This window comes from Panthera pardus, unplaced genomic scaffold (genome assembly GCF_024362965.1).
Source record: "Panthera pardus isolate Hobbes unplaced genomic scaffold, ASM2436296v1 HiC_scaffold_7, whole genome shotgun sequence".
Taxonomy (NCBI): Eukaryota; Metazoa; Chordata; class Mammalia; order Carnivora; family Felidae; genus Panthera; species Panthera pardus.
Genome location: NW_026527002.1, coordinates 47,832,241 through 47,968,265, shown reverse-complemented (window position 1 = coordinate 47,968,265; position 136,025 = coordinate 47,832,241). Strand labels below are relative to the sequence as shown.

The following is a 136,025-nucleotide window of genomic DNA, read 5'->3' as shown; positions in this document are numbered from 1 at the left end:
TGGGTTCTGGTTAAGGGTTTTATTACAGGCATGAGCCTCCCTCTGAAGGAGACGCTGGAGAGGTGAAGGCACAGGAGGCCCTGAAGGTCAGAGAAGGAGACACCAGGCTGTTAGTCAAGCAAACTAAATAGATCCACCACTGTGGAGGGACCATATGGAGAAGCCTGTGGGAGGTCTTTGGGGGGAGGGGCCCGTGTGGGTTCCTTCTCTGTGGATCTGCCACGAAGCATCTGAGGAAGAGCCTGGGACTGCTGTCACGTCTAGAATCAGCAGTCAGGAAGAGGAGCAGGATGTGGAGGGGAAGAGAGTGAGGACAAGTGAGACCCTGGCACCTTGGTATCTGCCTATCACCACATCTAACCCCGATGACCTTCCAAGTGTAATGGCCACTGCTTCAGTTTCACCTTCCAGATCCTGAACAAATTCCTCCATGGGCCAGATCTAACTCGGAACCATGTGGGAGAGGGGGTCTGGGAAAGGGAGTTCCATTTCAGCCAAGTCGCCAGAGTGCAGCCCGCCATGCTTGAAGAAAACATAGTGGGTGAGGGCAGCTCCAACCTTCTTTAATAAAGAAACAATTCAACAAAGTTAATAAACCTCCTGGTTTTAATAAAGAAACCAACTCTGCAGAAGTCCCCAGTTCAAAGCACCGGTGGTCCTGAGACTCATGGGTATAGCTGAATTGCTTGGGGGAGCTGATAAAAAGACCAATTCCCAAGGCTCGTCTCTCCAGATTCCAAGGTGCAGCTGGGTGCCTATTTCAGCAAGCTCTATAGGTGATCCTGATGGGCACGAAAGCTTGAGACCCACTATCCTCAACCTTACAAGCAAATAAATAGGTTATTAATCAATGCAACTCAAATGACCGCCTATTGGAAGCCCTTATCAATTACCTGCCATTTAGGGACACTGAGATGGTGACCCAGATGTTCGACGCAACCCCAAATTCCCTCCTGAGCTGGACTTGATGGGTCCCCCATCTCCCTGCCGGAACCCTCTCAAATTCAGACTCAAGATTCACTCCTGAACTCTTCTCTGAGGAAGCTGGGTGTGGCTGGACAGCCGGAGAAATCTCACGCAGACACTGCCAAGGGGCTGATGGATTGGGAAAGCCAGAGGTATGCTCCACCCTGCAAACTGGGTTTACTGGTAATCACACAATTGATTTATCTCATTCAGGTGATCACTATTAAACAGCATGCCTGTGACACCTTGAAGTGCGTGGGCATCCATGCAGAGTGCTATGTGTCGCAAGTGAAAATGATAGGCACCTGTCTTGGAGGTCAGGGATGACCAGACCTGCAGACCCTCCCATGTTCTTGTTGGCCCTGGGGCTCTCAGATCCTCACCCGGGGAACACACCTGCCCACCTGTCTCCTCCCCAGCACCACGGAAACTTTTGACCCAGCTTCCAAGGCTACTGAGAGTGCCAGCCTCTCTCTCCTTGGGGAGGTAAGGCAGGCAGCTTGAGAATCTCAAAGAAGGATGGGGCAGGGTCTGGAGTGGCCCAGCTAAGGTGCAAAACAGAGCTGAGAGAAGATCTTCCTGCTGAGTTCCACAGGGTCAGAGTCAAGGCCAGCATGCAGCCCTCAAGTTGTTCCCTTCCCATGCCTGCCTTTCCTGCCTTTGCAAACAAAGTCACAGAGGAATTGAGGCACATTAAAATGCCCTCCTCACCCTGTCTTCTCCTACTACTGGTCAGTTTTAGCATTTCTGACTGAACAAATTGAGCCGGGGGGGTGGGGGGGGGGGAAGGGGGCGCAGATCCTCAACCAGTAAAGTGCCTTGACCACCCAGGGAGCTTGTCAGTGACACAGATTCCTGAGTTCCACCCTCAAAGAACCTGACTCCATAGGCAAGACTGGGAAACTGCGTTTTAAATAGTCACCAGGGATTCCACTCAAGTGGCCAGGGACAAGATTCTGGAGAACACCACCCCAGGCAGAATGCCTGTGGAGGTGGGATGAGCAGAGGAGGATGGGGGAGAGTACGACTCCAGCTAGGTGGGAAGGCAGATGGTACACAAATGAAAAAGACTTCAGGGTGGGCAACACGCATAGCTTCACAAAGACCCTGGGAAGGGAGATCGCCTGGATCCATTTATCCCAGTCTGCTTGGTTCATGGCTGTATCTCTGGCATCTCATAGGGTGAGGACAAGGGAGGGGCAAACGAGGCGCCCGGAGCATTAAAGGAGGCTCTCACTCCCAATTTCCAGCCCTGGACTTGTGCGACCCTAGGGAGGGCACCTGCTAAATGTCGCCCCTCAGCATAGCCCTGGCACCTGCAACCGTGCCTGGCACAGAGTAGGCACTCTGTAAATATCTGTTGACTGACTGAATGAATCTATTTAACAGACATCGCATAAAGCCCAAGCCTTTACACTCGGTGTGTGCAACTGGATGTGGGGGGTGGGTCCGGGAGGCAATGACACCCTCAAAACGAATTGGACCCAGATCTACCTCCGAAAGAAGTTTCTGATCTGGTTAAGTTTGGCAAGCCCGAAAATAAAAAATGCAAGGGAACAAAGGCTGGTGGATAATGGAAATCTGGGGGCAGGAGAGAGGGAGTCAGCCAACATGTTCCGTGAGAGCAGGGCCCCGGCCTCTCGTGCCATTCTCTGTTCCTGGCACAGCATGGGTAGGTACGTGGTGGGCACAATATACATTTGTCAAGTGACCGAGTGGTAAGCGCAAGCCTCCAGCTTCTAGAGATATACCCTGGTGTGCTGTGTAGCTTTATAACTGAAGCTAAGGCCGGTAAAGCAGGTGCCTGGAATTAGGTGAGGCTCACGACAAAGGCCCCCGCTAACAATCGAGCCGCGTGGTTGCCAAATTTGGCTGGATGATCCAAAACATCTGATGAGTGTTTGGAAAATAATGACTCCCAGGCCCCACCCAGAGGTGCCAAAGCAGGATCTTTAAACTCAGGGATCCGGATTTGAACTCCCTGGGCGCAGTTCGTGAGCACCCAGGCCTGGGAACTACTGCTCTCATCAGGACTCAAATCTCCAGCTTTTAGAGAGCACTGGATCCCAGCCTTCAGGAGTGGCCACATCCTCCCACAGCCCCGGGCCAGGTGGGGAGGCAGAGGCAGGTGAGGCTCAGAGAGCAGCGTGCCTGGGCTCACGCCTACTAACCAGCTGGGTGACCCCTTTTGGTTTTAAAAAGTGTTTATTTAATAGAAGTTAGATCATAGTATTAGTAATTAGGTTATTAATAATCATTTAGCATGGATATATTAATTATTAATATATAGCAATTATATCGATATAATAATATTGGTAGATTGGCAGATTATTGTAGATCATAGTATTGGTGGTTAGATTATTATGCTTATTGGTTATTAGTGTGTTAGTTGTTATTGATGTGTATATATTAGATAATTTAATTTGAATATTAATCATTATTAGATTATTAATATACGCTGAAATGCATTTAATGGTATGCTTTTTTCCTTTTTTCTCCCCAATCTTTTATTGTGAGAAAATACACACAAAATTTACCATCTGAACCTTTTTTTTTTTTTACGTGTATTTATTTTTGAGACAGAGAACGACAGAGCATGAACGGGGAGTGGTCAGAGAGAGAGAGACACAGAATCCGAAACAGGCTCCAGGCTCTGAGCTGTCAGCACAGAGCCCGACACGGGGCTCGAACTCACGGACCGCGAGATCATGACCTGAGCCGAAGTCGGCCGCTTAACCGACTGAGCCACCTAGGCGCCCCTGAACCATTTTTAAAAAGCGTTTATTTATTTTGTGAGAGAGAGAGAGAGAGCACACATGAGTGGGGCAGAGGGGGAGGCGCAGAGAGAAAGAGACAATCCCAAGGGAGAGACCATCCCTGTGCTCTCAGCGCAGAGCCTGATGGAGCTTGATCTCACCAATCGTGAGATTTTGCAAACACTTTTACCAGTCATTTATTGGCCTGTGTTTAACCTTTACTTAATAGGTCCTAAGTCACTTTATTAATTGATGCCCAGTGCCAGAAAAAGCTCTGGTTCTAAGTTTACAGCCTACTGAAAAAAATGATTAAGATGTGTACACACAGGAGGAAGATTCTCACCACAGTTCAGGTGATAAGATGCTTCAAATATATGAGAGGCATCCACACAGCAAAGGAATTCTATTTGTCTGGGGGAGGAAGCCCACCGTGGCAGAACTGGGATTAGTGGGGATGGGAGCTTCGGGAAGGAAGACATCCATTTGGCGCAAGGAAAAACTTTTGAACAATTATTTTCAAAGAAAAATAAAAACAAAGTGCTGTTGAAGCTGCTGTGAGCACCCGAACACTGAAGTATTGAATCAGGGGATGGAAGTGTCACCAGTCAAGATGCTGAGATGGGTCCGAGCTGAGGTCAGAGGAGGTCCCACCCAGGTCTAGGACCCTGTGATGGTGTGGGCTAGAAAGCTCTCTACCTTATCTGGACGGACTTATCTTCTGTAGAGGGCCCGGGGAAATGTTTTTCAGACTGGATTAAGGAGAAAGGATTTCTACCTCTGAAGACCTGTTCCGGAATATTCCCAGTTGTTTCAACAGCTAGTTACCAAAATAGAGCGTGCACGTGAACTTATTTACAAAATGGAGGGGGCATTATGCACCTCGGTCACAGGACTGCTGTAAATACCAAGTGAGCAAATATGGGAAGGTGCTCGAAAGGGAGCCTCGGCTCAATAAGTGTTAGAGATTATTATTAGCATTATAATGCATAAAAACTAGACGGGCAGTTTCTTTCTCAAGACACAGTTATTAAACAGCTAGAGAAATTACTAGAAAGAGGGGCGCCTGGCAGGCACAGTTGGTAGAGCATGTGACTCTTGACCTTGGGGTCGTGAGTTCAAGTTCCACATTGGGTGTAAAGTCTACTTAAAAAAAAATTTAAAAAGGCCTCCTTCCAGAAATTACTAAACGTCTATGAAAATTGCCAGCGGTAGAGTAGGGGGAGGTAAGTTGTTGAGTTTAGAAACCAAAAGTTGGTTAACATCCCCGCTTCTCTAAGTACAGAAATAGTGACATTGCCTAATTCCATATCGGCACAAATTACAATAACTTATGTTATTGTAATTATGTAACTTATGTATTGTTTAAATAGGATATACTTTATACAGTTTCCTCTTTTGTGTATATATGGGGATATATGGGGTAAGTATTTATATGTATATTTATAATTATTCAAGTCTCCATTATCCAATTCCTTGAAGTTAGGGAACTGAGTAGTGAAAATATTTTTTAATAAACAAATCACTTATAACATTGGTCCCTACTAAAACATTTCTCAGCTAACACTCCTGTCTTACCAAGTAGGTCTGTGTGAGTCAATCTCTTGCTATTTAAAAAAGTTAGGAAATATAATATAGTAAAAGTGCCAAACTCGCGAAAGATGCAGGATTTCATGAAGTTGCCAAAATAATTTTGGAGAATTGCTTGCATCTCAAGCAAAGACATCGGTAAATAAAGATGTGGCATGTGTAAACCAGTTTACAATTGAGAAGCCACTCTGAGAAAGGTGTGCCATACAAGCCCTTCAGAAGCAAATGATTTAATATCAAAGGATAAAGAGAAGCCTTAGGAAAAATTGATAAACTCTTAAATATATTGCAAAAGCAACAAACAAAACCCCAAACCTGGCCTCTTCTGTGATAGTGCTTTAAAAGCCAAGTAAAGTGAAAGATGTTACAGTATATAATTTTGTCAGGAAATGTATGCTGAGAAAAGTAACGTATAATTCATTCTTTGAGAATTAGTGCACATTTTCAGTTATAACCTAGATTTGTTAAACCTAAGAAAGCATGTTTTAGTACCACTCAGTTTCATTTTTCAGTATGAATTTCCAGTCAAGCTCCCCCCACCCCATTACCAAACCATGATTCTCTTATTAAGTGGATTCACATTAAATGTCCTTGCCTGGCAGCAATTATCCCCAGATATGGCAAGAGAAAGAGAGGGAGTGTGAGTGAGCACTAGAGACCTTTCTCAGTAGTCGCCTAATTCTTCAGCTAAGTAGCAATGTGAGACAAACAGACCCACTGTCCTTTCTTTAAAGTCTTGTGCCATGGAGGGAGAAAGATATTTCCTCTTACGAGGGAAAGCCCTAGAAAGTTACCTGGGTTCTTTTCCCAGACTTTCACTGGAAGAGTTTGTAGGGTGAGCATGAAGTAGACTGCAACATTCAAATCAGATACTTCAAAGCACCTCAGAGTTTGAACCTCAACTTGACTCTGAATCGCTGCTTGACTGTGTTCGTAGAACTTCAAACCTAGAAAACCATTTTACAAAATGGTCCCTGAGGGTCAAAATTGTGTTGCTTTTGGTCAAATACGTTTGGAATCGATCCCCCCATTTCATAGGTAAGAAAACTAAAGAGATTGCGGACATGTGACTTTCCCCAGACTACACTTGCTATTAATGGCTCAATTAGAATCAAGACCCAAGTCCCCTGAATGTACAGCTGTGGTTCTCAACCTCGATTGCACACTGGAATCACCTGACAGCTTTTAAAACTACTGATGTCTGGGTGTCATCCCCAGAAACTCTGGCTTAATTCGTCTTGAGTACGGCTGAACTGGGGATTTTAAAGAGCTCCCAGGTGATTCTAACATGCAGCCAAGGTTGAGATCCTGATCTTTCCTAATTTTTGCTCGTGCAAAAGGACCTATGTCACTTAGCACCACAGTCTTTCACAACCTTCCACTTTTCTCTCCCAATTAATCCTAGTTCTTCTTTGGTGTTGTCATATCCCAATAATTATCAAACCCTAATGCTCGAAAGGTGGGCTGTGTGACCACAGAGCAGTGGGCACCTAGTCGCCTCCCTTGCTTACACTGGACAGATGTTGAATTTCAAAGCCGAATGTAGCACAGAACCAATGCCACCCTAGCAGCAGCCGTATACCCAAATTTAAGTTTAAATATTCTGCATATGCTCAGGCTTTGGATTCTCTCCTGGAGCAACAGACAGCAGAAACTAACTACCCAAGTCCTAGCAAACAGCAATGACTTTTGGAGCTGAAAACTGTGGACTGCTGTGATAATGGGAGCATGACCAGGCGCTGGACCAACCCGCTTCACTACCTAATTGCTCTGCCCTCAGCTGTGAGACGGCCTTTACATCCCCCCCTTAGTTGCGTGCGTAAAAATGAGTGTTGGATCCCACCACAAGAGGAGCCGTGGTGAAAGAGCAGACCTAAAAAATTAATCTCTTTTTGAGAAAAGTGATCAGTACAAGGAGACAAGCCTATTCCAGAGGCCCAAGCCCTTGCGGTGCTGGGCTTCAGGCCCACGTGGCTCACGAGGGTATGCAAGCTCCATCTCCAAAGGCCATCACGGCCAGTCTCTCAGATCTGTCGAGAAGCTCTGACCCCGCCTCCTGGAGAATGAATCAATCAGGACAGGCCCACTGCGGTCAGCAGTCGACTGGGGGATTCCCATGATGCTCTGTAACAATAACCTGTTGCTTAGGAGGTGGGTTCCGGCAGCTACTTCCGGTTCCCGCCACTCCAAAAGCGGAAGTGCAGGCTTCCCAGCGAACCGCCGACCAGACAAATTCCGACCCACTGGCCCTGCGCACCCCGGAGCTGACTGCACGTGCAGAAAGTAGCTTCCACTTCTCTGAAAGATGTACGGGCCCACTGAGGAACACCCACTCCTTGCCTGCATGGGCTTTCACCTGCAGTTTCAAGCGATTTGGATTTCCATCCCAAACCAGAGGACTCCGGCAGTTCGTCTTAACGGTATTCAAACTCTGTTTTAGTTTTATCCAGTGCATTTCTGGAGCATTCATTCCACAGTTTCTTGAAGGATAGCAAAGTAGAAATGGTACTTTAATACCTCAGGACACAAGAACTTGAGCAACACTCTCCTTATCATGTATTAAATCTGTGGCTTATTCTAGAACAATACGAAGCGTAATACGAACTATTACCAATTACAGTTTTGAATTAGGTGCGGAAGCTAATTAGAGGCCAGATTGCTCCATCTTTTGGCTTAGGGGCCCAGGGAAGCCATTTCTCAGAGCTTATTGGGGACGTGCCCCTTATGTGATCACTTCTGGGCAGTGGACACAGGCAAATAAAGTTCCGACCCTCCCTGAGTTTATAGTCTAATGGAAAACGGAGATGTTTGAATTATAGATAACTGTGCTGTGTGATATAGTATGCAGGAGAAAGACGCACGATTAAATGACTTCCTTACTTAAAAAATAAAAATAAAATCGGGGCACCTGGCTGGCTCAGTCAGGGGAGCATCTGGCGCTTTATCTCAGGGTTGTGAGTTCCAGCCCCAAGTAGGCACGGAACCTACTTAAAAGTAAGTAAATAAAATAAAAAATAAAATAAATGACTTCCTAAGGTTCTCTGTCAAATCAATGGTGTCACCAAACCTCAGGAAAGCAAACCCCCTGGCTTAACATACCCTAACACATCTTTGGCTAAAGTTGGCCTCATCACTTTGGGGCCCAGACCCTGCCTGCTAGGGACCACTTGAAGGTGAATGTAGCAAGAAGCTTTGATGAAAAGAATTTGACTGCAGCCAAGATGACGGCAAAGAGGGTATGTTGTGATCTGTTGTGAGGTAACAGTGAAGAACACGGCACCTGAAATGGGGAGCTAATTTTGGGTTAGGTCGTGTGGGGCTGGATTGTAAAGCCTTTATACATGTGGTAGAGGAGAGTTTTAGGGGGTTTTGTGTGCTTTTATCTTTTTTTTTTTTTAATTTTTTTAAATGTTTATTTATTTATTTTTGAGACAGAGAGAGACAGAGCATGAATGGGGGAGGGTCAGAGAGAGAGGGAGACATAGAATCGGAAACAGGCTCCAGGCTCCGAGCTGTCAGCACAGAGCCCGACGTGGGGCTCGAACTCACGGACCGTGAGATCGTGACCTGAGCCGAAGTCGGACGCTTAACCGACTGAGCCACCCAGGCACCCCGTGTGCTTTTATCTTTTTGGTCTTTACCCCAGGTGAAGAAATTTTCGAAAACTCAATTTTTAAGCAATTCGCCATTAACCTACGCAAGATTCTTCCCTATTTTTTCTTTTTAGTTCCAAACCCTGATTCTATTTTTCTTTGCTCCCGTAGCACCCACTCTAATATGTTTAATATATCTTTATATGGGCATGCATGCCTTCTTACAAAAGGTGTATTATTTTTATGCCAATGTGTCTTTACAGAAAGGATAATGTGCTCTGGTGATAACGTGTTCTGTTTCCTATATTTTTCCCCTTAATGCTAGGTTTTAAGATCCATCAACGTTGTTAATGTGCATCTGGTTGACACTTCTGGATTTAGTTTTCAACAGCGCACATCTGCCATATTTTACTCACCCCCTTCTCTATGATGAGCATCTAAACTGCTTCCAACATTCAGCTACCCTGTACACATCCTTGAGTCTGCGGGAGAATTTCCTACGAATATATGTATTCTAGCATTTTCCCACAGATCATAAGGCATGCGCATGCTGGAGCTCAACAACTGCCAGATGACCTTCCTGAGTGGTGGTGGTACCAGTCGAGACTCCCTCCAGCAGTGCCCCAGACTTCCATGTTCTGTATTCTCACCTGCACCATTTTGTCCCTTCTGACATTGACCATTCTTAGACATGCAAAGGCAGAGCTCAGGTAGATGCAGTAGGTCATGGAGAGCTGGCGAAAGCTCTTCACCTGTGGGTACCGTGAGAAAGGGGCTGCTTTAGAAGAATTGTGCAGGAACGGATCTGACTTGCAAAACCAAAAGATGCAATATATATATATATGTATTCTCTGAGAGGTTTGGGAGATGTTTAGCGTGACAAATAAAAACTATTTTGTACATATACTTCCTTTTTTGTTCAAATGTCCTCTTCGGTATTTGCTCCTTCTTCCCATGTTTGGTTAGTTGGTGCTGATTTGGTCTGAAATGTGGTTTGACTTGGCCGTGGCCGGTCTCTGCCATGGCTGGTCGCAGGAGGCGGGGAAGAGGCAGAGCTGTGAGATCAGAGTGTCCCGCTGAGCAGAAGCCTGGCCTCACTTGGTGAGCTCTGTCTCCCTCCCTGTCTTCAGCTGTCATTCCCCTTGAGGGTTGGGTGGAATATTACAGTGACAATAAATAGTAACAATGAACATTTGTAGAGTACTGGCTACTCAGAATGTGATCTTCAGACTGGCAGCTTAGGCGTCACCCGGGACACGGTTAGAGATTTGGAATCTTGGGGGCCACCCCAGGCCCACTGAATCAGAATCTGCCGTTGGCAAGATCGCCAGTGGGTTCTGTGCACATAAGCACGGCTTCAGTCTTTGCCAAACATTTTCACATAGATTGTCTCATTTAACCTCTTCCCAACACCCCTGATTTCCTTGGGCATAGTTGTTACATACCTCCCCTGTTACGGTTGAAGAACGGGCTTGGCAGGTGAGAGGGACTAGCCCAAGAGTATCAGAAGAGCCCAGGGCAAACAGATTTTCAGACTCTGCAACTGCATCTCAAGGTCATACTTTATTTATAGCCCCCTTCTCCCCGTGCCCATTTTCCCTCAGTCCAAAAGGAAACCACCCAGGAAGAGCTCATTTCAGAGCCAAAAGAAAGTGGAGTGGAGGTGAAGCCTCCGGGTCTCCTCAGGGATGTAAACGGCCACTGAGACCAAGAAGCACTCCCTGCTGTGCAGCCTTGATCCCCCTCCTGCTGCACTGCAGCTTTGAGCTAAGAGGGGCAGCCCGATCTCACGGAGTGTGAAGTAGGTGGAGATATTAGTGGGTCCCTCCCTTGAGCAAAGTCTACCAGGTTCCATTTTCCTTCTTAAAAGCAAGCCAAGCAGGGGTTGCTTAATCTGGGGTTCCCCAGATCCCCAAAGCATTTGTGCGTAGAATTCAGGAGTCTGGGAACTTAGCATTATCTCCACCCTAACTAAAGGAAACAAACCCACAGTAGCATCAGCAGGACCTGTGACTTTGTAACTAATAGAAATCACAGATATTCCCATGCTGAGTTGCAACTGTTGCACACCTCGAAATCTTGTTCATGCTCTTCTTGACTCCAGTACTTTAGGTATTAGACCCACACTAGATCCTGTTGTTGAATATGTTCAGAAAAGGGCACTATATTGCTAAATTACAACTTTATTTTTTGATATTTTGATAACTATCAAGAGAATAGTTTCCTTTGTAATTTTACAAATTTCATCTATGAACTTGAAAATATCATTCTGAGAAGGAACTCATAGGCTTTACTAAACTGTAAAAGGACTATGTCAAACTTTGGAAACCATCACATCCCCAGGCTGTTTTTGGTTGGTTTGGGTCACCCCCTATATTTGTTTTAGGTCTTTTTGTTTGTTTGTTTGTTTTTGTCAGCAACATAGCACGTAAAACCAAAGTGGCCTATATGTTTGTCTTCAGGTGTGAAACAAAGGATTTCCTGAGAAGATTGTGCTCCATTGCATAGCCAGGCTCGATGGGAGTGAGGGCTGAAGAACTCCAAGGGAGACTATTTATGACCCTTCTGTTATTCTAGAAGATCTTCTCAACATTCAGAAGATTTCAGTTAAAAATGCATGCCACTTGTTGGACAGAGGGACCATTAACTATAGCTTTCTTTGGTCACTTACCTTTCTGCAGGTTTGTGTCATGATCTCAGTTATAACTCACAAAGAAGCTGGAAGATGTTTGGCCTTTGAAAAGGAACACCCCTCTCTTCATACCCATGACATTAACCAAGATTACCAAGATTCTGAAGTCTGAAAAGGTAAGTTAGTGACTGCACTATCCAGAGAAAATGGAGGCTCAGACTTTTATGTAAGCTGTAAGAATTCTACCTTGATAATTATCAATGCACAGAGAGATGTCCATGATAGATTAAGTTAAAAAAAAAATCAGGTTACAAAACAGCACATTTTATTCTGTAGAGAGAGGGGAAAGTGAGAGGGCAGGGCAGAGAAAAAGAGTCTGAAAAAAATATATACGTTAATAATATTAATTCTGGGGAGTGGAATTACAGGAGATTTTCATCTTTTATTCCTTTTTGTATTTCTTTTTCCTTTGTGTGATCAGCATGTACTACTTTTGTTTTTTAAAAAAGGCAGTAAGCCTATTTTCACTTTGTAAAAATCAAAATGTTTAACAAGTATAGTTTACTGCTAGTTGGAACCTTGCAGAGTCACTTAACCGCGTAACTAGCTTCATACCTCTTGGGGAGATGAAAAAGAGCAGAGTGGAAAGTGGGAAAAAATTTAATTGTGTACAAAAAATTCTAACATAACGTGCTATGCTATACCATGGACTTTATATAGTGGGTCAAATCAAGTCCCCCATATTCTCAATGAACCAGGCAGCAACTGGTACATAGCAGGCCCTCCATCAAAGTGAACTCCCTTCCTTCCTGTTACATGTTCATTTCCAGTGCACAGTGCTCAGTACAGTGCTTGGAAGGTCGGAGGCATATTTTTCTTCCAGATCTACATACTTCCCATTTTCCCAAGTTATTTCTTACTCTAATTGTTCTTCCTTTCCTACTTCATCGGTTCTTCTAGTCTTCCTTCCTGGGGTTTTCTCCCAGCTGCTTGAGATTTTTTTTTTTTTTATAAGATGAATATTTTGAAAACTGGCTGTCACTCCAGAGCTGATACAATCACACACCCACTGTTTCAGTTATTTCTTGTGGCATAGCAAACCCACCCAAACCCAGGGACAGTCCTGTATGCAGAATTGGGGGGCGGGGTAGTGCCTACCTGGTGGAGGGGAGGCAGGAAACGCTACGTGGGTTGCCCTTTCATTTATCATTCCTAATTCTGTGGGTCAGGAATTCGAGGAGAACTCCTCTCTGCTCCAGGCTGGGTCACCTGGGCCTGTGTGACTGGTGCTGGAGGGCCCTGGGTGGGTCTGCTCATGCATCTGGAGTCTTGGGCCTGGCTGTCAGTTGGGGTGCCTTGGTTTCCACCTCCTCCATTCAAATGTTCTCTCGTTTTTCAGTAGTTCAGCCCAAATGCCTCTGCCAAATGGCTGGTTTCTAAGAGGGTGAAAATGGAAACTCCCAAGTCTTCTTAAGACCTAGGCACAAGTGGTACCTGGGTGGCTCAGTCAGTTAAGCGTTCGACTCTTGATTTCAGCTCAGGTCGTCATCTCATGGTTCTTGAGATCAAGCCCCAGGTTGGGCTTTGCACTGTGGAGCCTGCTTGGGATTCTCTCTCCCCCTTTCTCTGCCCCTCCCGTGCACTCACTTGCTCGCTCTCTCTCTCTCTCTCTCTCTCTCAAAATAAGTAAATATATGTTTTAAAAAATTATTACAAAAAATAAAAAGACCTAGGCACCAAGTCCTACCATACCACCCCCGATTTTGTTGGTCATAGTGAGTCACAGAGCCAGCCCCCATTCAAGGGGGCTATTAATGCAGGAATGGCAGTCACACTGGAAAAGGTTACATGGAGTGAAATGGGTTGTTGTGTCCATCTTAGAAACAATCCACTCAACACAAAGAATTCAAGATTTTATTATTATTTATTATTTATTTTTAATTTTTAAAGAAATCTCCATACCCAACGTGGGGCTTGAACTCAACCACCCCAAGATCAAGGGTTGCATGCTTTTCCTACTGGCCAGCCAGGTGCCCCTGAATTCAAGATTAAAAACAAATTTTTTTTAATGAGCTTAAAACCCATGGTAATTGGTATGATGAAAATAACAAATACTATTCACTAGTCAGTAGGGATGTTTTTCCTAATCTGTGTGACACTTTCACTTCCTGAATCATCCCTTACTTGCCTCTCATCTCCACTTTATGTCATATTAGGCTGGGTATGTAAGAGAAGTCCTCGCCATGTCCCCCTTTGTCACGATTTCACCACATGGCCGTTCCCTCTCAGTCTCCTTCCTGAGCCCATAGTTCCCAAGAGACCCAACCTCAGTTCTCTTATCTCTTGTTTACTCTTCCTAGGGGATTGCATCTACTCCTCTGGCTTCAACTATCACCTATACCCTGATTACTCCCAGATTTTAATCTCTGGCCCAGATCTTTATCTCCTGGGCTCCAGACCTGAAATTTCAACTGCCTCCTGGGCATCTCTATTTGGAAGTCCCACAGGTAATCTTATCTTTATAGGTCCTAATTCAAATTTGGCATTTTATTTCTCTACACCAAAACCTGCTGCCTCCCCATGGCCCCTACCTTGAGCAATTGGGTCTTGTTTCATCCAGTGAATCAAGTCAGAACCTGGCAGCCCTCCTCCACATCTCTCTTTCTCATGCCTCCATCCAATGAATTGCCAAATTCTGTTGTTTCTTGGTATTTCTTTCTTTCTTTCTTTCTTTCTTTCTTTCTTTCTTTCTTTCTTTGTGAGACAGAGAGAGACAGCATGAGCAGGGGAGGGGCAGAGAGAGAGGGAGACACAGAGTCTGAAGCAGGCTCCAGGCTCTGAGCAGTCAGCACATAGCCCGATGCAGGGCTTGAACCACAAACTGTGAGATCATGACCTGAGCCGAAGTCGGACGCTTAACCGACTGAGCCACCCAGGATCCCCTCTTGGTATTTCTATTCCATTCTTTCCATGCCTGCCACCATTTCCTTAGTTTAGGCCAGCATCATCTTTGTTGCCTACATTACTGCAAAAGCCTTCTCACTGGTGTTAGACCCCACTTCTCTGGCCCATTCTCCATAATGAGCCCAAATGGGCTTTCTATACCATCATTCCTTGCTAAAATCTCTCAGTAGATCCCTATTGTCTTCAGGATAAAAGTTCTACATCCACATTCCTTAGCCCTGTTGTGCAAAGGCCCTTTATGTTTGGGCTACTTCCCTTAACACCCTAAGCTCCCCACCCTACCTCTCAAATCTGTGATCCAGACAGTTTAGAGCATCCTGGATCCCCAGCGGTCTGTCTACTCTCTACCTCCACCCCTGCTGTCCTCTAGCTTAGGGATCAGCTGAGGGAAGCCTTCCCTGACCTCTTCCTTGGTCCTCCTGGGACACTGTGCACACCCCTCTCCTGGCATTAGCCATACTCTATAATAATGGCTCCCTCTCCTGTTTACTCCTCCCACTGTCCTGGAAGCCCCTTTGACTTGGTTTTAGTGTTATTCCCCAGTGTTCAGCTAGTGCCTGGCATATGGTAGGGCAACAGATGAATGGTGAGGATACCCACTGACTTTAAGGAGCAATGAGAAGATGGCTGTTGGTTACAATATGCTCTAATTCCATAACTAAACTGAGGGATCTTTACATGTCAGTCCCCCTGCCACTTTCTTCATTATTCTGATGGAAGGAGAAACCAGCACCATCAGTAAGAAGGGTCAGCATCTATCTGAGGTACCGCTTACTACTGCCCAGGACTTTTTTTCAGTCATACCCAAGATGACAGTTTTCCATGCGTGGTCCTACACCGATGGAAGCCAAGGGTGAGGTAAAGAAGGATCTATACTTCTGTCCTCGGTGTTTGTCCACATTCTGTCTGTAACTCCATTGGGTCTTCAGAGACAACCTACAATTCTATTTCCTCCGTTAAAAAAGTCTTGAGTGCCTAGGGGTGCCCGGGTGTCTCGGCTGGTTAAGCGGCTGACTTCGGCTCAGGTCACGATCTCACGGTTGGTGGGTTTGAGCCCCGTATCAGGCTCTGTGCTGACAGCTCGGAGACTGGAGCCTGATTCAGATTCTGTGTCTCCCTCTCTCTGCCCCTCCCTCGTTCACACTCTGTCTCTCTCTCTCTCAAAAATAAATAAACATTAAAAAAGTTGTTTGTTTGTTTTTTTTTTAATTTTGAGTGCCTAATACAGAACAGACACTGGACCAGAAAGATTATGACATGGCTGCCATCTTGAAGGAGGTGTTGTAAGATACCTTCTTGCAATAAGATGTGATATGTGCTCCACTCCTAGCATGGAGTGTGGACAAAATGCTATGGGAACAGAGAACAATGGATTCATCTTGAAATTACCAAAGAAGGCTTCAACAAGGTGGCTGTACAGCAAAGAAGCCAAAGGAGCCCTTCAAAGGTAAAAATGTACATTTCTTCCAAGACACCATGGCTCCTGTTACACTTTGAGGAAAATCTGTACTTCGCACTGTGGCCTGTAAATTCCTCCTAGTCTGACTGCTCCTGCTCACTCTCCAACCCTGTCCCCCCACACCCCACTTTCCCCAGCACCCTCTACACCTCCAGCCACACTGTATCACCAAGTGAGCTCCTTCCTTGTAGGACACTGTCATAGCTGTGTCTTCTACTCAGGCACATTCTCCATGAATCTGCCTATCCTATCGTTAGTTTTCAGCTTAAGAGTCTCTTCCTCAAAGCAAGATTCTTCTTTAATTTTTCTTAATGTTTATTTATTTTTGAAGGAGGGGGAGACAGAATGTGAGCAGGGAAAGAGGGAGACACAGAATCTGAAGCAGGCTCCAGGCTCTGAGCTGTCAGCACAGAACCCAATGCAGGGCTCGAACCCACAAACCATGAGATCATGATCTTAGCCAAAGTCAGTGGCTTAACAAACTGAGCTACCCAGGTGCCCCGAAAGCAAGATTCTCTTATCTCCTAAACCAAATCACAATCATAGGCACAATCATATTATCATATCACCCCGTCGTAATTCTATGCATTAGTTAGCTTCACCATCATAAGTGATTGTATTATATATATATATATATATAGAGAGAGAGAGAGAGAGAGAGAGAGAGAGAGAGAGATGGAGACAGAGAGACTTGTCTTTGCCTTCCCATCCAAGCTTTCTGAGAGCAGAGACCTGGACTGGTTCCTTGCTATTGTTCTGGTACCTAGGACACATAGTAGGTGCTCAGCAAATACTTGTTGAACAGATTGGGTAAATGAGCAACACAATGTTTGCTAAATGAGGACTGTGGCTTAGAGATGTGGAATTGTACACATTGAAGAACAACAAGTCATTTGCCCTGGCTTTGGGCAAGGGTATGTCTAGATAGGAGAGGAGTTAGAAGGATGGGGAGGGGAGTTGGGGGCAGACTATACTACTCTGAATGGAATAGCTTCTTATCTCCTAGACAACAGGAGCCAAGGACCATTTTTAAGTAGGGAGTGTCATGATTGGATCGTGACTTTCAAAACACCACTGTTGAGGCAGTATGGAGAGTTTGGGCACTAGAAATCAACTGGGATGGGGTTGGAGGTTGGATGGGGAGACTGCAGATTATTCAATCCAAAGGAGAGTTGATGGCAACAATTAAAGGAGAGAAATGAAAAATGAGGAAAGAGAGACGTTTCTGAGGCAAAACTTTTGCAATCTGGGGCCCAACTGGATCTAGGACTTTGGGGGAGAAGGTGAAGGCTGGATGGGAGATGATGAACCTATACAGGAAGGAGCAGAAATGATTTTAGTTTTGGTAATGTTGAGTCTGAGGTGCCTGGGGAACATCTTTCTCTGAATCTCTAGGAATTGTGCCACCACCACACTGTTCCTCCTACCCCTTTTCTCTTTTCTTTCCTGTTTTGAATCACTCCCACAAGCCATGAATGCTCCCTGCTTCTCAGCGTGCTAGGGCATCACGCCAGCAGGCCCCACATTCCTGAAGAAAGGACTGGATTCAGACCTGGAGGGCTGGCTGTGGCCACCTGAGGGGGCGGATCCCTGACAGGAAGGAAGGCTGGCCTGTGGAGGGGGCGGATCCCTGACAGGAAGGAAGGCTGGCCTGCTGGTTGGGCGCCGAGGGGAGCTTCCCCTAATGCAGCAGGTGCCCTGGGCCAGCTGCTCCAACCCCTCCAGCTCAGATCAACAGGATGGGACAGCCCTGGCGGAAGGAAGCCTACAGGAAGGGACACCCCTGCAGACAAGAGTGGAGGCAGGGAGTGGAAGGGAGATAGGAAGAGCTGCCTGGGCTGCTGAGCTGGCCCCCCTCCAGCTGATTAAGGAGGGGCAGTGACAAGAGGCCATTCAACCCCTGGCCCTGGTCAACTGTATTATTACTACTGTTGTTGGCTACCCTGGATCTTAGATATACCAGAAGGAACCACTAGAAGATGTTCACGGATTTAACAGTTTCTAAAATAATTAATTCCCTTCTGTGCTCATTCTGTGGTTATTGGGAAAGGAAGGACACTTAAATTAGCCTTTCAGTTACACGGAGAGGTGAGACAGCTTGAGGGAGGGGCCGTGATTTTTGCCACGTGTTCAGCCGGTCCAAAGGAGGTAAAATCTTTGGTTTGCCTTAAGCCGGGTTATCACTGCCCAACTCTCCAACAACAGCTGCTGTGAACGGGACCAAACGGCCAAAAGAGGGCAAACTGGGAACGAAAGCAAAGTCACGGGCTCCCCATCTGGAGGCCTCAGCCCGCCTCGGAGCCCTGGGGGTCGGAGGTGGGGTAGTCGGAGAGAGGAGGGCCGGTGGCGCTTTGGAGGGGCGGGTGTGTCTTTGACTAGGCGGGCTTCCCCGCAGCAACCCCGCCCCGAGGCGTGCTCCGACCTGCGCTGGGTGACCCTAGGAGACCCCTCCCCACAAGCCGTTTCCCGGCAGGGCGTTTCCGGAGGCCTTGGCCCGGGGTGGTGGGGTCTACCTTTGAAACAGCTTGTAGACTGCAATTTAAACTTTACAACGAGCTCAAAACTCGATTCTCCAACCGAGCGTCGGCTCCGGAGAAGGATAAAAACTCGGGTCTACAGCCCCTCATCACCCCATTGGTCCAGTCCTCAGGGCTTCCTGCAGTCCCCACACCATTCTCCCAGCTGCCTGGAGGAAGGATGGGCGGGGCGGACGGGGCGGGTACTGCTGCCAGCGACGCAGATGGGGAGGGCGAGCCCGCGCCGGCGGCGGGGGGCGTGGGCGGGGGGCGCAGGAGCAGGTGTCGGCTCTGCGGCCGGGTTCCCCTCCCTCCTCACCCCTCCCCGCTTCGGTGCTCCCCACGGCTCAGCGAGGCAAAACCCAGTAAATGCTCGAGAAATGCAGCTCAGTCGGTCAGCGGGCTCTGCTTTCTTGCCAGACGCCTAAGGACGGCGCTTCCAAATGCAAATCTCTTGGCTCGGGCCCCTTGGCTAGCAGCCGCTGCCTCCCCCGCCCGGCTGCCCGGCGTCCCGCCCACCCCGTGGCGGGCCGAGATGGGGCCCCGAGCAGAGGGGACGGGGCGGAGCGGGCATCCCTCCCCACCTCCCACGTGGGGCCGGCCCTCCGCATTGCCTGGGCGCGCCGCGGCCGCGCCTCCGGGTTAGGCCCCCGCCCGCGGCACCGCCCCCTAGGCCGGGGCCGAGGACCGCTGTTGGGGGGGTGGGCGAGGGATGAGAGGGTGTCACTGAGTCAGGTGGCGGCGGGAGTTCCCTCGGGCCGGGCCGAGGGAACACGCTGCCGGGGATTGTGTACACGCTCCACTGACACAAGCTTCACGCTGCCGGGCAGCCGCTGATCACGCGTGGCCCCGGGAGCCCATTGGCCGGCGCCTCACACACCTTTGCCGCTGATTGGCCGTCCTCAGGCTCCGCCCCCGCCCCCGCCCGCGGCGCGGGGCAGGCGGAGAGGCTACCTGAATGGGGAGGGGGCAGACGGCGCGGAGCGCGGCGGCGGCGGGAGCGACGTCGAGTGTCTCCGGGCGCCCGTCTGTGGCCAAGCAGCGTAGCAGCGTAGCAGCCAGTCAGCTCGCCGCCGGCAGCCAGGCAGCCAACCATGCTCAACTTCGGCGCTTCTCTCCAGCAGGCTTCGGTAAGTCACCTGGGGATGCCCCTGTCCTTCCTCTCCTTGCTGCGTCTCAGGGGCCAGCCGGGGCGCCAACCCCGAGCCCTTGACATCAGCGGCGCCCGAAGACCGGGGTGCAGCGGGGTCGTGGAGGAAAAAGGGGCTTTCTTCCTGCAAACTGGGCATTGGTGAGAGCGTGTGTGTCGCGGAGTGGGTCAGGAGAGGCGAACGGGGCTCTAGAGACGAAGGGAGAGGTGTATAATGAGGAAGGGAAGGGGCAGCTCCGCAGGGAGACTTGAGGTGGGCGAGGGGGAGGATGGCTGGAGGAGCGCGAAGAGTGAGGAGGGGGCTGCTGCCCTGGCAGCGAGGACTGGGGAAGGTGTAGAGGGGAGGGGGGGACAAGGGGTCTACCCTGCACCTGGCACCCGAGAGAGATGCCGCCGTCTGGATCAGGAATGCGACCCAGGGCGGGAGGGGGCTTCTGGCGAGCATTTGAGGGGCGGGGTGTCCACTGGCGAGGCGAGGGGGCTGCCCCTCTCAGGGGTCTGAGCCGAGCCTTGCAGGACGGGGGCTGCTCAGCAGACAGCCGGGTGCTGGGGGAGGGGGCGCCCGGCGTGGGCGCGGGGGAATGGCACGTGGGCCCCGGGCCGCCGAGGGGAGACGAGGCGCCGGCAGGGGACTCCCCATCCCTGGCGGGAGCAAGTGGCCACCTATTGAGGGCCCCCTGGAAGGGGGGTAGGGAGCCGCCTTGGGGATGCGAGGGTGGAAAGCGGGAGCCTGCCGTGGGGCGGGGGACGTGGGCGGGGGGAGTCGGGGCCGCGAGACGCGGGGGCCGCGTGTCGAGGCGGGAGCCGCGGGCCGTGCGTCTGGAGCCGGAGCCCGTGGGGGCTGCACGTCTGGGAACCTGTGGAGACTCGGCGGGCGGAGGCCGGAGCTGCCGGAAACCGCGGGGAGGGGGCGCCGCGTCTGCGGGAAAGACGGGGTGGTCTGAGGTCCCGTGGGCGGCGTGGGCGGGAAGCGCCGAGGGCTCGGCCGGATCCCCGGGGGCTGCGGCCGGGAGGAGGGAGGGGGCTGGGTTTCCGCGGGGACACGGCTCCTCCTCCGGCAGCTGAGGCGGAGGCCGGGGGTGGGCCGGGAGCGGGTGCGCCCAGGGAGCTTCTCGTCCCCGAGTGACCCAGCCCCGGCCTCCGCCAGGGGCGGCAGAGAGGCCCAGCCCTGCTGTCGGTTCCTAAGGGAACGGCGGCTCTCCGGGAGCGGGGAGGGGCGGGCACTCCCGGAGCCGGCGCCCGCGGCCCCGCCCCTCCCCGCGGGCTGGGGCGCGCACTGCCGGGCGGTTGGCGGCGGCGCCCGCGGCCCCTCCCCCGGGCCGGCGCGAGGGCGGGGGCCCGCGGGCTCAGGAAGTAGGTGAAAGGTGACGGCGCGGCAATTCCCAGTTCACGTTTCCTGCGCCGCCCGGAGCAGCCGCCGATCACGCTTTGTTCACATGCCTCGCCCCCACCTCCCCCGCGCCCCCCGCCCTTCGCGGCCCAGCCAATCCGGGCCTGGGCCGCCGGGCAGGCTGGCCAATGGCGGGGGCAGGGGCGCGGGGACGTGCGAGCGGCGAGGAATGTTCCCAGTGACTCACCCGCGAGCCTCATTGAGGTTAGGGCGGCCCCATCCGTCTGTCCCCGCCAGCGAGGATCTCCCCCGCCGTCCTCCCCCGCCCTTCGTCTGCCTCCCCCGCCCGCGCCTCCACCCGCTCTTCCCTTTCCTGCCTTGCGCCCCACTCCCTTTCCTCCCCTCCCCGCTTCTCTTCCTGCCCTTCCCAGCTCACGCTCCCCTTCCTTGCTTGCCTGCCTTTTCTCCTTTTTCTTTTCTTTGCATTGGCGTCTTGAGGCTTTTAGACATACGTGCGCTGTCCGTTGCAGCTTACATAAAGGGGCGCGCGATTATGCAATAGCGTTGTTGGTGAAATCTCCAGAGCAGTGGCTCCTTTTCTAAGGTTATCAACACGAAGGGTTTATGTATTTTTTGAAACTAGCGTCGAGAGTAGTACTTTGTAAAGAATGCTTTTCGGTATTTTTACACAATTTCTACTTCAACCAAAAGAATGGCATCACATTAATGGAAAATGGAAGGTGGTGGGTAGTGCCATTTTTTTTTTTAAGTGCAGTTTAAGGAACTTTAATATGAAACATTAAACACTTGATAGAGGGAGCTGTACGAATGGCAAGCATGCACTATCATTCTTGTCATCTGGCAGTTATTTTTAAAAATTTAAAAAATGTTTGGACTATCGCAGACTCACCAGGCAGTTTTTGCAAATTCTGGGTGGAAGATTACATTTTGATTGTCCATTTTTTAGTATCGCATTAGCTGGTCATAGCTATGCATGGCAAGCCATTGTTTAAATCTAGTGAAAGGGAACACAAATATGAAGAACTTGAAGCCTAAATATGGCTTTGGGATTTTTCCACATATTTCACTTTATCCCTCTCTACCATAGATAATCAAGCTATGAAAGGTATTTTACCTTTAAAATAACCTAATGTAGTAATTTTAAAAAGACACTGAAGATTTCTATTCTGTTGATATTATCCTAACGTGCCAAGTGACTTTGAAAAGATCAGACCCATATCGACAGACCCGAGTTCTGTCCACTACACTTTGCCTTTTCCCCACTACCAGTTGTGGGGAATTGGTACCTCAAAAGTCCTCATACCTCACCTGCAGTATTGAAAAAACTTTTGCATAACCTGCCCTTAGTTATTTCATTTGATCTCAGTTGCAGATGGCTGTTTTGGGAAGAATATAATATTTCTAAATCAAGTTCTCTTTTTTGGATCATACATGCATTGTTATCTTTGGCCTTGGTCTCTTTAATGGTAATATGCTTCTCTTCTACCTTGCAGGGGTATCAGTGTTCAACCCTAAGTATTAGAGAAAGAATGAGGAAAATTTTATCTTTAGTAGGGGCGAGAGAAAAAATTATTTCACAAACTTGGGAATTTGTGCAACTGTAAAGGAAAAATTGTACGTTCCTTTGCGTGTTATTTGGATGACAAAAATACGGTTATAAGCATTTGATCTTTTGTTCTTAAAGGAGGAAAGGATGGAAATGATTTCTGAAAGATCGAAAGAGAGTGTGTATTCCTGGAACAAAACCGCAGAAAAGAGTGATTTTGAAGCTGTAGAAGCACTTATGTCAATGAGCTGCAGTTGGAAGTCTGATTTTAAGAAATACACTGAAAACAGACCTGTTACTCCAGTATCCGATATGTCGGAGGAAGAGAATCTACTCCCGAGTACACCTGACTTTCATACGATCCCAGCATTTGTAAGTTTCATTGTTTTTAACATGGGACTGTAGATGGTCTAATTTTTTATAATTTACATAACAAACTTAATTTCTCATGCCGATTTCTGTGTATTTCTTTTCTAGTGTTTGACTCCACCTTACAGCCCTTCTGACTTTGAACCCTCTCAAGTGTCAAATTTGATGGCATCAGCGCCATCTACCGGACACTTCAAATCATTCTCAGATCCTGCCAAGCCTCACATTGCTGCACCTTTCAAAGAGGAAGAGAAGAGCCCGGCACCTGCCCCCAAACTCCCCAAGGCTCAGGCAACAAGTGTGATCCGTCATACAGCTGATGCCCAGCTGTGTAACCACAGATCTTGCCCAGTGAAAGCAGCCAGCATCCTCAACTATCAGGACAATTCTTTTCGAAGAAGAACCCACCTGAACGTTGAGGCTGCAAGAAAAAACATACCCTGTGCAGCTGTGTCACCAAACAGATCCAAACGTGAGAGAAACACAGCGGCAGATGTTAATGAGAAAGCAAGTCCTGCACTTTATGACTTTTCTGTGCCTTCCTCAGAGACAGTCATCTGTAGACCTCAGCCCGCCCCTGTGTCCCCACAGCAGAAGTCGGTGCTGGTCTCCCCACCTGCAGTGTCAACAGGGGGAGTGCCACCTATGCCGGTCATCTGTCAGATGGTTCCCCTCCCTGCAAACAACCCTGTTGTGACAACAGTTGTTCCTAGCACTCCACCCAGTCAGCCACCAGCTGTGTGCCCACCTGTCGTGTTCATGGGCACTCAGGTGCCCAAAGGCGCTGTCATGTTTGTCGTTCCCCAGCCTGTTGTTCAGAACCCAAAGCCTCCGGTGGTGAGCCCAAATGGCACCAGACTCTCTCCCATCGCCCCCGCTCCAGGGTTTTCCCCTTCCACAGCAAAAGTCACTCCTCAGATTGACTCATCCAGGATACGAAGTCACATCTGTAGCCACCCAGGATGTGGCAAGACGTACTTTAAGAGCTCTCATCTGAAGGCCCACATGAGAACACACACAGGTACCGACCATTTCTTATTCGTGTCCTTGAGATTTAGTTGAATGTTTTTTGGCCATGATCACAGGTACAAGCCAGGCATGTTAAAGAAGAACTTGCCTTATTAGCCAGTTCAGTGGGGGATATTTACAGGTTTCTCAAAGATTTCATCAAGGTGTTTATTTTAATTTCTCAAACGATGATTCTTTATGTGTCTGAGTAGTTACTTTAATAAAGTATCTCTAAAGCCGTTGTACCATAGTTGAAGTCAGAAAACCTTTTTGTGTTTGGCATTTATAAAGGGAAGATTCCTATAAATGTGATTGAGTGAAAGTTGGAAATATATGTAGCATTCAGTTAACAGTTGATTCATTTAGTAGCTTTTATTTTAAAGAGCATCTCTTAAGATATTTTAAAATGTATGTCTTTGGATATAATTAGATCTGCAATTTATAGTGACTTGATGAATGCATAGTGACGATGATCTGAATTTCTTTGTCTCAGGAGAAAAGCCTTTTAGCTGTAGCTGGAAAGGTTGTGAAAGGAGGTTTGCCCGTTCTGATGAACTGTCCAGACACCGGCGAACCCACACAGGTGAGAAGAAATTTGCTTGTCCCATGTGTGACCGACGGTTCATGAGGAGCGACCATTTGACCAAGCATGCCCGGCGCCATCTGTCCGCCAAGAAGCTACCAAACTGGCAGATGGAAGTGAGCAAGTTAAATGACATGGCCTTACCTCCAACCCCTGCCCCCACGCAGTGACCGCTCAGAAGGTGAGAATCCGAAGTAACTTTGGTCACAGCCAGGAGCCAGCGGTGATGTAAAAATGCTTCCACTGCAAGTCTGTGGCCCTCCGGTGCGGCGGAACGCAGAAGCCCCACAGCCTGAGGAGAAGCCTCAGCCCTGGGCTGGAGGACAAGAAGTGCTGCAGCCACAAGCAGGTCACAGAGTGGCAGGATTCATTTCTTATCACATAAGAGAGATGAGAAAGCCTTTATTCCTTTAAATATTTTTTGAAGGTTTCAGATGAGGTCAACACAGGTAGCACAGATTTTGAATTTGTGTGCACAATTTATTACTTCGTTTTCACCGTTTGTACTTGAGACCAACTTTTCAATGTGATTCTTCTAAAGCACTGGTTTCAAGAATAGAGACTGGAAATAAACATTATGGTACGGAGATGGAGATGGAAAATTGATTTGTATTACAAACTTTGGCATCTTTTCCTAGTTACCTTGTTTACTTAAATTCCTAGTCTTTCCAGTCAATTTCGTGGATGTAGTTGTTAAATATGATCTAGAACTAGCATTTTTATACTTGCTACCATTTGGAATTAAGCAGCTTGTATATTGCTAAAGAGGGCCCAAAGATTTGGAATCCTCAGTAATTTAATTGCTTTGAAGTATAGCTATAATTTTTTTGCATTTTTGTTTGAAAGTTTAACAGATGACTATATCTAGGCATTTTATTATGCTTTGAGCTTTAGTTTGCCTGCAGTTTCTTGTGTAGATTTGAAAATTGTATACCAATGTGTTTTCTGTAGACTCTAAGATACATTGCACTTTGTTTAGAAAAAAAAGTGGAAGATAAAAATATATATTGTAAAGAAGGGATACCAAGAATTTTAGATAACTCCTTGAAAAAGATGACTTATGTCATCAGTAAAGTACCCTTATATTATGAGGATATAATGTGTGCTTTATTGAATTAGAAAGTTAGTGACCATTATTCACATGGGCAAGTGTTGTCCTGTTAATTTATAGGAGTTTTTTGGGGGGGGAGGGAAGTGGAATTAGGTGAATAGAAGTTGTTAAAACATTCACTTTTGTTAACAGTATTTCTGTTATATTCTGTTATATAGTGGATGATATATACAGTGGTAAAACAAAAGTAAACTGTTTAAAATCTACAGTGAAAAATGGCACTATATCTTTCCATTTAACATTTTTCTCTATTGGGTATTGATTTCTGACATCAAAACTTGGACCCTTGGAAAACAGGAATTTTCTTTTAATAATAAAAAAAACTTTGTGATTTACAATTTGCACAATATTTCTTTTGTTGTACTTTATATCTTGTTTACAATAAAAATTTCCTTTGGTATATTTACTTGGTTGATGGCATTTGTTGAAAACCATTCTCACTCTAAACATGACATTGATCACTTACGAGTGTATCCAAAGACTTAGTGTCTGCATTTTTCTAAGAGCTTCATTCAAATTTAGAACTGCAGGGGTGTATCTCTACTGTGAATCAAATTAGTATACGAAGTGAGGACTGGTATCCATATATTCACTGAGATAACTTAACAAGCCTGCCCAGTTCAAGAAACCAACACGTTTTAATCTTGAAACATTCTTGTACATTTTGATGATTTGGGATTGAGATATAGCTCTGGCTCTCAGCAAAACCTTAAGTAGCATTAAATTAAGGGGCATACCACGATGAATGATTACAAGCAATAGGACTGCTGTGGCAAATGAAAAGAATCCTGACCTGTTAAATGGAGAGTGAATTACCTCTGGAAGTTAGATTAGCTTAGGCCATTAAGTGAAACCTTAAATGCAATAAACATGCTGATACTTACGCTGCATGAAAGGTAATACACCTGGCAGGAGAAACACTTGCTAGTCACTTGTCAGTGGAATTAGGAGCTGTAAATGCTAGTTGGGTGTATTGAGTGTAATTTTGGAGGTTGCTATTTTAGTTGGCTCTGAAATCCCCTTGTCATGAGAGAACATTGTCCACAGTATCCAACTTAGCCATTGACCTAAAGTCTGGCTCGCTGTTGAACACGCATGGTAAGGGGCAATGTGCTCACTTGGCACCAGTTATAAGACAAGCATCTCGGGTCATCTGTGCACCTGTTACGACTTATTTCTTGGAAACTTAACACCGTGTAAGTACAGCACAGCCGTTGGGGAGGGTATTGTTCTGCAGTCTCAATGCTGGGACCTGGACCATCCTAATGGTTTCCTCATGGTGGTAGGTCTCCAGAAGTGGGAGTAGAGGAAGGTAGCTGCCCTAGTGCCCACACCCTTGTGATGACGTGGCCAGTGGAAATGTGCCACCCGTGGCTGTGTTCTTCCCAGTCCTAGCTGGCATCAGACTTTAACTTCAAAATTTTGGAAATCAAATCATTTGAACAGAGTAATGAATTTGAGTTGAATGTTCGCGCAAACTGATGTTGGTGCAAAAGTTGCCCCCAGACAAGAACATTTGCAGCATGTAATGATAATTACGGTATTAGTGTAGCTTTAGCAGTAGTTTTGGCTGCTTCTTGTCTGACTTCCGTATAAGTTGGACTGTATGAAATTACTGATATTCAGGCTATTTTAATAGTTCATTCTTTTTAGATAATTTTAGACTTAGAGTTGCAAAAATAGAGTTCCCATTTACCTTTCATCCAGCTTCTGCTGGTAACATAGCCATAGAACATTTATCAAAACCAAGAAATTAAAATTTGCTTAATGTATGTTTATTTTGAGAGAGAGCTTGAGCGAACAAGCGGGGGAGGGGCCGAGAGAGCGGGAACAATCCCAAGCAGACTCCGTGCCTGTCAGCGCAGAGCCCCACGTGGGGCTTTGAACTCACAAACCGTGAGATCATGACCCGAGCCAAAATCAAGAGTCGGATGCTCAACTGAGCCACCCAGGAGCCCAAAAGTAAGACATTAACCTTGCTACAATACTTACTAAAGTTTAGAACCTGTTTGGGTTTCACTAGTGTTTCTACCAGTGTCTTTTTTTTTTTTTTTTTTCTACCAATGTCTTTTTTTTTTTTTTTTTCCTATCAGAGAACCTAATCCAGGATCTCAAACATTTACTTGTCATATCCAATTTTTTCCAATCTATGCTCACTCATTTTGTCTTCTCTCATCTCTTTGAATAGTCCTTCTTGGTTATTTTGTAGAATGACCCTCACTTTGGGTTTGTCTGATGTTTTTTCATGACTAGATGAGGTTATGTGTTAATTGGGAAGATACCACAGAGTGATACGTCTTCACTGCATCATAGGAAATACATGATGTCTGTATTACTGGTGATGCTAAGCTTGGTCACTTAGCTAGTGATGTCTGCTAGAATTTTCCGATGTAAATTATTTTTCTCCTTATAATTATTAACTATTTGGGGAGATATACTTTAAGATGGATAACCTGTTTCTGCTTAAACTTTTGCCCACTCAGTATGCTTACATAGATCTTGCATACGGCAGTTATTACTGTGATATGCTAATAGCGATTTCATATGTTCTTCATTATTAATTGGAATTCTGGGGAAAAGAGTTGTTGCTTCCCCCCCATTTATGTATTCATTTATTTATGTCACTGTGGAATTAGGGATATTTATGTCATTCTTTATGTTCCAACTTTGACCCTTGTTAGGTCTCTCACTATTCAACCATTTTTGATGGACAAAGATGGAAATTTTATCTGGGTTCAACCTATCATGTTCATGTTTCACCGGAATGAGAGCTGTTTGGTGTTAGTCATCTCACTTTTTGGAAGTCTTCTCTGTCCTCATGGCTACCACCCTCTCTCACTTGAACAACCACAGCTATCCCTAATGGGTCTCATCTTGTCTTCCACCATCCAGCCCCCTCAACCAGTCTTTTGAAAATGCAAACCCGACCATGTCACCTCCTCATTTAAGACATTTCACAACCTTCCCAGTGCTCTTAGGATCAAGTCCAGGTTTCTTAACATGGTCCAGAACAGTGCTGACCAATAGCGATATAATGTGAGCCACGTACGTAATTTGAGATTTTCTAGTAGCCACATCAGAAAAAATTTTAATTAATTTTCATATTTTTATTTGACCCGATACGTCCACAAAGTTGATCGTTTCGACATATAATCAATATAAAATTGTTAATGAGATACTATCTTTTTCTGCACCACACTTCAAAATCCAGTATGAATTAAATGTCTACAGCATATCTCAGTTGGAACTAAGCACATTTCAAGTGCTCCGTAACTATATGTGGCTGATGGCTGCTGAAGGCACAGAGCAGAGCTGGAAGGCCCCACACGGTTACGCTTCTAACAACCTCTCACACCACTTTCCACCTTATTCTCTACACCATGTCCAAGTTCTGAGCCTTCATACACATGATTTCTCCTGCTGGAAATATTTTCCTGCCCTTTCGCTTTGACATTTCTGCTTTAATAATTACACTTTGCCAAAATTGCTTAATATCTTTTTCCCTTTCACTATAAAACTCCATGAAGACAAGGACTCCATGAATCTCGCTCACTGCTCTGTCACCAGTGTCTGACGCACTGCAGGGGCTCACTAAATTTTGTCAGACTGAAAACTGAGAGGTCTGTGCAGCTTAGGGAGAGAACAATTAGGGAGCTGTTGCAAGACATGCAGGGTACAGACGAAGGCAATGAAGAGCTGAAGACTGCCTTTTTCTTATTCCCATCAACCTCTGCTAGTGCTAGAAGCACTCTCACTACGCCTTCAAAGCTCTCAAAGCGCCACTGGAATTTAGGTTCTTTTCATTGCATTTTTAACTGGGCAGGGAAGACATCTGATCAAGACGGACATATACAAGGCTCACCAAGTCCCTCTCAGTGAGTCTAATTCCTCAGCCTGTAATGGCTCAGCTCTTAACCTGTTCTTTCTCTTTGGAGGAAATGAAATCCAGGGACACCTTAAGGGAAGCCTTGTCTCTAGAGATGTCCCACTGATTGTGTGTGTGTGTGTGTGTGTGTGTGTGTGTCTGTCTGTCTTAATCCAGTTCTGGCATTTTTCTGACCAACTTAACAACAGTTTGAGAAATGGCTTAGAGTTGGTTCTCAAATAGAAATACCTCTAATTTTCTACATAGGTAGCTGTGCTCTAGAGAAGGTATAGGGAAAGAGCACTGATCAAATTGAAAGACCTGGTGTATTAGGGTTCTCCAGAGAAAGAGAATCAGTAGGATTCGTATCAAGAGATTAATTATGAGGAATTGCTTCATGTGATTATGGAGGCTGGCAAGTCCCAAGATCTGCGGTGGTCAAGCTGGGGACCCAGGAGAGCCAATAATATGGTTCCAGTCCAAATGGAGGCAGGCCCAAGACTCAAAAAGAGCTGAAATTTCAGTCACAGTCAGAAGACAGGAAAAAACTGAAGTCCCAACTTGAAGACAGTCAGATTGCAGGTATTTCCCCTAACTCAGCCTTTTTGTAGTAGTCTGGCCTTCAGCTGATTGGAGGAGACCCACCCACATTGGGGAAGGCAATCTGCTTTACTCAGTCTATCTATTCAAATGTTCATCTCATACGGAAACACCCTCCCAGAGACAACCAGAATGTTTGAGCAAATATCTGGACACTCTGTGGCTGCATGAAGTTGACACACAAAATTAACCATCACACCTGAATTCTGGTTGTGGTTGAACTGATAACTAGTTTATTCCTTGGGAAAATTGCTTTAATCGTTCTGCATCTCAGCATCCGCTTTTAAGAACAGGGCTGAACACACTCCTAGAGCTACTGGCAAGCTCAAACAAGGCTCTGTATACAAAAGCTCTTGGAAAATATAATACATTTTACATTTCCTGGCACTGTATAGCACCCATGTGTGGGAACATAAATATGGCAGTAAATGGATTAAAATTCCCATGTAAGGTGGCCACCTATTCTGGGAAAGGAAAGCCACTCAAAGCTAGGGAGATTAGAGAATTTTGATATCCAGGGTTTCCATACTTCTCTCAATGTGTCTAATTATTTGGGTGACCCATTTGCAGTAACTGTCATTACAATTAGACCAGTCCTAATGGGAAGGAAAGCACAAAGTGGAAAGCCATGGCTATTTGCTGAGCATAGCTAAAGCATGGACAATTGTCATTTGATTATAAAGTACAAACTTGGACAGAGTTACCATAGAAGCACCCAGTATCTGAACTTAACTACCTTTATGGAGTCAGCCAGTTAATGGAGCTTCCTTTATTCCCCTTGTAATGACCCCTGCTTGTGTGAATTCTCCGTATCTGGGCTTAGTTATGATAGATGCCCAACATCAGATGTTCTATCCAGCAATGGCTAAAAATGCTATACAGACCTCTAGGAGTTGGAGCCCCAGGGTCAGCAGGAGTGACAAAAACATCTTTCCTCCCAGAAACTGATCAGGTCACACCTCTGCCAGGTCTGCCCAGGTAACGTGACCTCCTTCTATTGACAGGCACCTTCCGAAATCTCTCATCTTCGGCTTGTTGTTCCAGCGGAAGGAATAAAACCAAATGGGGCCACATAAATGAGGTCTGTTGTTTTAAGCTTCCCCCACCGGCTGGCATCCTAATCTTGACAGAGACTTAGAAATTTGTGGCTTTCTTCCCCGTGGATGCCAATAATCCCAGTTTGATCTTGATTGACCAGTGTGGAAGTGGGATGTGAAAAGGGTGGAAATACCCCCAAATATAAGATGATACCTGATCATCCTTTGATTTTCTTAGGATAATTTGATTTTCATTCTAAGCGTAGCTACTGGTCAGTGGAGGCACAGCCTAGGTTTGGAAAAAGCCGTGTGAGGTTCTGGGGAGAAAGAGAGAAGTTAGGAATAAACCGAAGTGATGAAGGGATGATCACTGGTAGGTGTCGGTAGATGAGATTGGATCCTCTGATTAAATTCAATTATCCAAACCTTGACCATAGTTTAAAAAGGCAGCCTTTTAGTTTGCACAGTCTCACTGAAAAGATAAATACAAGCATCAAGTGTTTATTACCACTGTTCAAAGTAAAGCAGTGTGGTCCTGTAACAGGAAACATCTCCTGGGGTCACGGAGCCTGTGTAGGGCTATGAGCTCTGAACTGACTGTAATTATGAGCTCAGCAATGCATTTCATGGCTCTGTTAGCTCTGTTAGCCCTAAAATGGGGATTCTGATGCTTATCTGACCTGCTGCCCAAGAGAGAATTAGGCGGAAAGCTGTGAACAAAACAAGCAAACAAATGCTAAGGGAGCTGCCCCAGTACAAGCAGCGGGTACTGCAATTGTCACAACTCAGACCAATTGTGAAAACAGAACAGGCTCCAAAGTTTCTAACGTTAGTTAGAAATTGTGAAGGCGTGGTCCCTGTTCCGAGGGAAGGTCAAGTTCCAAATGTTCAGAAAAATGTTCACAGTTCGAGGCTAGAAGTCTGAGATCAAGTCTCAGCAAGGTTGGTTTCTTCTGAGGCCTCTCTCCTCGGCTTATCGACGGCTGTCTTGTCTGTGTCTCCCCGTGGTGTTCCTTCTGTATCTGCCTGTGTCCTAATCGCCTCTTTTTTTAAGGACACCAGTCATATTGGATTAGGGCCCACTCCAATGACCTCATTTTACCTTGTTAACTCTTTAAAGACCCTATTTCCAACCACAGTCACATTCTGAGGTCCTGGAATTTTGAGACAACGCAATGTGACTCATTGGGCAACCTATGTCAGTCTATACTGCCCCATCTTAATACACAGAGAGCAGTGAACTGGTCTTAAGTTCCTATTTTTAGTATCTGGTAAATTTCCCATGAGAACTAAGTACCCTCGACTCCCTACCGCGTGTCACACAGTGACATCATGCCCAGTGCAGTGTGTAATTCCTAGCCATAAGGGAGACATATTATTCTATTATGCACCCAGGTATTTCTTAGTCATGAAATAATCTTTATCCTCGACAAAGCTTTCCTTCATTACGTACTTACAAACTTTATTTGCAATGTAATTTGACAATCCCCTTTTTTCTCTTAATTATCTCTAAAAATAAGCTTGTTCTGCCTCAGACATAAAGCAGATACAGCATCTTCTGCCTGATCCCAACAATATCGTGAACAGAATAGGTATAATGGTGGTCTTTTGATACCCATGTTTGGATTTGTTCAATTTTATTTTGTCCACGAGATTAAATATTCTCTTCCCAAATTTCCATTTAGTTCAACTAGGGAAATTCAGCCAAGGCTGTAGTCAGCCTTGCAGGCTGGAGACATAACCCAGCCGTGTTACCTTCCAATTCCATTTATCACATTCATTCTGTTCTGTGTCAGTGTGGTTCTAAGAACAGTGATCTTCAAACAGAAAGGGAGCCTGGGTCCCCATCCCTGTAGGGGTCATAATAGTGAGTTCATCAAATAGTTCAGGCTCTCTCTGCGCTTCAGACACATGTTAGCGTTACACTTCTCCCTGGTGGCTGGGAGAGGTCATGCATTCTGGTCTGGTCACAGAAATGATATGTGTCACTTCTGGACCAGAGTATGTAACTGCTGGTGTTAGGCCCTCCAGAGCTGTCTTTCCCTCTATTATGGTGACCAGCAAAATTCCAGCTAGTCAACCTTAGCTCTGGAATGAGTATGGTAAGGAGCGAGAACGAAACTTTTGTAGTTTTAAGATGTGATTTGGGGGATCGTTGGTTGCCACCTCATAGCCTTTACTTGGAAAGGTGTACTGACTGATACAAGCCCTTTTGTCCCATGAGGTTGCTTTGCTCCAAATGAATTTATTCCCCTCCCTCCAGGGATCATTTCAACATATCATGTGGTATTGAGGGGTATGACTTTAAATTCTTTTTTAATTTTTTTAATGTTTACTTATTTTTGAGGGAGAGAGAGAGAGCATGTGCACGTGAGTGGGGGAGGGGCAGAGAGAGAGGGAGACACAGAAGCAGGCTCCAGGATCTGAGCTGTCAGCACAGACAGCGACGCGTGGCTCAAACTCATGAACTGTGAGATCATGACCTGAGCTGAAATTGGACACTCAACTGACTGAGCCACCAAGCGTCCCTGACATGTATGACTTTAAAGGAAAAAAAAAAGGCCTGTTACACTTCCCCCATGACATTGGGTGTCTTATATTTGCATAACTAAATGGGGCCATATCCTATTTTTGATCCTGAACAAGGAAGCGCTTCTACAAGGTGTTTGGTCACATCTACCTAGAGAGAAAAGCACCAGCAGTCACACCATCCCCCTTCACACTACCAGTGCCCTGCTTGAGTTGGTGGAGACAAAGCAAAGGTTAGAAACCATTGTTTAGATAGTGCAATGGCGCCATCTTGGATCACACACAAGGCATCCTGGAATTAATGCCTTGGTTTTGAGACTCACAAGTATTTAACGGGGACAATCTACTCCCTTCACCTGAAGTATCTTGTGTGTAGGGAGGAAAGCTGGGGAGTGGAATCCTCCGAGGAGCTCCGAAGGTGACAGAGAAGGGTGAGCAGGTCTCTCCCAGCATTTTGCACTTTGCAGCGCTAAAGAGTAGGGGAGAAAGAGTATTGGGCTGACCATTGCTGCCTCGTGCCTGGTTTTGATGGTGAGGATATCACAAACGCTAAGTGGGTAAAATGCTGATCTTCTTCCCTAAATATTTTAAGAAGGCAGAGTATCATGGTGGCCCAGAGCATGAGGTCTGGACTGTTGACTTGTAAATCCCAGCTCTACCTTTTAGTGACTATGTGACTTAGGGCAAGCTAGGATTAAGTATGACGATGAAATGAATCTGCATCTATAAAGCCCTAGGAATGCCTGGCACCTAGTGAGCACAACCTTGAAGTGTTGATGAGTTGATGATTTTCTACCTTTCAAATGCCCCAGCCACCGGCATCCTGTCAGGTACAAGGTTGATCCATTTGCGATCTCTGCCCTCAGGGGAAATAAAAAGGGGGAGGGTTTCTAACTGAGGACTTTATAAGCATTTGGACTAAGGGAGGACTTTCTAGGCTCTTCAATCCTGAAGATTCAGGTTAGGCAAGACAGCCGGCTCCCTGATTGTCCCCTACTTTGAGCTAAAGCTGGCACTACAGGCCGGCTTCTTCTCCCCGGGCCTGGTGCTTGGGTGAAGAGGTGTTTAACCTTTTTTTTTTTTTCTGAATCTGAATGTTTTAGGGATTGTTCGGTTTTGTTTTCAGGCTTTCGTTGGCAGCTGCGAAGTAAATCCTTTTCAGCAGGAGTGAGCGTGGCTGTACTCAAACCACCCTGCATCTCTTGGCCAGTGTGCAGGCACCCTGGGTGGCCTCAGTAGTAGCCACTACTCACTGTGGGAGAGACTTGGAACAAGAACTTGGCCCCAGTGCTGGTTCCTCTGTTCTGGCTCGGCTGGCTCAACGCTGAGTCTGCCCAGTGGCCGCGTCTGGGTTGGGGATAACAGGGAGGAGCTACTTCATGTCAAGCTTGTCCTAGTTCAGCCCGGCCCCAGGCTCAGTGCCCAAGTGATCCCAGGCCAAGTGGAAGATCAGAGGGAGCCTTGAGGCACCAGTTCCGTCCTCCTCTGTTTGAAAAGTTGAAAACATCGTGATCTTGGCTTCAAACTGTGGTTTTCTCACTTACCTAATCTTGGGCATACTGTTTACACTCTCTGAACCACGTTTTTCTCATGTGTAAAATGGACGGATATCAATACTTACCTCAAACGAATTTGTTTTAAGGACAGGCCTCCGTAACGTGTTTGACACAGGAGGCGCCCGAGAAATGTCGGCTAGCAATTACCTGCACTCCCGCCTTTGCAAAAGCATCCCGCCAATGCTCATTTCTGCTCACATTACTTCGCTTGTCTCTCGTCTCGAAGTGTCTCTTTTTTCTCCACTGCACATACACAAGTCTTGTTCGTTATTGATGTCCATTTCCGAGCAGGAAGGGGGAAGGGCCCGTCCTGGAACCACTTGGATCAAATCTGTGTTAGTTTACCAGGGCTGCCGTAACAAACTACCACAAACTGGGTGGCTTAAGCGAGAGGAACTGATTGTCTCACAGTTCTGGAGGCCAGATGTCTGAGATCAAGGCCTTGGCATGGTGGTTCCTTCCGGCGGCTGCGAGGGAGAATCTGTTCCATGCCTCTCTCCCAGCTTCTGGTGGTTCGCTGGCAATCTTTGGCCTTCCTTGGATCGTGGAAGCAGCTCCCGTCTCTGCCTTCATTTTCACATGGCGTTTCACATGGTGTTCTCCCAGGAGGCATGTTTCTGTGTCCAAATTTCCCCCTTATATAAGGACATCAGTCATGTTGCATCAGGGCCTGGCCTAATGACTTCATCTTAACGACATCCCTATTTCCAAATAAGGTCACCTTCACAGGTATTAGAGATTCAGACATATGAACTGGGCAGGGGGTGGGGACACAACTGGACCCCTACAGGGTCTAGTTCTAAACCCTGGGATTCCTCCTCAGGATTCCCAGTCTCTGTGAACCAGGGACCCCATCTGCTCTCATTTCCTGGGCCTGCCCTATCCCTCTATCCCTGCTGACTTCCTTCCTTCTTTGCTGTCCTCTAAGACAGACTCACAGGACAGGCTTCCCATGTAATTGACTACTGAGAAACAGATGGCTGTTAACAAATCAGGAAAGATCTGAGCTCCTGGGGCAGCTGGGGATCCTCATAGAAGCATACTAGACCCCTGGATTCTTGATGTTCAGGCTCCCTTCCCTTGAGAGGAAGTAATATATAGGGGGAGTAGAATAACGTCTATGGCGGGTGGTATAGGTAGGAACTGGCCACCTTGAAACTTTCCTCCAACCCTGAGATTCTTTTAGAAGGGAGAGTCCAGGGTCTCAAACCCAAATATCTATAGGAAGGGTTGGGTGAATTCTGTAGAGGAACCAAGTCTGACATGTAGAAAATGAGCAGAGATGGCTGAGGTACCAATGTTGCTATGTGGAAAAGCAATTTTCAGAAGAATCTGATTTTTTGAAGAAGCTGGAAATCTGGATTTTTTTTTATTGTGATAAAATATATGTAATATAAAGTGTTACCATTTCAGCCATTTTAAGTATCCAACTCAGTGGCATTAGGTACATTCACAATGTTACACACTCATCATCACTGTCCATGGAAATCTAGATTTTTATATCAAATGTTTTGATTTTTAACTTTGGCATGTAAGTCATATAAAAATAAACATTTTGTGTTGGCAGGTTGCCAATTTGGAACTCCTAGGCCCAGGAAGTGATTATTTGCTATTTTGGCCCTGGGATGGTGAAGGTGTCATGAATGGTGGGCAAGACAGGCCCCAAACCCTGGAGCCCCGAGGCAAAGCCTGGCAGGGGTGACCGTTCAGAGGAGCGGCCCCCCACAGGAGCAGCTGCCAAGTTCACGGGCCAGTACTTAGCACAGGTGTTATATAGAAGACATTTTTGTCTGAACTAAGGAAGCACTGAGGTTTCTTGTGTAGAGTGGAGGAAGGGAGTCTCTGAAGGGACCGACTTCGGGTTTTTCCCCACGCTGGCAAGTTGAAGCTGGAATGGATTGAATCCGATTGATCAAATGTGACCTTTCTTGCCTTCCTAGAGGCCTGGAGTGGTTTGTAGCCGTATTGGGTGTGATGTCTATGGGCATTCACACTCGGTTCCTTGTCTACAGCTCCTGACTCCCCGAGCCCCCTTCCTGCTCCCAAGGTGGTCCCAGGCGGCCCTTTGAACCTCTGTCCTCCGTGTTTATTTCCGAGAATGGGGCTTATCAAAAATCCCCTTCTCTTTGTGTCCCGCCTAGAGAAAAGACTCTGAAGCCTCATCCCCTGATGCAATCAAGAGGCGTGGGAAGCTGAGGTGTGGGGCATTGCCCACAGACGCTCAGTCCAAAGGCCCAGTCTGGGCAGTGGCCAAGTGTCCCTCCCAGAGGGTCTCAGGGGATAAAGGGGGAACCCAGCATTACAACTGAGGCAGACCAGGTTTAGGACCAGGACTGTAGCAGCAAGCAGCAGGTCAGAGTAAAGGAGCATGGAGGCTCCAGGAGGAGGATGGGCATCTGGAGCCCAAGCCTCGTGAGCTGAGAAGGATGGAATTGGAACAGTTCTGGGTTTCTCTCCAGTGGGTCTGTGTCCCCTTGGCATCTCGGATACCTTACCTTCTTAACATGCTGGTGCTGAGCCCCGTCTTTTCCATAAAGTGTTCCTAGGAGCCTCTGCGCTCCCCGCCACCTTCTCTCCTTCCTGAGTGTCCACTCTCCCAAGCTCCTCAGCCCCTGGCTAAACCCTGTCCTGTCCTGACCTGTCCATGACCCATCACCTTCTCTGGGCAGCTTCGGTGTCTGATGCAATGTTTATCTCTCTCCCTGGGCAGAGCTTTGAGCTGGACGTATTTGTTATCGAGTCAACCCCACCGAGTTACCCAGGACTCTCCTTCAACTCACCTACTTGAAGTGAGGGGTTTATCGTCGTCACAAATGACCCACCATGACTTCTCTGGACCACAGGCTTCCAAGAACATTCTCAGGCCAGACAAGAAAAGGAAGAGAGGAAAGGAAAAGAGACAGGGGAAAACAAACAGGAAACAAAACCCTGGGTTCCAGGGAAATCTCACTAGCCTAAAATCTCCACGGTAGCTGGGAGGCTGACTCCGCCACTGGCTGGGATCTTGTCCAAGGGTGTCTTACATTCATGGAGCACAAATTGAGGGTGATGTGATGTTATCTGTATGGCTGAAGTAGCCTTTTTTCTGGCTTTGGATCTGGAACTTCCAATCCTTACCCTCAGTGACCTCTGTCTTCGTGGGCTCATTCTTGGGCAGGAGAACTTTGCACGCAGCCTGCTCTCAGGGGAGTCCACTGGAAACTAGCCACCCACATAACGTCTTGCTTTTAGGATCTGGTGGGACATGTGTGTGTGTATAAGAGAGAGACACTGAAATACGTTACATGGGGAGGAAAACACTGAAATTTTTAAATGTTTATTTATTTATTTGGGAGAGAGAGAGAGAGAACGTACACACACGAGCAGGGGAGGGGCAGAGAGAGGGAGAGAGAATCCCAAGCAGGCTTTGTGCTGTCAGCGCAGAGCCCCACGTGGCATTCAGTCTTATGAACCATGAGATCATGACCTGTGCCGATAACAGATAAATCCAGAAGCCCAAGTGACTTCTGCCCCACAGGCATTCCTGCTCCCTCAGAACAGTGATGCAGGAACCCAGGCTCATTCCATCTGGTGGCCCCTGCGGCCTCAACAAGATCACCAGGGGCTTGTCCCCATGCCAGCCGGCCAGAGGGGGAGAGCAGGGAAGACTGATTGGGAGGGGTTTAAGGCCTGTCTCATTGCCTAGGGCTGCCATAACAAACCACCCCAACCTAGGGGCTTAAAATATCAAGAACGTATTCTCCCACAGTTCTGGGGAGCACACGTCCGAAATCAAGGTGTCAGCAGAGTTGATTCCTTCTGGAGGCTCGGAGGGAGAACCTGTTCCATGCCTCCCTCCCAGTTTCGGGTGGCTGCTGGCAATCCTGGGCATTCCTCGGCTTATACCTGTATCACTCCATTCTCTGCCTCCGTTCCCATGAACTGCTCCCCTATGTGTCTCTCTGTGACTTCTCCTTTGTTGTCTTATATGGACACTTGTTGTTGGATTTAAGGTCCACGGTAATCCAGGATAATCTTATGGACCATTCTGCCAAATAAGGTCACAGGGACATAAAAAGAAATATATATTTGGCCTCTGCCCCTTAGTACCTAACACAGAGCTCCTAAAACCCTTCTAATCTGAGTCATAAAGATGCTAGGACATGGGAATGCAAGCTGGTGCAACCACTCTGGAAAACAGTATGGAGGTTCCTCAAAAAACTAAAAATAGAACTACCCTAGGACCCAGGCATTGCACTACTAGGCCCTTATCCACAGGATACAGGTGTGCTGTTTCGAAGGGACACATGCACCCCCATGTTTATAGCAGCACTATCGGCAATAGCCAAAGGATGGAAAGAGCCCAAATGTCCATCGACGGATGAATGGGTAAAGAAGATGTGGTATACACACACACACACACACACTGGAGTATTACTCGGCAATCAAAAAGAATGAAATCTTGCCATTTGCAGCTATGTGGCTGGGACTGGAGGGTATTACGCTAAGTGAAATTAGTCAGAGAAAGACAAAATCATACGACTTCACTCATATGAGGACTTTAAGAGACAAAGCAGATGAACATAAGGGAAGGGAAACAAAAATAATATAAAAACAGGAAGAGGGACAAAACAGAAGAGACTCATAATTATGGAGAACAAACTGAGGGTTACTGGAGGGGTGGTGGGAGGGGGGATGGGCTAACTGGGTAAGGGGCCCTAAGGAATCTACTCCTGAAATCATTGGTGCACTATATGCTAACTAATTTGGATGTAAATTTTAAAAAATAAAAAATTAAGTTAAATAAATAAATAAATTAATTAATTAAATAAAAATGTTTCCTTTAAAAAAAAATGGTGCTAGGACATCTTTTGTTCTAATATTCAGTCTTTGACCCTAGTTCCTGACAGAGCTCCTAAGTCCCTAGGGGTTTCCTGGGTGACAGGAGCATCTTTTGTTTTAATGAGGTGACTCTTGGTGAGCTCCTGGATAGCTTCAGGATGAGGGCTGGTCACCCGAAAGACCAAGCCATGGTTAGAAGCTTGGAACTTTTAGACCCACCCCCATCCTCCAGGGAGCCGAGAGGGGCTGGAGATGAGTTAATCATACATCATGCCTACGTGATGAGCCTCCATAACAATCCCTCAACTATGGGCTTTGGAGAGTTTCCAGGTGGGTGGACTTTCCATGGGCTGGGAAGGTACTGTGCTCCCCCTCCAAGGGGGCAGAAGGTCCTGTAGTCGGGACCCTCCTGGACTTCGCCCCCTGTACCTCTTCATCTAGCTGTTCATCTGTATCCTTTATTATATCCTTTGTAATAAACCAGTAAATATAAGTGAGTATTTCCCTGAGTTCTGTGAGCTGTTCTAACAAATTCTCAACCTGAGGAGAGGATTGTGAGATTCCCCCAATGTATAGGTACATCTGATTGGTCAGAAGTACAGGTGACAACATAGGACTTGAGCTTAGTGTCTGAAGTAGGGACAGTCATGTAGGATTGAGCCCTTAACCTGTGGGGTCTGTGCTAACTCCAGGTAGTTAGCGTCCCAATTGATTTAACTTGGGGGATAGCCAATTGGTGTCCACTGAGAAGTGGAGAATTGTTTGGTATGAGGGAACTCCCCTCCCCAATGTTTGGGGTCCGAAGTATTCTGTAGGTACAGAAAAAGTCTTTCTTTTGGTCACATCGGAGGTTCTGGGTAGACATGAATTTCGGGGGAGACACTGCATCCCACGCTACAGGGCACACCTGGATATGTTTCACCTCTTGTGCTCACTTTCCACTGGCCAGAAATTAGTCACGTGGATGTACCTAATTATGAGAGACACTGGAAACTGTAATTGATCTGTGCCCAGAACAACTAGCAAACTGGTTTAGGGAACAGAGGGGAGGGTCCTTGTCCAGGACCAGAAAGCCTAGGCTCCCAGGGGAAGGAATGACTCTCCCTTAGGCAGAACCAGTTAGATACTGACATCTCTCTTATCTAGTCCCCTTGCCTGTGGCAAACACTGGCTGATCTGCCATCAGACATTTTCTCCTTGATTATCAAGTTTCAAGGTCTGTTCCAGGTGCTTGTATGAGCTAACAGAGCTAGTTTCACAGCTTGTCCTTCAGGTGAAATCCTTCAAGGCCCTCGCGTCCTAGATTACCTGGGCCCATTGCAAATTCTTCCCCACCCTCCTAGGCAGTCTCTCCCTCCTCTTGTTATACCTCTTGTCAGGGGAAAATACTTATTCCTCATTGCAGTCGCTTCCTTCCATGGGAGAGCGTTCCCTCGGCCTAGGCACTCCTGGTAACCTTCTATCACTTACTGGCTGGAGGGAGACAAGACAAACCAGGTTGGTAATTTTGGAAGGTAGAACCCAGACTTTTCCTGTTTCCTTTTTCTTGGGTGCTAGTTTCTAATAAGGACTGCAAGTTATGTTCCGGTCCTCTAGCCTGCCTGGTTTGGGGCTTCAGAATTAGGAAGCTGATTTGCCTGCAGACATAACCCAGATTTTTCAATATCAGCTTAACAAAGGTGATATTTTTGACCCTAAACACCTTATTCTTTTTGTTGTATTTCTCATTTGGTTTAGCATCAGGCTGGGAAGAGGGGTCTGTTGATTGAGACTTGATATCTCTATTACAGTCTTTTTAACTGCATACTACTTAGTTGAATACACATTTATTTTTAAAGGCCTTGGATAGTGCCTGACACATTCGGTGTTTGTGTTTGTTGAGTGAATGAATGAAAACTGGGAAAATGATAAACACTACAAAGAAATATCACCGCTAAAAAAAAACACCCCAGAGAACTGCAAAAATGGGACATTAAAAATTCCTAGTTTTCTGGAGCATAATTTGGCAACATTTATCAAGAGCCCGGGAAATGTTTATACTTTAAATTCAGGAATTCCAATTCTAGAATTTAACCAATGGAAATGGATAGATATGTAGAAAGCTGTGTCTAGGGATGTCAGCCCCAACATTTTTTAAAATGGCAAATGTTGAGCAGCACCTGGGTGGCTCAGTCTGTTAAGTGACCTACTCTTGATTTTGGCTCAGGGCATGATCTCACAGTTCGTGAGTTCCAGCCCTGCATCAGGCTCTCCACTGATTCTCTGTCTCTGTCCCTCCCACACTCCCTCTTTCCCTCTCAAAAATAAATAGATAAACTTAAAAAAAATTAAAATAAAATGGCAAATGTTGAAACTATATATTAATACATATATAATATATATATATGAATTCCTTTTTTTTTTTTTTTCTTAAAAGAGCCATACTTAGTTTTTGTTGCTTGTAACAAAGACGTGTATGGGGTGTTTTTTTTGTTTGTTTTTTGGGGGTTTTTTTTTGGTTAAATTAGGCAGGGATCTTTGTTACAAACAACAAAAACCAAATCTGGCTCTTTTAAGCAAAAAAACAAAAAAAGCAAAAAAACCCAGGAATTTATTAAAGGGCAGTGGATAGCTCACAGAATCTCTAGGAAAAGCAGGAAATCAGACATGGAGGGTGTCAGAAAAAACAGTCGGAATAAGCCACAGTATGTCTAATGAAGACGCTCTGCTGACATTCCTGGGCACAAACACTGCAGCTAATGCTGTCAGCACCACAGCTGCTAAATGACAGGGTTCTGGAAGCTTCTGGAACCTGTTGGAGCTGTCACCCTGCCTCACCTTTACCTGACTGCAGGCCTGTGATCCCTCTGCTTCTTCATACTCCAGTTTCTGGGGCAAATTCATCTCATTGGCATGGCCTAGGATACGTGACCACATTCTTGCTGCAAGGTAGCCTGGAAAAGTATTATTTCCAACTTCCCTTGTGGGAGGCAGGTTCTGTCTCACTGGGAGGGGAGTCTCTAAACATAGGAAAGGGTTCAGATACAAAGTCTACTAAGTACTAAGTACCACAAGAATGATGAACATCCATTACAGTGTTCCCTAAGGATTAGTAAGTACACTGTGGCACAAACAATTCCATTCCATGGGAGTCTTTACAAAAAAATCATGCTTTGGAAGAAAATATAATGACCCAAGGAAGTATCATGATCTTTAAGTAAAAAAAGCAAAAAAAAACTTGAGTTATAAAATAGTGTGATCCAGGGGCACCTGGGTGGCTCAGTCGGTTAAATGTCCAACTTTGGCTCAGGTATGATCTCACGGTTCGTGAGTTCAAGCCCCACGTCAGGCTCTGTGCTGACAGCTCAGAGCCTGGAGCCTGCTTCGAATTCTGTGTCTCTCTCTCTCTGTGTCCCTCCTCCACTCCATCTCTCCCTCTCTCTCTCTCTCTCTCAAAAATAAACATTAAAAAAAATTTTTTTAGTTAAAAAAATAAAATAGTGTGATCCCAAATACGTTATTCAAAATTCAACAGACATAAAAATGGAACTATATACAGCAGAATGTTTAATAGAGGGAGTCTGGGTGGAGGGAGCTTTGTGAGTTTTTTCTATTTTATACCTTTCCGGGATTTCCAAATTTTCTGAATGAGCACGCATTTTTATAATTAGCAAACAAGTAATGCAAAGATTTTCAAGAGACTAGAACTGAGCAAAACAGAAACAGTAGGTGAAACATCTTAGTAACAAGCCCTTGAGGAGCACACTAGCCCTTCACTTGGAAAAAAATGACAGCAGACTTTCATCAAAACCTCAGACACACCAGCATCTGTAAGTCTGCAAGACCTTAGGAGACACAGTCTTTTCTTTTCTTTTTAAAAAAATGTTTTTTTTTAACATTTATTTATTATTAAGAGACAGAGAGAGACAAAGCATGAGAAGGGGAGGGGCAGAGAGAGGGGGAGACACAGAACCCGAAGCAGGCTCCGGGCTCTGAGCCGTCAGCACAGAGACTGCAGGGCTCAAACTCACAGACCGTGAGATCATGGCCTAAGCTGAAGTCGGACGCTTAACCACCTGAACCACCCAGGCGCCACTTATTTTTCTTTTAATGTTTATTTTTAAGAGGCGGGGAGGGGCAGAGAGAGAGGGAGACACAGAATCCCAAGCAGGCTCCAGGCTCTGAGCTGTCGGCACAGAGCCTGACATGGGGCTTGAACTCATGACCTGTGAGATCATGTCCTGAGCCGAAGTCCCACAGGGACTGAGCCACCCAGACGCCCCCACGGTCTTCATTGTCTGTAACACTCAACTAGTCAATTTCCCCCAGAGGAGGACGTAGGCGGAGGCCTGCTGGCCTGGAGGCACCCTTCTGCGCCTACCCCAGGAAACACAGTAAATATACATAAATACCACAGGTGGCTTCTTTGGGGGGTGCGGCGCCGGCTCTGGACCCGAGGTCTGACTGTGGGAAGGGTGTTGATACCCAAGTGGGGCGCAGGTGGAAATAAATTGATGGCTCCACTGTGAGCCCCAACACATTTTTCAACTAGGGAGCCTTTGTGAGAAAGAGAAGGTCAGGCTTTCAGGAGTTTGAGAGACAGGAGAAAAAAAAAAAGTGACAATTAATGGTGGTGAAAAAGACAAAAAAACCCAAACAGCTACAAGCAAAAGTGGGACAAAATTCAAAATTAGCCTAAGAATATACAGCCAAAAGTTACTGGTATTGAAGAGAAGGAAGAAAGGAACCAACACTTTTTGGGCGTTGCCAAAGTACCCGAGAGTGGGCTAAGGGCTTTAGGGTGTATTTATCTTCCTTTGGTGGGTTAATCACTCTGACAGGGCCTCCAATGTAGCTTGAGCCAAGGGCTTGAGGGTTGCAGGCACAATTTTCCTTTCGAAGGGCTTTCAAATTCTCACCAGTAAAATCACTCATTTTTGTCAAACCACATAAACCAGTGAGATCTCCATGAAGTGTGTTAAAAGGCCTCTTGCTATGTTCGCTTCAGTTGGAGTTGCGGATTCAAATGCAGATTTCTAGGGGAACTGAACCTGCTTAATGCTCAGAGGAGGGTCTGGAGAGCTGCATAGACACTCCCCAGGGAGTTCATCATAGCCATGTTAGAGAAGCAGGTGGCCAGCTGCCTCCCCAGGTCTGCTGGCTGAGCTCTGAGCAAACACTCAGACCTTAGTCCCCACGCTGGCTCTGCCACTCAGCAGGTCTGTGACCCTGAGCTCTTGGCTCCACCTCTTTGTACTGTCAGATACCCACCCCCCCCCACCTCCCCCACCCCCGTACTTCCTGGAGGACAAACTGAGATAATAGAAATAACAGAAACGAAAGCGTGCTGAAAGCTGACAGTGCTCTGCAAAATGAGGCAGCGTGACCACATCAGATAATTTCATCAACTTAGAAAGTTCAGAACTCAGTGTTCTGGGGGAGAGCAAATGGGGCGGGGTGGGGGGGGGGGTGCTGTACTGCTTTAACAAACTAGACCTGGTCCAGGAAGGACAAACTTCACTCTAGGGAAGGCTGGAGGGCGGCTCTGTGTGGTTTCATGGGGTTAAACCGCCGAGAGTTCCTGCGGCCTCTCTTCAGGCTGACCCCAGCACCACCCTCTAGGCTCAGGGTGGTGTGGCTGTCTCCAAGTCTGAGGTCGGTTCCTGTTCTGTCAAATTCCAATCCTGAGAGCCCGACTTGGTTGGTCTGGCAGTTTGTTGGAGACAGAAGCGTCTGACTGCAGGGTGGCCTTGCTGGGCCCTGGGCCAGGGCTGGGGCTGCTCAGACGTGGCTGAGCCACAGGGCAGGGCAAAGGAAGGCAAGAGGGGCAGAGATGCCAGTCCCCAAGCAAGGGTCCAGGAGGCCTTGCCCTGGCCTAGGCAGGCCTGAGCCCACCAGGAGACCCTTCCGTGAGCTGACCCCCACCCCAAATGGTGGTGACATAGCTCCCGGCGTTCATTCAACCGTCTGCTAAATACTTGCCGATCACTCACCAGTCACAGACCCTGTGCCAGGTTCCAAGAAAACCACAGTGGACAATACACCACTCCTGTTTTCAAACTGCTTACAGTTTAGTGGTTCTTACCCTTGAGTTTGGATCTAAATCCCTAGAGACCTTGTTCAAAGGGCTGATTCCTGAGCCGCAGCCCCAAGATTCTGACTTAGCAAGGCTGGAAGGGGCACCAAGCATCTCACGTGATTATCCTGGGGAGGGCGGGGTGTGTGTGTCTTCTCATCAGGTTTGGAGACACGCTGCTATAGCCCAAAACTTTGGGCAAGACGAGGTGAAATGCAGCCTGGAGAATGTTGCCTGTTCCATGGGGACTACCCATAGGTAGCTTTAGACAGGGAAGGAGAGGGTGCACACTGGTGAACAAGGCTGATGTTGGGAGTTGGGGAAGCACTTTCTCTGCATTGGGTTACCCACCTTCCATCAGTCAAGCCCCCTTGCCAGCCAGCCTCCTTCTTCCTTGGATTTTCAGCAACCTATGAGGTAAGATGTTTTGCCTGGCTGGAAGCTCATTTGGGCTGGATTCTCCTGTGCTCTGTAATTGTCTGTAGCTGGCCTGGCTGGTGCCTTTTGGGGTTTTTTTCTGGATACCTCGCCCCTTGATTATTTTCCATCCTGGTTTCCTGGCAAACTGTGAGCCTGGGTAACTTTGTACTTCTCATGCATTCTAGAATCTTAAACGCTATCTCTCTGTTCAGACTCAGAAAGCTACTGTAATTAACCCTACTCACCCTCAAATCCATTTTAATACAGAATCTGGATTAGGAGGCCTAGTAAATGCACAGTGGAATCAGGACTCTATTCTCTGACCACCACCTGCCCACCCCCTGCTGCAAGTTTTAAAAAAGTTATTATCAAAACTAGAACACTTCTTTAAAAGGAAAATAACCAGATTTAAGAAAAATGTTAGTCTGGAGGAAAGCCGATTGGGGTCTTGAATCTTGTGTCCAAAATACATTTGTGTAAGAATTTTGTTGTGTCTGGGGCAAGCGTCTCCAGTTGAGGGTCTCTCAATTCTACTTATTTTTAAGAGTTTTTCTAGTGCTTAATAAAGGGAGGGGGGCAGTCTCTGGAAAGGTTCTAGAAAGTAAAATGAAAGAAAAGAATGAAAACGCAAAAAGCGAAGCTTCCATATTCTAGAAAGGTTTAGACGGTTTGTTGCACCATGGGGAAAATAGCACCAATGCTGACTGCAGTGATTTGGAAAGGATGGAAAACAAACCAGAGTGGTTCTCTGCCTGGGCTCCCCTCAGGCTCCACTACTTGCAACATGGCAAGCTTCCCAATTTCCGAAAAACTCCGTTTCCTGACTGGCAAGATGAGGATACGAGGACCAACTTGTAGGTTAAGTAAGATAATTTGTGTAGAGTTTAGCAGTACAGTGCCTGACACCGGGATGTAATAAAATAAATGCCTACCGTCCCCATCCCCATCCTCCTCACCATTGCCTTCCTCCTCACCATCGCCTTTCTCATCATCATCTACCTCACCATCAGCCTCCTTATCACCATCATCCTCACCATCACCTTCCTTATCACCATTAGCATCATCTCTCGGTGTTAGAGTCCACTAGGTTGCTTTCTGTAGTAAAATGTGGCCACTTTAAGGAATACAGTTTTCTCTCATCCTTAAGGTAGTAGCCCCTTTAGTTCCGTCATTTAGCTAAGCTTTTTGGGGACTTTTTCCCAAAGTGACACTTATTGAATAGTGTAATGCCAGGTTCTGAACTTTACATGCCACTTCTCTTTCAATTCTCTCAACACCCCTGCGTGGTGAAGTTCCTCTATTGTTAACATGAGTGTGGATGAGGAAATTCAATCAGAGAGGATAAGGAACTTGTCAAGGTTGCACAGCTGTTACGGGGCAAACTAGCTCTTTCATTTGAGTCTACGTGTACCATTATCATTGAGGAAACACTTTACCACTATGAACTCTGGTCTTTGTCTATATAGAAAAATAGAGGATCGCTGATAAGAGCAATTTATGAATGATCAATAAGTTATTCAGAAATTGAAATTATCCACCTCATCTTGAAAATGCAGGATAGTTATGAGATTTAAATGAGAAAGCACATTTTTATAAAGCATCTAGCATATTATAGTCATTTAAGAAATGTCAAAGTCCTCCTGTTTATACCTTAGCATACTGTCCCATCATCAATCACCCCAAAGGACCTACCAAGGGGCATGCAGAGTAAGTGCTCAATGCTTTCTTCTTACTTGAATGAACTTGAGCTTCTTGAGGGGTCTTGTAACTGAGAAAGTGTCCTCCAATTTCTCGGTTGCCTGGCTTGTCCCACAGAATAACCTTGAGCTGGCAGGGCCCTAGGCACAGATGGTCCCCTCTATTCCGCGAGGTCTCTTATCAGAAGACTGCAGGAGAAAAATGAGGAGTGACAAGGAATATTTGGAGAGTTGAGCAGGGGTTGGAAGAGGGAAGAGATTAGAGGGACAGAGGGAAAAACTCAAGGAAAAATCGAGGGGAGATGAGGGCATTGACCTGAAAAGCAGGGTGCCCTCCCCTCTTTCTGCTAATGCATGCTTCAAGGCACTCTGGGACTCCTTCACTTCATGCTGTCAGTTGGGACCCTGTCCATGGCAGACTTCCTTCCATCTACCTTCTGTCTGTCCCACTGGCCTCACTCTTCAGGTCCTAGTTATAGGCTAGAACTCGAGTAGCCTGCCTGCTGTGATATTTAGGACAAAGGCTAGGTGGCTGCAACAGGGGACTGAAGTTTACTTTCCTCACGGAACAGTTCTGGCCGACACTCCGGGGTTGGCGTGGGGGGCTTGATCATGTCAGAGACCCAGGCTCCCCCCCATCCTGCCCTGCAGGCTCCTCCAGAATGCTGCCTTCCCTGCACAAACATGGCTCAGCCCCAATCCACAGCCCACGAGGAGAGACGAAAGGGAAGCACGAGGTCCTCGCTTCGTAAGCACATGATCTGAAAGTTGCACATGCTATGCCCTCGGCAGCCTGTTAACCACAGGGATTTGGTGTTAGTTTGCTGGGGCTGTCATAGGCTGGGGGGCTTAGACCGTGGAAGTTTCTTTTCTCTCACTTCTGGGGGCTGGAAGTCCAAGATCAAGGTGTCGGCATGTTTGGGTTCTCCTGAGGCCTCTGTCCTTGGCTTGCAGATGGCCATCCTCCTGCTGTGTCTTCACGTGGTCTTTCCTCTGTGCGTCTTTCTCCAAATTTCTTCTTAAAACAACATTAGTCCTACGGGACTAGTTTTCATCTAATCACCTCTGTAAAGGCTCTCAGTCACATGCTGAGAGACTGGGAGTTAGGACTTCAACATGGGAATCCGGGGAGCACATAATTCAGCTCACATCAGGGGCCATATGTCCAGCTGAACCAGAGAGGAGAGCATCTCTCAGGCCTCTCCCTGCCAATGCGTATCTCTTAGGGACTATCTAAATCACGGCCCCTCCTTCCAGACTATGCCTTGGGCTTTCTGTCTCTACCTTGGCTTAGGTGGTATCTTTCCTGAGGATGTCTTCCTCCCACACCCAAACCTTGCAATGCTCCCCACCTCTTCCCACAGTGCCCTGTCCTTGATAAAAGTTGTCCTTTTACGGCCCCACAAAATGTCATTTCACTCCCTCAGTCATACATTCAGTCGACAGACACCCGCTGATGCCCCACTGTGTGCGGGGCTGGATGAGCCACTGGAAACGAGCAGTCCCTGTTCTTCAGTGCTCATAGCCTGGCCACGGAGTTTCACCCCTCTGCTCTTCCTGCTATACTTGATCGATCCCGCTCAGACTCTGAAGGAAAACCACTTTTGTGCGTCTCCTCTATACTCAATGCTCTACTGCAACCTGCTTCACTTCTGACGCTTCAACCCTCTTTTTTTTTTTTTTAATGTTTATTTTTTTATTTTTTGAGAGAGAGAGAGCACGAGCCGCAGAGGGACAGAGAGAGGGAGACACAGACTCCGAAGCAGGCTCCAGGCTCTGAGCTGTCAGCACAGAGCCCGTCATGGGGCTCGAACCCGTGAAACATGAGATCATGCCCTGAGCCGAAGTCAGACACTCAGCCAAATAAGCCACTCAGGCTCCCCCATCCAATCCTCTAATCAAGACTGTTGCCCCTGGCAACCAGCCCCCATCCTTAGGTTACTAGCAGCTTTCCAAAGTCACCTCCTTAACATAGGGTGTGGTTGAAAGGGGCTTGTCATGAATAACAAAATAACAATCCATTTCGCCTTTATGGCTCTGCAGCTACATCAGGAACCAGGAAAAAGAGATGCCTCCTTTAGCTCATATCACTTAGGAAATTAAAAAGGTTTTAGGAGCTAGTTCCAGGATGGAAGACCAAATATATGTTTCTTATTCTAAATTACAATATCACAGATGCTTATGCCACACTTTGCTGTGTGAGGCTGCTATTTATATACTAGCTTTATTTCTTCTTCTAGAGAGGAAGTGCAAAGTCCAGGGATGAGCATACACTACAAGCTGTCTGAGTCAATAACACTTAATTTTAAAAAGTAAACCTGATCCACTTCTGGGTATATACCCAAAAGAATTTAAAGCAGGACTTGAACAGATATTTGTACACCCACATTCATAGCAGCATTATAACAATAGCCAAAAGGTGGAAACAACCCAAATGTCCATGAATGGATGAACAGATAAATAAAAACCGGTATATCCGTACGATGGAATAGTAGCCTTAAAAAAAGAGAGGAAATTCTGACATATGCTACAAAATGGATAAACCTTGAATCCATTGTGCTAAATGAAATAGGCTAGTTACAAAGAATAGATACCGCATGATCCCACTAATATGAGGCACCTAGAGTAGTTAAATTCGTAGATACAGAAAGTAAAACAGGGGCTCCTGGGTGGCTCAGTCTCTTAAGTGTCAGACTCTTGATTTCAGCTTAAGTCATGATCTCACGGTTCCTAGGATCGAGCCCCACATCGGGATCTGCGCTGACAGCATGGAGCCTGCTTGGGATTCTCTCTTTCTCCTTACTCTTTGCCCCTCAGAAAAAATAAATAAACATGAAAAAAAAGACAAAGTAGACTAGAGGTTCGGGGGAGGGGGAAGGGGGCAGGGAGATTGGAGCTATTGTTTAATGGGAACAGTTCAGGAAATGAGAAACTTCTGGAGATGGATGGTGGTGATGGAGGCACAACAATGTGAATGTGTGTAATATCACTGAATTGTACCCTCAAAAGTGCTTAAAATGATACATTCTGTTGTGTGTATTTTACCTCCCTTCTCTCAAGAAAAAGTAAATCTGGTAACGTGGACAGCTTGGGACACACCGTTCTCCTATCACCAGCCCAAGCCAGCTCCTTGTCGGAGCACTGTGTGAGGTTTATATGCACACACTTCAGCTGGATGTCAGGCCTGGGAGCATCAGGGATTATTTTGGAGGAGAGGGGTGAGAACAGGTACTTCCTGTTAGCCTGGAGACTTGGACCACCGGCTACAACTTCCGTTCACAGAAAGCTTCAATTGTTGCAGGAAATTTTGCATATTTTTTTTTTTCCCTAGCAGTGTTTTTTCTTCAGCTACCAGAACTGTTAATTATCAAAGAGACAGCGTTTTTACCGACAGGAAAAACAGAGTCTCATTCCTGTCTCAGAGGGTCCGGGGGTCCTGGTATTAGACAGGATGCAGTGCCTTCTTGGACTCCTGGGGCCTGTCAATCACCTTGTGGTTCAGCCCGCCCACTGCTTCCGGAAAGATCAGTGAACTGGAACAATCCTCCCAGTTCTTCCACCCACGTCCGTGTTACAGGAAGGACCAAACTTTGAACCCAACTAGGTAGGTGGTGGGCAGGGAGGGCACCTACTTGAGTAAGTTTTAAAGAAACACAGGCGCCATTTCTTGACTCTTTGCTGACCCCTCCGAGAGCGCTTTGGCCACCCCAGAGCTGTTGCGTGAGCTTTGATAAACCTTTGAAGCAGCAAAGCTGGCCTGGCCCAGCTATTATTAGTAGGAGAACTTTTGACCCTGGTCTAGATAGGAAAGGGTGTCTGACAGCCCCCAACTGGCTAAGCCTGGAGATAATTAATGCTCCTGTCACCTTTTCATCCCCTGTTGCTCTGTCTGGAATGCTCCTTAGTGCCAGAAACCTAGGATGAGCTTGTGTCAGAGTTGCTCCTGGTTATTACGGGCACACTCCGACTGGGCTGGGCTGATGAGTTCTGTTTGCCTCCGTCCTGCACTGTTCTCAATCTTCCAAGATCCGGAAACCTGAAGTATGTGGAAATTAGGGATTTCCTGTGATTATTGGAAATAGCCAGTATGGAGTCGCCCTGATCTTACTGTAAAGGAATATATTACTTAAAAAAAATGTTTTTTAATGTTTATTTGTTTTTGAGAGAGAAAGCACGAGTGAGGGAGGCACAGAGAGAGAGGGAGACACAGAATCTGAAGCAGGTCCCAGGCCCTGAGCTGTCAACACAGAGCCTGACGCAGGGCTTGAACTCACGAACCGTGAGCCAGAGTTGGATGCTTAACCGACTGAGCCACCCATGCACCCCTGTGAAGGAATATATTCTTTATCAAAACTAATATGCCAAGTACGACCTTATACATGGTGAGGGTTAGAAAGGAAAGTAATGAAAAGTCAATCTTCCTGGGTTCAAATCCCAGTGTTGTCACTTACTGTGTGACCTTGGGCAAGTTATTTGACCTCTTTAGCCTCATTCTCTGTATCTATCAAATGGGAATACTAGGTAGGTACCTCACTGAGATATTGTGAGGGGTACGTGAGATGCTCCATATAAAGTGCTTAGCGGTGTCTGCAACAGAATATGCTAGTTCTTGTAATTGTTACTTTGACATTCAAGCAGAAGAATGTATTTATGCATGACTTTCATTTGTAATATTTTCTAAGACATTTTCACGCCCAGTCTATATATCTTTTTAGTGATCGGTATGTAGTAAAAAGCGGAGAAAAACATGACCGTCTGAGAATGCAGAACTCTGCGAAGTGCTTTGCAGTATCAACAGCTCTCCAAACACCTGGGTGCCCAGCCCACGCACGTGCTGTTTTGACACCTGGAAGACTGAGCATTTCCAGGCAGATTACGCGTCCCTAAGTTTTAGGGAATCATAGAAGGAGAAAGAATGTCAGAAATGCACTTGGTTTTTCACCGTCCAGACGGGCGGTAACTAAACGCACGTACTTGGCACTGAATTGCATGTCTGAGGAGGCAACCAGAGGCGGAGAACTTGAAGTTCTGCAACTTGCCCTCGAAAGAACACAGATCTGACACGGTGCTCCCACCACCACGGCACTTCTGGGACACCAGGCTGGAGTGTTCTATATTCCTTAACCTGTCTTACATGGGTCATCTTTGAGGGCAAGACAGAATTTTGCTGGGGATCCAACCCCAGAATGAGACCAAGTCACGTCATTGTGAACAACAGCCTTCTGTGCCAGTGCCTAGAGCTGGCTTAACAGAACGCAGGGAGGTTTTCGTATTCCGGTTGTACTCAAGGGCCAACGTTTGGGATCTTGGCGTGAGATGGTCACATAATACAGAACTATACAGAGAAGACCATTTCCACTGATGGGACCGAATCATTTCAGCAATTGGCTTGTACTCTGAAATCATGAGTAGCAATGCTAGTTAACGCTGTTGCTTGGTGACCTGCCCATGGGTCCATGTGGCTACTAGTGACTTTACAGGACTTCTTTTTCTTTCTTTTCTCTTTTCTTTTTCTTTCTTTCTTTCTTTCTTTCTTTCTTTCTTTCTTTCTTTCTTTCTTTCTTTCGGACTTCTTTTTCTCCTTCTTCTTCCTCCTCTTCATCTGGTAAGGTCAATGCGTATTTAGCCATAGGTTAACCTCCTTATCTAAGTGGAAACCAAAGCGTCACCTTGAAAATCTTCCCAAACACTCATACCTCACATCATTTTCCACAAATGAGCTGTGTAGTTTGTATGACCAAACATAGTAGTTAAATAGAAGGGGATCTTGGACCTCATTTTGATATTTTTGATGTTTGGAATGCTCTCTAAACATCAAACCAGATGGTCTGATCAATGTCCAATTATTACACCTGATAGAGTAAGTATTACAAATCCTAATTTCACGTAATTTTGCCAGTATAGTTTCCTATAGCATCCTCAGCTTTCCCTTTGTGGAACTCAATTATTACTATCCGTCTAGATGACGCTACTGACCCCCTCCCCCTTTAGAAGGCCCTTCCTGTACTCTAAATTGCCCTCCTCCCATCAAGAGTAATGATGAATTTGCACTGGACCATACACATCTATCTTATGCTCATGTACGATGACATTCATTTCACAGACTTGGAGTGCAGTGGGCATTGGTCACATTTGCTTGCTCTAAATTCATTAATTTTTTTTTTTTAATCTGATTTTCCCTGGGAAACCAATTCCCCACTCTGAGTGCATATGTTTGGAGTGGCTAAATCCACGAGCCCCCTCGCAATGTCCCCTCCCCTTTGCAACATGGGCCACCTGCAATCCAACCTCAACTGGCTGTGTAATCTACCCTCAGGCACAGAGATGGCACAGGAGTGAGCACTTGGTCCAGATGGCCCAATGACACTTAGTGTCGGGAGGTTTAATGGAACACTTGTAAAAAGGATCTCTCTTTCCTGGAGCAGGTGGGGCGGGGTGGGGGGGATGTTTTTGATTGGAATGTGAACCTGGAATAACTATTAGCCATTTCACCTCTGAATGGGAGGAGCTTATTTAAATGAAATCAGCACAGGGGCGCCTGGGTGGCTCAGTGGGTTAAGCGTCCGACTTCGGCTCAGGTCATGATCTCACCGTCCACAAGTTCGAGCCCCGCGTCGGGCTCTGTGCTGACAGCTCAGAGCCTGGAGCCCGTTTCAGATTCTGTGTCTCCCTCTCTCTCTGCCCCTCCCCTGTTCATGCTCTGTGTCTCTCTGTCTCAAAAATAAATAAACATTAAAAAAAATTAAAAAAAAAATAAATGAAATCAGCACAGAGAAAGCAGTCAAAGGACACACGTAGAGAGAGACCAGGTCCTGATGACAGCACTGGAGCCCCTGCAGCTTCCCCCAAATTTCTTCTGGACTTTGGTTTTATGTACTAATAATACTTTTTTTTTTTTTTTTTTTTTGGCTTAAGTCTATTTGAGTTGTGCTCATTGAATCAGTGAATGAGTGGGTGAATGAATGAATGAATCTGGCCACACACCAACAAAACCAAGTCAGTTTCTGTGCCATAGCTTTATATCACAGTGAGTCATTCCCATGTGTGACAGGCATTGTTAGTTGCCTGCCGGTCTGCCACTTCTCCTGTCCCGTCCCTCCCCCCCCCCCCCCCCCCGCCCCCCACCTGGTTTCTTGTTAACAGGGCAACCAGGATCCAGCCTGCAAGGATAACTCATAATTGATCCCTAGTATGTCTCATAGAGGACACATTACAAGACTTTTAGGATAGTTGGTCCCCACTCATTAAATGACAGTAACTATTTTTGACCACTAAAAAGGCCTTCCTCACTGTCCACTGTCATCCCCCACATTTTCAAACTCTTGTTGCTTCTTTCTGACAAATACTCATTTTCCAAAATTTTCTTATTTTTTAATAAGAAATAAGGGGAGTAGAATTCTGCTAATGAAAAATAAAATTCCTTCCTGTCCCTGCTCTCTTTCTTTCCACTGTGAATAAAAGGGTGTGAGGATGTGATGCTTGTGAGGCAGCAGCCATATTTAGACCAGAAGTGTATTAGTTTTCTAGAAGTGCTGTAACAAATGACCACAAACTCAGTGACTTAAAACAACAGAAATTTATTTTCTCGTCATTTTGGAGGCCAGAAGTCTGAAGTCAAGACACCGGCAAGGTTGGTCTCTTCCAGAACCTCTGAGTGAGAATTTGTCATTCTGTGCCTCTGTCTTCACAGCTCCTTCTTGGTATTTTTCCTCCCTTTCTCTTCTAAAGACACTTGTCATAGGATTTAGGGTCCATCCTAATTCAGGATAATCTTGTCTTGAGATTAATGATATCTACAAAGACTCTTGGTCCAAATGAGGTCACAGTCACAGGTTCTAGGTGGACATATCTTTTGTGAGGCCACCTTTTTTTCTTTTTCTTTTCTTTTTCTTTTTTTTTTTTTTTTTTTGAGAGACAGCATGACAGGGGAGGGGAGGGGCAGAGAGAAAGGGAGAGGGAGAATCCCAAGCAGGCTCCACACTGTCAGCACAGAGCCCGATGTGGGGCTCAATCTCACAAACCACGATATCATGACTTGAGCTGAAATCAAAAGTTGGACACTTAACCGACTGAGCCACCCAGGCACCCCATGAGGCCACCATTCACTCATGATAACGAGGTAACAAATCTAGGATGGAAAGTCAACACGTGAGAATGCAAGAGAAGAATGTTGGAAATCCAGGGTTCTCAATGATATTATCCACTCATGGATGGTTTTTGAGCCACTCGTTCGAGTCTATGATCTGTCACCTTGTGTCAGCTAATCAAGAAGCCTCAGAACAACCCTTCCTCATACACACACACACGTCAGTCAGGTCTCTGGCTCAGGATTTCACTGTAGTTCATTTGCTGCTTTCACCTGATGGTCAGTTTAGTGGAACCTGGCAAATTCAGCAAGAAGACGAGGAAATTCAATTTAATTTAAATTAACCACATTTGGTGGATTAGGAACGATGTGAGAAACAGGAAAAATCAGGGCAACGTGTCATTCAGTGTTGATTTATTTTGACCAGGAATGTTTAATTTCAATTATTCATTGTAGAATTTTGTAGGAAAGCAGCTAATGGGTTCCAGGAAGCTGTGTTCAGGGAACACGTGAAGCAAACGGCAGCTTGTGAGCTCACAGTCCTCTGCACAAAACCCTTCCCTGAGGTAAGATCTGGAAGAAGGGAGGGACGAATTCAGTCCTTCGTGCAGTCAGGCAGCTGGCATTTTTTGTTTTGATTTTTTTTTAATCACCCAAGTAGCGTGGATATTCTCTTTGTCTTTTTAATTTTTAAATTTAATTTCTTTTTATATGCCTTGGCCTATGCAAAAGTTTCTCCAGATGCATAAATGCAATTGTATGTGGTTCCACTCTGGTTTGCTTTTCCATTTATTATTGGCCCCCCCTTCCCTCTCTGGTCTTCCCTTCACCACATGGTCCCTACCCACTACCTACGCACTCCCGTAGTGCATGATTACAACCAACTACGTGTCCGTCCTTATCATTCCCCATCTACACACACTGTAAGAAGCTATAGCCAGGCCTGTCCACGGAAAGCTCCCATGTGGACCTGAATGGTAAAGCCCTGGATCATGTAAATGCAGACACGGATGCTGGGAAGCCATAGGACCTGAGACTCGGGCACCGCAAAGGGGAGTCGCTCGGTATGGATGAGTCGTGGATGGCGGGCTTGGCCGGCCGGGTTCGCAGAGCACCTGAATTGCTGGGTGACATGTGACATAATCAGATGCTGGCCAGGCCTTTGTGGGGGTGGATGGTAAAGCCCAGGAGGCCTCTGTTTAGGGCAGCCTCCTCTGGCTGGGGCCTTCTGTAGGAGGAACAGAAGGCAATCCCCGGAACCTCCCTCTCTCTGATGCACTCTTTGTGCTGTTCTCGTAACTTTTTACCCTCGGTGGAGCTTGTGAGTAGGACTGAGCAATACTAAAGACCTTCATCTCTGCCATCGTTGAATCCAGTTCAGGTCTTCTCAGATTCAGGTATAAGGCCTAAATATGGAGGAGTGTTTATACAGTGAATTTGTATAGGGGCCCCTGGGCGGCTCCAACTTTGACTCAGGTCATGATCTCGCGGTTCATGTCGCGGTTCTCTCGCGAGCCCCACGTCAGGCTTTGCACTGACAGCTCAGGGCCTGGAGCCGGCTCCAGATTCTGTCTCCCTCTCTCTCTCTCTCTGCCTTTCCCCTGCTCATGCTCTGGCCCTCAATCTCTCTCTCTTTCAAAAACAAACGGACATTTAAAAATGTAAATAAATGAAATAAGTTTGTAAGTTGGGGCACCTGGTTAGCTTAGTCGGTTAAGCGTCTGACTCTTGATTTCGGCTCAGGTCATGCTCTCACGATTTGTGAGGTTGAGCCCTACGTCAGGCTCTGTGCGGACAGCACAGAGTCTGCTTGTGTTTCTCTCTCTCCCTCTCTCTCTGCCTCTCTCCCACTAGCGCGCGCTCTCTCTCTCCCTCTCAAAATAAACAAACTTATCCCAAAAAGTATTTTAAAATGAGTTTGTAGATCAAAAATTGGATTTGAATATTTTGTGCATCCTTCTCTATCGTCCTTTTTCTTGCTCAGGGAATCCCCTTCAGTTCAAGTGGCCTGGTGCTCGTGCATTCTTTTCTAGTGGTGTGACATTCCGGGCCCCGTTCCGATTAATGACCATCCGTGACACTGCCAGTTTTCCTTTTTTCTTTCTCTCCTTTTACTGTCGCGAACATTTCTGCCATAAACATCCTCGTACATATGTCCTGAGGCACAGGTGCTTTTATTGCTATGGAATGGATTTGCAGGAATGAGACTCCTGCAACAAGGATGAACCTTGAACACATGACACTGTGTGAGAGGAGCCAGTTATAAATACGATTCCACTTATATGAAGTGTTCAGAATAGGCAAATTCAAAGAGACAGATATAGATTGTTGGTGGGTGCCTAGGGGTGGGTGGGAAAAGAGGAGTGACTGGTTGCTAACGGATGCCAGGCAGGGTCGGGGTTCTTTTGGGGGGTGATGAAAAGAATCTGAAATTGGTTGTGGTGGTGGTTTCACAACTCTGAATGGACTAAAAACCGTAGGATCGTATACTTTAAGTGGGTGACTTGTATGGCATATACACCATAGCTCAGGAGAGCTGTTATTAAGAAAATAATGAGATTACTGGGTCAACATGTATATGTATTTTTATTTGAATAGATGCCGGCACTCTAGGTCCCAAAGAAGCAATAGCTCTTCCCATTTCCCCCAGCGCTGAATGAGAACACCCTCTTCCCACATCCCACCAGCAGTAGGTCTTATCCTTTTTTTTCCTGATTTCGCCAGTCTGGTGCATTGAAAGTGATTTCTCCTGTTTACTTTAATTTGTATTTCCTGGGAAGATTCTCATCATAAAAGTTAACAATAATGCTTGAGTACACAAGTTAAGAAGCACAAGATCCCTTTCACCTCTTAGGTCACCCCCGACGTAACCATTCTCAACAGTTAGTTGGGTTTCCAGGCCCCTTTGAATGCATTTATAAACTAATACACATACACATATCATTTTATAAATTTTTTTAATGTTTATTTATTCTTGAGAGAGGGAGACAGAGCACGAGCAGGGGACCGGCAGAGAGAGAGAAGGAGACACAGAATCTGAAGCAGCTCCGAGCTGTCAGCACAGAGCCTGGCATGGGGCTCGAACTCACAAACTGTGAGATCATGACCTGATCCAAAGTCGGAGACTTAACTGATTGAGCCACTCAGGCGCCCCATTACATATCATTTTATAATTAATAAATAGAGTCACACTGGGGCTCCTGGGTGTCTTAGTCGGTTAAGTGTCTGACCCTTGGATTTGGCTCAGGTCACGATCTCACGGTTTGTGAGTTCGAGCCCTGGGGTCAGGCTTAGCACTGGTAGTGCAGAGCCTGCTGGGGATTCTGTCTCTCTTCTCTCTCTCTGCCCCTCCCCTGCTCATGTGCTCTGTTTCTCTCTCTTTCTCAAATAGACTTAAAAAAAAAATGGAATCACACTAGAATATTCTATGACTTTTTTTTTTTTTATGTAACTGTATGTCTTAGGGATCTTTCCAAATTAGTATATACAGCTCTAGCTCATTCTTTTAAATGGCTAAATGATATGCCATGGTGTGGGTGGACCCTAATTTATTTAACATTGATGGATATTAGATTGTATCCAGTGTTTTGCTTTTTCAAACCGTGTCTCCATGAACAGCCTCGTGGATATGTTTACTTTACTGAGGTGAGATTCACACGGCATAAAATTAACCATTTTAAAGTGACTATCCGGTGGCATTTAGGGCACCCCCAGCATTGTGCAACCACCCCCTCTAGCTAGGTCCAAAACTTTTCATCACCCCAAAAGGAAATCTCTTACCCATTAAGCAGTCACTCCCCACTCTCCCCTCTCCCGAGCCCCGGGCAACCACCAATCTGCATTCTGTCTCTATGGATTTACTTACTCCAAATATTTCACGTAAATAGAAATCATACACTGCGTGACCTTCTGTGCCTGACTTTTTTTCACTTAGCATTATAATTTTGACATTTATCGTGATCGTAGTATGTATTAGCACTTCATCCCCTTTTATGGCTCAACAGACCACAATTTGCTTACCCATTCACTCACCGATGTGCTGCTGATACATCTTTGAGCTCATAAATAACTAATGCTCACTGAACACCTACTATGTGCCTGGGACTGTTCTATTGCTTTAAATGTGTAAACTCATTTAATCCCACAGCAGTCCTGTAAGATAGGTCCCTTATTCTACCTCATATCCCCAGTCCCAGACATCACTGACCCACTGAGTCCACCAACTCTCAATTTGCCTACCTCCTGACTTCTTATGCTACATAATATAGCACTCACTGCTTACGCCACTTTGGTTTTTTGGTTTTTTGTTTTTAACTTTTTTTTCTTAGTGTTTTTATTTATTTTTGAGACAGAGAGAGGCAGAGCATGAGCAGGGAAGGGGCAGAGAGAGAGGGAGACACAGAATCGGTAGCAGACTCCAGGCTCTGAGCCATCAGCACAGAGCCCGATGCGGGGCTCAAACTCACAGACTGTGAGATCATGACCTGAGCCGAAGTCGGACGCCCAACTGACTGAGCCACCCAGGCGCCCCTGCTTATGCCACTTTGAATGAATTAGTCTGTTTCTTGGAGCCAAGAGCACTCTAACTTGTCTATACTTCCTACCCACCTCCCATCCACCTAGACCCTAAGTTCTATGAGGGCAAAGGCTGTGTCGTTTGAGTTCAGCAGCTCTGGGAACAGTGCCTGGCACATAGGAGTGCTCGACAAATATTTGTTGAATGATGAATTAATCAAGTGTTTTGAAATTGAAGCTAAGGACACAACTGTTTTTGGTATGAGTATTGTTGAGAAAGTCGTCGCCATCATCGTCGTGAGAGATGGAACCCAAAAGACAGGTGGGTGCCCATTTGGTGAGAAATGGCACTCATGCAGAAGAAAAAGTCTAAGCAAACCCTGGAGCTGTGAGCACGTGGCCCATGGTTCTGGCACCAAGGAGTGGTCTTATGTAAACTGAAGAAATGGAAACGGCAGGAGATGAGGTTGGAAAGGTTGGCTCAGATGCCAGAGTCTAAAGAAGGCCATGCTGAAGAATTTGGGCATTCTCCTCAATGGCTGGGGGTCACTGAAGAGTTCTAGGCAGGAAGGTGGTGTCTAGATCAGCAGCTTAGAAAGATCCATCTGGATTGGATGCTGGCAAGCCTGGAGACAGGAAGACCAATTAGGAGATATATTTACCAGGTCCTTTTTTGTTGCAGTTAGCAAAAATCCAATTCAAATGGCTAAAAGTGGAATGTCTGAGCTCCGTGACCCCAGGAAGGGCAGATGTATCGTTGGGCTTTAGGAACACCTAGAACCTGGGTCCGGATCGCTGCCAGGCCTCCCCTTGGCTGTTCTGGTCTCAGTCCCAGCTGCAGGTTCCATTGGCTGCCTGGGGACAAGTTCCAAATGGCAGAGGCTTGAAGCTTCCCTTTAGCTGAAGATGAGACTGTTGCCCTGGGCAGGAAGAGAAGCCCATTTTCCACATTGCTGCTACCCACCAAAGGCCACCTCCTGAAGAAATACCATTTGGAACTTTCCATCTGGCCTTGATTCTGGGTGGAAAGAAGGCCAAGGGAACAGAGATGATAGTGTCACTCTTGGTTGATGGGAGGGCAAAGTGGTTGTCCTCAGCTCACCCTCTGGTGGCTGCTGGCTGCAGGCCTCTGGCAGGCTGGCCGGGGCTGGGGGGGGTGAGAAGGGGCGCTCAGCCAAGAGAACTCACGGGGACTGGTGTCTGCCCAGTGTCTGTTAGCAGAAGCACATCTGGCTGTGACCTCAGCAATTCTACCCAAGGCCCAGGAAGCCCAGGGGCGGGTGGGACCCACTGCACTCAGCCAGCCCCACAGGGAGGGAGAAAGCCAGAGGCCTTCACCAAACCTGGGCCAAGAGAGGCAAGGCCCCCGGCAGTGTAGGTGAAAGTGAGGTGAAGTGGGGGGGGCGGGGGGGTGTGTGGTCATTTTAAAGCATGTACCTAAGCTGCCAGGAAAAGCTTACCCCACCTGGAAGATCCAAGGAGGCTCTTAGTGGGTCAGACCTTTGAGTTATTTTTAACTCTGGATCAGGTTACAGAAAGCATTTAGCCCACAGGCTGAACAGCTCTGGAAGGCAGACCACTGTGCTGGCAGGAGCTGGCAGGAGAGGGCCCAGCAGCTGATTCTTAGGTCACGCTGACAGGGACAGCTGCCAGCACGGGGGGCCAGCTCAAGTGCAAAACCACGGAGCCCTGAGCTTCAGCAGCGACCTAGCTCCCTCCGCGGGTCCCCTTTCCCCTCAGGAAGTTTTGCACTTTAGCAAGAAAGTGGTCATAGAGTTAGATTCGCAGCAAGAGGAAGGAACAGATGCCTGCGACCCTGCATGTAGGGGAGACAGTGTGCCAAGGGACAAGGCTCAGGGCTGTCCCTCGAGGAGAAGGCATCTGGACGCATCTAGGCAGGCTGGGTCTAGGACCAAACAAGAGTTTATAAGCAAAGGGCCACAAAAGCAGAGAAGCCTGGGTGTTTGGGGTGGGGGTGGGTGGGGTGGGAGCTAGAACTCGAGGCAGGGACATGGGAGGAGGTTGACTGCCGGACCTTGGAGGCTGGGTAGGATTTGCTGGGCACACAGGGTATGGGGTAGGCGGGAAGAGCCACAGAAGAAATAGCCTGAGCCAGAAATAGGAGGGCTCTGGGCCCGCTGGTGAGAGGTTTTGTACCTATGGTTTATAACTCTGGGAGTCCGGGGAGAATCTCCAGAGGGTATACTGTTAACTGCCTCCCCAGGACCTCTGACTTTCAGCCATAGGCAGGTGGAGTCAAAGAAGGGTTTGAACAGGGAGTATCGTGGTCTGAGTTACACTTTATAAACGCTTCTTGGATGGCTGTGAGTAAGGCCAGGCTGGAAGGGGAGAGCCTGAATGCGGAGAGGCTGGGCAGGAGGCTTGTACGGCAGCTCGGGTGGTGGGAAGAAGGAAATGGACAGGAACGGACAGGAGCCCTTATCTGGGGATCACTCAGTCATGTGGGAGCACGAGGCGCCAGGGCTTGGGGACGGGAGTTGATGATACCAGATTTGGGGCCTGAGTGACCAGGAGTGTGGTGGCTCCTCTAGAGGACAGGGAAGGCAGAGGGAGGTCGTGGGGAGAGCGTGCAGGTGGATCTGGGTGTGGGGCAGCCCAGGATGCAGTTGGGCTGGAGCCTTGCGGGTCACCGTGTGGAGGACAGGGCCACTGCAAGGAGACAGGGTGAGGTGCCCAGGGAGAGAAGACAGAGAAAGAAGCCAGGGATGCTGGCAGAGACTGCTCATTGTTGCCGGGATCCACTGTCCCTAGTTGGAGCCGGGCACATGGCCACCCAGCTTGAGATGGTGTTTCTTTCCCAGGTTGACCGCCCCCCTCACCCCACCTTGCTGTGGCCACGTGACCAAGTGGATGTGAGTGGAAGTGGCCATGTGGGCAACGCCTAGGTCATGCCTTTTAAAAAGGAAACTGTTTCCTTTCTGTCATTCTCTTTTCCCACTGTCAGCAGGCTGGAACACTGGGGCTGAGGGGGAGGCAGCTCTGATCACCAAAACAATGATACCCCTCGTAGGAATGGTGGGAGAGCTAGACAGAAATAACCCGGCTCCCGGATGGTCTGTGGAACACAGACGGCTAGCAAGTGAAAGGGAAACACACTTGTCTCTCGTGGGAGCTGGTGTCGTGGGTTACTCTGTGGGGAAGCCGGAGGGCGAGAGTGTCTTTTTTGCCACAGCAGCTAAGCCTGTATCCTAAGATCCACTAAGTTTCATTCTGTGGAGAAGAAAATGTTGAGAGATGCCAACACTTGTGATGTACAAGTGGGGGAAAGTGGAGATAAAAAAGAGAAGAGAGGGGCCCCTGGGTGGCTCAGCCGGTTAAGCATCTGACTTGGGCTCAGGTCATGTGGTTCGTGAGTTCGAGCCCCACATCTGGCTCCGTGCTGACGGCTCGGAGCCTGGAGCCTGCTTTGGATTCCGTGTCTCCTTCTCTCTCTCTGCCCTTCCCCTGTTCGCACTCTGTCTCTCTCTCTCAAAAATGAATAAACATTTTTAAGAAATTGCTTTAAAAAAAAAAAAAAGAGAGAAGACAAAGTAAACTGTTAACGGGTATCCAAAGGAAGAGAATAAAAAAGCAGAGGGCAAATAGGGTTAGATGCAGCAGAAAAGTCTACAAAAACAAAGGTCATCAAGAGACGCTCTGCAGCGCAGCAGATTGACAGGGGCTGAAGTGAGGCTAGGGGCTTACACCAGAATGGAGGGAAGAGTCACAATGAGGCCATCCCTGTGCAGACGGCAGACTTTTTGTAAAGGTGTCACTGATTTGGACATTTTTAGTTCTGCATTGGCCTTTTAAACATTGCGTTGGCCTTAAAAACAATCGAGGCGATACACGTGTGCATACTGGTGCTTATCTGCATGAATCATGATTTTGGTGGTATAATATGATGCCAACACAAAACTTTTAAGCATTTAAGTGTTTCTATTCATCAAAGCATGCTTATTTTTCTCGTCAGTTGACTTTGTAATAGTGAGAAGTTATATAGGCAGAATTATGCAGTTGATGCACTAAGCTGTACTAGCTAGGAATTTTTTTAATTTAATGTTTTCTTTATATTGAGAGAGAAAGAGAGAGAGAGAGCCTGCTTTGGGGGCTCAAACTCACAAACCATGAGATCATGACCTGAATCAAAGTCAGATGCTCGACCGAAGGAGCCACCCAGGTGCCCCATAGCTAGGAATTTTTTTTTTTTTTTTTTTTTTTTTTTTTTACAGCAAGTCAAAGATAAGTCAAACCAGTCTTTTTTAAACAGGAAAGTAATTCACTAGCTCACCAAACTGAAAAAGTCAGAAGTAGGCCTGCCTTCAGGCACAGTTTGATCAGGGGCTCCCAGTTTGTTGCTGAGACTTAGTTTCTTTCTTTCTTTCCCTCAGTCCTATAATGGCTTCCTTCATAAAGAATGTGGTCACCAGAGGGCTGGCTGCACTGCTCTTCACATCTACCCTACTTCAAGCACAAGTGAGAACAAAAGTCTCTTATGGAGAAGCCCCAGCAATTGCATCATATAGGCTCTTATTTGCTCCCAGGTACAATGCTGAACCAATCATACTAGTGAGAGGAAAATACAGCTTATTAGCTGTGTGCCTTGGGCAAGTGATTTAAGTTCACTTAGTGTTCTCCTTTCCAAAATGAGAATGGTACTCATCCGATAGGGTTGTCATGTAGCCTAAATAAGTTAACATTTAGAAAGTAGTTAGGAGGGTGATGCCTGGGTGGCCCAGTCTGTTAAGCAACCAACTCTTGATTTTGGCTGAGGTCATGAGATCGAGCCCCACATCGGGCTCTGCCTTGACAGTGTGGAGCCTGCTCGGGATTCTCTCTTTTCCACTCTCTCTGCCCCTCCCCCCCTCAAAACAAAAAAATAGACTTAAAAAATATATTTTAAAAAAGTACTTAGGGGCACCTGGGTGGCTCAGTCGGTTGAGCGTCCAACTTCGGCTCAGGTCATGATCTCGCGGTCCGTGAGTTCGAGCCCTGTGTCGGGCTCTGTGCTGACAGCTCAGAGCCTGGAGCCTGTTTCCGATTCTGTGTCTCCCTCTCTCTGCCCCTCCCCTGTTCATGCTCTGTCTCTCTCTGTCTCAAAAATAAATAAACATTAAAAAAAATTAAAAAAAAAAAAAAGTACTTAGAAGAGTGCCTCGGTCAGTATAAGCAGCAAGTATCTATTGACCAGGCCCGAGTCATAGGTCCCCGTAACTTCCCCCCTTAGACCATAGTGACTGTGTGGGAACGGTGGCAGGTATAGGACAGAGGGGAGATCGATCCCAGGGACACGAGTGACCCATGTTCCTAAAGGGCTGGAACAGCAGGAATGGAAGACCTCACTGTCGGGTGAGGTGGAAGGCTAGATTTAGGAGGGTAGGAGAGTGTAATCAGGGAGGGGAATTCGGGGGGTGGAGGCTTAAACAGTGCTACAGTTCATGAAAAGGATCCACGAGTGGTTCTGCCTTGGGTTACTGAAGTAAATAAAGCTGGAAGCCTAAGATAATTATAAGTTCAAATTATCCAAAGATTTATCTGTGACAATCCTTGGAAACCTTTTTTTTTTTTTTTTGGTAGGAGACCTGCCCTCATTCCTTTTTCTAGTCTTTTGTTTTTTTTTTTCCCCCTTTGGATAAATTTCATAGGATTTTAGGTCCAAAGCGATCTAAGAGGTCCCCACCAGCCCAACTCCTTCTGGTCTTGAGGGTCAAGGGAGGGTAAAGAGGTTTAACCTGAAATCCAAGGGTGGTGGGAGCCCCCACCCCATCTCTGACTGCCCTGCCCCATCCTGTTCCCCTCCTGGGCTTTGTCAAATAGACAGCAGGAGCCACAGCGGCAAAGTGAAACGTGAGCTTCACCACGAGTGGAATTAGATCGAATGACTCAGGACACTTGGGTGGAAACGGGGCTTCTTCTCTCCCCTCAGGGTGGAGCTGCCTGGACTTTGGCCCGCACGAGTGGCCCCAGCACAGCCTGCGGGTGGGTGTGCTGCCCTAGGCCTCCCGCAGACAAGCTGTATTATGAGGCCAGGCTGCAACCTGGAACTTGTAGGACTGGGGAGCAGTCAGGGCAGCCCTTCCTCTCCACGGGGAGGCTGAGCGAAGGGAGAAGGGAGTTTGCCAGCTCAAATATTCCACTCACTATTGCCTTAACGGTCCTCATCTCCTTAAGCCCCATGTCCATGGAGAGTCCTCTGAGAACCTAGATATTCTTCTGTCAAAGCACTGAGTCTTTCTTGCATTTTAGTTTAGAAATCCAATCTGGGGGGACTCTACCCTCCTTCCTACATTGATTCCTACTGGGTTTTTTTTTTTTGTCTCAGTGTTAAAACATGCCTAATATGGCAGTGTGAGAGGTGGGAAGTTAAAAGGGCATCACACAGACCCCAACTGAATCCCAGCCACCCCCTTGCCATGTGACTTTTGGGAGAGAGTAGACCTCTCTGGACATCAGCTTTCCTTTCTGTAAAATGGGGATCATGATGACAGTTATCTCACGGGGCTGTGCATGGGGCGGGGGTGGAGGTTAGGAGGAATGATGTTTGCAAAGTGCCCTGCACAGTTCCTGGGATATAGTGATTAGTATGTCAGGAAAGTGGGTGATTGTCTTGCTTCCTGGAAATCAGTGAGAGATTTGCGTGGAAGGTTTGTTACAGCCTCATAGCCCGTCTTCACTGGGGGGCTCTCCCCTGAAACACAAGTCTTTGTTTTGAAGAGTCTCAGTGGTTTAGTCCCCTGGGGGCTCAAAAATTGCTTTGTAGCCTTGAAATCACTTCCACAGCAATCTTGTTTGCCCATCCTTAATCCTGTTTTTAAGCAGTTTCCTCAAGCGATTAAAAAAGAACAAATGATACAGGCAAGTTGGAAAATATGTGCCACACTGAAAGCTGTCTTGAGGTGTATAGGTTGCCTTTTTATAATTATTTTTACTGTTCATTTTATAATAAGCAAAAATTTGAGAGTTGGACCATATTAATATACTAAAATACATTTTAAAAAACATTTTTTTTTAACATTTATTTATTTTTGAGACAGAGAGAGATAGAGCATGAACAGGGAAGGGCAGAGAGAGAGGGAGACACAGAATCTGAAACAGGCTCCAGGCTCTGAGCTGTCAGCACAAAGCCCGACGCGGGGCTTGAACTCACAGACCGTGAGATCATGACCTGAGCCGAAGTCGGACGCCCAACTGATCAAGCCACCCAGGCGCCCCCTAAAATACATTTTTATGTTTGTGAAATGAAAGTATAATCCCCATAAGCTAGTATCGATATAATGTCCTCAACACAAATACATGTAGAACCAAAAAATAGAAACATTTAGGGGTCTATTTTTCTTGCTTGCTTTTATTTTTAATCTCTCAAGTCTGAATTTTATTTTAGCTTTTACCTTGTTTAAAATATTTTTTAATGAATCTGCAGATATTTAAACTTTATGTGATGAAGCTTAAGATGTATGTTTTTTCCGTAAACAGATTATTAGGGAAACAGCTTTCTTGTACTTCAGTTTTCCTATGGCTACAAACTTAAATCCAGGAGCTGGCTTCCCTGTTCTAAGAACCAGATAGTCTTTCTAGTTACTTTATCTTTGAACTTAAACTATTTCACTTTTTTTTTTTTTTTTTTTTTTTTTTTTTTTTTTTAGTAATCTCTACACCCCACATGGTACTCGAACTCACCACCCTGAGATTAAAAGTCACATGCTCTTCTGAGCCAGCCAGGTGCTCCTCAGACTATTTAACTTTTATACAGATGGCATAAATAGTTCAAAAAGCAGTATCTCTTCTTTAGCATTACATAACTGCAATTAACATGTAATTTATAGCTCTAGGTAAAAAAAGAAATCAATCCCTCCCTCAAATATTCAGAGTCAAGTGTCTAATGTTACAAGCTAAACTTAACACCATTTGACCCTATTATATATATTTTTTGCTGTTTATTGAATTATCTTTCCTTTTTCTACCGAAATGGAATCGGTGCTTTTTTTTTTTTTTTTTTCATGTGTCTCCAGAAGACTGAACCACATCTGGATCTGTCTCTTCCTCTTCAGCCTCATTTATAATTTTTTTTAACATTTATTTACTATTGAGAAACAGAGACAGAGCATGAGCAGGGGAGGGGCAGAGAGAGGGGGAGACACACAAACCGGAGCAGGCTCCAGGCTCTGAGAGGTCAGCACAGAGCCTGACGTGGGGCTCGAACTCACAAACCGTGAGATCATGACCTGAGCCAAAGTAGGATGCCCAACGGACTGAGCCACCCAGGTGCCCCTGGGATCAGTGCTTTTAAGGCAACTTGAAAAACAGCATGATCTTTTGAGCCGATCCTAAGTTTTAAAATAATTCACCTTTTTAAAACCTTTCCTTCAAAGTTGAGGACATAACATAGGACTCATAAAGCAATACTTAGAAATACAGATCGAGATTTCATACAGAGATGTTTCATCACAGTGAGATGAAGAAATAAACACAGTTTTCATGTATTGCAGGGAAAAATTGTGAGCCACCCAGATGTTAGGAAAAGGTGATCTATTCCGATAGGCTAAAGTGTAGCTATTACAAATAATAGATTATGTATCATTTTTCCTTTTTATTTCATCATTGGCTCCTTTTTATTTATAAATTAACTCAGTACAAAGTGTACTGGTTGAGAAGCTTCCAGCACAAACACTACAAAGGAAACCTGATTTAAAAAAATTTTTTTTTAAGTTTATTTATTTTGAGAGAGAGAAAATGAAGTAGGGGCAGAGAGAGAGAGGAGAGAGAGAATCCAAAGCAGACTCCACACTGTCAGCACAGAGCCTGACGCAGGGCTCGAACTCATGAACTGTGAGATCATGTCCTGAGCCAAAATCAAGAGTCCGACACTCAACCGACTGAGCCATCCAGGTGCCCTGGAAAACCTAATTTTTAAGGACTTTACTCACAACCCAACAGTAAGAAAAAGCATAAAATTCAACATATAACCTGATCTCAGTCACATAGATTTATCGGTGGCAATATCCCATACTAATGTCGGCTGTCTCTGGCTTATGGAATTCTAGGGTATTTTTAATTTTCTCTCTTTCTTTCTTTTACTTTTTAGCATATTCCAGAATCTCTACAATAAACATGTAAACTTTTATAATCAAAATTAATAAAAGGTAAAATTTATTAAAAGAAAAATATCTAGTAGAAATGAAAAGGACAGAAAATACAGAGGCCAAAGAATTTTTTAGACTTTGGGGTGAAAGACCATACCGACTAATGAATGTGTTTCGGGGTATTTCATACCAGCAGACCTCAGCCTGGGGATAGTTTCTGATGTCACTAACAAGCTTTGTTCCACCAGGAAAGGTGCTCATGTGTCAGCCGGGCTGCTGACACGTGGCTCTGCTCTGGGCAAGCCATTTCATCTTCAGGGCCTTCCTTTCCTCTTCTGAAGGTTTAGGTCTGTGCAGTGTCCAAGTCCTAAGATTCCCTTTCCAAAACCATCTATTGAAAAATATTCCATTTTGGCTAAGAAGGTTGATTTCTACTGAACACACTTGCCCTTTTGCCAGGCACTGGGATGAATTGGCCATAGTCGGGCAAGGAACAATCCCAATCCCTACCTGAAAGGCGTTTGCCATCTGATGAGAGGGCAAGATATGAACAGACAGTGGGGATGTGTTAAAAGAATGCATGGATTGCTGAGAGCACAGAGATGGGAGTTTAGACCAGTCGACTCTGGGCTTAGAGACGTTCTGCCAGAAGAGATGACATTCGAGCTGAGTTGTAGAGAAAAAATAAGGTAGCCAGAACCGGGAAGGTATAAAGGTCTTTCTCCTCGCAGCGCACCGGGCAATGCTTAGGCAGTGAGAATGATCAATTTAAAATTTGAGGAATTCAAGACCCAACGACTTTCTAGTGGTTACTCAAGAAGGTCAGTGAGTAGTTAGCACCAAGTAGATCACGTCATCCACTGTGATGCCCCTCAACATCTGGGATGATAAAGACACTATTGTTTTTTTCTGGTAATTAATATACAGTGTTGTATTCGTTTCAGGTGTAGCAAATAATAATTCAACAATTCTCTACATTACTCAGTGCTCACCATAATTAAGTGTATTCTTTTTTCATTTAAAACAATTTTCTTTTTTAATGTTTTATTTATTCTTGAGAGAGAGAGAGAGAGAGCATGAACAGGGGAGGGGCAGAGCGAGAGAGGGAGACACAGAATCGGAAGCAGGCTCCAGGCTCTGAGCTGTCAGCACAGAGCCCGATGCGGGGCTCGAACCCACAAGCCGTGAGATCATGACCTGAGCCGAAGTTGGACGCTGTACCTAACTGAGCCACCCAGGTGCCCCTTAGGTGTATTCTTAATCCCCTTTATTTCAACCATCCCACCACCTGTCTTTGCTCTGGCAACCACCCGTTTGTTCTCTGCATTTAAGAGTCTGTATTTTTATCTCTTCTTTGTTCATTTGGTTTGTTTCTTAAATTTTACACATAAGTGAAGTCGCATGGTATTTATCTTTCTCTGACTGACTTATTTCACTTAGCGTAATACCCTCTAGGCATCCATGTTGTTGCAAATGGCAAGATCTCATTTTTCTACCGTTGAGTAATATTACAGTGTGTGTGTGTGTATTTATATATATTATATATATATTTACGTGTGCTTCCATATCTTGGCTATGGTAAATAATGCTGCAGTAAACATAGGGGTACGTGTATCTTTTTGAGTTAGTGTGTTCATTTTCTTGGGTAGATACCCAGCAGAGGAATTACTGGATCATATGGTAATTCTATGTTTCATTTTTTTGAGGACACTCCATACTGTCTTCCACAGTGGCTGCACCAATTTGTGTTCCCACCAACAGTGTATGAGCCTACATCCTCCCCAATACTTGTTATCTCTTATCGTTTTGATTCTAACCATTCTGACAGGTGTGAGGTGGTAGCTCATTGGGGTTTTGATTTGCCTTTTCCTGATGATGAGTGATGTGGAGCATCTTTTCATGTGTCTGTTGGCCGCCTGGATGTCTTCTTTGGAAAAACAGTCTACTCAGTTCCTCTGTCCATTTTTAAATCCGATTATTTGGCGTTGTCGTTGGTGTTGAGTTGTAGGAGTTCTTTATATATTTTGGATATTAGCCCCCGATTGGATGTTGTCATTCACAACTATCTTCTCCCATTCAGTAGGTTGCCTTGTTGTTTTGTTGATGGTTTCCTTTGCCGTGCAAAAGCTTTTTATTTTACTGAGCTTCAATCGTTTATTTTTGCTTTTGTTTCCCTTGCCTGAGGAGACGGATGTAGAAAAGTGTTTCTATGGCTGATGTCAAAGACATTACTTCAGGAGACGCCTGTTATTAACAGAAAAAATAAAATCTGATCTCAAGGGTAGTCCGTAACTTTTCCCACAGAGGCATTTAAGCATTTGTTTAAATGTTTATTCATTTTTAAGACAAAGAGACACAGAGTGTGAGTGGAGGAGGGGCAGAGAGAGAGGGAGACATAGTATCTGAAAACAGGCTAAAGGCTCTGACCTGTCAGCCCCAAGCCCGAGGCAGGGGGAGCTCACAAACCGTGAGATCATGACCTGAGCCAAAGTCAGACACTTAACTGACTGAACCACCCAGACACTCATCCCACAGAGGCATTTAAAATTTTTTTTTTCTTAATGTTTTTATTTATTTTTGAGACAGAAAGAGACAGAGCATGAGCAGGGAAGGGGCAGAGAGAGAGGGAGACACAGAATCAGAAGCAGGCTCCAGGCTCTGAGCCATCAGCACAGAGCCTGATGCAGGGCTCGAACTCACAGACTGTGAGATCATGACCTGAGCAAGTCGGACACTCAACCGACTGAGCCACCCAGGCGCCCCCACAGAGGCATTTTAAAATTGCTACCAAGAGACCACCTCCCTTGGAGTCTTTTCCTCTCTGACATCACCGCCCCCCCCTTACCCTTGTCACCACCCCTGCTGCTGCCACCACCGCCACCATCTGCAAGACAGCCTAACCTGCCTTTTGCGAAATTAGACCTCTCAGAGCACAACTTGCCTGAATTGGGCCAGGGAGCTGCTGTGAGCATGGTGCATGTCCTTGGACACATGCCTAAGGCCCTTGCCCTTTACCCCACTGATAAGATATAGAAAGAGCAGTAATAAAAGCTAGATATTATAACCAGGCCAAGGCACTCCCCACTGGGCCTGTGTCCTGCTTGGAGGGACGGGAGAAGAATTAGTTATGCAGCACCTGCAGCGGGGCCCTGGGCAGGTTGAAGGGTTTACCTTGGAGCTGTGTGTGTTTCCTGTGAGTTTCCCTGCTCTCACTGCTCTAGCCCATTCCAAAATAGATACAAAGATTGTGCACAGCCTGAGACCTGAGTGAGTGTTGCCAGCTTGGGAGGGAGCTTCTCAGCTCTCCAAGCATGGTTCAGACTAGGGCTGTGGGAAAAGAGAGGAAACAGGGAGGGAAGGGAAGGGATGGAGTGGGCGATGCTCTTGAGACAGCGCAGGTAAGAAGGACCACTGCCTCCAGGCAAGTGGAAAGAAGGAGATGGTCTCAGAGATGAACTAACTGCCCTCCATTGTGGTTCCCTCAAGGATCCGTTGTGACTGGACAATTCTAATACTCAGGTTAATGCTAGCTGCTGCTACCCATCAACTGAAGAATTTTCAGTGAACACGACGAAGGTTTATTTCTGGCTCCTGTGACTGTTCCTTGCTGGTCATTTCGAACAGGGGCAGCGTTGCCGGGACAGACACCCGTGTCTGCTGGCTGTAGGGAGCTTTGGCCACAGAGTGTAGGAGGCCTTTGGAAGGAAGGAACGAGGAGGACGAGACCGAAAAGCTGTCATCTAATCCTTCCAGAAAGCCCTGTATGGTATATACCATGCCTCCCCTCGGACTCTTAATTCTCCTGGGTGGAGTGAACACACACATTGGTTGGTGTTCAAATCCCAGGTCTGTCATTTGCTGGCTGTGCCACTGTGGGCAATTTACTCAATCTCTCTGAACCTTGGCTCCCTCATTTGAGAAACAAGATGCTGACACCTCATGTGGTGGTTGTGGGGATGAAATGACATTTAGAACATTTACGTCAATCTGTGTTCTTCCTCTCAGCAGGGCCCCTTGACTGGTTCTTGAATGGCTTTTGCTGCTTCAAGGAATCCAGAGAAATGGGGTTAGTGTGACTGCCATCTGGAAAAAAATAAAGCAGAATTTCCTGCCTCTCTCCTCACCCCGAAATAAAGCCAGGATTTCTTTCATTATCTGGGAGTGAGATGCCTTTCTGAGCAGGATTCAAAATACAGAAACTGTGAAGGAAAGAAATGGTCAGTATGACTACATAAAGATAAGAAAAAATATCTTCCAGGGGAATAAAATAGACATAGTGAAAGAGAGGTGGCAAATTGTGCAAACATTTGTGACCATATCCTGAAGAACTAATTTCCTTAATAAATAAATAGTTCCTGGGGCACCTGGGTGGCTTGGTCGGTTAAGCGTCCGACTTCAGCTCAGGTCATGATCTCACAGTTCGTGAGTTTGAGCCCCGCGTCGGGCTCTGTGCTGACAGCTCAGAGCCTGGAGCCTGTTTCCGATTCTGTGTCTCCCTCTCTCTCTGCCCCTCCCCTGTTCATGCTCTGTCTCTCTCTGTCTCAAAAATAAATAAACGTTAAGAAAAAAAAAAAAAATAAATAAATAAATAAATAAATAAATAAATAAATAGTTCCTATAAATCCATAAGAAAAAAGCTAACAACCAAATGGAAATGATAAAAGGCTACAAACAGTTCCCAGAGAAGAAATGCAAATGGCTTTTAAAAGTTGAAAAGGTGCCCAACCTCAATTTTAATAATAAAAATGTAAAGTAAAACTACAATGAGATGCCAACTTAAAACCTTTCAGGGGTGCCTGGGTAGCTCCGTTAAGCATCTGACTCCTGATTTCAGCTCAGGTCATGGTCTGACGATTTGTGAGTTTGAGCCCCACGTCAGGCTCTGCGCTGACAGCATGGAGCCTGCTTGGGATTCTCTCTCTCTCCCTCTCTCTCTGCCCCTCCTGCATGCGCTTTCTCTCTCTCACAAAATAAATAAACTTAAAACGCACACACGCATGCATGCACACACACAAAGCCTTTCAGATTGGCAAAGATCAAAAAAATTTAGTGAAGGCATAAGGAAAGGGACCTTTACGTATATCGCTGATAGAAGTGGAACCTGATTCCCTCTTTTATGGAGACTAAGTTGGTGATTCTGTCAACATTTAAATTTCATATTCGCTTTGATTTAGCAATGCTACTTTATGAATTTCATCTTGTAGATACCCAGACACAAACTACTTAAAGATCGGAAGCAACCTAAATATCCATAAATAGAAAAGTTGTTAATTAGAGTGTGATAATGGCATATAAGTGAGTATAGAGTTAACCCTGTATGTGATAATATGCAGATTTTTCCCAAAGTGGAAAAAGATGCGAACGGCGTGTATTTGCAGCATGCCCTCATTCACGTTTTTAAAGAGTAAGTAGTATTATCCTCATTCTACAGGTGAAGAAAGTGAGGCTCAGAGGAGTTAGGTAGCTTGCCCACAGTTATCACATAGTCTGTAGTCAGACAACAGAGTCTGGGCCAGGCCCAGGGCTATCTGATCTCTCTGGTAGTGAAATCCAGGTTTTTCACACCATGCTTTAGGGCCCCTAACCTAGTAACCAAGGGACTTTCCTACCCTGTTTTCTACTTCTCCCCTTCATATAGTTCCACAAACAAAACTGCACTTTTGTGCATTTCTCCACGCACGTCTCTACTTTCCCACGCATCTCTGTGTCCGTGTTCATGCTGCTTAGAGTCCTGGATGAGCCAGATCAAATGCTCCCTCCTCCGGGAAGCCTTCATTGATTCTCCCAGACAAAATTCATCTTTGCCACTTCTAAAGCCTTGAGCACTTTCTCCCTTTGGGCAATCTTGGAGGGTAGGTTCTGGGGAGAATACAAGAAAGGAAGGGAGGAAAGAACAAATAGTTATCGTGTCTAGTATGTTGCGTATTTATGATTGGGCCATAACGTCACTGAGGGTAGGATCTGGGTCTGATTGACCTGGGCATCTCTCCAAGGGCCTAGCACTCTCCATTCCTTCAATGCAAATAATTTTTGAGATTCCACTACATGTCAGGTGCTGTGTTTGGTGCTGGGGAAACCAAAATGAATAGGATGAACAGGGCAGAGTGGCAGCGGTCCAGCTGCCTGACTCGTGGGGAAGGCACTAAATCATATTTGGACATTATCATAAAAGTGGGGGGAGGAGGTTTGTTGGCTGGATGGATGCATGCGTCTGATTGCGTCTGTCTGATGCCTGCCTTCACTTCCGAGCTTGCACGGTCCATCGTGAATCCAGTCCTGTGACTGCCCTTTTCATGCACATGACTGGGGTTACAAAGTTCTCCCTCTCCCACTGTCTAGAACTACACTGTCCCATACTGTGGCCTCTTCCTTCCTCTCACAGCACACAACCACAAGGCCCGAGTGGCTTCCACGCCGGCTCCCCTTGCAGGGCTGGGCCCTCCTGCCATCCCCAGGGCAGGGACCTTCTGGGTGCTGCCCTGAGTCAGGAGAGCTCCTGCGGCTGCCGGTGGCCAGGCCTGTTTTCCTGCCTGGGAGCGGGGAGTGGGGCAGAAGAGCCTGGCCTCCCTGGGGCAGGAATCTTCCTCTGTCCCTCCCCTGCACAGCCTGGAGACCTTCTCAGGCTCTCCTCCCAGTGGACGCGTGCCCCGCACCCCCGTTGACCCAGCTCCTCTGCGGTTTCAACCTGACAAGGAGACCAGAGCCAGCCACTAGAGGGGAGTGAAAACCCTCTTTTTAATCCTGAATAAAGTGGGTGAGAAGGACAGCTCCCAGGGTGCTCCCCAGCCCCGCAGAAGCGAAAATAAAACAGACAACATTTAAGAAAGGAATGAAGGCAAACAATATTTTCACATTTTCCATGAATTTCCAGGTAGATATGAATCGAAAGAAATCCCTCAGGAAATCAAATAAGAAACCTCCCAAAGCAAGATGTTTCGTGTCCACTCATTACTGTGGGATCTGCATTCACAAATTCCTCTAAGAACGCATCTGCAAAGCCCTGACCATCTAACAGCATTGCAGTAGAACACGTTTTTTGTTTTTTTTTCCTCCAGGAGGTATTTTACAAGAGAAAGACCAATATGTACATTTCTCTCACTCGGTTGTAATTCTGTCTCTTTTATTCTATTTGTCACACGGCTTAAGAACTAAATTTAGAAATGAGATGAAAATTCAATACCTGCCTCAGCTTAGTTCTTGACAATTAGCTGTGTTCTCTCTTTTCTACCTTCCACAGGGAAAGCAGAGTCACTTTGCAGTCAGGCCAGTTTAGTTTCCACAGACTGATGCCACCTAGTGGCGACACCAAAGCCTGGACAAGGCTATCACCTTTCCACCTTTCACCTTTCACCTTTCACCTTTCACCCAGCAAGGTGGGGTTTAATTCTCAATAAAACTCAAAAATTCCCCAAACAGCGTTTCTGTCTTTCAGGTTATAATATGCATTACCATGTATTATTATTATTTTTATCTCCAATGTGTTTGCATATCTTTAGAAAGAAGTAAGTTCCCTTCCTTACGAGGCTGTTCCATTTTTTTCTCGACAGAGAAAACAAAACAGAAAAATTCTTATTGTGTAAATCCGAAGAGCTAGATTGCACCTTGTCACTTTCAAAACAGCCCTGAAAGGTACATGTTACTCCCCCTATTTTGTGGCTGAAGAGATGGGAAGTGTCCTTGGAAGTGTCTCAGTCAATGTCACATAACCATCCCCCCCCATGAAGTCCCGATTTGGAACCGATTGCCTTGTTCTCCCCTCTGATGAATTCCTGGAGGACAGGAAATGTGTTGGGTCGTAGTCTCTGAAACCCTCTGGCGCCTGGCCCCGCGGCTGGCACATCCTAGCCCCTCGGGGCACATGCAGTAAGAACAGGGTATGGAATATATGGAATAAGGGAGTAATAAAAATAATCAACAGGCCCAAAATGGAGTCCCTTGTGCTAACGCCATGTCGCCACACTGGGACTTTATACCCAACCTGATTGCAGTTTCAACCCTTCCCAGGAATGTAATCTTAACTGGTCAGTCTGGAATTTCCTGGTTGGCATGGGTAAGGGAATTCACCTAATAAGACAGGCCTTTTCGTCCCCCAAAGGGAGGTGATATTGCCCGAAATAATTCTTTCTTTCTTTTTTTTTTTTTAAATGACTTCCTTGTCTTGCCTTTAAAAACATTTTCCTTTTTGTAGCCCTTTGGAGCTTCTTTCTATTTGCTAGGTGGGATGCTGCTCGATTCATGAATGATTCAGTAAAGCCAATCATTATCTTTAACATTTACTCAGTTGAGTTTTCATTGTTTAATAGGAGAGAGATCCAGAAATCACCAGACCCCTGGGGCCTGAGGGATAGATTGTACTTTAGGGAGCTTGCAGGGGTTGGGGGGGTGGAATGCATAGTCTGCTGGCCTCTCATTCTTGCCCTTTCCTGGCTGATTCATTTTTCAATCCTCAGCTCCAGCCCAGGCCACAGAGAATGGAGGCCACGAGGTGATGACTGCATGGGGGCAGGGAGGCAGAGAGAAATCCAGGGACATGCCTGGACGTGTCTGGGCACATCTCAGCCAACGCCAGCCCTGCTGTACCTGGAGCCCTGGGGGTTTCTTTCTTCTTTTTTAATGTTTAATTATTGAGAGAGAGAGAGAGAGAGAGAGAGAAAGAGAGAGTGAGAGAGTGGCAGAGAGAGAGGGAGAGAGAGAGAATCCCAAGTAGGCTCTGTGCTGTCAGCAACAGAGCCTGATGTGGGGCTCTGTCTCACGAACTGTGAGACAATGACCTGAGCCACAATCATGAGTCACTCAACTGACTGAGTCACCCAGGCATCCGCCATTGGGGGTTTCTTCTTATCTTCAGCCAAGACTAAGGTGGTTTATTGAGGACCTACTTTGTGCCTCTGATTCTTATTTAGTGCTCTCAAAGCATAGCAGGGCCATATCCTTACTACCATAAGAAAAAGAAGCCTCAGAGAAACTAGTTACTTGTCCAAGGAATAAAAAAAAAAAAACCTTCTTTACCCTCCTATGTATACATATTTCCCAATTTAAATGTGCTTTTAAAAAGTGAATGTATGGCAAGGACGTGGAGAAAATGTGGATGTTCTGAGGAGAAATTTTACTGTGAACTGTGGCTGAAGGGGGCAGGGGTGGACAAAGGGTTTATGTTGCTTTGTTAAAGAATATGTGTATGTTGGTGTGTGGCTGGGGAGGATCTAACAGGCAGAAAGTCACTGATGATATCAGAGAAGGAGGGAAGGTTTGGGGCTGCAACCTTAGGAGTCAGAGAGAGGGGACAGGACCAAGGTCCCTGGGAAGGTCTGATGGCAGGGGCCACTGCATCCGCTTTGCTCCCAGCTTATGGCACCAGCTAGACTCAGTGCAGGGAGGAAACCATTTATTTTTTCCCCATCTCTAGGGGTGTTATATCCACAGCGGGTACCTTCTCCAGCCTTCTGCTGGTAAGCAGCACAGGCATCACCCGCCAGACATGGAGAACTTAGGCTCACCTCACCTGTTGAATCAGAATCTACATTCATAAGAGGCCCAGGTGATGTGATCAGCAGTCCAGTTTAAGGAGTTCTGGCTTACATCTCCCCCAGCCCCCCAACCTCCAGCAGCATCCCTCTTTGCTGGGTCATCTTGCCCCTCCAGACAGATCCTTCACCAGTGTCCCTTTTCAGGCCTCCAAGTGTAGCCCCCTTCCACCCATCTACACCTGGCCCCTGGAAACATGTGTAGGCGAGGGGGGGAAAAACCTTTTTCCTCTGCCCATCTTAGGTTCTTTGGCTAGGGCCCCACAAATTAGACTGACAAAAGATAGAATAATAAGAGAAAACAAACAGAAGTGTATTAACATGTACATTTGCATGGGGAGCATTCAGCCACGAGTAACTCAGAGGGGTGGTTAGAACTTGGGCTTATATAGCGTGACAAAAGAACAAGAAAGTTGTAGAGAAGTGATAAGACAAAGGAAAAAAACCTTTGAGCTCCTCAGGCTGGCAGATTGTGGGAAAGCAAACATACAGGGAAACGAATGGATAAGGGCTACTTTTAGCAAGGTTTTGGTGCTTGTAAGAGTCTAGAATTAACTCCAGTGATAAACTTCTGTCCTTCCTGGTAGAGAGGGTGGGGGTATACCTTTACAAACGTCCTGCTTTTAGGCAAATAGGGGGAAGGCAGAGACCTTTTCTTGTATCTGCTTTTTCTCAGTTGCCTTTAGCTCAAAATAATCCTTATATCAAAGTAGAAATGTTGGGGGTGTCCTTTTCTGCTACTCTTCACCTGCTCGCCTCTTTCCCTCTCAGATCTGAAGCCGGATAGAGGCACCCTCAGGCAGAAGGGTGTTCCCAAGGTGGGGTCAGGTACCAGCCACTCTTCCCCTTAAATCCAGGGGACACATGTCCCACTCTTCAGTTCTCTCAAAGCTTCAGTAGAGAAGGAAAAAGTTTTCCTTGACTCTCTTAGGTGGTACCAGCTAGTTCTAGTAATTAAACTGACAAAGATATTAACAGGAGAAAAGCATACAGATTTATTTGCTGTAAGTTTTACATGACATGGGAGCCTTCATAAGGAAATGAAGATCTGTGTATTTTTGTGCTGTGTCTGACGAGGAGTGGTATAGATGAAATTGTGTTAGGAATATGATAGACTGAGGAGTATGGAGTAAGCAGAGTGAGCTGGGAGAAGACCTGTTTATTGGGGTTCTTCTTGGCATTGAAGGGGAGCAGATTTTGCCACCCCAAGGAATGCTTCTTTAGCATATTGATTATTTTAAGCTGGTTCTTTTTAAGAAGCTGCAGACACAGAAGAAGCTTTGAAAATGGAGAAGTTCCCCTTTTGTAAAAGACATTTACAAAAAAAAAAAAAAAGACATTTACATTTACAAAGGAAATCTCCATTAGCAAGGGTGTCTCCCCATCTGTAACTTGAAGAGGAGGATGAACAAATCTTTAGAAACTCTTATGATGAAGGAGGCAGTAATTTAAATCTGCATAATAACCTTATCCTTATTTATTGTGCTTCCTTGTTTATTGCAATTCCTGGTAATCTCCCATAACTGACTCCCCACCCCAACACCTGCTTTGTCCTTAGCTTGAGATGGTACTTGAAGTGATGGCTTCAGCCATTTTGGAGAGTTATACCTCCTTTTCCTGGATCTGTCCCGTATATACCGGAGGTATATCAGTTATTAAACTTTTGTTTGTTTTCTTCATGTTACTCTGTCTTATGTCAATTTAATTATTAGACCAGCCAAAGAATTTAGAAGGGAAGAAAGGAAAACTTTTCTGCTCCTACAGTGTCCTGTTGTCTTCCGATATTAGGATGTTCCTTTCCTCCAGGTATAGGGAGGCCACCTCTCACAGGAGGGTTTTATGACCCATTCAGAGAAGGGCAGGGAAAGGTCAAAGTGAACATCCTGCTTCTGTTGTTTTCTCAAACTCCTCCAGTTTAAAATATTCAATATGCTGTTTAAAAAAATTTTTTTAACATTTATTTATTTATCTATCTATCTATCTATCTATTTATTTATTTATTTATTTATTTAAGAGAGACAGAGAGACAGAGCACAAGCGGGGGAGGGGCAGAGAGAGAAGAAGACACTGAATCCGAAGCAGGCTCCAGGCTCCAAACTGTCAGCACAGAGCCCCCATGTGGGGCTCGAACTCACGAACCTTGAGATCATGACCCGAGCCGAAGTCCTACCCTGAACCGACTGAACCACCCAGGCGCCCCATATTCAATATGCTGTTGTAAAAAGTTAACCTTAAGAATAAAAATGCCAGTTATTTTACCAGCAAAAATGAGTTTGGTCGGGAATAGCAGAGAGCTGCAATCCAGGACAAGCAAGCTAAGGCAAAACCATGGGCAAGTGCAGGGAACAAAGGAGATGAAGGCTCTGTGATGGAGGAAAGGAGAAATTGGCAAGGCTGGTGTAAACAAAAAGTCCACCGGAATAAAATGGGAGTTTGATGTACGGTGGCTTTTTGTTGTGACAGTGTCTCATTGGCTGGGCTATTGCTGGGGAGGAGGAAAGCCTTCCTTCCTCTTGCGGGAGAGTAAAGTGGTGTCCAGATGGTCATGGCCTTCTGTAGGGTCTGTGATGAAAAGTGAGGAGTGATGGGGTGTGAGAGCTCCCCCTGCTGGCTGCCCTACTCCATTGTAAATGAGGTTTCCTTTTATTAATTTTCACACACACACACACACACACACACACACACACACACACACAAATTCAACTGGGTAAATCGAAAGATCTAATTGGCTGTATTCTACAGTTTATGAATTGGGGAGCATCCCCATCTAGCAAACAGAAAGGAGCTCTGAAGAACTGTACCAGATGGAAGGGGTTTTTTTAAGGCAGAGGTGAGGTGGGGCAAAGACCTCCGTGTAAACAACAACAAAAGGATTCTTTTGGGCCAGGTCACCTCCCTTCAGCAGACCAAAGGGTCTTATTAGGTAGATGACCTCACTGGTGCTGACCAGGAAATTCCAGACTGACTGGTTAAGATTACATTCCAGGGAAAGGTTGAAACTGTAACTAGGTTAGGAATTAAGCTGTGCTTTGGTGGCATGGGCCTAGCACAAGGGACTCCATTTTGGACCTGTGGTTTTCTTTTTAACAATGCCAAGGTGCTGCTGTATTTTGGGGTAGCATGTCCTGACATCTGTCACTTCCCATACCAGTTGAGGTGAGGTGGATATGTTCCTTTGCTTCCAGCGATGGGGGTTGGGGAGGATGGTAACAGCTCAGCACACTGACATACATCTCTCCTTACGGAAAGCCTCACTAGTGCCTGCTTCCATGCCCAGTGAAACCCCCCAGTCTTCTTGGAGATGCTTGGAGGGGGGTCATGGACAGAGACAGTTTCACAGTCTCTTAGAAAGTCTCACCTAGGCATTTGTATTTGTTATCTATTGCTGTGTTCCAAATTGCCCCAAATTTTAGCATTTAAAACAACAAATACTTATTATCTCACAGTTTCTGTGTGTTAAGGATTGAGCTGCGTGGCTCCAGCATTCATAGGTTGAAACTCTAACCCCTAGTGCTTTAGAACGTGATTAGATCTGGAGGTAGTGACTTTAAAGAGGTAGTTAAGATTAAATGAGGTCATAAGGTGGGCCATGATCCAATATGACTAGTGTCCTTGTAAGAAGTGGGATAGGTACCAGGGGTTGTTGCCTACAGAGGAAAGGCCCCGTGAGGACACAGAGAGAAGGTGGCCATCTGCAAGCCAAGGAGGGAGGCCTCAGGAGAAACCGAACCTGCCAACGCTTTGACTTTGACTTCCAGCCTCCAGAGCTGTGAGAAAATAAATGTCTGTTGTTTGAGCCACCTGGTCTGTGGGACTTTGTCATGGCAGCCTCAGCAAACTGATACACTGTGAGTCAGCAAAGCACAGCTCAGCTGGGGGCCTTAGGCTTAGGCTCTCTCCCAAGGCTGCAATCAAGATGTCCGTTTCAGGCTGCGGTCATTTCAAGGCTTGACTGGGAGCATCCACTTTCAAGCTCACTTTCATGGCTGCTGGCAGACCTCCGGTCCTCACTGACTTGGCCAGAGATGTGAGTTCTTTGCCAGGTGGGCCTCTTCATAGGGCAGTTCAGAACACGGCAGCTGGATTAACTCCGAATGAGCAAGGGAGCCCAACAGAAGCCATAGTCTTTTAATAACTAATCACATAAGGACATGTGCCACTTTTACAGTATTCTATTTATTAGGAGTGAATCGCCAGGCCTAGGTCAACCCTCGAGAGGAGGCAACGAGGCAAATGCACGAATACTAGGAGATGAGGACCATGGGGAGCTATCTTAGGGGCTGCTTTCCATTATCAACTGGCACTCTACTTCAGGATTGAGGGGTACTTAGCACCTATGGCACTGTTTTCCGTCTTTGTCTTCAGTCAAGATGTAGACAACAAAGAAAGGACCATGTGACAGCCCGTTACACCAGTGTCAAGAGAGAAGTGTGGGTACATACATTTCCTGGTGGATTTGGTAGTAGGAAGATAAGGAAATGTCTGAATGGTTCTGTTTTTCAGAGAAGAATGAAGTATGGTCATTAGCTGGAACTGAGGCTATGGAAGGTAGACAAACTTGGCTATTGGTACAGCAAAGACTCATGCTCCCTCACATTCCCCTTCCATGTTATAGAGTAGACAAGCTAGGAACTACACGTCCCAGACTCCCCCATGTCCAGATGGGGCCATGTGACTAGTTGCCAATTGACTATAAGTCTGTGGCATTTTCTGGCTAAGGAAGTTACCCATTTCCCCGCTTTCTCTCTCATATGCACAAGCTGTTGGGTGGGTATGGAGATCTTTAAGGCTGTAGGAGAAAGGAGCCACAAGATGAAAGGCACCTAGGTTTCTGAAAGCCATCTTTCAACCAAAGAAAACCTGTCTCAGACTTGTCCGCAGGACACCGGACAAGGGTGACCCACTCAGATGTCTCCATAGCCAGAAATGGGCCAAGGAAGAGCAGAGCTGCGGGCCAAAGGACTTCTTGACCCTGTATGCCCCAGGACCCGAGTACAACCGTAAGAGAAGAGTGCCCCCCAAAACGACTGAAAACGACTTCCTAGAACCCACATGAAAAATTATATGAAATTGCAGTGACTTGTGCTCCATCAATACGGGTATGCCAGAAACATCACACATTTTTACTTTGTTAAATTAAATTTAGTTTCTAAGCCTCCACCCTGCCAAAGTGGTGGAAGGTCAGTTGCAGGCATTATTGGTGCTCCAACCCTCTCCTCAATGTCACATAGTGTGCAGGAGGCCAGCGTGGTGTCCCCAAACAAGGCAAGGCCTATGGTCTTTGATTCAGCACTGATATTCGTAAAGGGAGTACCCAAAGTCCTCAGTAGCCCTGCTGTGTTCTCTGGGCACAGTTCTAAGAATAGGACCAGGTCCATTAACTCCCTAGGAAGGCACCAACCTCAGGAATCTTGCCGCATCTTCAAGTTTCCTGTCATTATTACACGTCTTTGTCCTCTGCTTTCCACGGTCCTTGATCTTGTCATCGCAAAAAAACAAGCTGAGTGAAAGTTTCAGACAAGTCCTAGAAAACATTTAAATAGAGGTGCCGCCACTCCCTGAATGATGTCATGACCGTAGTCCAAGCATAGACATTAGGCCAGTTCACAAACATTTGTGGACAAAACTGAGTTTGCCAGTGGTGGCTACGAGAATGCATCACTCATATGCAACTGCCGGTAGTGCAACTGACCAAAGGCCTCAGGTGCCTAGCTCCAAAATCTTTCACGTTTCACGCCAAGGCCACGCCTCCCCACCATGCTTCCCATTGCTAGGGGGCATGCCCATTGCTAGAGGGCGTGGCCTCCTCTGCCTTGCGACTGCTTGGGAACTCCCTGACAGCCATATCAGTCCTTCTGTAGATTGCAAGGCAATGTAAGTCAATTCTCCCCCAGAGTGCCTTCCCCCTTTCCGTTGCTCAGTGCCAGACCCACATTATGGTTCGAAGCCAGGCTCCCCCACTCTCTTCTGGCTCCCTCCAAGTTTGCTGTCTCTGATGCCTCCCCTAATAAATTTCTCCTACCTTTTATCATCTCACATCTGCTCCTGGGAGGACCCAGACTAACCTGTTCTCCCCATTCGGTACGCTCACTTTCCTTTTTATAAGTATATCATGTATTTAGATAGCAAATATTAGTTAAATGTACTTCCTCATTTGAACTTTGAAATGCAACACATAAGGACAAATGTTTTAAGTATAACTGTTAAGACTTCTTCCGACCTTCCAGAGTTAAGTCGTTTCAACTGCACTTGAACATTGATTTTTGCTGAATTTGGCAACTGCTACTATTCATTCTGAGCTTTAAAATCTCAAGTGGTTGTTGAGTTCCCTCATGACCTTTAACTCTCCCTAGAAACTCTGAACTACTTAAAAACAAAAGTCGATGGCATTGAAAATACATAAAAGCAATGCAACATCATTCAGAGTAGTGTGGAAGAGACAGGAAGGAGGTTTCTTATAATGCCACCCATCCAAACACAATAGCTGCCATTTTAGGGGTCCGTGTCTCCCCTACTACCCTCCCTTCTCTCCAGAGCCTCCTCCTGTCTAGACGGTTGTTCACCGAACTGCCTGTGTTCAGCATGAACCTCAGGTTCTTAGACCTGGAGGCACATCAGAATCATCTCTGGAGCTTTTAAAAATGGCCAGGGCCCAGGCCTGAGCTGGATCTCATTAACCTGAATCTATTCTTCTTCCATTTGGGGGTCCGGGTGCAGAATTGAATTGGTCAGACTTTACCATATATACCACTTTACCAGCACTGAGTTATTCAAAGAGTCCTGCTTTTTATTTTCTTTGACCTCTTGGTCCCTGATCCCTCCTCTCACCCGAGGTACCCCATGGACTTTATATATGTTCTTAAGTACGCATCTATGTTTGTAAATGGATCATGTTCTGAGTCTTTGTGTTTTTAACGTACATTCATAAATTGTATGCTTTCTTACCTTTTGCCCTCAATACTATGTTTTGAGGTTCTGTGCTGATGGACGTATGAATGTCTATTCATGGCTTCTCATTTCTTCACGGTATCCCTCGCACTTGACTGTCCGTCGCCTAGGGATGGACGCCTGTGTTGCCTTCAGCTGGCCTCTGGCCCCGGCAGTTCTGCAGCGAGCGTCCTCACGCACGTCCCCTCGTGAGCCTGGGTGAGAACTCCCCTTCGGAGGAGTGTTCTAAGCATCTGTGACTGATTCTGATCTCATGCACAGCCAGGGGTGAGGACCACTGCCATTCCTCAACAAACTTAGTGATCTTTGAAGGCCTTCTTCACACATCTCTTCTATGGGACTGACTCCTCCCTAGCTGAAATCTGAGATACTTTGGCTACTTCATTTTTACCCCATAAAAATCTTCCTTTGGGAACTCAGAACACTAAAGTAAAAATGACGGGTCATATCTTAAATGTGACCCTGTGTTTATTTCCTATTGTTGCTCTGACAAAGTACCACAATCTCGGTGGTTTAAAACAACACAAATTTATCTGCTTACAATTCTGGACGTCAGAAGTCCTAAAATTAAGACGTCCGCAGGACTGTGTTCTCTCTGCAGACTTTGGGGGAGAATTCATTTCCTTGCCTTTTCCACTTCTCAGAGGCCACCTGCATTCCTTGGCTCGTGGCCCCTTGGCTTGCATCACTACAACCTTTGCTCTGTCCTACTCTGGATGGGACCCTCCTGCCTCCTTTTTCGAGGGACCCTTGTGATTACATTGGGCTCACCTGGATAACCCAGGATACTCTCCCCATTTCAAAATCTTTACTCACACTTGCAAATATGACTTAAAACTCTTTGTCATGTAAAGTAACATATCCTCAGGTTCCAGGGATTAATACCGGGTGTCTTGGGTGGGTGGGGAAACCACTCTGCCTACTACGTGACCATAAACTTTCCCATTTAAACGTCATTAAATTTCTTAAAATGTTAACACACGCTTGTTCTGTGTTACAAACGATACAGAGCTGCGTAAGGAAAAAGATGATGGCCTGGCCCACCCTTTCCTGATAATTCCTGTGGGGAAACAGCCTTGCGTCCATGCCTAACCTCACACATGCAGATCTGCATGTTGTGCTGCGTGGTACAGAACCAGGACCATAAACATTAACCTGCAACATTTTCCTCTTCATGTGTCATGGAATCCCTCCAGGCCAACCCAGAGGGACCTCACCCATCATTTCTTTTAACTAGCCAAATAAATATTCCACAGGATGGGTAGACTAAGTGATTCAGCTCTTCTCTCGTTGGGAGATACTCAGATGGTGTTCTGATAGCCCCACCTTCAAACCCAGCTTCAAAACGTGCCCTTTTGTTTGTTTGCACTACTGCTCTTATTTCCGGAAGATTCCCCAAAGCAGAATGGGGCCTCCAAAGATAAGCACATTCTTAGGGGACAATGTCAGGTTATTTTCCAAAAGTTTTAGTAATTTACACTTTTACCATCAAGAGATGAGTGTGTCCACTTTCCTGCAAGACTGCCTCTCAGCCACAGTGAAATAGTATTGTTCTCTATAGCGTATGCTAGTTGGATGTGCGAACGAAGAGTGTGCCATTGTTATTTTGATTCCTATTTCCACGAAGACCACAGGCGTCGTGGGGTTTTTTCCGTGTTTATCGACTACTTGCATTTTCTCTTCCACAAATTGCCTGCTTATATTCTTGCTTATCGTTTAATTTTTTTTTTTATTTTATTATTTTTGAATGCATTTTGTATTTAAGAAGAGTTTTAGATTTACAGAAAAAATTGTGAAGCTCGGGTAGAGTCCAAACCCATTTCCCCTACTAATAACATCTTAGGTTACTTTGGTACATTTGTTACAATGAATGAACGAATATCGATACATTTTTATTAAAGTGAATACTTTATCCCGATTTCCTTAGTTTTTACCTAATGTACTTTTTCTGTTCCAGAATACCACTTTACGGTTGGTTGCTGTATCTCCTCAGGCTCCCCTCGGCTTTGACAGCTTCTCAGACTTGCCTTGTTTTTGATGACCTTGACAGTTGTGGGGAGTACTGGTCAGGCGTTGTTTTTTTAGAATGTCCCTGTACGGAGATTTGCCTGAGCCTTTTCTCGTGACAAGACGGGTGTTAGAACACATACCATCAATGTGACTCATCACTGTTGGTGTTGACTTTGATCACCTGGCTGAGGTTGTATTTGTCAGATTTCTCCGCTCCAGTCACTCTTCCCGCCTGTATATTCTTTGGAAGGAGGTCATGTAGACACCTCACACCTAAGGAGTAGGGAGTTATGCTCTGCCTCTTTGAGGACAGAGTCTTTGTGAATAATTTGGAATTCTTCTGCGGGAGAGATTTGTTTCCTCTCCCTTATTTAATTATTTAAGCATTCATTTCTATCCTTGTAGATGCACGGATATTTACTTTACACTTTGGGCTTAATGCGATACTACCTTAGATATTCTGGTTGTTCCAGCTTTGACCACTGGGACCTCTTTCAGTTGGCTCCCATGTCCCTTCGACATACCCCCACCAATGTGATTTTGGTTTCTTTGTTTTATGAGTACTTCCTTGCTTTGTGCCACTACAGGATCCTCTAGGTTCCTCTTGTATATTCCTTCCCTTATCCTAGAATCAGCTATTTCTCCAAGCAGTCTTGGTTTCTTTATTGGAGAACGGTTTTACAAACCAAGGCCTGGGCATAAGATATGCCCATTACTAGTTGAGTGTTGCTGCTTCTACGTCCTCTCAGCTGGCAAAGCAAGGAAATATATGTGCGCTATAGAAACTAATGTTTACACACATAAGTATTTCCATATGAACATGGGTTCATTCCTATGTCTGCAACTCTAGTCCATGGCCACTCCAACAGTGAGAAGCCTGGCTCCCGCCATCCCCCAATATTTACTTAACTGTTCATTTCCAGCGGACAGGTCTCACTGTATCAGAATTGTTAACCTCCATCCCCTGATGGGAAACAACTTCATCAACAAGAGTAAAGTTTTATGTACAGTTCTTTTTGCCTTCAGTCTTATAATTCCACTCATTTCCAAAGCTACTCAGGTCACCACCTTCTTCTCCCACCTACTTCAGTAAGATGTTTTAATACATTTATAATACAGATTATTTTGCCACGGTCTATGCTCTATCCTGGTATCCCTTGACCTCCTAAATGGTTTTTTAAAATTTGTATATACTGGTTCACTCTTTGTGCTTTAAAATTCTGTGCGTTTTAACAAATTATGTAGAGTCCTGTGCCTATAGTCTCAGTATCATACAGAAGAGCCAGGCCTCTCACTGTTGGAGTGGCCATGGACTAGAGTTGCAGACATAGGAATGAACTCATGTTCATATGGAAATGCTTATCGATATGTATATAAACATTAGTTTCTATGGCACACATATATTTCCTTGCTTTGTCAGCTGAGAGGACGTAGAAGCAGCAACACTCAACTAGCAATGGGCATATCTTATGCTCAGGCCTTGGTTTGTTGAAGTCCCTTGCTTCATTTATCCAAGCCTCCACCCCCTCCTGCCAAACCCCCAGCGATCACCGTTTCTACTGTCTCTTCTAGTTTGGCTTTACCAGATCTCCTATCACTGGAATCATACAGTAGATAGGCATTCATTGAGAAATATGTAGTTAAGTTTTACCTGTGTCTTTTTATGACTTGATACTTTAAAAAGTATTACCACCCTATTCTGTGGATGTACCACGGTTTATTTATCCACTCAGTGTCCTATTGAAGGATATCTTTGCTGTTTCCAGTCTGGGGAGATTATGAATAAAGCTGCCATGAGCCTTCCTCCTGCCCATTTTTAAGTTGCTTGTCTTCTGTTTTCCACATTGTCCATTAAGGATATATACTTTGTCAAGTTACAACTATTTTTCTCTAGCCTATTATTTTTCTTTTGACTTGATTTTTGCCTCAATATTGTAAAACGTAATTGACTACATCTGTATTTTCTGTTATGGCCACTGGATACCCCATCTTTGTTTGTTTGTTTCTTCGTTTTTGAGGTCTTGTCAGATTATAAATACATTTTTAAAACTTACAGTTGACATACAATATTATATCCGTTTATGCATTATGAAAAGCTCACCCTGGGTGTAGTCACCATCTGTCACCTTACAAAGTTATTACAATATCGTTGACTATATTCTCTATGCCGGACTGTCCACCCCATGACTTACTTATTTTATAACTGGAAGTCTGCAGCTCTCAATCTCTTTCACCTGTTTGGCCCATTTCCCCCTACCTCTCTCACCTCTGGCAACTACCAGTTTGTTCTCTGTATTCATTCATCTGTTTCTATTTTGTTTTGGTTGTTCATTTGTTTTGTTTTTTTGAGTCCACATATAAGTGAAATCATATGGTATTTGTCTTCCTCTGACTTATTTCACTTAGCATAATACCCTCTAGTTCCATCCACGTAGTTGCCAATGGCAAGATCTCATTCTTTTTTTTTTTTTTTTTTTTTTCTCAACGTTTTTTAATTTATTTTTGGGACAGAGAGAGACAGAGCATGAACGGGGGAGGGGCAGAGAGAGAGGGAGACACAAAATCGGAAACAGGCTCCAGGCTCCGAGCCATCAGCCCAGAGCCTGACGCGGGGCTCGAACTCACGGACCGCGAGATCATGACCTGGCTGAAGTCGGACGCTTAACCGACTGCGCCACCCAGGCGCCCCGATCTCATTCTTTTTGATTGCTGAGTAATACTCCGTTGTATATATATACCACATCTTCTTTATCCAATCATCTGTCGATGGGCACTTGGATTGCCTCTATATCTTGGCTATTGTAAATAATGCTGCAATAAACATAGGGGTGCAGGTATCTTTTCAAATTAGTGTTTTCGTTTTCTTTGGGTAAATACCTAGAAGTGAAGTTGCTGGATCGCGCTGTATTTCAACTTTTAATCTTTTGAGGAAATTCTCTACTGTTTCTCACCGTCGCCGTACCAATTGCATTCTCACCAACAGTGTGCAAGGCTTCCCCTTTCTCCAAATCCTTGCCAACACATATTTCTTGTTTTTTTTTTTGACACTAGCCATCCTGACAGGTGTGAAGTGGTATCTCATTGTGGTTTTGATTTGTATTTCCCTGATTAGCAATGCTGAGCATCTTTTCGTGTGTCTGTTGGCCATTGGCATGTCTTCTCTGGGAAAAGGTCTGTTCAGTTCCTCTGCCCGGGTGGTGTTTTTTTTTTTTTTTTTTTTTTTGGAAGGGGGTGTTGAGTTGTATAAGTTCTTTATCTGTTTTGGATATTAATTCCTTATTGGATATATCGTTTGCAAATATCTTCTCTCATTCAGTAGGTTGACTTGTTGTTTTGTTAATGGCTTCCTTCACTGTGCACTGGGAACCCCATCTTGCTCTGATGGTTTTCCTCCTCCCAAGGTTAAAAAACATCCTCCTGAATTTCTCTTCTGTTACATATTATGGAAGAATGTATAGGTTTAAGCAAAAGGCGTAGAAATGCTGAAGGATAACAGAGGATCTGGGGACAGTGACTGTGGGGCTGAGAAGCGTTTTGCCCCTGAATTTTGAGTGGTCCATCATGTGGGCTTTCTAGGACCTGCTCTCAGTGAGAGTTTTCATGGGGTCTCTTCAGACACTGTAGTTCTAGGAGCAAGGAGCTATGTGGCCGCCTTTGGAGAATCAAAACCAGACCTCAGGGTTGTTTCCCTGAGCTCGTCCATCCCATTCCTGATCCCTTTATTTGTATGCTTTATATTTGCCTCCCACCTAGACTATGAGCTCCATAAAGTGAAGATCCAGGTCTGGCCTGTTGATCCTTGATCCTTTAATGCCTGGCATGAGGCCCTGTCTAGCAGGAAGGCAGGTAAGGAGGAAAGATAAAAGGAAAGAGCCTTGGCTATTTTCCATTAACCCTGAAGTTTCATGTTAAGGTCTTCTCTGTTTTGTTGTAAGCCCTTAGTGGCTAACCTCATCAAAGCACATCACCAGGGCTCCCTCAGCTTCCACTGTGGTTGGTCAATGGGATGCACTCTCCGGGAGGAAAGAGTGGGCGAGAGTATCTATTCCTCTCACTCCCCACCTGCTGGGCAGTCCTTCTGGCGGCAGGTGCACCCTTCTATAGCCACACCCTTCAAGCAGCTCCTTGCCCAGGGTCCCAGATGTCATCTGGACACCGGTGATCCCATTTCTTCCCCTGCCTCTGCAGGTCAGGTTGAGAGCAGCTTCTCTCTGTTGGTAGTTACCGTGGGCATCTACATCCCTTATTACTTAAGGCTTTAAAAAATTCCAGCTGAGTGTAGGCTCAGTTTCCTGCCTGGACTCTGACAGATCCCTAAAGGGCAGAAAATAGGGAAAGAAGCAAAAGAGCTTGGAAAGATAAGGGGGCTCCTCAGAAGAGCTCACACAGACCCAGGAGGAGCAGTTCATTTGTCCACTGAGGGAGTGAGGACTTAGAAAGGGCGTGTGTGAGGCCTGCCACCCGACGGGCCACCTGAGTCACCCCAGCTGCCCTGTGGCTAGTGGAGCTGTCCTCTGTGTGTCCCTCAGTGCTTGGTTCTGTCTGAGTAGGAATCCTTGATAAGGTGTAATTATAACTTTTCACTTTATGTGTCTCCCACGCTGGACTGAAAACTCATCAAAGGCAAAGATTTGGGTGTGGGCCATTTCTGCATCCTGCTTGCTTCTCTCAGGCTGCTGGGCACAGAGCGCGTCTTTGTGAGGGTTCACGTGAAGAAGGAACAAAGGCTCCTCCCACAGCTGAACCCCATGGGCCCACTCTTCCAGAACCCACCCCTTCGTAGGAGGTGGATCCGCCTCAGAAGGCCCTGGCCAGGTCCTGAAGGCTAAAAATATTGGATCCTGATAATACCGGAAGGTGACTAAGCTGCTGACTCAAGAAAACCAACTTCCTCTTCCAAAATAGTTGCCTACTCTATCATCGAGTTGTTTTGCCCAGATACATGCTGGTCTCAGGCATTCCTGCCTCCTGTGAAAGCTTCTTCAAGGGCTGCCAGTTTGGCTCAAACACCTTTTTTGCTACTGTGCCTTTTCACTCTGTTGCTGTTATCTGAATAACCTGTCCCAGCCCCTTAACACCTCAGTCAGCAGACCCCGACTCCCACACGGGCAATACGCCTGGACCGCAATATCCCATCCCCAAACCAGGACTCGGTCCCCGGGCTGTCCCGGAAAACCTGCGATACAGACTATATTTATATAATTTATAGAAACTATATTTATAGAAACAACAGTAAGCCTTGATCCATTTTCAATCTAAATGGTTTTAATAACCACAAACATATGGGAAAGAAACTAGTGAACAAAACTTATTTGTGTTTGACTCTAGTAGTTATTTTCACAGGCATGGTGACTGTATTCCTATAATCTTTTAATGCAGTATTAATTTCAAATGTTCCATGAGTAAAAATATTTTTAAATGTTGAATATTATGTTTTAATATTGTTGTATTGCTTTCAATGAAAGCAATTGTTTACACATATGATGACATTTTGTATACCGCTGTTTAAGATTTTTCACCTGAAATCACTGACCAGGTGACCACATCAGCTAAGCTCAACCCTGCAGTCATCCCATCCCAGGTGCCAGAGAGTGAGTGAAGAAGCCTCCAGAAGATTCCTGCCATGCTCTGTCTGAATTTCTTACCTATGAATTTATGAGTGTAAAAAATAAATTGACAAACCAGGGTAAAACTCTTTTCAGATCATTTTCTTTAGTTTAGTGTGTGAAAATAGTTATACAGTTCAAATTTCAGTTGAAGAGAAGGGGTATCTTCCCCCAGAACCTTCCAGGCTAGTAATTCCAGATACTCTAATGCTTGGTGGTCCCAGTTCTACTAAGGGAAGAAGTTATTCCAGCTGTGCAGGGTTATGTGCATGCCTGTAGGGGAGCTCTCTACTATGCAAAGAGAAAGATGACCCTACTGGAAAAGGTTCTAGCTGGTAGACCAGTTGCCTCAGGAACAGAGAATTCTGGATTTCCAACATCTCTTCTTACATCCTGGCTCTAGGAGTCCTCCGTTACTGACACGTTCTCTGAAAACACACCCAAGGCCCTCGAATCATGGGCCTCATCACCTGTCAAAGCCAGGTTTATTGACCTTTGGGTGACTAAAAGTGGTACCAGAACTTGGGAGCGGTTAGGGAGAAGAGTACGTAAAATTGTCAAATTTTAGCCATTCATCAAGATCCAGTGGCCTGAGCAGTGATGTAGTTAGTTTTTGTTTTATAATTTTAGAAACAGCCCCCAATACTTACTGTACAGCTCCAGACTGGAAAGAAGTGCTTCTGGGTCAGCGTGGAAAGCAGGTGCTCCCTGAGGGCAACTTCCGAGTTCATCTTCTACCCATGATCACAAATCATGCAACTCCTCCGAGAGTCTGTTGAGAATGCTACGGTACATGCCCACAACCCTACAAACTTCGCTTGATTTCATCTAGGTCACCCAGCAAGACCCTCCCTCCCTTACTTTTCTTACAGACCCACAGTTTCTTCTGGCTCAGGTACCAATTTTCCCTTAACTTGCAGCATAATGTCCTCAGCCGGAAGGCTAAATCGGAGTGTCCCAACCTCTTCCAGTGTGTGACACTCCTAGGTTTGTACGGGAGAGAGGGAGACAGAGAAAGAGAAACAGACACAGAGGGAGACAGAGACAGAAGGAATTTTTGTGCAGGGAAGAGAAGTTGGGATTCCAGATGGTCCAATGGTTGGTGGTCCCCATTCTACTAAGGGCGGAAGTGACTCCAACAGAGCGGGGTTGTGTGCGTGCCTGCGGGGCCCGTGCGTGTGTGCCTGTTCCATTAGTTCTGGGGACATGAACAACTTGTAAATAAGGCGACTTTACGATGACTGAAGAACAGTCAACTGAAGATCTTTAATGTCACTTTATACAATCCTTTCCTACACAAGTTTTAAAAGAGAACGCTCAGTACATGGTAGCCGGGGGGTATGGATTCCCCGCAATCCTGTCCCTGAGAAGCTTTTTCAGGAGAATGCCATTAAACAGCTCCCTAGCTCTAGAATGTATTCGGTGTCCACTAAGAAATGCAACAATCTTCCTCTCCAACCTGAGTTCTACAGTATTTACCAAGCACGTGTATTAGAAGGTGGTGTATTAATTTGTACGTCCGTTCGCCAGAACATGCTGGACAGTGAAGTAGCCCAGAGGCTCCCTCATCTTTCAGTTACCTCCTGGGCCAGTTTCTCACCTCTGCTCACTCCAGAGTCTCCCCCTTTCCCATCTCCCACCCTGGTGGATGAAGGACGGTGTCTCAGTTAGACTCTGAGCTGCAAGTGTACCAAAGGCCGCAGCAGAGCTATCTAAGCCCCAGCGGCCCGTCTGACCAGTGAAAGACAGTTCTGAGAACAGCAAATGTTCCTTCTTTCTCCTCGCTCGTCTCTGCTTTTTCCTCATTCTCCGGAGCCTGGTTAGTTCACGGAACGCACCCTGCTTTATGCCTTTCCTCAAGGATGCAGACAAGACCCACACCCAAGCTCTGCCTCCTCTGCCTGGCTTCACCCTCCCCCACCCCTTCCCCTTGAACGGAAGGCACTTAACACCTACAGGGCACAATTTAGTTCTTGATTCCATGCTGCCAGGTGTCATGACAATTAGATCACGGGTGTTGGTCTTGTCTTCACTATGAGAAGCTCCCGGACAGGTACTGCTCATTGACGATAGCTCCTGACACTGTGCTTTGCTCATAGCGGGTACACACCAGACAAACACTTGCCTTTATATAGAGACTTTCCTCGTGAGGGCGGGCGAGCAGAGTGGGGCTACCAACCCACTGCAGGCCAGGCTGTGGGCTGAGGGGTGGCCTCCTGCTTCAGGAGGCACTGATGTCCACAGTGCATTCCAGGGAAATGCCCAAGACCCGGAAGGCCCCTCTGGCCTCTCCTAGCCCTTGTAAACTCAGTTTTTTTTGGCACTTCTTCCCCGATCCCTCCCCGCTACCCCTCCTTGAACTCAATTTGAGGCATTTGTGAAAGGGGTATTTTCTTCTCCCCATCCCTGCCGCAGAGCACAGTACGGGCATTTAAAATCATAAAGTCTGGCTGGCAGGTGGGATGAATGAATGAACTGCTAGATTAACAGAGGGTGAGTAGGTAAGTGGGGAAATGAAGGAACGTACCACTGCCGAGAGCACCCTGGGTGGCGCCTTCCAGAGGACAGGGATTCCTATTTGTTTAGGACCCGTGTGGGGATTCCATGGACTCTACGGGTGAAATGTTTTCAAAATCATTTTCAAAAATTTGTGACTGAGACACGAGAGTATTTATAAATCAAATCATGGCAAGACACTTGTAAGTGTAACTCTACGATTCGGTCCACACAAACATATTTATACCTAGTTCCTGGGTAATCAGTTTTTGAGATGTTAAATGTTTTTTCTTCACCACCTGTATTAGAGGGCCATTACTTCCCTCAATTGAAAGCAAAATAGGTCTGCTATCACCATCAATATTCTTTAACCTTGCACTTGAAGGAAGCTTTTAAAGAAAAAAGGCTGGGAGAGCTTTAAGATCCCATGCAGAGTTTCTTAACCTTAGTTGCATGTTTGAATTACCTGGGGAGGCTTTTAAAAGTCTTGAGGCTCAGGCTGTACCTTAAATCTACTACCTTACAGTCTCTGGAGATGGGACCCAAGCATCAGCTTTTTTTTTTTTTTCTTTTTTAAAAAAGGTCTCTTTTTTCTTTTTTTTAAATCTTTCTTTCTTTCTTTCTTTTTCTTTCTTTCTTTCTTTCTTTCTTTCTTTCTTTCTTTCTTTTTCTTCCTTCCTTCCTTCCTTCCTTCCTTCCTTCCTTCCTTCCTTCCTTCCTTTTTCTTCCTTCCTCTGTTTGTTTGTTTGGCATCCATATTTTTAAAGCTCCCCCAAGTGATTCCCATGTGCGGCCAAAGGCTGAGAACCACTGTTCAACCCACCCACAGCTGAGACCATTGAACGACTCACCGTGCAAACATGAGGATGTTTGTTGTGTTCCCTGCAGGAGGCCGCTCTGCAACCGGCCCGTGTCTCATCCTGATCCCTCCCCAAGGGTTCCTTCCTCCTTCACACTTATTTCTGTCTTGGCAATCATGGATGGCTCATGGGCATGTCCATGAGGATCCGATTCAGGTGAATTAGGCTATCAGTCTGTGCTAGCTAGCACTTTGGGAAAGCTGTATTTCTCCACTCATGAACTTTGAACTGAACTTCTGTGCCTACAAGAAGTTTCAGGGATTGAGAAGAGCAGATAGTTGAAATCAGTCACAGGGAGGTTGCACACCATCCTGAACCCGAGCTGGCCGTTCTCCCCAATCAGTTATGTTGAGAAACGAAAGCTGCCTAGGGACACCCCACCCTCGGTCCGTGGACATGCTTCCCCTCAGTCCCGCGCGTTGGCACTCCCATCTTTGCCCCAGTAAAACCCCGGCCCATTTCGCGGGCCGAGCCACACTCTGCGGTGCTCCCCACTGCGGCAGCTTTAACAGTGCTTGCCTTCTACCTACCGAGTCTCCGTGTCTGCTTTCCCAGTTTGGTTTGTGGGCTAGGCCATTTCACTGGATCTTTTGGAAAAACTGTGGGGATGCCCACCCAGAAACGATCTCTTCCTGGAATTTGGCGGTAGCTGGTGCGGAGGAGGACTCAGAGAGGGCAGACCTCCCCAGCTCATCTCTCGTGCCCCACCGGCAGTCCTACGCCCACTCACCAGGCAGGGTTCCCGCAGCGATTGAACCAAGAGACCTGCACACAGCGCGGGTGGATTGCAGTTATGTATTCAGTTTCCTACCGACTTAACTAACATGGGCCGCGGGAAGGGGGGAGAGAAACACTGGAAGAGCTGCCTGTCTGGAGTAGGTGCCTTTCACTAAGTCATGCGTTCCTACGCTTTACAAAAGCATCTTCCTACAGGAAAAGCGACTCCCGCAGGGATAGCAAGGGCTGCAAGGGTCACAGGGGTTGCAAGGGTTGCAGGGGTTGCAGGGGCTGCAGGGGCTGCAGGGGTTGCAGGGGTTGCAAGGGTTGCAAGGGTTGCAGGGAGAGGTGCAGGGGTAGCAGGGAGACTCGATCTTGACGCAACTGCCGAGCCCGTAGGAGTACGTCACGTCTTTCTCGTCCACGCAGGGCGGCAGGCTGAACTCTTTGCAGATGTTCATGTAGCTGTACTTTTTCGACCCGAGGCAGTCGTACCTGTTCTCCCGCTCTGCCGACACGCACACCTTTCCGTCCTTCACCCGAACTTTGACTTGATCCGGTTCAAAGCCACACACGTTTACCGATCCTAAAATGTTACTGCTACAGCAAGAGGAGGCCAGGATTCTATTTGTTGTTCTTCTCAATCTGGAAGTTAGAAAAAAGGAGAGGGTGGGGGGAAGAAGCTCAGATCTCAGACACAGCTTGAGAAGCAATATTTTGATCTGTTTTTCATTATTATTTTTATTATTGTTATTTTTAAGTTAGCCCTGGGCCCCTCTTGGGGCTTGAACTCAGATCAAAGGTCAAGGGTCACATAGTCTACCACCTGAGCCAGCCAGGCGCCTGATCTCTCTCTTTTTTTTTTAATAGTAAAAGGAACACTAGTCATTGTGAAAAGTCAAACTTTTCCCCAAATGTATAAAGGAAACACTGAGAGTCCACCTGTGTAAATCGCATTCTGCCACAGGTAAACCTCTGTTAACAACAGATGGTTGCTTGGCGTTCCGGATCTTTCTCTTGCGTTTAAATCCCAGATCCTCCTTTTATTAATTCTGGAAACTTGCCTTAGTTTCCTCATCTGTACAATGGAAATAATAACAGTACCTACACCATAGGTTTTTTTGGAAGATTAGATGAAATGATGAGCGTTGCTTAAAATGGTGCTTAGTGCGTTAGAAATCTCGCTTAATTATTACTGTGATCATTATTATTACTACTATCATATGTAGACTCTTAAGAGTTTTTTTAAGGGGATGCAACTAATAGGATATCATTTAAAATCATTATAAAGATGTCTTTCAGCCTCAGAACCCAGCCCTGCTACCCACAAGATTGGAGCCACCCTGGGCCGTCACACAGACCCAGCCTGAAAGTTCCATCAACAAATGACAAGGCAAAAGTGCCCTGACTCTGCCCTGCCCACCGGGGCCTGTCTCTTCCTGCCACTGTGAGACTGCTCCAAATGCTGGATGGCTGGCACCCTCTGGAACAGTGAGCTTGGAGGGGTCGTGAACCGGATCTGGGTCCCATCAGCGTGCAAGGGCTAATTGTGTACCTCCCTGGCCGCCTCCTACCCACTGACCTCCTGTTGACAGTTTGAAATCCATGTGATGGGGTATTTATACCATGGAAATGGGAAAACTCTACAAATGAGGGCTTTTTATCTCCCGTCTCCCACCCCCACGTGGCTAGCTGTTAAATACCACTGTCTGCGGCCCCTGGAGCGGCAAACACGGGTCCCCGGGGTCCCTATAGAGCTGCCTTGTTGCCGCTCAACAGTCCTGTGTGAATCCTTCATAACAACAAAATAACAACAGCAGCTCAGGCTAATTGAACACCTGTGGTGTGTCGAGAACTAGTAACACAAAGTGCCTAAGGGCACAGGCTCTGGAGCCAGAGCATTTAGGTTCAAGCGTTGGTTCTGCCGCGTGGACAAATTACTTCGCTTCTCTGTGCCTCAGTTTCCTCATCTGTCAAATTGGGACAAGAGTAGTAACCTACTTCTAGGGTTGTTGGGAGGTTTAAATCAGTTAATGAACGAAAAGGATTTATTGTAGTGCTTGGCACACAGGTTTGGCAGCCCGGCATTAGCCTTATGTGCTCTGGCTTTCCCTAGGGTCCATTTTCTTTCTACTTGGCGATCCTTCCAAAGACAACCTAATGTTCTGAAATGGTCTTCTTTTTATCCTTTAACATAAAAAAATTTTTTTTTTAAAACTCCGTGTTCTAAGAGACACTCCTGGCACATCTTGCCACACTTGGCCTCCAAAGGAAGGTTTTGGAGCACGTGATTTCTAGAACTTCTTCCAGTTTGACAAGTCTGAAGTTTGCAATTGGATGATTGGTTTGAGATACCTTTTTAGTTCTTGCCTTTTAGGCTGAATTTTGTTTGTACCCTGCTTTTTGTTAAAGAAGTTATAAGAGTTCATTGCAGAAAACTTAGAAAATATACAGATAAGCAAAAAAAAAAAAAAAAAAAAAAAAAAAAATGGAATAGGTCGCAAAATACCCGTAATCGTACAGAGCATCTCACATTTTGGTGCTCGATTTTCCTCTGTGTGTGTGTGTATTTCTACATACATATGTAGACTCTTGTGTGTGTTCTTATGAAGTCATGCTCTACATACTGATCTGAATCTGTATTTTTCACATGGTTGGCTTAACAAGCGTGAGCCCTTGTACCAAAGGTTCCGAAGCAAGGCTCTTAGAGGCTAATTTACAAAATGACGCAATGGACTGCTGTCCTGGAAGACACCAAGGCCAACAGAGACAACTTGCGCAAGGCACCCAGAGGACTGTGAGGGTCACTGAGCTGCATTTCCACCTCTGGCCCCAAGGAACCTGGGGAGCATGGGGTACAGATGTCTTTCAGGCCCTGGGTGTGCCAGGGTACCCACGGGCCATACTAAGGAGAAAGGAAGAGAACTGGACTTAAAAAAAAAAAAAAAAAGGTCTTTATCTCTGTGGAAAAAACAAAACAGGAGAAAACGCCCTCTACTCTCCCTGGATGGGCAGAGAGGAGCTCACAAAGATGTCCCGTGCCCTCTCTGGATGGGCCAGGGCCGGGAAGTCTGAACAGCCAAAGGCAAGAGTGAAACAGAGAGCAGAATGGGTGCCCCTGGATCTCTCCGGAACCTCCCATGGTGTGGACGTGGAATGAGAAACCTGAAACCCTGGCACGAAGGACCACGAAGGTCCTCACAAAACAGGACCAAGGACCCCAGGCAGGGGTGCTAGGACCCCTCACTACTGCTAAACTGATTCTGCTGAAGGCCTCCTGCCCTCCCAGATATGGATCTGGGAGCCAGTTCTACAAGCCAAAGTGGGCTTCCAGATCCTTCTCCTCCTGTCATCAATCTGAAGTCTTGGAGTGCAATTGCATGTTGTTGTTGTTCAGATTCCCCCTCTTTCTCTGGCCGGGTCACTCTGGCCCCTTTGCCCCTGCGGCAGCTGCACAGAGGTCTCACAAATCTGAGTCTTTGGGAAATTGCCTAAAAATTCTAGACCAAGGGAGGTGTCTCCTTCCTTTTGCTTCTTGGTCAGGGCTGATCTGTGGGGTGGGGTGGCTTTAGGAGAAATTGCAGGAGCCACATTTTACTTGTCAGATTTAACTGACCCCTGTCTGGCCAGGTACCTATCACCCCACAAGGGATTTTCCATGGCTCTGTAGTGTTCTGGGCAAAGGTGGTAAGGGCGGGGCAGGGGGGAGGTTGCCTCCTATAATTGTTATTGTGAGGCTGGAGCTTGGCCACAGCAAACATAGGGAAATCAGCCCCCTGGCTCGTTGCAGAATCCTCTCAGGGAAGCTGAGGGAAAGCGAGTGGACAGATGGGGTCCATGACTGCCACTCAGGAATACGCATCTTTTCCCTACTCGAGCTGCAGTATCACCAAGCTCCCTAATGTGCAACACGCTGCCCTCAGCAACGGTGAGCTGTACGGTCAGCCATTTTCACAAAGCCATAAGTGAGCTTCAGCCTGGTGCTGAATAAAATAATGAAGGTGTCAAAAAGAGGCCTATCTCCACCCAGGACCAAAGGGAGGTGGGCCTTGGAGTACTGTGCTTTTTCTCCTAAGTTTAGACCCCTTCCAAAGACCCACCAAACTCTATTCCTCCTTTCCAACTCATCTTTCCCTTTCTCTTCTTCCTTCTGTCTCTTCCCCTTTCCTGCCTTGTCTCTCTTCTGACTTTTGGATGATATTGAAGAACAGTGTCACTCCGTGGGGGCAGGGTAGCAAATACAGGGGCATCAGAGGCCCCAGCAGTGCTTGTTAGAACACAGGTGGCTGGTCCCCACCCCCAGAGTTTCCAACTCAGCGGCTTGAGGGAGGAGCCAAGAATTCACATTTCTAAGCAGTTCCACCTGGTGCTGGTCCCGAGCCCATTCTTTGAGAACCACTGACGGGCTGGTTAAGCACAGGAATCCCAGACTCAGGCAAACCTGGCTTTCCCAGCTCCTAGTGGTCAAGAACACTGCTCCTGAATCTGTTTCATCATCTCTAAAACAGCCAAGACGTCGCAAGGATCCGGTGAAGATGAAAGGCGGCACATAATTTTCGCTCGATAAAGGGTAAGTGTCTTTATCAGGCTGGACCCGGCTCCACCTTCCTCAGACTTCCCTGAAACCTGAGGCTTTAAGTGACCCAGCCTCAAGTCCTGTGTCATTAACCAATAAGGTGAAACCAGATAATAGACATGCCTTTGGCCTAGATGGACAGCCATTCCTGCCCCTACCCCCTGGGGTGACTGGGCTCGGAGACCTGTGGGTATGAAGGAATTATGGGGAGGGGTAACAAGGGGCCACGCTCTCTTCCCCCTCTGCAGGGACTCTGAGGGAGAGACTGCTCTGCCCTGGCCTGTGGATCAGAGCATGGGGAGGTAGAAAGAGTTCCCTGAGGTACGACTGGGCCCACAAAGCACTCACCAAGAGGCTGTCATTAGCCCCACCAAATAAGAGCGAGTCGGTGAAAACCTTGGTCTTAGAACAGAAAGGGGTAAACAAGGAACGAAATGAGAGGGCCAGTTTTTGAAGTTTGCAGAAGATGGTGCCCCTCATGTGGGGATTTTCAAGAGAGATTGAGACCCATCACAGATAGTTGGGTGAGTGGAGGAAATCAGGCTGAGTTTCTGGGTATTAAGCAGCAAAGGGTGCGAGCCTGAGCCCAATGAGCCCCTCCAGCTCAGCTGCAAATCCAGCATTTGTCTGCAAGGCACCGGGGGCCGGAGCTGAGAAGGGGCCTCCATCCATTAGATGGTCAACCCCTAAGGGCAGGGCTGAGGAAGGGCTGGTGTGCATTTGTCTGTGCCCCTTCGGTATAGAGGAAAGGGAAGCCCACGAAGTGTGGTAGTGAATCGGGCGCAAACTTAAGACAGGCTAGTGGCATGGCTTCTAACAAAGGGAACCAGATTCAGTCACCGTAGTCCCTCTAAATCCAGAAGAGGAAGGGAGAGTCAGGGAAATTGCTCGTGCTTGCGGTGCAAAGGGTAGTTGGGGGAGGAAAAGAGAATATCAAAGAAGGTGAAAAAAAAAATGGAAGTACTTACTTGAGTCTCTACTAAGGAAGATACTGCCAAGGTGCTAGGTAAACAATGGAAATGGATTGGACCTTCTATACCTGGTCTAAAAACACACACGTACAACACACACTCATCAATCAACTAACATACATGCGGCAATGCTCAGGAAACTTATGGGAGAAATGAGCCTTCTTAACCAGTTGTTAAAAGAGCAGGTTGACTCTCAGACAGAAAGACAATTCCAATGGGGTAATGGCAGCTATAGACCAGGGAATCTTTCCTGTTGGACAAAGAACCTTCGGGACAATGCAGCCTGGCATCAGAAAGGGCATGTCATACCTAACCAAACTGTTAACGTTCTTTAAAGGGATAGAAGATCATGTGAATATGACTTCTAAACCCACAAAGCCTTGGGCAAGTTTTCACAGCAAAGATTGTTTAAAAAAAGTGAATCAACATGATATTTCTAGATCTACTTAGTCATGGATTGGGAGCTAGCTGAGAAATAAGGAAAAAGAGGCATTTCACTGGAAGAAAAAAATATTAATAGTAGGAGTCCTCTGGGATTGGGGCTGGATCAGGCTTTAACATTTTCATCCATGGTCAGGAAAATTGAATATTTAGGTTTGCAGGTAACAACACAAAGCCTCTCTGGATAGTGAAATGTCAAGCTATCAGAAATAGAGCATAGGAGGGTTTCACAAGGTGGTATGAATGGGAGGAAAGTGGCTGGGAGGAGACACAGCAGGCAAGACTGAGGTCATTTCCAGAAAGGACTCAGCGTTGTCAGTTCAGAGACCAGGGAATTAATGTAAAGACATCACCAGCTTCACATACTGCCTCAGGCACAGGAAAAAAGTCAGCAAAATCCAGACATCGTCAGGAAAAGTATCACAACGCATAGAAAGCATCATCTCTTATATAAACCACACTGCCGAGAAGTAAGTTTGAGGTTGTGTCTATTGCATGCCAAGAAGTAGGGGCTCCTAGAGCTGATGGAGGGCACCCAGGGGGTGAACAACAGAGAGGCACCCTTATCTCAAGAGTCTGGGGAGGAGGGCCAGTCAGGAGACAAAGGCTGGAAGAACTTGGATCAAGGGTATTCAAGGATTCAGAGGCACAAAGACAGTAGATACAGGCCTGCTCACAAGTAACCCTTCATGTAGACCAATTAAAGAAGGAATTCCTAACTCCCAGTGTGCAAAACTTATATAACTTGATACTCTGAGCAGTAAAACTAAAAACTATTTCAGGGGCACAGAGGTGGCTCAGTCGGTTAAGCATCCAACTCCTGATTTCAGCACAGGTCATGATCTCACAGTTCGTGTGTTCGAGCCCTGAGTTGGGCTCTACGCTGGCAGTGTGGAGCCTGCTTTGGGTTCTTTCTCTCTCTCACTCCCTCTCTCTCTCTCTGCCCCTCCCCTGCTCTCTCTTTCTCTCTCTCTCTCTCTCAAAATAAATAAACATTAAAATAAAATCTTAAAAAAAAAAAAAAAACCGTTTCAAATTGAGTGTAGATTTATTTAAACGCAATAGCCCCATCCCAGACTATTGTCAGAGGTCCATTCCTGATCTTGGTGACTGATGACTTTGGACAATAGTTGCCCTATTGTCCTTTCTTCTGGAACATCCTGGTCACTGTTATCAAGTATCTGTCTCTGTCTCAGACTCTATCTCTCCATCTGTCCATCCATCTATCCATCCACCTACCTGTCTAATCTATTAATCTATCACCTGCCTCCTTAGCACAGAAGGCAGCACGTCAGTCTCAAAATCTATTAATTGATTGTTGGGATAGGAACAATGTTGTTTAAGGATAGAAACTTGCAGCGAGTAGTAAATAAGTCTCAGAGATCTAGTGCACAGTATAGTAAATATAGACAACAATGTTGCATTATAATCATCAAACTTGCTAAGAGACTAGAATGTAAATATTCCAACCACTAAAAGGAAATGATAATTATGGAACACGGGAGAGGTGCTAATTGTCACTACAATGGCAATCATTAGAATATAGAAATGTATCAAACACGCTATAAATTTGCACAATGTTACATGTCAAGTATATTTCAGTCAAAAAAATCTATCATCCATTTGTGCCCATCTTTTTAAAAATAGTAGCATATTAAGTAGTTTTTCTTGTCTTTTTCATGTAATACATCAACACATAAAATACTTCATCAGCCTGCTTTACATCTACTTAGCATCCTAGTGTATAGACGTACCATAATTTATTTAACCAGAGGACAGTACTTTCAACAATTGTTTTCGTCAGTTGTACCAGACCGGATGGCATGTAGCGGAAAGGTAGAAAACCTTCTCCAGGCCATAAAAGGAAATGCAATCAAACAAAATTGTAAAAAGTGGCTTTAACCATTACCCAATTCAATTAAAACCCTCTCGACTCTGTTCTGAAAGCTGCGACTCTCAGGTCTGTGGTTCACGAGCACAACCTTTGCTACTGCAGGAGAGGGCGCCGAGGTAACAGGCCCAGCTCCAGATGGGTTTGAAGTCGGCCTGGGGTTGGGGCATGGGAGAAGGGTTCTCCTACAAAACCGAGGGAACGCCTCTGTTGTTCAATTTTCTCCCCTGCTCTTAGAGCCTCTGGCGAACATTAAGGATTTGATCAATTGTTATTGCTTCTCCTGTAGTCATTTCTGTAAGCCCAAATCTACTCAAATCACTTTACTCATAACCAGAAAAAATGTTTAGTTTGCTCCTTCCAATAGCTTTTTAATGACACCTCCTATTTCTTTCCCTCATTAAAGCCGCATTATTTATCATGTCGGCACTCCTACCATAAACCAACACAACCTTGGCAATCGACATCATTCCGTTGTCTTTTGAGAATCTTACGGTTCCTGTCCTGGACCCATTTACTCTTCTTTTCTTAAGTCTTTGCTAAATCACCAGAGTTATTATCTTGAACCCCTTTCGTCTTTGTCCGAGTACCAGCTGTGGCATCCCCTCCCCCACTTCAGCTCAGAAGGTTAATACACCGGCTATGAAAAATCTTAAAACGTGCTTTTACTTGGCAAGCTCTCTCTTTTCATCTTCTATGGCTCTAATGGCTTTCCTCTCCAAACTTCTGAGAGATGGTCGCAGGCAGTAAAGCTTGACGTCACACAGGCAACACGGATAGAGGTCGCACAGGCCACAGGAGCGCGCTCGCTTCGAGTAGCACAGGCAGTACGGGTAGGGGTGCAGGTCGCAGCAGCAGTATGGGTGCATGTACAAGTCGCAGAGGCATCGCGTGCATTCGTCGATGCATCTCAACTGCCTTAGCTCTCGGTCCACCTTCTTTATGTCCCTTCTAACACTGTCCAAAAGACAACTCAGTGCAGCCATTACAGTCACACCTTATTGTTTTGTGAGTACCTTTGGGAAATGGCACTCGGGGGGAAAAAATTGTTCTAAGCTCTTCTCAGAAGTTTCTTTTAAAAATAAATGAGGCCCACATGATTCACTTACTTTAAAGCTTGTGTTCTATGACCTCACCACCCTCCAAAGTATGTCATAGTCTTCTGGTTACCATGTGAACTGCACACAGTCACGGTCTCCAGAGGCCCTCCTTAGAGTTACAGAGCTACTCGCAGAACCATCCTAATGTTGAGATTTCATTTACCTTGAAGTTGGATGGGTCCCCTCAAGCAGTCATGGCCCTTTGGGGTCCATGGGGGTAACCGTCAATGTCCTTGGCTTGTGTCTGCCCTTAGGCCTGGCTACGGCTGCAAAGGTCTTGGTGTGGGTGATGGAAGGAGCTGCCTGGCTCCTTTCTCTATGCCCTTCCAGCTCCAGCCTTGACTTGACATCTAGCCTTGCCCCTTATACTCTAGGATTTGTTCTGACCCCTGCCTTTCTACGTGTAAAAAGCTTGCTTTCTTCACAGAGCTTTCCTGCGGTTCTTCTTACCAAGTCATCTCAGGTCAGCCTTTGTCCTTGACCTTCTTAGCCCCAAGTCTCTGAGTCCTGCCCATTCTTTGCTATCTGGTATCCTTGCTGTCTCAGAACCTCAGTTCTCCAGTGCCTGGGGTCCTGCTCTTAAGCTCCCATCTCCTAGTGCTCAGGCTCCTGTCCGTCACCACCTCCCAGCAACTTCACCTCGGTCTGTGTCCAAGCCTCTAGATGCCTTGTCCCCAAGGGATTCCCAAGTGTTGACCCTTGATACTCTTGTAGCCAACTGCCTGAAGTTGCTTGAAGTCAACTGCCTGAAACCCTCATTTGGGCCAGTTTCCTGTGCTCTCAGCTGGATCAATATGCCGGACCTTGGGCTCAGCCTCAGCCTTGGTTCAGGTACTTCTACTCCTCTGGGCCATTCCCCTCAACCTGCTCTCCAGCTCTTAAATCCCCCTTTTAAGACGTAGCGTACTTGAGGACAAGCAGTTGGATGTGGCAACCAGAGAAGGAGGTAAGAGCCAGGTTTGAAGGGACTTGTGGGCCGGCTAACGAGTTTGAACACTGAGCACAATGAAGAATGACTAATTTTCTTTTCTGTTGAGAGAAATTGAAAGGAGAGTCTGATAGCTGCATAGAGTCCCCAGCATTGTAAGGGGACAACAGCAGAGGTGACTCCTGATGGAAAGCAAGGACTGCCGAAGTCTGGACTGGGGATCATGGCTGTAGGATGGCAAGAAGGAACCCAGTGGGGTCACCTTCCCCTCCCATCCACTCACGCACATCCAATACACTCTCCGCATGGCAGCCAGAGTGATTTTCATGTGTAAATCTGTCATCCTCCCCAATCCCACCCACCCTTTTCTGTCCTCCTAGAGCAAGGGCCAAAATCCTTATAAGATGCTGAATAATAGGGCCTTTGCCTACCTCCCCATCTCCACCCCCATCATTATTCCTGTAATTCATTATGCTTCGGCCACGATGGCCTTTCTCAAAGTCTCACTCACTCCACCTCATTCAGGACTTGTGCATACACTATTCTCTCTGCTTAGAAATTAAACTCCCCACCCCATGCCCTTGATCTAGTTAACTCCTGAGGCATTCTTTAAATCTCTTCTTAAAGGTCCCTTCCTCAGAGAAGCCCTCCTGGTCCCCCAACTAAGCACTTATAACTCTGCATACTCCTTTCATAACATCATTTCTCTGTTTCCCCGACTAGACTGTGAGCTCTATGAAGGCAGGGACCTCGTCTACTTTTGCTCACCATTAGATACCTAATGCAATGCCTAGGGCTCAAGACTTACTATGTGAACAAATGAGTGAATTAAACAGAACTTCGTGAACAGAATGAGGACGGAGTGAGGGAGGAATCCGTAATGATTCCTAGGTTTCTAGCTTGGCAGAATCGTTGCCATTGACTGAGGAAGAAAAGTAAGTTGGGGGGATATGTGGAATACGAGGTACTGACAACTTTAAGGTGGCAATGTGGAATAGCCTGCAGATAAGTGGGTCTGAAACTCCAAAGAAAGCTTGGCCAGAGATAGAAATTCAGGAGTCACAATTCCATACACAGTTGGAATCCTGGAGTGGCCAAGATCATTCAGCAGAAGAAATAGATTGAGAAAAGAAGAGGGCTCAGGTAGAATCACTCAAGGAACAATAACAAGAAATGGAGGAAGTGATGGAGTTCATGATGACTCATAGAGAGGTGAGAGCCTCCTACACTGAAGTCCCTTGTGTATGACTAGACCAAGCCTAGTATTCCCCAGTATTCCCCAGTGTTCTCCAGCTATGAGCCAGGGGGCCCCTCTCTGTGCAGATGAGATGTCTTAGTAAAGAAAATAAGTTTCCCTGGAGGTATTAGAATGGGAGGCTGGCCCCTGACTCACATGGGATATGTCAAAGCAAAAATGAATCATCCTCCTCTATAGACAAATGCTAAAGTCTTTCAAGAGTGATTCCACCCAATACCGAAGAGTGAACTCTGTTAATAGGAATATGGCCCACTTTTTTCCTGAGGGCTCACTGCGGGAATTATACAGATTTCTCTAGCTCCAAGTGATAGACTTCTGAACTCTTAGATCATGATGAATTCTATCCCTTAGCAAATGTCAGCAAAGGTTAAAACAAGCAAGCTTCTGGTTTTCGATTCTTAAATACACAGGTTCAGGAATTTAAGTACACACACCTGAATATACATGGCACATTATGAAGATGGTTACAGCTTTATTTTAGCTAGGGTTCTCCTGTGATCCTATTCTGCCAGTGGTTTTACTCTTCATCATAAAGCATATTTTTGACATCATTTCAAGTGACTTAGCAAAGGTTAACGGCTCCTTTAAAGATCAGATGGAAACGGGATCTATTCATGTCAGAAGGAGTAGAAACTCACCAGATTCTACAGAAACCCACAGGAGTGATCTACAATTAGTCTCCTGAAGCATAAGCACAAGGAGCTTCCATGGGCTCTAACATGGAGGTGGGGGTCTTTCTCACATAGCAGTATGTCTGTGGAGGCTCCCATCTACCCTGGCTCATGTCCAGATAGAACCTGGACCATGGGACTTTTATAGGCTGCGTATATACATGAGTAAACTTCCTCGTTAAGATTTGAGGAGTGGATATGGTATTCGTGATCACCATCCTGCTTTGCCTGGGACTGAATAATTTCCTGGATGTGGGCCTTTAATGTCAAAACTGGGCCAGGGGATGCAGGCTGGAGAAGAAGGTGGGAATACAAAGTGCCTGTGGTGGTCCATCCACAGCACGCCCAGTTTAAATGGCGGGGCTGGCCTCAGCAAGGTGCAGTCCTGTGTTTCTGCTTTAAAGGCTACTAAGGAGCCTCATCCTGAGCGCTGAGTTGTCTGTGACAGCGGTAGGCTCTGACTCCTCTTTCCCCCACCCTCTCATGTACCCACAGCTCCCTTCTCCTCCCCCTCCCCTTGAATTCTGCAAGACAAATGGTTAGCTCCAATCTGGATTGTTCTTGATGACGACAGAGACCAAAACGTTTCCTTGAACTTCACGCTGGAATCATTCACACGTAAGAGCACATTTCCTTGTCCGCCTGCCAGAAACAGAAGGGCTTGCTTCTACCGCAGACAGTGTCCTGATTAGTTTGAGGGGGTCGAGAATGTTTGTTCTCCATCTACCACCACGTAAGTGCCTAACTCCTAACAGATGCTTACTTGAACAGTAATGATAGTTTACATTTAATGAGTACGTGAGTCTGTCTGTGTCAGGCTAATCCTCACGATAACGCTATGAAGTAGAGACTATCCCCATTTTACAGATGAGACTGAGGCACAGAGTTCACCCCCAAGTGGCAAAGCTAGGGTTCACCCAGGCGGTCGGCTTCCAGTCTCTGTGTCTTCAAAGACCAGTGACCCTTAAGACAATTTCTCTTCTCTCTTCACCTTAAAGATGAAAGAGAAATTCAATTTGAACATTAGGATTTGGGGGATTCCTGCTTCTGTCATTAGCCATACGCCTGTAGCTTGATTGCTGCACATTTTGTCCTTCAAATGGAGTAATGTGCTTTGCTGCACTGCTTTGCCCTGGGTCCCACCGACAGTCACCCTGCCATGGGTGTGACGGCTTCCTGAGTGCCTCCTCAGGGACCCGGATGCAGTCCTCGGGAGGACTTGTTTCCTCAGGAAACAAGTTTCCCCTCTCTCCCAAAAGAACACCTCTTACCAAGAATTCCTTCCCTCGCGCAGCATGGAGGGCTTACTTTGTAAAGAAGCAAGAACTTTCTCTGTCAACCCATGCCAAGGAAGATGCATGCAGAACAAATAATTCCCACAAAGGAGATGCCACCTGTTTCTGCCGTGGTTCTCCGCAAGGCAGTGGCTTTTCTGCCTCTAGCTGGGGTTGCTTTTAATCAAAGAACATGAAAAGGAAATCCCTCTTTTGACCTAATGTTCTTCTGACTTGGCTTTGCAGGGAAAGCTCCTGGGAGCTGAAATATATTCAGATTCCTGACTCTTTCTCAACGCCCTGCAGAAACCCAGCAAAGACAGGACAAGGTACGACCCTCGATGCCAGAGCTGGAGAGATACCAAGACCCAGGGTCCCTCTGAGCTGAGGGACAGGAAGCCCAAGGAGGAGGTTAGGTGGGTCTTATTCATCAATATGTACATATTATTACAGACTATGTAATCACTTAAAAATAGTAATAGCAAACCCATTACATGTTAATACGTGTAATGCGTTTTTATGGGAGCTCTGTTTTCCATAACAAAAAAAAAAATGAAAATGGCGGCAATATTTTGCATTTTTACAAATCTTTCCAATGTTCTGCTTTATAGAGGACGGCTAAAATATCTCCTGCTGCCTTTCAGCCTGTTGTGATATGTCCTCTTTTGTCACCGTACATTTGCGTTAAGTAGAAAAGAGAATCTTGCTTTGCACAAATGTGTAGTTGAAAAGGAAGAACACTTCACACCCCTGAAAGGGTCTTAGGATCACATGTTGAGAATCGGTGCTTTACTTATAGTTCTGGAAGTTATTCAGTACCTTGGCGCTTCAAAGTCACAATAACTACACTTTCCCTAAAACATTTAAGTCAGCCTCACATTGTGGAACTTTATTATAGAGCTTTTGAGGCCTCTACCTACCTGTTGGTCCCCTTCTCAAAGAACTGAACCCCAGGGCGCCTGGGTGGCTCGGTTGGTTAAGCGTCCGACTCTGGGTTTCGGCTCAGGCCATGATCTCGTGATTGGTGGGTTCAGTCCCAGCATTCGGCTCTGTGCTGACAGCACGGAGCCTGCTTGGGATTCTCTCTCGCTCCCTCTCTTTCTCTGCCCCCCTACCCCCCTGCTTGTGCTTGCTCTCTGTCTCTCAAAATAAAAGAACTAAAGCCAACTCCCACCCATCAGGGGGAACATCTGGGGAGACCCTGGTAAGAATCCTTCTAAGACGCGACCTGCTTCCCATCCTAGGTCTAAATTTCTGCACCAAGTGAGGTCCCCAACCATAGCTACTCAGCCGGGTTCTTTCTTCCAGGACTTGAGCATTTGGGGACACGGACTAAGGGAATTTGAACTAAGAAATCGAGGCTGACAGTGTGGGTCAACCTCCTTAGCTGTGGAGTCCGTGACTTCTAGGTCCTCCTTCAAATCTCCAATGGTGAGACTCCTGTTTTAATGCATTGCTAACTTATTATCCCATTTATTTGTTCTTCTAGCAAACTTCCAAAGGTCAATGGCAACCCTGCTTCGGGTGAGCCCCACTTCTCTCTCCCTCTCTCTCTCTCAGTCCCTCATGGGATTCTCTCTCTCTCCCTCTCTCTCTCTGCCCCTTGCTCATTTGAGCCCTCTCTCTCTCTCTCCCCAAAAAAGGAAAAAGCCGCTCTCTCTGTTAGCTGTTCTGTAAGATAGGGTTCTAAGCAGCAATGATAACTACACATCCTGGGCAATATTCGAGGTGTTGGTCACGTGTTTGTGCATTCTGTCCCCACTGCCAACCCTTTGGGGTGGCTGTTGTCACTGTTTCACAGATGAGGGATCTGCAGCACCCAAAAGTGAAGGCACTTTCCATGACTGCCCAGCTGGCAAGTCCCAGAGGAGAAGGGTGTGCCTGGGGCCATCCCTGCGGCCCCAGGCATGACCACCACAGGCCTTCAAGGCCGCCTGCCCCTCCACCAGCCCCCCTAACACTTCCAGTGGGAGATCGCATTCTTGGAAGCGGGCACAAGGATCTCCCTTAGGGAAGAAACTCTCTCTGTTCAAGAAGGGGAGGGGGAGAGGCGTCAGAGGAGTGAACCCTGAGGGATCGGGAGCCAGGGCAGAGAGTCCATTCACTCCTTGTGCCTTAGAAACCAGCAAACAGGACCTGCGGGGTCCAAGACATGAGCCAGAAGGGGGAGGAGAGGGAGGAAGGTGAGGTGCAGGCCAACATGGCCAATAGAAAATTCCTCGGGCAGGAGGGTCTTTTACTTAACATACTCTTTATTGAAGAATAACATCCATACTGAAAAGTGACAAATCAGGAGCATCCGGCCGGGTGAATCTCACAAGTAAACATACCCACAGAACACATACTTACATCAAGAAAAAGGGCGTTCTGAGCATGCCAGAAGTCCCTGTCCTGCCTCTTTCTTGGCGTTAGCCTCCCCGCCTGCTCTCTGGTTTTGCCAAACACTCATTTTGCCTGCTTTTGAACTTCAGGTAAATGGAAATATACAAAAATCTGCCTCTCACATCTCACTTCTCTGAGTCAACGTTCCAGTGGTCTCATCTCCGTTGGGACCTGCAGTTGTGTTTTGTTCCTTTTCATCGCCGTGTGGTAACCTGGGACCTAAATGCGTTGCGCAAACGCGTGCTTCCTCCGTGGATGGGCACGTGTAGGTGGACGTGTAGGCGTTCTCCATTTGGGGCTGTTGTTGGGACTAAGGCCATGTGTGGTCTTTCTCATACACACGTTGGCGAACACTCATAGCGTTTTTGTGGAATGAATCGCTGGCTCAGGGTATAAGGTATGCACGTGTTCAACTCAACCAGATGCTGCTGAACGGTTTTGCCAAGTGTGTGTACCCGTATGCAATCAGTAGTGGGCTATTTTTTTTTTTTTAATGTTTATGTATCTTTGAGAGAGAGATAGGGCAGGAGAGGGGCGGAGAGAGGGGAAGAGAGAATCCCAAACAGGCTCTGCACTGTCAGCACAGAGCCCGGTGCCGGGCTTGAGCCCCCAAACTGTGAGATCGTGGCCTGAGCTGAAATCAAGAGTTGGATGCTTAACCGACTGAGTCAGGCACCCCGGGAGTGGGTTATTTTTAGGACGAGAGAATGTCCAGTCTCTGGATGCATTTGTGCTAGTGGGATAGAAACTTCCACCCCCTCCTCAATGTTCGGTAATATCAAGCACATCTCACAGATCACTTATGTGAACGGAGGGGTTTTTTTTTGACAAAAATCAAAGAATAAGCTGAGGTTCGTGGCAGGGCCACGCTGATGTAAAACAGAAAATAGCACGTGGGAGCTGGCAAGGGACCCATGAGCTGTGGGTGACACCAGAAGCCCAAGCCCCGGGATGACCATGAGAATGCCAGCCCTCTATAGGGATCTTAGAGGGCACCGTGGGCATGCGCAGGACCCAGCCTCTAAGTAGCCAGGGCCAGAGGGACCTCAGCCGACTTTGGATCACCCACAGAAAAGAAGGGAAATAGTCTGCTTACTTCGACATGAAGCAGGAGACGGCTTTGTTGCGCCAAAGGCTCCGGGACACAGAGCCAAGTTCCGTCGCCTTCCACCCTTCCCCAGCAATGGCCCCAGATGTGCCCAGAGCAGGAGGCCTCGAGGAGGTCCCAGCAGTGCTAACAGAGGCATCCAAGAGCAGTGCGGTTCCAGGAAGCTGCCAGAGGCAGCACCCGTGCTGGGAGTCCCAGGAGATGGCACCCTTAGCTAGGATGTCAGAACTGCCCTGGGAAAGGTGACGAGAAACCTGCAGGTGGCTTCTAGGCTAGAGGACCGGGAACGTCCACAGAATGAGCTGGAGCAGTAGACTCGCAGTGGGGCCGGAGAGGGCCATTGTGAGCTTCTGGGAACAGTTGTGCAGAGCTCCCCGAAATAACTAGGAGAGGCCCAGCAGAAGGCTGGGGGTGCCCAACCATGGGTGGGCGCCCCCAAAGAAGAGTGGTTTGTTACTGTTTAAGTTTCTCCTCCAGGGGTGCATCTGGGTGGCCAGAAAGCCAGGGTATAGTCAGAATACTAATAATGCCTGAGTTTATGTTGCTCTTTTTAAATTTTATTTACTCCTAGTTTTGGAAACAAGTGTTTATCTCTTACATAAACAAAACTGGAGTGTTGTTTTCCTGATGTTTCTCAAAGATCTGTCCCCAAGCCCCAGCTTTTCACAGGGTCCTAGTTACACCGCCCCCCACAGCAGTACAGTTCACCGCCAGAAGCAGAGAAATGGGGGTGGGGAGGTGGGGGATGGTTGCGGGTGGGGGGTGGGGGTATGGTGAGGGTGGGGGGTGGGGGGATGGTGAGGGTGGGGGGATGGTGAGGGGGGTAGGGGATGGTGAGGGTTGGGGGGGGATGGTGAGGGTGGGGGGTGGGGGGATGGTCAGGGGTGGGGGGTGAGGGGATGGTTCTATCATCTCCTGGAGTTGCCTCGTCTCTCTGATCTTAATTCGGGAAACTCCACTTTCTCAACTCAGTCCCTCAGTCTCTAACTTTCTTGTTGGTTTTTTTTTTTTTCAACAATATACTGAAGGTTTTTTGTTTTTTGTTTTTTACTGTTTATTTATTTTTGAGGGAAGGGAGGGGCAGAGAGTAAGGGGGACAGAGGATCCCAAGCAGGCTCTGCACCGACAGCATCAGTGAGCCAGATATGGGGCTCGAACTCACGAACCCGAACCCATGAGATCATGACCTGAGTGGGAGGAAGTTGGATGCTTAACCAATTGGGCTACCTAGGTGCCTCCTGAAGGTTTTATTTATTTAGTTTTTACACTCATGGGGGACTGAAGTCCCTGAACAATCCCCCCGCCACCCCTACTCCCCCTCCCTCTAGCCTATGAGTTCCTCCTTGCCTCTCGCCCCCTCCCTACCAAACAAGGACTCCGGGGTTCATCTGAGCTGGGTGAGGGGGTGACAGGACACATTCCCAAAGTGAAGGGGAGCAGTGACCGCAGACATCAACACGCACCTCGCTCCTTCTTCCTCGGTGCCTTGGCAAAGCGGCTTGCTCTGTGTCACCCATGCTCAAGCCCCTCTGCTTAGCTAACACTACTCAGGCTTCAGATCTCAGTTCAAACACCACTTCCCCTGGGCGTCCGCCTCCTCTCTCCTCCTGTGTCTTGTCCTGCCTCAAGCATGCATCACAGTGGTGACAGTGTGCTCACATGTCCAGAGCCTAAGCCCGGCACAGTGCCTGTCACACCACAGACGACAGAGAGGATCGTTTGGGTGAGGGGACTGACAGAACACGCAAGAGGCTGCAGCTGATGGCAGAGAAGCAGAGGCGGGGAGGAAGCGCCAGGCAGGCAGGGGTGTCTGTTAGACCCACACCCCCCCACCCCGCACCTCCCCCCGGACCTGTCTCCTCCCCTTTGGCTGTGGACTGCTCAGCCGATAGCCAGCACCGCCAAAGGATGAGACCAGCCTCCCCGACTTTGAGCCCAGGCATATCCTTGTGGGGGGTTCTAAGGTTCCCACACCGCTGGCACCTTCAAGGGGACGACTGAAGGAGACTTCGTCCAGTTCTTTTGCCACAGCCCCGTCCTGCAGGACTTTCTTGCTCCTCCCACCATTCCCTCTTCGCTCTCGTGGGATTTATACGTGCATATGCACGTTTGAACCGTTCGTTGGTCGAGATGGGGATAGTGAGTGATTTGAATGGATGTATGATAATGTGACTGAAACACTGAACTGGTACCTACAGCTTACTTGAACCACTTCCCACACCTCCCACACACAGCACTCTTGTATTATCACCCCTAAGAAGATTATTTTTACTGTGAGTAACAGAAAGCCCAGTAAAAGTGCAAACGAGGCTAGAAAATAAAAGGGATTTGTTAACTTAGATAATTAACACACATAATCTGCATGTGTGTACAGGAGGGCTGCAGGCATGGTGTGATCAAGGCTTCACCTCTCTGGGCTTCTTCCCTCTCTGCCCTCCTCAGAGGGTTGGCCTCCTGCTCAGGCCTTCTTCCCCTATGCTCACAAGATGGCTAATAATAGTAACCAAGGATACACGTTTCCTGAGTCACGCCTGGATGAGAAACAGTGTCTGCACTATAGCTCTCAGTGAGTCCCGGGCTTCGTTCTGATGGCACCAACTGATGTCACATGCCTAGTCCTTATTGCTGTAAAAAGCCTTTACTCTTATGATAGTGCTCAGCACGTCCTGTGTAAATACTCGGTCTGGAAATTTCAAAGTCTGCGCTTCTCTGGGATTCCATCTTTAAGAACAAGGCTGATAGCTGCTGCCCTTTTCTCTCTATTTCACCAAGTTGTAAATGATGCAGGACCTGGCACCAAGGTCTCCCAGGGCTCCCGGGGAGCAGACGAGTGTTTCCTGACACTTACGTTGCTAGTAGGACCACGGCCAAAGTGAAGGTTCCTTTGATCCACAAAATTATTACCCCCTCCCCATGGCCGACCATGCCAGCAGGCTTGACATCCCTGTACCTACACTGCCCTGAAAATAAAATGCGTCCTCCCCAAGTGTCTGTCATACAGTGTAATGGGCTGAACTTTGTCACCCCCGGAATTCATATGTTGAAGTCCTTTCTCCCAATATGACTATTTGAAGTTGGGACCTATAAGGAGATCATTAAGGTCAAATGAGGCCGTGTAAACGGGCCCTAATTCAATATGACGGGTGTCCTTATAAGGGGGAGGAAAAGACATGAGGGAGGTGCACAGGGGAAAGGCCACGTGAGGTCTCAGTGACAAGGCGGCCATCTGCAATCCCGGGAGGGAGGCCTCAGAAGAAACCAACCCTGCAGATACCTTGAACTTAAACTTCTAGTTTCCAGAACCGTGAGAAAGTAAACGTGTGTTGTTTCAGCTGCCTGGTCTGTGATCTTTTGTTACGGCAGCCGACCAGACCGACGCACTTGGTTATGATCCAACTTCTCAACAGGATAACTTGCCAGCAGCGGTAGACCTGTGAGGACTGCTGCTCCAGCGACAATTGGCCCGATTTGTAGGGTTTGCCAGGCACTGTGGTGTAAATGTCCTTACCGTGGCTCATTTTAAGGTGGCGGTGTGCTATCACTGATGATCTACCAAGCCGAGAAGAGATGTATGCCATTAAATGTCACCAGCAGTCCCACCAGCTAGTGGCCCAATGTTTGTCAGCCAATCCCAGGAGCAAATATTTATAGTAGCTCGTTGTATAGCAGGATCTCATTTGCTTATTTTTGTTTTGTTTTGTTTAATTTTTTTTAATGTTTATATTTGAGAGAGAGAGAGAGAGAGAGAGAGAGAGAGACAGTGCACAAATGGGGGGGGGGGGGCAGAGAGAGAGGGACACACAGAATCTGAGGCAGACTCCGAGCTGTCAGCACAGAGCCTGACGCGGGGCTCAAACTCACAAGCCGTGAGATCATGACCTGAGCCAAAGGCATGACCTGAGCCTTAACAGACTGAGCCACCCAGGCTCTGTTTTTGTTTTTGTTGTTAATGGTATTTTACTAGCTTTGCCTTATTCCCACCCCTAGGCTAGGATTCTCAGAACCGGAAGTAGCTTGAAAATAAAGCCATCCATGTTTCCTGCTGTCTCTCTACTCCTCATCTTGTGCACGAAATCTAGTTGGCACACTTATGGAACCAGTTCCCCTTGAGGGTCGAAAGTGGCAAGGATATTTCCCATCTAACGTGAGATCTGCATTTTCGTTTCTTCCTTGTTTCTTCACCCGTGCAAAAGAGGTAGTTCCCAGAAACCTCTGCTTTCTTTCCATTTCCCCATGGAAACACATGTTAGCCTACCTGGGAAAATATGTGCCAATTTTATATCCATCATGGGTTTCACATCTCTCCCCAGAGCAGTTCTTTAAAGTACTTCAAATTCATACCTGAGCATCGGGGTTACTTAGACACAAATCTGAATGATTAATTGGATATTTTGCACTCCACTTCAATTCAGGTTGTACAGAATGTGTTCTACCAAGCTCTCCCACCCCTGCCTGTGGCTGCAGCTAATGTTGAAGAATCTCCCTATCCGTATACCACGGCTGCAGGCAACATCTCCATTTCCTTTAGTGTGAACTCTGAGTCTTTACTGAGTGATTACTAGTGGAGTTCAAAAAGAAAACCCTAGCCACTTCCGGGACCTGAAATGCTTAGTTCCTGTTTCTTCTGTATGTCCCCACTTCCCTAGGAAACTGGGCTCCGCCGTAGGCAGGCTGCTGACTTTTTGTTCAGGAAGCATGTGCTTGGGCATCAATCATCAGCTCCTGGTGGGGAACAGGCTGGTGTTCACACCGCTGGGTGCAGAGCTCACCCTCGATGCACGGTCAGTGTGCCCTCGGGCCCAGTTACTCCCTCCGCCTGTTCTGGTCCCAGGGGGTTCCAGTATGGCACATTTCAGTGATGGTCCTGCAGATACTGCTGGAATTTTTTTTTTTTTTTTTTTTGCAGGAAGATCTCCTTTGAATCTGGGGACTGGCCGAGGTGTGCTAAAACAGGCTTGTGCCAGTGGAGAGACCTAATCTGTGCCTCTCCTCTCACCTTCATGCTCAGTGATATTGTGTCGGTAGTTGGTACGGCCATGGGGGCAGTATTTACCCGAGGGAAACCAGCAAACAGTACAAATCAAGACTAATTCTTTTTTTTCCCCCAGAGCGCCCACTGACAGCACGTCACTGGAAATACCCCTTTAAAAAAATCTCTCAGAGGAACCAGCAGCCTGTGCAATTAGAATCTTCTCCATGCCACTCCCCACCTCTCTGGAAGCTCCGGTGCTAAGTGGGCGCAAAACAAATGTGAATTACACAATCTCTCTGGAAGGGCCCGTTTTCTTTTCAGTTCTCATCGATCGCCATCCCCTTATCAGGATTTCTGGTAGACTTCACTGACTGCAGAACCACAGTTCCCTTGCCATGTTCTTTTCATTACGTTGCCTTCTCTGTGGGTTTATTCCTAATAACCCTCGGAGCCAACAAGCAGGGCTGTCTGCTCACAGGGGTTCCAGAGCCCTAGGGAGGATTGCTATGTATATGGATTTCGAGGCCCAGCCTCCAAGACAGTCTATCCGTGGCTCTGGGTTGGGGCCCAGGAATCTGTATGTTGAATAAGCTCCCCGGGTGGGTCTGGTGGAGGCAGCCAAGGCCCAGAAACCTGGGTGGGGCAGACTTTTGGAAACCGCTGCATAAGTGTCTGCGGATATGCGGGGCTCCTCTGAGGCAGCTTGTGTGTTTGTTCAGAGCCAGCTGGGGTTTTCCTGGTTGACAGGCAACGTCTGAGGGCTTCTGCTCGGTCATCCTTCAGCCCGGAAGACATGGGGAGTCTCGGTGACCTTCCTGATGACCCAGGGACACAAAGGCTGGCTCGGAGGTCCAAGAGGGGGTGAACGGATTACCTGCCTCTTGAGAAGCTCAATTGCACATCATTTTCTAATTTGTCATTTCCAAATGAAGCCCAGAGGCTGCCAGGGGAGCTCGGCTGCGCCCAGTCGAAGGTCAGACACATCATGCCCTGACTCATCGTTGCACCCCAGTTTTGCACTGATGATGAGTGGGTGCCCCCCCCAGCCCCCCGCTCTGCCCCGTGACTCCCAAACTTCAGGATGCAAATGAATCACCCAAGGAGCTTGTGAAAAAGCCTGATTCCCAGGCTCCTGCCCAGGTTCCTGTTACACAATGTCCAGGGTGGATCCGGGAAACCCCTGGTTCAACAAGCTCACCAGGTGAATTTATTTAATATTAGCTAGTTTCATTTACAGCAAAAAGTTTTACATGAAACGTCTAGTCTTCAGGGTATTCTCTTCCCTTAAGGAATTCCTCTGGAGAAACAATGAATCAGCTTTTTCCACAGCTCTTCTTAAAACTAAAAACCGAGTTCTAGAAACCCAACCACGCATTCCCGCAGAGGAAAGTGAGTAATGTTGGGGGCCGGCTGGCCAGTGACACTTCCACTCAGAAAACCGGTATATGGTGAGTGGCGAGGGAGCACCCCCAAGCAGGTGGGTTCTTCCTCCCAGAAAGCCCCGGCTGTTAACAGCTGGATGCAATGGTCCCCCACCAGGGTTCATTCAAGTGGCTCCTTTTTGTGAGGGTAATCATCCAATTAAATGTTTTAATTACTGAAATTATATATGCGTTCCTTCCGAGGAAAGAGCATCATCGGAACACGGTCTCCACTCCCCAGAGGGTAAGGCTGCTTTGCTTGCTGGGAAGGGGCTGTCTGGAGGAGTCCATTTTAATTTCATTACAAAACCAGCTTGAGAAATAAAGGCATAGATTGACACGTATTCCCAGCCAGCTGTGACTTAATGAGCACAATTCAGAGCTTGGAACCCGCCAGCCGCATCCATATTAATATGTCAGTGGAAAAAAACAACAACAGAGAAAGTGACAAACTGCTATTCCTAGTATTGGAAATGAATTTTAAATCACGGGTAAAATGGCTAACGCGGGGGCGCCTCACTTGGAGGCGGCCGGGCTGTCGGCCTCCCTGCCTGTCAATAACGCCCCTTGCAGCAGCGGCGGCCAGGGTCCTGGAAGGAAGAAACCGCTTGCACGCGCGTTGGCAAGCCCGGACTCCCGGGTTTAGCAGCCGCGGTGTGGCTGCTCTGCTCCCCGTTCTGAGCCAGATCCCTGTCCCCGCCGCTGGCGCCGGGCAGGCCCCCCCGCCACCCCACCTCCGATGCTTTTATCTTGTATGATTTGTTGCGTAACCGTCCAAGTCATCACGATCGTAACGGTCTTTGTGATGCTGATTTCCCTAGTCACGAGCACAGGAAAATAATAAAAATGTCTTGTTTCCACATTTTGAGATCCTAAAAATAAAAGGTGCCGGGTAAGCCTGCAGCGTTAATAAGTACAAAGTGAGAGGGTGGGTGTGGGTGTGGGAGACAAAGGAAACGCAGCGTGAAGAGGAACCTCAGTCTGTGTACTTTGACATTCAATGCGAAATAGCCACCTGCTCCAGCAGGGAGAGAGGGCCCCTGGGTGCCTGAGCCTTTCTTACAGTACGATGTGGGTGGGGGGTAAGGCCCCCTCTCAACGGTGCTGGAGAGCAGGGCATGAACACTTGAACACTCTCAAGGTGAAGATCTCTGCGTCTCCCTAAACTTGACCGAGGCTGAGGGTTTATTTGTTGTCGGTGGTGATGGGGGTGTGTGTGTGGTGGGCGGGGGAGGGGAGGCCCGTGTGTTGTGTAATTGGGGGGCAGTCATGATTCAGAGCCTGGGTTTTCAAACCAAACAAACCCTGACTCTCCCACTTAAAAGAGTTTCAATTAGACCGTGGGCCTCCAATTTTTCATCTGGAAGTGGAGCTAGAATACCGACGTCATTGGCCATTTCCTGATGGTTAAATGAGAAAGTATATATGCGTGTTTAGACTTGGGGCCTGGCGTGGGGTAATGATTCTTGGTACCATCTCTGAACGTGTTTCAGTGACACGAGGTTACAGGTTATTCTTCCATTAAAAATGTCTTTCCGCACATGCTGGGCACTTGAAAATCAGCGTTTCGATTCAGCGCCTAGTTGTAAAAGTCAGAGCTGCGGCACCTTTGAGAAAAAGAGCAAGATGTTTCACTTCTTCTTTCATATGATGCTCATGGGTAAATCCAGATAAAGGATGTGACTCAATGAGTCATGTCTAAAACTGAGAGAGGACACTGTCTCTGTAATCATTGACTAGATTCTAAACACACCCACAGTCCAGAAATAAAGGAGGAATGGAAATGACGTAGTCACGAGCACAAGCAGCAAAGCCCGCTCTCTCTGGTAGACCACAGCTAGAATCCCAAATTGATCAAGTCCTGGTCTATTGGCCTCACCAGGCCTCAGTTTTCTCATCTGTAAAATGGTCACAGTAACACCTACATCGCAAGGGGATGGTGTGGACTTAACGGGTGATGTTGGCAACATGCTTTCTATGGCACTGTGCGCGTAACAGCACTGAACTCATGCTAGGTTCCTTCTCCAACCCGGTACAGACTCTAACGCATCCACATCCCTGAGGTCTCTTCAGTCCCTCCGGGACACCTAGGCTGCTTAGCAGTTGCTCAAACCTTAGCAGGTTGGACAGTCTTCACTGCCATCTGTTATGGGTTGAATTGTGTCTCTCCTAAAAAAGATATGTTGAAGTCCTTCCCCCGGGGCTTCTAACCTTAATTGGTGATAGGGTCTTTACGGAGGTAATGAAGTTAAAATGAGGTCATGAGGGTGGGCCAGAATCCAATCTCACCGGTGACCTTGTAAAGGGAAAATGTGGACACGGAAGACAATGTGAAGACTGGAGCGTCGCATCCACAAACCAAGGACTGACAGGTATGGCTGGTAAACCTCCAGAAGCTGGAAGAGGCAGGGAGGGATTCCCCTTCAGCTTTCAGAGGAAGCACAGCCCTGTCAAAACCTTGAGTTCAGACTTCTAGTCTCCAGAACTGTGAAAGAATAAATTTTGGTTGTTTTAAGCCATCCACTTTGTCCTAATTTGTTAGGGCAGCCCTAGGAAACTATTACACCACCCTTCTAACGGAGGAAACTTGGTTGTGCACAGGACAGAAATGAAGATTTGGGAAGTAGGTCAAAGTAGGGGTGTGGAAACCCACTAGAGGGTTCCTCTGGGATAAACTGAGCAACTGGACCGAGAGGAGGCGTTCATTTTGCTTTGAGATGCGCAAACACATGCCCCTTTTCACCTCGAACTACTGTTTTCCAAGCTATGTTCCCTGAAGTCTTACAGCTCCTTGGAGAATTCTATAAACAGTTGCTTTTGGGGTGCCTGGCTGGCCGCGTCAGTAGAGCATGCAACCCTTGATCTCGGGGTTGTAAGTTCGAGTTCCACGTTGGGTGTAGAGATTACTTAAGATAAATTTTAAAAGAATCGTTTGCTTTCAATGTACATTTCTTTAGTATATTTTAATTATCCGCTTCAAATAGCAAAGCTCCACCAAGTTCTTTACATGAATCATTCATTTAATCTTTACAACTACCCTATGAAGTGGGTGCTGTTATTACACTCATTTTACAGATGAGAAAACCAAGGCACACAGAAGCTACGTAGTTTTCCCAAGGCCACGTTGCTAGTAAATGACAGAGCTGGGATTCGAAGTTAGGGACTCTGCCTCCAGAGCCTTTCTTTGTAGCTTCTTCACTACGGTGTCTCTAAAAGCTCTAATAAACACAAACACGGACTCTGACTTTCCGTGTCCGATTGCAACATGGTGGATGTTTGTGCCGCCAGACTAACCCCTCTGCAGAGAGTTTCATTCATGGATTCATTCCCTTAGCACATGCTCACTGAGTATGTACGATATGCTTCTATGACCTTCCTGTAACTGTATCGATTAGGAAGATCATAGCTTTATCCTCATTTCTGAAAAATATTCACATCTGTTCATCTCTATTCACTTCAAACCGAACCCAACATCGTAGTGAGTTGTATAATAATCGATACTCCGGTAATGAACACGTATTAATCATTTTGATGTTTGTCATAGTTTTGGATGATACTCGATTGCCTTTTATACCCATGATAAGGAAGATTAGCAGTTAGAAGAGAATGCTAGTGATTCGGTTTTGGAGACAAAAAGTCTCTATTACTCTTCTTTCAAGCTTTGGGAGAGTTTAATTGGAGAGTACCCTGAGGTTGCAGAGAAGGCCGTTAGAAGCTGTTACCCTTTGCAATCACACACAAGTGAGAATCAGAGTTTTATTGATTCCATGCGACAGACACATAATCCGAACATAATCTAAACCTAATTTCAATTTGAACTTTTAACCAAACAACCCATTTCCCTTGTTGTTTGATTACTATAAGCAGTAAATATTGCCACTGGAAATTATAAAATAAATTAATACAGATTTAAAACTGGAGATATATATATATATATATATATAGGAATTCAGTGTAAAGTTTCTTTGAAAACAGATAAAAGGTTTGCCAGACCGCCACTGGTGCAGACCATTACTGGACAAAGAGGACAGAGTTCACTTTTCATCTTTTTTTCAGCTGCCTGGATCTCCTCTAAACTGGGATCATGGACCCAGTCTTGGGATAGTCACTTCCAATCAAATGTGCCATCTGCTCTGGAGCACTTTCAGGGGGCAGGGTGTCACACTTTGTGGCTGGAGGTCACCCTGGAGGCCACCCATTCTGCCTGTCCCCACAAGGCAGAGCGGGACTTCGGAAAAGTCCGATTCAAACTTGGGGCTGATGAAAGTGTTCTCCTAGAAAGCCTCTGCTCCGATGCGGTTCTGAGCAAAACACAAGGGCTTCTCTTCATAGAAAGGGCTTCAACGTCAGTGCAGTTTTCCACTCCTAAGGAGAAAGAATGAATTCCATAGAGTGAGCCTACTTCCCAAGCAAGAATGCAACAGAGCACTTCCACCAGGGGTACATTTATCAACATCACTGGAGGAATAGTTTCTCTTTAGAGAACTGATTTTATAAATAGCTTATTTTCTTCATTACATAGTTAATATGTGTTCATTACCAATAAAATGAGAACATACAGATAGCAGGGGTGAAAAGTAAAGTAAAATATTCATAATGTAAATACTCAGGAAAACTCACTCTTAACATTTTGGGAGACATCCTCCAGATCTAAGCTCAGCAGATTCTTCCTTCAAGGATTAGATGGGAGATATTGCAGGCTGTACAGGACGAGAGCTAAAAATGAGGATGTTATATAGGTACTTATACAACGAGAGAGAATACAATTTGCCATAAAATCCTTACTGATGAAATTCAAAATCTAACAACAACAATAACAATGCAAATAATTACAAATAACAATTACAGATAATTTTCTGTCATGTAGGTCTACTAATCCTAAGAATGCAATTCTTTTTTCAGAACTAACCTTTTGCTTAATTAGGGCTCAAACTTAGTATTCCTACTAGCACTCGTCAAAATCCATTGCAAATGTTCATCTGTTGATACGAATCTGTAATGAAATTTAATGTATTTCATCTTTTTAAAAAAATTTTTTTAAATGTTTATTTTTGAGAGAGAGAGAGAGACAAAGCGTGAGTGGGGAAGGGGCAGAGAGAGAGAGAGGGAGACACAGAATCCGAAGCAGGCTTCAGGCTCCGAGCTGTTAGCACAGAGCCCGATGTGGGGCTCGAACTCACGGACCATGAAATCATGACCTGAGCTGAAGTTGGTTGCTTGAGCGACTGAGCCACCCAGGCGCCCCACATATATTTCATCTTTGAAAATGTCTTTTCACACAGCTGGGCACTGTCGAGTACCACTATCGACCCACGAACATAATTTTAACTGAGCGTCTTCATTGCTTGGGAGGCATTATTAGAATTCTGCACTCTCTTCTTATTGGCCTGTTTGCAACTCATTACAATGCGATAATCACTTCCAACTGAAGGTTATGTGGAAGCCCCTCAATTGCAGGCAATTGGATTTTAATACTGAAATTCCCTTTATACTTCCATGGGGGCTCAAAAAATGCTGCTAGAACTATGGTTTGAGCTCTGAAAGTATTTCCCCTGAAAACGTATGCGGCAATGGGAAATCTCCCGCTTTATTTTAGCTTTCGAAAGCATGGAAAGTATATAAAGCAGGTTGGTACTACTTGTGATTCAAGCAACATTAGGTATTACCAAAATGACATTGCTGCAGTATGTAAGTCTGATACATACACAGTTTTCTCTTTTCATTTTATACTGAATTCCTCAAGAGGCATTATCAAGCCTGCAGCAGAAGTTCGTTTTCAAAGCCATTCATTTGGTGTTCGATAATAACGAGCGCTAAATAAATAAACAAACAAATACATATTGAAGGGAAATGCTTCTCATTCAGAAAAATGTGAATCTCAGGCCCAACGTTCAAAAATTGCTATAAATCTTCACCCGTGCTAAGTCCCGGAACTGCACTGTAGTGGTGAAAGTCAGGGTGTTTGACTTCTGTTTGTGACAAAAATCCACAGAACTGACAATGATTAAGTCCACAAAAAATGACATACTGTTTCAATCCCACAGGATAGATTGAATTTTTTTCTGCCAAGTTCCAACTGATGAATAATACAATGAATAACCACAGATTTTTAAATATCCTACATTTCCACAAGCTTTGTAAATTTCCCAACAAATACTTTCTCTTTCTGCTCCATACCTATTTTCAGTTGTGACACATCGTAGCAGATTCCACTTCAGGTTGTACTGAATTGATTTTCTTAAGTTCTTTGAAAATATTCTCCACTCTAGGCGTTCCAGGCAGACTATTCACAGAGGCTATTTCCTCAACCCTTTCAAACTTGGCACTGACTTCTCAAATAAACAATTGACTAGTATCAGTAACATCAACTCATCAAGAGCCGTAGAAAACCACTCACCGTTATTTGCTTTGTTTTTTAATTGACTATTTATGTCACCCCAAAGTCCTCAGTTCTCTAAGCAGTTGTAGAAAATCGAATAAACACATTTCTTTTCTCTGGACATATTTCTGCAGCTGTTGTGACCAAACGTTATTTAATTAACTCATTATCGATAGTTGTCTTTCCTTGTTTGGCTAACAATGGGCCACTCAAAAATGAGCCACTTTGGTTGCGGGTGTGTTTTCATGTTTTATGTCTGCGAAGAAATTTTCCTATCATGAGATATGCCATTTTAAATTTCCTGACTTTTCTGATTGTTGCTTTCCTGTGAGTTGGGAGCGTTGGGGTGCCTGGGTGGCGCAGTTGGTTAAGCGTCCGACTTCAGCCAGGTCACGATCTCGCGGTCCGTGAGTTCGAGCCCCGCGTCAGGCTCTGGGCTGATGGCTCGGAGCCTGGAGCCTGTTTCCGATTCTGTGTCTCCCTCTCTCTCTGCTCCTCCCCCGTTCATGCTCTGTCTCTCTCTGTCCCAAAAATAAATTAAAAAACGTTGAAAAAAAAAATTTAAATTTCCTGACTTTTCTGATTGTTGCTTTCCTGTGAGTTGGGAGCGCTGTGATGCGTGCTTCATCTAGCAATGCTGGTGTGTACTATATTCTTTTAGCACAGCTACGGTGTGATCCTCTGCTTTGCCATCAGATTCAGCAATAACCCACACTCCACTGTACTTCAAAAATGTGACATTCCAAGTCTACTTTTCTTTTTTTGTTTATTTAAAAAAATTTTTTTTAATTTTATTTATTTGTTTGCGGGGGGAGGGGAGGGTAGAGAGAATGGGAGAGAGAATCCCAAGCGGGCTCCGTGCTGTTAGCAAAGCCTGACTCGGCGAGGGTGGTGGGGGGGGGGGGGAGACAGAGGTGGGTGCCAGGGGCTCGAACTCACAAACCTTGAGATCATGACCTGAGCTGAAATCCAGAGTCTGACGCTCAACCAACTGAGCCACTCAGATGGTCCTTTGTTTGCTGTTTATTTTGACATGACTGGTATACACATATATGCACATATTATATATGCATAAAATAACAAAATACATTTAATGCCACCACACTGCGATGTGATTGACTCTGAAAATACTGTTGAGTCATAACCGTGCCACTGCATTTTGTCGTGCACCATTGCCATGCACTTCTGAGTCAAACTACCTGGAGTTGTGTCACATTTCACAAGAGCATAGCTCTCCACAAGATTCTTCTCACTTCAGACACCAGTCTCAAGGCCTGGGGTTTCCAGGTCATCCACACTTCTGACCAGCCAGCTATAAATTTAGGAGCTCTCACTATCCCCTCAGGTTCAAAAATTCACTAGAATAACTCACAGAACTCAGCAAAGTGCTATACTTACGATGACTGTTTTATTATAAAGGACACAAATCAGGACCAGCAGAATGCAAAGGCGCACAGGGGGAAGTTTTCCCATTCCCAAACGTGAAGTCGTCCATGTTCTTAGGACGTGTCAGTCTCCCAGCATTTCAATGTGTTTCAGCAACCAGGGAAGCCCATCTAAGGTTCGTGTCTAGAGTTTTTAATGGCGTTTCATTACACAGACACGATTGAATCAGTGGCCAAGCAAATTAATTCAAGCTCCAGCCCCACTTCCTTCTCCAGAGGTCAAACTGATATCGAGTTCCTCAAAAGGTTCTAATCACATGGTGTGGCCTGTCCCCAATCTGTATCATCTCATTAGCACAAACTATCCAGGGAGGACCACGTGTCACCTCTCTAGCATAAACTACCAGGCTACACCATGAATGACAAAGATGCTTCTATCACTTGGGAAATTCCAAGAATTTACAGGGTAACTTCCAGGAACCAGGGACACAGGCCAGCCCACCTCTATCACACAACAGCCACTGAGCCACAGTGCAGATCAGTGAGGGTGCCACACGCAGTCTCTGTCGCACCTTTTCAACCCTGCCTTTGCAACATGAGAGCGGCCATAGCTGAAACATAAACAAACAAACAAACAAAAAAAATGTGTTCCAATAAAACTTAATTTATGGACACTGAAATTTGAATTCCCTATGATTTTCATGTATCATAAGATATTCTTCTCCTCTTTGTTTTCCAACCATTTAAAAACACGTTCAAATTATCCTTCGCTCACAAGTTACAAAAACAGGAAGCGGTCAAGATTTGACCCACGGGCCATAGTTTATGGACTCCTCTCTCATTTAGATAAAAGATTGACAGACTATAGCTTGTGAGCCAAATCCTGCCCACTGCCTGCTTTTATAGGTAGAGTTTTATTAGCACAGCCTTGCCCATTCGTTCGTGAATTGTCTACGACTCCTTTGGGACTGAGTTGAGTAACAGCAACACATACTGTGGCCTTCAACGCCTAAAATATCTATAGTTTGGTCCTTTGGAGAGAAATTGGCTGACCCCTGCTAGATCAGCGAAGAGGGGGAGTCCGGGTACTGCATTGAATACATTGACTTTGTTGCATCTAATCCTGTTAACGCTGTTAGGTAGGAGGTATTATTGTCACCTTGCAAACGGGTAACTGAAGCTGAAAGAGGTGAAGGAACTTGTCCAAGGTCACACAGCTTATAAGAGTTGAAATTGGGTTCAAAGGCAGACTTTCTGGCAGCTGGTGGCCCCATGACTCCATTCTCTGCTCTGTGTCACATTGCCTTCTCCTGGGTCAAATCTCCCTCTGCCTCTCTGTTGTAAGGATACTTTGTGACTGCATGTAGTACCTACTTGGATAATCTCTCCAGCACAAGATCCTTAATCACATCTGCAAAGATCTTTCTTCAGTAGATGGTAACACTTAGAGGGTCCAGGGATTTGGACCTGATTGTTGAGAATCATTACTCAGCTTCCTAAAAGTGGTAATGCCCAGTATTATATGGATATTCCAAAAAATAGGTGCTCTCTCACACTGCAGTCAGAGTTGAAGTTATTAACACGTTTCTTCACAGCATGCTGACCTCAGTTTGCCTCTCCAGGTCCACTCTCTACCCTAGTGCATCTTTCTGTGCCTCTGGGGGCTGACCAAGTGTGACCCAGGGCTCTGGCCTCTGGCTGGGCCCTGCTAATGAGAATCATGGGAAGGACCTGGGAAGCATCTTCCTCTGCTGCCTGGATTTGCTGCCATCTTTGCACTGAAAGGATCCTATCAGGTGACCCTTCCCGTAAGCTACCCTCTCTAGCTTCTGGTAACTGCTTCCTCTCTGCCCCTCAAGCCCAGGGGTAATCTCTGGGCACTGTACCATCAGACGTCCCTCAATTACCCAGTTTTAGTGTGCCACCTGTTTCCTGTCAAGTTTTAACTTGTGCTGGCTGTACGTGTCAGATCAAATACCTATTTATAAGAAAGTTCATTAGCAGAATTATTTATAATAACAGAAACTCAAAACAGCCCAAATAACCAAAAGAGGAGATTGGTTAAGCAAATTATCGTCCCTCCACATAGAACATAAAAATAAAGTAACAATCATATTGTAAAAGAATATTACCGAAAGGATAAAATAGTACAGTATATTCCTAAGCAAAAAACCCCATGAAACTGTATATATAATAATGTCCCATTTCTATAAATAAAAAAATTAATGAGGCAGAAAATTAAAACGATACATATTACATTTTAATAAAAACGTATCAATATGTGCTTGTATATCTTATACATAAAATATGCTTATTTTGTCGCGTGCGTGTATGTTATGTAACATGTTATATAATGTAATCATGTCACATTTATATAATATGTACTGTATATTATTTAGATTTGTTACATTAGATATGATGTCACTTTTGTAAAGAATGATCTACATATCTAATTGTACATGTTTTATGTCATGTATATTATACATAACATAACACATACATATGATAGAAACCATACATGCATATGTATATGCATGCATGAATGTATATTTCTTCCAGATGTGGACTTCAGTCCTTTGGGCTTGAAATAGAATAGGTTGCATCTTCTAGTTCACGTTTACGTGAAGTTCAATATACAATGTCCTACTCAAGATCTATCCGGATTCCCATCGGCTCACAACTTTCTCCAGACTCTCTACCCACTCAGGTTTCTTTTCCCCTTTCACTGCCCCAGCTCAGACGTGGGACTCGGGCCTCTTCTCTGGAATTGGAGACATTTGGGATTTCTCCAAAACCACGTGCACAAGGCAAATGTGTGGGTGGTAGACTTTTTCTGAAGGTTCAGAGCACTAGGTGGCTACCTTCCCTGATGTCAGCAGCACGTCAGGACGCCCCTGCCTCTCAGGCTCTGCCCACAGTGGGCGCGGGCCTGGCTGCACGGGTGGTGGGCGTGGTCCGTGGGCGGCCTGCGTGGGTGTGGCCACGGGCCCCGCCTGAGGCTGGACGCCAGGCCCGAGCAGGCCTCTTTCTAGGCTCTCCTTGCATCAGTTTCCCCCACCCCGTGTTTATCTATTGCTCTCCACCGCAAGATTACAGCCCAGGACTCCTTGGTGACTCTAGCAGCGGTCACTCTGGGCCAGAACCGACCAACCAGGGGAAAGTGAACCGTGAGTCCCTCCCCTCCGCTAGTCTCTAAAAGGGAAGCAGTGAGCCTTGTGGGCGCAGGTGGGTACCTGAGTTCTTGCTTCCGGCAGAGACTGGAGCAAATCCCCCCTCACCACCGACAGGCAGTGTGATTTGGGGCACGGTTTTTCATGTGCCTCCGTTTCCCTATCTGCAAAATAAATATGACAGTAACAAAAGGGTGCTGAGTATTAAATGAGTTAAATGCAGAAGAATATCTTTTGGATTTGGTGGTAGGCAAAAGTTTCCTCGAGTTAATATGTAAGGAATGCCCAGGATGCTTGGCACCGAGTTAATACTGTTAAATGTTAGCTATTTTATATATTTTTTTCTCCACAGATATGTTTTATGCATCACCTACCCCTCCCGTGAACACGCGGGAGTGGCCGCTATAATCAATTTGGTTTCAAGCGAGGTGTGTGTTAGCTACATCTAAAATATCAGAGGAAAACATGTCAACACGTGGGAGGTGGGATTACGGTGTTTATTTTTTCATTTTCTTTGTGCTTTTTCAAGTATTCCTAGTTTTGTACACTGAGCATTTGTTATTTTTGCAACTATGGAAAATGCGAGTTTTCAAAAGAAAGGCGCGTGAAGCCTCTTGGGAGGACAGTGAGTGGTGTAGGTTAGGAGAGATCTTTCCCCTGTGTGTACGTAGATTAAACCCTCAAGACTAGGCATGGCTTCTTGGCTCCTTGGGAAATGGGTAGACCTTTAAAATTAATGGTTCCCCACTGTTTGCATTTCATAAGAAATCTTCTTGCTTTTTGGACTTGCCATTTCAGCATCTTAAAAAAAAAAAGAGAGAGAGAGAAATTAAAGCGTGAGACTCGATTCCTTTCTACAAACCAAATTGTTCTGAAAACTTCCCCTTCGATTCCTAGATTTTAAGAGGCTTAGCCTGCTTCCTGGCCCCTAATTGCTCTATTAATTTAATCTGCTCAGCGTCTCCCTGGAGTGTAAGTCATGGGTCCTCAGGGCTAGTTCTGGCTGGTTCTGGCTGCTCTGGTCTCTTCCACAGAGTTGCACTGAGCTGTTCTACATGTTACCCTGAGTTCTATTTTGCTGGCTGTTTCCTTCCAAGAGGGTTTCTCCTGGCCTAATTAAGTAAGCTCCGGTATTTGCACGAAGTTGCACATTAAGTGAAATGATGTGCGCTCATTTTCCCTTTCTCCAGCAGACACCTGGAGCTCCACATTCGTCCTAATTTTCCTGTTTTGGATCCTGATCATTTCTCTTGTGGGCACTCAGTAGCTTTATGTTTGTGTAGCATGAATCGGTGTTTTGCATAAAAAGAGACCCCAAGCAAGTTAGTTCACTTTCGTTTCCTTCCCTGTAAAGTGGGGATAAAAGCCTACGAATTAGTTTCCTAGGGCTGTTGTGACAAATGACCACAAACACAGTGGCTTGAAACAATGGAAATCGATTCTTTTCATAATTTCAGAGGCAAGAAGAATTGAGGTGTCAGCAAGGCCATCCCCTCCAAAGTCTCTAGAGGAGAATCCTTCCAGCTCTGATCTTCCTTGGTTGGTGGCAACATAACTCCCATTGTCTGCCTCCAGCTTCATGGGGCCTTTCCCGTGTCTCCTGTCTCGCGTCCTCCTTTCTCTTCTGAGGTCGCCAAGTCTTCCAGTTTAGGGCCTACTCTAAATCCAGAATGATCTCATCCCGAGATCCTTAACTTGGATTACATCTGCAAAGACCCTGTTTCCAATTAAGTTCGCATTTACAGGTACTTGGGGCTATCATTTGGACATATCTTTTGGGGGGGCTCGTTATGCCATTATTACAACCTCTCTACCTTTCTGAGTTGCTGTGTGAGTATTAAAAATGATATGATAATATACGTAATGCAGCTACCACAGAGCCTGACGCGCAGTAGGTACTCAACCAGTGGTCATCTTTTTTTTTTTTTTTTTTTATAGTTTATTTATTTTTGGAGGAGAGAGAGAGACAGAGTGTGAGCAGGAGAGGGGCAAAGAGAGAGGGAGACACAGAAATCGAAACAGGCTCCGGGCTCTGAGCTGTCAGCACAGAGCCGGATGCAGGGCTCACACCCTCAAACCGAGAGATCATGATCTGAGCTGAAGTCGGATGTTTAACTGGCTGAGCCACCCAGGTGCCCCTCAACCAGTGATAATCTTAATAATTACTATCGCTAAGTGAGTGCTGTACTTACATTGGGACTAAGCCTATCTCTGCCTTAGTCCACTTGCTCCTGATAGTATCTCTCCAAAGGAGACAATGCCCCATTTCACAGATGAGCAAACTGAAGTTTCAGAAGCTTAGACGGGATAGTAATAACAAGTGGAGTGGGACTCAAACCCAGGTTTTTGGGACTCCGGAGCCTGTGGCCTTCTCTACTGCATGCAGTCACCCCAGTGTTGCCTGTCTTTCTACTCCTCTGCTGTGACCTGACACCTTCCTCTCACCCCCATCACACTTCACACTCTGACCCAGAACTATGTTTGGTGGGAATAATAAGCAACGGAGAAAGAGAAGAAAGAAGTTTCTTTCTAGAGGTTTCCAGACCTGCTCGAGTGTCCTGGTGACATAGCAGCTGGCTTGCCCCAGGGTGCATGAGCTGTGAGAAGAAAGTCATAGTGCCTTTTATGTGCTCACCTGGGAAGTCACACATGACTTCTGCCACATGTATTTGTTGGAAGTGAGTCACTAAATTCAGCCCACGCCAAGGGAGAGGGGGATTTGGTGTCACCCTTTGAAAGAAGGATCAGAGAATCTGTGGACATATTGGAAACTCCCACACTCCATGAGAAGAAGATGGCCTTCATCGAAGAACTTAATCTGGTGATTTAAGTCAAGTTAGCTATGCAAAGGTTCAGGAGCAGGGGCTGAGGAGAGCACGATTGCTCCACATAAACAAGTGGGAAGAATTTGAACTATAGGTCAAGTGAAGGGAAGAAGGACAGAAAGGAAGTGAAGAGAGAGAGCATGAGCCTGGCAAAGACTTGTGAGAACACGGTCTCGCTAATATGTTTGATGTTGACCCCCCCTATTTTGCCAAGCCAATAAACTTTTCTTTCTTTTCTTTTCTTTTTTTTTCTTTTTTTGTTATTTATTTTGAGAGAGAGAGAGAGAGTGCGCAAGCAGGGGAGGGGCAGAGAGAAGGAGAGGCAGAATCCCAAGCAGGCTCTGAGCTAGCCCTGAGCCTGATGTGGGGCTCAAACCCACGACATGAGATTGTGACCTGAGCTGAGATCAAGAGTCAGATGCTTAACTGACAGAGCCACCCAGGCGCCCCCAATAAACTTTTCTACGCGCGCACACACACACACACACACACACACACACACACACACCACTTTGTGTGAGATGCTTTTAATGGCAGTTATGAAACGGGCAGAGTTTCAGGTCTCCGTTGATGGATTCTAAGCAGGGACCACACTTGAGGACAATAAAGCCCATTTGCAGATTTACCCTGTGTTACAGAAGCGGATGCTAGAGGCCAGAAGGCCCCTGGGAATTATCAGAAATCTTGAGAAAAGCAATGACATTTCCATGAGCTTGGAAGGAGAAGGAATTGTAAGAAGCAATAGGCAGGCCCTGTCCTGGAGTTGTTACTAAACACAATGCACAGAAGAGGGCTTCACCTGGGAGGGGCGAAGCCCGTCCTAATTTCCAAAAGTAGCTTTCAGACGAGAGGATGGGTACCAACTCTTTGGAGTTAAGTTTGCTCTTAACGGTCTTTGGAGGATTTAATGTTTTTGACAAAATCCTAAGACGCTGTTTTGCTTTTTCTTCATTATTTCAAGTCATTTGCTTCCCTCTTCTATAATGATTGGGGATGGGGTATTTCAGGGGCTGCAGGCTTAATTAGCTCTGAAAAATAAATTTAATGTCGCTCAACTTCAGGCATGATGTCAACATTATAGTCCCCGTCATTCTGTTTCATGTAGTTACTGGATTTGTACATCTCTTTTCTGCCAAGAAACATAAAGCCCTATTGAAAAATCTCTTAAAGAACATCCCTGATATTTTAATATTTAACGAAAACCCCTTTGACAAGGAAAGTCTCCAAAGGAAAGAGGGTTAATAGGAGGAGAGAGCATTA

The 136,025-nt window shown here is 46.2% G+C and overlaps 2 protein-coding genes and 3 long non-coding RNA genes across 9 annotated transcripts; 3 read left to right on the top strand and 2 right to left on the bottom strand.

The window, feature by feature from the left end:
- The first annotated feature begins 19,423 nt into the window (after positions 1-19,423).
- On the top strand, positions 19,424-25,993 carry KLF10 (KLF transcription factor 10). 2 transcript variants are annotated; one of them, XM_019467953.2, is made up of 4 exons: positions 19,424-19,603; positions 22,659-22,892; positions 22,998-23,910; positions 24,391-25,993. In XM_019467953.2, exons 1-4 carry the CDS (start codon positions 19,568-19,570, stop codon positions 24,648-24,650), a joined length of 1,443 nt encoding a protein of 480 aa, XP_019323498.1. In that variant the 5' UTR covers positions 19,424-19,567; the 3' UTR covers positions 24,651-25,993. The 2 variants fall into 2 exon arrangements, with proteins under 2 accessions (XP_019323498.1, XP_019323497.1); XM_019467952.2 differs by lacking the exon at positions 19,424-19,603 and adding an exon at positions 21,148-21,696.
- A 25,699-nt stretch (positions 25,994-51,692) lies between these two features.
- On the top strand, positions 51,693-77,205 carry LOC109277982 (uncharacterized). 2 transcript variants are annotated; one of them, XR_002085433.2, is made up of 3 exons: positions 51,693-51,775; positions 56,714-56,823; positions 77,090-77,205. It is a non-coding gene; the product is annotated as an uncharacterized LOC109277982 (long non-coding RNA). The 2 variants fall into 2 exon arrangements; XR_002085434.2 differs by lacking the exon at positions 77,090-77,205 and adding an exon at positions 73,372-74,006.
- On the bottom strand, positions 72,711-85,035 carry LOC109277981 (uncharacterized). The gene is made up of 4 exons (XR_002085432.2): positions 84,778-85,035; positions 75,462-75,711; positions 73,834-73,891; positions 72,711-73,547 (listed from the first exon to the last, which is right to left on the bottom strand). It is a non-coding gene; the product is annotated as an uncharacterized LOC109277981 (long non-coding RNA).
- A 13,042-nt stretch (positions 85,036-98,077) lies between these two features.
- On the bottom strand, positions 98,078-107,013 carry ODF1 (outer dense fiber of sperm tails 1). The gene is made up of 2 exons (XM_019467957.2): positions 106,562-107,013; positions 98,078-98,658 (listed from the first exon to the last, which is right to left on the bottom strand). The coding sequence occupies exons 1-2, from the start codon at positions 106,876-106,878 to the stop codon at positions 98,208-98,210; spliced, it is 768 nt and encodes a 255-aa protein (XP_019323502.1). The 5' UTR covers positions 106,879-107,013; the 3' UTR covers positions 98,078-98,207.
- A 94-nt stretch (positions 107,014-107,107) lies between these two features.
- On the top strand, positions 107,108-119,887 carry LOC109277984 (uncharacterized). Of its 3 annotated transcripts, none has more exons than XR_002085436.2 (8): positions 107,108-107,455; positions 107,707-107,938; positions 108,998-109,132; positions 111,370-111,539; positions 112,432-112,554; positions 118,601-118,757; positions 119,520-119,637; positions 119,722-119,887. It is a non-coding gene; the product is annotated as an uncharacterized LOC109277984 (long non-coding RNA). The 3 variants fall into 3 exon arrangements; XR_008419993.1 differs by having other exon boundaries at positions 118,601-118,808; XR_008419994.1 differs by lacking the exon at positions 112,432-112,554.
- Positions 119,888-136,025: the final 16,138 nt, after the last annotated feature.

Coding starts and splice junctions, on each gene's coding strand:
- KLF10 (XM_019467952.2), top strand. CDS start 21,622: ATGCTTTTCGGTATTTTTACACAATTTCTACTTCAACCAAAAGAATGG. Junction 21,697..22,658: donor TTAATGGAAAATGGAAGGTG/GTGGGTAGTGCC, acceptor TTGTTCTTAAAG/GAGGAAAGGATGGAAATGAT. Junction 22,893..22,997: donor TTCATACGATCCCAGCATTT/GTAAGTTTCATT, acceptor TTTCTTTTCTAG/TGTTTGACTCCACCTTACAG.
- ODF1 (XM_019467957.2), bottom strand. CDS start 106,878: ATGGCTGCACTGAGTTGTCTTTTGGACAGTGTTAGAAGGGACATAAAG. Junction 98,659..106,561: donor GAAAAGAGAGAGCTTGCCAA/GTAAAAGCACGT, acceptor TCTAACTTCCAG/ATTGAGAAGAACAACAAATA.